The sequence below is a fragment of the Pezoporus flaviventris genome, unplaced genomic scaffold, assembly GCF_033815535.1.
Source record: "Pezoporus flaviventris isolate CSIRO_AGI_PZ_B2104156 unplaced genomic scaffold, CSIRO_AGI_Pfla_v1 ptg000047l, whole genome shotgun sequence".
NCBI lineage: Eukaryota > Metazoa > Chordata > Aves > Psittaciformes > Psittacidae > Pezoporus > Pezoporus flaviventris.
Window position 1 is genome coordinate 6466767 of NW_026892595.1, and position 144179 is coordinate 6610945.

Here is a 144179-nt window from a genome sequence, read left to right on the forward strand (position 1 = left end):
AATGTCTGTTTTCAAAAACAGATGTATTTTATTTAAAAACCCATGTTGGCTCTCAGTCAGACTATGCAGACTATGAAGTGCTTCAGGACAGAACCAATTTATCTCAAGGACTGTCCAGCAGCATGAGAGTTTTAATAATCAGAAAGCACTGATAACACTTCCCTTCCCCCATGTTCTGGGAACTTCTATAAAAGAAAAAAATAAAGTGGGCTTAATGTGCTAGCCATAAAATATACATCTCAATCAATCAAGGAAACGCGTATGTATTGAATACGATGATCCAGAGACTGCTTAAAGATGGGGAAATGAGACTGAACCCAATAACTCAAGTCTGACTAGTTCCAGTCTGCCTGGTTTCCAGCCTGCCTGCAGACACAGGCAGGGGCAGGAGCAGGGACAAGAGCAAGGGCAGAGGCAGAAGCTAAGGAAGGAAAGAACGAAGCATACAGGGAGTTTAACAGACTCAAACTGCACTTTAGTGCACGATGTTACAGAACTGCAATCATAGAAGGGGAATGTCTGGCAAAAACTCAGAAAGTGATGAGACAGTGTGCAGTATGAAACCAGCAGACAGATTTCCTATGGACTTAATCTCCAGACTTCAGCTGACCTTAATGTCGGGGCTTCAAAAGGGCAGAGAGGGAGAGAGCGTGGAAAGCTCAGAACCTGGGCTAGAGACAAAGGGATGAAGGAGGCTGAATCTGTGTATGATTTCTGAACACAGATGTAACACATTTGTAGTTAATCTGTGTGGCTACAGACTTACAACTATGTTTGAAAACTATTTCAAACATGGTTGTATCTTCAGAGTGGACAGGGATTTACTCTGCGGCTACACTTGGAGGATGACCCTGCCCCCAGCAAAGCCAAACTCTTTTCCCTCTGCATCCTTCAGAGAGATTCCTTGTGGAGCATGTGCTCCAACAGGCCTTTTTCCTGATAAAGCGTTAACAGTGTTTGCCTCGCTATGCACCAGTAACAAATTGTTTTCAAACTCTGCTCTGGGAGATGAGAGTGGCTGACATCCACTGTTGGCTGCAGGTCATTTTCCTAGCTCAGACCCACCTTTGGGGACCATTTAACACAGTGTTTCAGCTTTCAGCCTTTGAGCTCTTCCTCTAACTCCTACCCTAGTGACTGGATTTTCTCCACACAAAGGAAGCTCAAAGCCCTCCACATAAAAGAAGCGGCTGGATTCATCTAGGTAATCACTTCTGAGTACAAGGATAGCTGGTATGGCAGGGCAATGGGACAAGGAAAGGCCCCATAGCTGGTGAGCATCACACCGTTCAGCCAAAAAGCAGGTTTCAGAGCTCATTGTGTCCCTGCGTCCCTGCTTTGTGCCTGTCCCCTGGTGCCAGGAAAAAGGGGGTAACGGGAGTGATCAGAAGACACACTCCCAGTAGGGATTTCATACCACATAGCCTCCATGGAGAGCAGAGCTCACCCACAGCAGCTCCTCAACCGCTCAAGAGGCTTCATGAGAGGCAGACAGACTGGGTGGCAAAGCCACAAGAGAAGCTGAGAGAGGCAGAAATGACAGAGCGGGTAAGAAGGATGGTAGGAATAGGGTCTGGAAGGAGAGGGTTCAGGAAGGTGCCCCAGAGATGCAGAAATGCAAAGGGAACAGGGCAGTGGGTCCAGGTGACCTGCCACCTGGGGGTGTCGCCACGGGGCATCCTCACAGCCCACACGAGCACAGCCAGCAGCCCCTAGGATCACAGGGGATGGTGGTGTCCCACTGGGGGAAAGCTGCGACTCTGAGGGACACGCGTGGGGCTTGGCTGCATATTCCCACTAAACAGAAAGAGAGTGGTTGCAGAAGAGCCGGGAGGGGACGGGGTAGGGTGCCCGCGGGATACCGTGGGGCGAGCAAGCCGGGACGCGGGCACGGTGCATGTGTGCGGTTCAGCCTGCGGAGCCGGGACGATGGGGGAGATCGGGCCGGGCCCGGCCGGGCTGCGCGGGCGCTGCGGGGCGCAGGTGGGTACCTCCGCCCGGATCGGCTCTACCTGCCGTGGCGGGGGACGCTGCCTCTCCCCACCCGTTTCCCCCTCCGAGTGCCCTCGAGCCAGCCCTGCCTCGGCTGAGCGTCAGGGCTGGGGATCGCCGTGTTTGTTGGCTCTTCCGCGCTGCCGAAGTCTTGGGGGACTGAGGAGGAGGAGGAGGAGAAGGAGGAGGGCGTGGAGGGGGAGGGGACTGGGGCTTGGGAGACGGCGGCTCCTCGGCCTCCCTTATTGCCGCTGAGTTGCGCTCCTCTTCCTCAGGCTGCGAGCAGGAGCCGCTTGGGCGCTTCCCCCTTCCCCGTCCTGCCGGGAGTCCCTGAGGCGGCAGCGCGCTCGCTCGCCTCTCGCCGGGGCAGGTGAGTGCGGGGTGCCGGGCAGTGCCAGTCACCGCCGCCCGGGGCTGCCGTCCCCGCGGGACAGCGGGGCAGGCGGGGGGCGACGCAGTTTGCCAAACTCCAGCGGCCGGCTGGTCCACGCTCACGGCCGCTTCCCTTCCTTATCTCCTCTCGCAGAGCACCCCCGCCCCGTCTCCCGGAGCCCGCCCCGGCAGAGCGCTCCCGAGGTGCCAGCAGCCGCGAGGATTTTTGTCTGTCTTGTTTGTGTGTTTGTTGGTTTTCGTTGGGTGTTTTTTGTTTTTCCCCTCGTTTTCATTTGGCTTTCTAGTCTCGCTGGGAATGGCAGGGGCAGCGGCGCCTGGAGAAGAAACAAGTGTGGGGAAAGGGAGAGGGAGCCGGAGCTAAATGACAGGATGCGGGCGACTTGAGGCGCAGAAAGAAGCCAGCCTGCCCTGCCCCCGGGACTGCCCTTTGCGGGCCGTGCCTTCTGCTCCTGACTCCGACCGGAGGATTTAAGACCTAGGAAGAGTTGTGCCTGGAAGGCTTTCTTCTTTTTTTCTTTTTTTTTTCATTTTTTATTTTTTATTTTTCTGCCTCCTTCCCCTGCTGTCGGAAGGGAAAATGGATTGGGGACTTCTCCTGCACTGTGCAGCCCTCACCTTCACCCTCGCCAGGGCTCTGCGAAGCGGTGAGTGTTACGGGGACGTCTGATTTCAGCTTGGGCGGGCAGCTACAAGGCTGGGCTCGGGGCTGCCTTTGGGGTCGGGCAGCGGGTACGGAGGGGGCTGGCACGGCACCGGCACCGGCCCGGGCCCGGCGGGGGGAACTTTCCAGCGGGGGTGGCAACAGCGCGGCCCTCACCCCAGGATCGCCTGCCCGGCAGCGCCTTCCGACTTTATTTTCTGTTCTTTTCGGTAGTGGCATAAGGCAGGCTGCTCTCTCTCACTATATCAGGACAGCCAATTATCTTAATAATGTTTCCTCCCATAGGCAATTAAATAAGTCTCGCCTTCGAGATTTGAAAGATAAGGAACCCTTTAAAGGGAAGGCTGCCCCCACCGCCCTTTCTTTTTTCCAAAGCTTAAAATTTCAGATTACTGTGCCTTTTATAAACTGTGCGTGTACCTGTGGGTAGTCTTTAAATGGAGAGCTCTCTACACTACCCCTTCCCTAAGTCTGCAGTTTACATGCAACTTGTACAGTGCCAAGAGAGAAGCTGAGCTTCCCTGTGAAGACTCCCTTCCAAGAGAAGTAATCCCTTAGCAAATGACTGATGTAGCTAGTTTACTATCAGGCAGTCCTTGAAAACACAACTAATTAAAAGCAGCACGCTCCTCCTTCCCTGAACAATGCCAGGGCACTGTGCATATTTCACTGCATGATGCATTTTTAAAGATGGTCTAATTGTGGGACTGCTTGACGTTTAGCTCTCACACATGAAACAGATCATGTGAGTTTTCCTTCCCTGACAAATCCTGAGCAATTATTATTAAGTAATTATCAAATATTTACTTTTGCGTGGCTGGGTTTTCAATCAAAGTAATTAAAAGAAGAGAGCACCCTCCACTTACGCTGGTATATTGTTTTAATAAGGGACCGCAAGTGGAGTGTCGTGGAAGAGAGAGTATTAAAATTGCATGTTTTATGATGGAAGTTAATCTCTTTCCCAATATGTTTTGAGGAGGCATCTTAATTTAATCAGGACGAGCTGCCTGCTCCAGTGCTGTGTCGCAGGAGCGAAGGCGCTAGAGGAATGTGCCAAGCCCAGCTTGGGGATGCTTCGAGAGGTGAACTTTGCTCATCCCCATGCCCCACATGTGGCTCCCACATAAACCAGGACTGCCCCTAGTCCTGCACCCTCTGAGGGGTGGGAGTGGGCCACCTGCTGCTCTTGTTGATCATTTCTCCCCAGTAAAAGAAAGGGCATGGGGTGGGTTGCTGGGCAGAAGGCTTCACTGTTAGCAGTTAATGTGTGGCCCTGCTGGAGTCACCAAGGCCATTAACCTCCTCTGAAACCTACCAGACCTACTAATGCCACCTTCACCTGCATGCAGTACTAGTGTCCGCTAAATTAATTCATTAACCCTATTTAGAACTAATGGTCCAAAGTCATTAGAAACTGCTCCTCTTAATCAAGTGTGAGAGAGATTGCACAGAGCCAGGGAGTCTAGCAGACCGTATTATCTTATTACACCGTCACTTTCCCAGAAGTCACAGATTAAGGAGTGCTGGTGGTAGTAAGTCCACCTCAGCGTCCTCTGAAGTGACTCTGTCAAGTGACTGGAAGCAGCACTGCTTTATTTCAGGCATGTAACATATGCCAGACTCTGCCATGTTGTTTGCAGGGCTGGAGTGGGCTTAATGATACGGGATCACTTTCCGAGTGTGCTTACACAGGGAGGAAAAGGCAAGATTCCCTGAGAGCCCCAGACAACAGATTAGCAAGATCACCATTGACAGCTTTTGGGCTTTGAGTTGCAACACCTTTTGTTCTGGTCAGAGAAAAACAGCCCTTTTTGTGAAGGCAAGGCAGAAATAAGTAATAAGATAGCCTTCCCCAGCAACATGCTTAGCAATATCTGGGGTTTGACCGTACAGCTGAGTATGCATCATCCCCTTCCCTCCTAATTTATGGCAAATAATTTCTATAAAGAGTGTAGCTTTATGCATTTTTTATGTGCATTTCCTCATTCATTTCCATTTGACCTGTTTTTCCTACAATAAAATCCTGTACACTTATAAATTCATGCTGAGAGCAAAGCATGCCATTTTGCTTTCACAGGGGATGTTATTAGATACAGCACTGCAGCCTGTGTATACTACTATTGGGATGTAGTGATATATAGCCTTTCTTTTTAGTGTGGACATTTCTTCTTGTCTGCAGTTTACTGTTATATTTTATTGCTCAAAATTAAACGATCAATGTCTGGAGAAAGTTTTTTCTCCCTGAAGGTCTATAGAAAGAAATCCATAGTAGTAAAAAAGTGGTAACACAAACCTGCACTGGACAGTAAAGTGAGTGACCGTGTAGGCTGGATTTCTTGTCCCTTTTTATTTTTCCTGTAAACCTTAAAATGCAACTCTGACAATGCCAGCCAAAGGAGCAAGATGCAGCATACCACATTTCACAGTCCCACTTGGTGATTCTGGAAACTTTTGCAGCTATTTAACTATTAAAAATAGATCTTTGTTGTTGTTGGGGGGAGGGAGGGAAGAGAAAAGGATGTTGTTCTGCTCCATTACTTTGATGCAGTCTCCAAGCATGAACAAACTTCCTTGAAGAAAAACATAGTGGATGATTTCTGCTTCACTAAACCCACTTTGTTCTCTGCTACCCTGGGTTTGAAGAGCACAGATAGTTTCAACCTGCTTAGATTTATGGACTGATAAAACAAAGGGAGGGTCTGCCACAAATGAGATTGGATCCACCAAGGCAATCCCAGTGGTCAGTGACACAGACCAGGCTTATCTCATAGCTGGGCAGGAGGTCAAATAGCATCCTTTTAGTTCTCCTCCCGGCTTTCCTTAAAACGTCATATTTCAGAAGATTATACTTTTTAGAGACAATTGTGTCTCAGATACCCTTCTGAGCCAACGTTAACGCTGTTGTAAGACTGCAAGGTTTTAACGCTGTAAGGGGCACTGTTAGCTTGGGGCAGGAGGCTTTTTGAAAGAATGCTGTTTAGAAATGGGGTATCTTCTGCTACTTGCTGTCTGTCCAGCTGCTGGACAAGATGGGCACTGAGAGGCAGGCCTCTTCCTGGCGGTAATATGTAGCAAGGACACCTTTGTGTTAAAAGCAGAAGGATGCAGCAAAAGTTTGCTTGAAGAAGGCTGCAGCATCCCCCAGCAGTGCCACAGCGGTTGGCTGGTTCAGGTCTGCAGGCTGAAACCAGGTGCCTGCCGGAGGGAACTGAGAAAAGCCAATCTGTTTGCTTTCCCCCGCAGATAAGTGCGGCGACACGATCAAAATTGTCAACCCCGGGTACCTCACGTCTCCCGGTTACCCCCAGTCCTACCACCCCAGCCAAAAATGCGAGTGGCTGATCCAGGCCCCGGAGCCCTACCAGAGGATCATGATCAACTTCAACCCCCACTTCGACCTGGAGGACCGCGACTGCAAGTAAGTGCGGGCGCCGCGCTGCGGAGCGCCACGGCGCCACCTGCCGGCCCGACGCTGCCGCCGCCGCTCGGGGCTCCGCGGGGCTCCGCGCCGCGCCCGGGGCCGCTCCCCTCCACTGCCCGGGGGCTGCTGGCAGTTGTTGCTGTGGGAAGACGCAGGAGGCGCTCAGCGGAGCGTCCTAGCCGAGGGGGGGGGGGGAAGGGGGGGATGTTGAAAAGATCTTTGCAACTTTTTGAGCTTTATGAATTATATTTGAATCCTGCCTGCCGGATGGACATGCGGGTGGATGATGGCGCTGACGCACGGTATGGGGGTGCGATTCATTCTGTGTTTGCTGGGCTGCTTGCTCTCTTGAGTAAGTCTCCAGATTTTTTTAAAAATGGTTCCCCTTCATTTTGAATCTCCACTGCTACAAATACCCTATAGCAAAACCAGGCCAATTATAAATTGTCAAATCTTCTTAATGCAGAGTCAGTCTGGCATTTACTCTCACTCATTAAGGGGCAGTAGACTGCAGGACTAATAGTCATATTTCCCCCTTTCTCCCCCCTTCTCCTGCTCTACAGTAGTGCCCTGAGAGGAGGAAGGGTATCACTGAGGCTCCCTTTGCTCCCCTCAGCTTCTATTCCCTTTGACCAGGAGTAAGAAGGGGAGTCAGAGCCTCCCAGAAGCTGTTCTCCACTTTTCCCCAAATCTGTAAACCACATAGCATAGCTTGCACAAGGCAACAACACATGTTCAGGTCATTGCCCTCTTCAACATGCCCTCTAAATTTAGCCACTGGCTTCATGAAGAAAATATTTTAGTGATTCATTATTTAAAAATTTCTTGAGTATCATGGATTTCTCACCCCCTTCTGACAACTGCAAGAGAGAGTTATTGTTCACTAATTCTACCAGTCAGGGTTTTCTCTGCATGTCAGAAAGATTAAACTCAATAGCCATTGGTGTTTGGCATTTCGTTGGAGTATTTGGGATTTTACAGGATTTGGTCTTGTAAAACGACGCTCAGCATCATCAGGAGTGGTTGTAACAAAACCATGAGGTTAGAGTGTTGGCCTTAGAGAAAGAGGGTAACTGTACTCAAGCACTTCATTTTTACTAGGCACATCTCTGTTCCTATTATCTAACAAATTGATTACTTAGATCACAGTTATTGATTTCCCTTAAAAATGAAATTCTTTAATGATGCACTATGGTGCTTAGTTGTTTGGTTTGTTTTTATAATCTCTTCTATATCAGCATTTCAGTATCACAGTTGAGTGATAATGCAGGAAAACCCTATGCTCATAAAACTAAACTGACTCTTCATTAAAATGAGGTTTTACTGTGGTTTTGGAGCCACAGCTCATATTCACACCATATGTTCACACTCTGACTTCCCGTTCTTTAATTTTTAATTTGTCATGCTTAGGCAGTGATTCACTTCCTTGTATCTTCTTGATACAGGTTTTGCTTGCATTCTGTGGGACAGTCCTAATGCTTTAAAATGTTTGTCTGTCTCTCCTTGTCTCTTAGATAGAGATTAGGAAATTGAATCAAGCATATTTCAGTGTCAAGTCCTTTTTGTTCCTTGCTAGAATACATGTTTTTCCAACGCTGTAAAACCAACGTGGTCTTTGACAGCAATTAAATGGTGTAGAGCATACAGTTATTTGAGGAACAAGTAATCTTTGTGGCATAGTGTTGTGCTAAATGGTGCTAGACTGAGCTGAACTGGGTCCAGGGAAGGGATTGAGTCCCTCCCTCCATTGCTCCCTTCTCAATATTCATTGTCCACTGTTCCCCCCTGCATTATTTCTTCCCCTGAAAGGGGACCCAGTGCAATAATGAGATGGTAGTGGGTAGAAGGGAGTCTCTAAAAAGGGTTGTTTGCACTGTCTTTGCAGTGCGCAGTGGTGATGACTTCACTGTTATTTGGTCTATACTGAAATACTGATCTTCTAGATTATGCTAAATTACTCAGTTGCTACTTCACTTATATTAAATATTGCTCTTTTTAACTTGGGAGGAATTGTATTTGTGCCAAAAATCTTAGGACCAGAATAATAGAAAATGATTTCAGCAACAGGAATTTGTCAGCCATCTCTGTGGTTTGAAATTTCAGTGTCTGCTTACAAAATTCACATTCCCTGTATCAAATATTGGATACAACAGGAGATTAACGGAATAAAACATATCACAAGATTTTTTGGTTTTGCAGCTAAGTACAGTCAGATTTCCTAATATACTTAGTTATTAGCAACTCAGTCTGAAATCTAGAAATGTGCAATTTAGGTTACACTCTGGTTTATTGAAAGGTTTAGCACTGGAAATTAATAAGCACTTAAATATGAAATGCAGATATAAAAAGAGAGATAGGGGAATTCATGTCTGGGAACAAAAAAATGCCCCATACAATTAGAGTAGACTGGAGAAGATTAGCTTGCTGGCATAACTCCCAAAATCTTCTTTATAATGCTGTTCATTGCATCTTGGACCTTAGTTAGCGTTGAAAACAACATTAATAACAAGGATCCCCTGAGCCCAGGGAGGGAAACTATGTGACTTTGGAAAGGTTACCTTCTTGGTCTGTAGTGCCAACAAGAAAATCAAGTAGCCTTATCTAACTTTAAAAAATGTTATTCTGTATAGAGGGGTAGGTGTATTGAAATGTAAAACTGGTGAAAGGTTGATTCTCTGAGGAGAATCAAAAGCAGCAAATTTAAGCATTAGCTGTACTGAAGCTGTTCCCAGTTAGTCTCTTTGTATGTTAGGGTTTGGAATTAATTTTAAAAATATGCCCCTGATTTACCTACTTATTATGCTATGCTTTAATGAATAAGTATTTCTCAAATGACTGCTAATAAAATTCATATATGTATGATTTTCTGACAATCAGAACCATTTGAGTTGTTTTAAATTTCAAGCAAACATGGTAAAAATTCCTGTTTCTCTGGAGCTATTCCAAAGGTCTCAACTTACACAGTTTCGAAGAATAAAGATACGCAAATAATTAAAAATATGTTCACACAAGCTAGGTTCAGCTCATAAAAAACAATCTAGCCAGAAATACTGAACCAACATAATGGAAATACTGGGTCTCGACAGGAAGTATACAGTCATGTCAACCACAGATTGTTATCAAGGACATACATAATGAAAAAATACAGTCTCTTTTTAACTTTTAACTTTAATGAGTGCTCTGCCTCCTCTTCAGAAGGCCAAGAAACAGAAATAATGTTTATACTTTAAGAGAATAATAATACCTGTTTGCCATTTTGTCTTTTCTCAAGCAAGCCCCAGTAATAGCCATGCATTTTTTGAGTCAGGAACATGGTTAAAACGAATGGAAGAGACAAAACATATGGCTACATATTAGTTAAAATGCTCCAGTGTTTGGTGCATGTGGTAAATGCTTTTCAGCATTTAGCACAAGCTGTATGAGTCTTATGTTGCTGAAGTATCCTAATGTGTAAATGTAGCCATCTTGAATCTAGTAAAACTTTATACCGAGATAATAAACACGAATGTCACTGATACAGTACTTAGAATTTATGGAACTTTTCCGGTTTCCCAGCAATGCACACTATCAGCATGATAATTTATAATGGTTTGTGACAAATGTTGCTGAGCAAAGAGGTGTGTAGTTACATTCAGATCAGATGTCATTATCTGGGGAGCAATAAAAATTTCACAGACACTAGGTTAAAAACATTAAGAAAATGAATGTGAAGCTTCACAAGAAAAGGGCTTAAGAAAGGTGGAGGGCTGAGTAGAGAAAGACCAATACCGATTTTCTTACTGACAAATTATTGACTTTGTTGCCAGACTTGACTGTATTGTTTTACAGGGTTTTCACAGATACACCACACAGCACAATTGGTTTATTGTCCATCATTTATAGATATAGGGATGATGGGGAGGGACTCTTCATTAGGGACTGTAGTTACAGGACAAGGGGTAATGGGTTAAAACTTAAACAGGGGAAGTTTAGATTGGATATAAGAAGGGAATTCTTTCCTGTTAGGGTGGAATGGGTTGCCCAGGGAGGTTGTGAATGCTCCATCCCTGTCGGTGTTCAAGACCAGGCTGGACAAAGCCTTGGGTGACATGGTTTAGTGCGAGGTGTCCCTGCCCATGGCAGGGGGGTTGGAACTAGATGATCTTAAGGTCCTTTCCGACCCTAACTATTCTATGATTCTATGTAGAGAGTAAATATCATCCTTGCTTAACAATTGTAGAGTGTATACAACAGTGCTGTCAAATCACCTGGAATGGAAAAATCACCCATTTTGGAAACATTCAAGTTGTAGAAGGAGAAATATAATAGATAATTATTCTTTATATTGCATTTACTAGGGATTAGTTACAATGATGAGATTAGAACTGTATAGAAATTGCAGTCAGTTGTAGAATATGGATGGAAAAATACCTATGATTGTTTATACAGAAGAAAACAAATCTTCAGATCCCAGAGTAAGGAAGAAATCATACTTGTCCAGACCTACAGGATGAAACTGTAACCTCATGCAATATAGACCCTAATGATGTTAGAAAGTCATCCATCCATTTTATTTCTAAATAATATCAATGGGTTTATGCTATAAATCTGTAGGTATAACAAACTAAGGCTGGTAAAATAAACAGAAGCAAGGCAAGCCATGGCACAGCCTTTCTTTAGTTTCTGCAAAGTTTAAGATTTCATTTGCTGTTGTCTGAATCCTGATTCCTATTCTTCCATGCAGTGAGGGCTGCTTTGTGCAGACCTTGTGCGATTTTCTCTTGGGGGGGGGCAGTGTGAGCCCTTTGGTTTGAGCCAATGGAGGTAAGGGTGCACGTGTCCTTTCTTCCTGTCTAGAGAGCTGCCTGTAAAGGACATTACTGGGCTGTATGTCAAGACTTGCCTGTCAGACTGGTCCTGTCAAAGGCTCCACACGTGGTAGATGCTTTCTGACAGCCCAGAGGTGCAGCTAGAGCCTGGCTTCAGGCTTACCAGTCCTGAACTGCTCCCACAGACTGCACCAAGGGCATCTCAGATGCAATGGAGGGTCCCAATATTGTTGGAAGCCATGGGGATTTTTCCCTGTGCTTCCACAGAGTTGCCTCCTGTTATACTTGAAGGCTGTGAGGAATGATGCAGCACAGGCCCTGTAGGGCTGGTTTATGACTGTATCAGTCATTTTGATGGTAAATGTCAGTGAGAGCTTCCCAATTCCCTGTCCCTCCACCACTGTTGAGCTCAATAGGTAGTGAGATGCCTGCAGCTGACAACATGGGGTAAGCAGCAGAGCTAGCAAAGGAGCAGATTCAAAGGAGCAAGCCTGTGAGACCATATTTGCCTGTAGCTGAACAGAGAAGTCTGAAGAAGCCAAGGCCTCTCAGCTTTCAAATATGGTTTTAATGGCCAGGCCTTGCTCCTCTAAGCGCCAGCACTGGGCTTTTAGTGGGTTGCCTGGGGATGAGGTACCCAGGAGAGGTGGGAATGCCTACTGTTCACTGCTGAGGGCACCTGTTTGCTTTCGTTCAATTAACTCAATTGCCCAGCCCACACACCTTGAGCCAACCCACCCTGTACTTCACTGCAGGAGACTGGGAAAGGCATGAAGCGAGGCTTGACACAGCCATGAGTGGCATGTGGGGTCCAGCACCAGCCTGCTGGGAAGGCTGTACCTGGGCTGAAGGAGAGGCACCTCCAGCCCACTGTCTCCCTCAAAAATCTGTCCCTCAGAAACTGTTTGGGGTTAATGACTATTTGGGACTACTAAAGGGATGAAGGGATCATCCTCCATTCTGTCCCCAAAACAAGAAACAAATGGTTTTGGCGTAGTTTAGAGGATGAGTCATTGCAGTGGATTTGGGGACCATGTGATATCTCATGTTTCTGGGTGCACTTCAAGGGCATTTCTCTGATTTACATGAAGCACACAAAAGGCTTTCTCAGAGAGTATGCTGCTAGATTCCAGGCAGCCCTGGTGGTGATCACTGCTATTTGAGACCTTCTGGAAGGCTACAGTAAACCTTGTCAAGGAAGGGAATCGGCGCAGGACCTGGGTAGGATCATGGAAGTAGAAAACACCTGTTGCAGTAGACATGGAGCGTGTTACCTCTCCTACACGCACACACATATACACACACTCAAACAAAACAGAAAACCCACTACTTTTTCCTTAACTTAAATATTCTGGATCATAAAAGTATATGCAAGTATGTGTTCTTTGCTACAGGATTCAGCATGTATTTGCACACAGGTATCAGATGCAAGTATCTAAAGATAATGCTGTTGTTTTATTGTGTTTTAGAGACTAAAGAAGAGTTGAAATAAGTTAGAAATGATATTGTTTTTCTGATTACACAGTGTAATAAACCGATTCTTTTGTTGTTCATCCAAGCACTTAACTCGCGAAAGTCTCTGTTGTCAAACTGTTTTAACAATTCTTTCTTTTAGAGTAACAGTTTGAGTTTGAGTTTTCTCAGGAAGAGGTGTTAGGGAAACCATGACCAAACTGCCTGATCACAGCTAGGGAATCTGTTTTGGCCAGCATTCATGGCCATTCATTGCCCTCTGTGTATGGTGCATTCCCTGGCAAAGTAGAGTCTTGACTTGGATCTCTGTACAGTAGCACATTAAAATTACAATAACAATCATATACATGTGTTTCTGTTAATCCAGACAGTTAAGTTAACTGTGGGCAGAACTCTGTCTTGATGTGTTACAACCAGATGCCCTTCAGACAGGAGAAAGCTGAGGGTCAAATATGGATTCTCATAAGCCTATCCTTCAATCTTTCTGTGGACTGAGAAACAGAAATTCAGAACAGAGGGCTGAGTCCTTTCTAAAGTGAAATCCATGGTGGTTGGCATTAGCCCCATGAAACTCTCAATATGTTTTCAGTCAACCCCACAGTGCTGTCCTTTCCACACACACCCCTCCTGTGCTAATGTAATTAAACAAAAAAACTGTTGCTGAAAATTATTTTTTTAATTATATCTTATTGCAAGCTATAACATTGGATCATGATTTGATAATTAGAATATAGAGGGGTTTATACATGCTGATGTAAACCCAACTCAATTATTTCCTTTTGTAGTATTTACAAAGAATGAAATTATGTCTAAAAACAAGATATACATGGTCTCACATGTATGTGTCTAGACTTACATATCACACAAAACTATTTGGATACAGGAATAAATGTTACACGCATATCTCTAAGACCATGCATATATAGACACATTTATGTAGATAGTATAGATTTCTTAGTTTATTTAGAAGTTCCTAAAGTAAATCTACCCAGTAAAGCACTAATACCCATCTTAAGGCTGATAATTAGGTATAAAGAGAAAAAAGAGACAGGATTAGTGTTCAGATCATGTTCCAAATGCCTCTTAATTGGGTGTTTGTAATCAATCTTGATTGCAAGAGGCAGTGGTTTGGCAGAATAAAGAATGAAAAAGGCTTAGCCCTACTATTTTTCTGTTAGTTGACTTGGCCATAGTATTTAGGTCAGGATTTAGCATCAAATAAGGTAATTTTGTCAGCCTTAGTGGTCCTCATAAAACATATAATAATATTTTCTAATTGTATTTTTTCAAGCTAAAAACTCTCAAGCTAGAGTGTTATGTTTATCCAGAATCTTAGAAAATGTTTTCAAGTGAACCACAGAAAAGACTTTGTTCTCCTGGCCTCCATCCACCACTGACTTCTGAAATCAGGTCTGAGTTCACTGTGGGTCTTTCATTGGGTTGACCTTGGCACTTTTCTCACCAAGCCATAGTTTTACATCACAAAACCACACAGCTTGTATAATGATTATTTCTTTATCCCAAGTAACCAAACAATTTTTTAAACAGGGTGACAGATTTCCTTCTTGCACTGTGGGAAGCAAGCACCTGGCTATTTCCAAATAGAGTTTTAATGAACTTCCTGAAGGAGATTTGAGAGAAGTTTAATAAGTCACCTGCCAACTTCTTGGGAGCATAGGTCATTTGCTTTTCTGTAGGAATTCACAAAAATATGAGAGTAACCCCCTACCCAAGGCCTAAACTTCCATGGAGGAAATTGATTTTCATGGGCAGTAGCAAAGGTTTCTAGAAACATAGCCTCAAAAAATTATATTTCTGGTTATTTCTCACATGTAAGGTACTGTGAAACTCTGTGATACACAAAGCTGGTTCTGAACTGCCTGAGCTTTGCAATAATTCATTGAAACAGGAAAGTATTGTGCATATTTAGATTCATCTTGCATGTTAATAGCATTACAAGTATTTTACGTAATGCTATAAAATGAAGAATTTAAATGGCTCAAAAGGACCATTGAGAAAATATCTCCATATGTGGAAGAGACACCCATTTGACATGATGATTTCTTCCAGAAGAAATTGTGCACATCCCTGAAGCACAATAACCAGCTGTTGTACAGGAGAAACTGGGCAGTTATCTGCTGCCTTCCATGCTGATGTAGAGCTGCAGTGGCCATATGCCCCATGCTTCCCCTAAACAGAGACAGGCCGAGCCTCCCACTGAATGATAGCCTGGTTTAATGCCTTCCTTACATTTCCAGCAGCTTGGGCTCCATTGCTTGTTTGCACTGTGGGCTGCTCCATGCCCCCATGAAAGACATAGCCCATCAGACCTGTGGGGTGGGAAAGGGTTGGAGCACCCCACTGTGGATGGGGGCACTCACTGCTATTGCATCTCAGCCCTGTGCTGGGGCCATGCCCTACTGCTTTTCATGTTGAAAAAGAAGATACAGGTAGTCCTTTTTCTTTCTTTTTCTTTCTCTTTTTTCTTTTTCTTTTTCTTCTCTTTCTCTTTTTCTTTTTCTTTCTCTTTTTTCTTTTTCTTTCTCTTTTTCTTCCTCTTTCTCTTTTCCTTTTTCTTTCTCTTTTCCTTTTTCTTTTTCTTTTTTTCTTTCTCTTTTTCTTTCTCCTTTGTCTTTGTCTTTCTCTTTGTCTTTCTCTTTGTCTTTCTTTTTCTTTTTCTTTTTCATTTTTATTTTTATTTTTTCCTTTCTCTTTTTCTTTTTGTTCTTTTTCTTTTTCACAACACTTTTGAAATTGAAAGTTGGTAACCTAAAGAAGGATAGAGAGGTCTGTTCACACCCATATGATTATTCTGCCTCAGACTTTGAGAAATGCACCCTCACAGCCAAAGTTTTGATCATTTGCATAAACAGTCCCACTGAAGTCAGTTAAAACAACAGACTCACTTGTGCAGGTCTAATAGCTAGGACATACATTTATGGCACTACACAAATTAATAAGTACTTTTTATAACAATGTATTTCAGAGTCTTGCAGAGTAATTTACAACAGAGTAGAAAAAACAGCTTCATTCTTTTTTGTCCCCTCAGTTCATAAATCACTATAAATAAGTTATCGCTCATTCTCCAAAATCTTAGCTCATAATAGTGAAGCTTTGGGTTGAGTTGGTAAGTACATGGGTGAGAATCAAAGTTTTTCTTGCTGTAGGATCTTGTGCCAATCTGTCATTAAGCCAGACAACTTCCACCGACTTTCCTCAATGTATTTGTCTGTAACAAGGGAAGCAGATCAGCAATTTAGAAAAGCTTTAGCTTGATCACCATGCAGAAACGTAGGCTATGCTGCCTATTTCCATAACTATCACTCCACTTTGCCAGATGCAAAATGAGAGGCTTACATCCCTTATGCTAAAAACCCTTCTTAGAGGAAATCCTAGGCTGTTGCTCCATTTGAATGGCTTTAGTTAAGTCTGGAAAAATATGCAAAGGTAGCTCTTAAATAAAAGCTCTTTTTTTTTTCTGTATTTCACAGCCATCTCCATAATCTGTTTTGGAGATAGAGGCATAAGGTGTATTAACATGGCAGGCAAATGTTCTGATAGCTGAGCATTTTTTGACATTCCCACAAAATCCCTAAGACTTTGTGTCACAATTCTATAAACTATATCTGTTTGTATATTCATATCTGGGCTTAAATCCAGAACTTATTTACATGCATTTACAGCAGACAATTTAGGTTCATCTCCTTGTATTTCGGATGGAAAACAGTTAGACCAGGTACACATACTAATGCATTTCAAAAATTTTCTGCTGTGTTTCAATAGCACATATGCTATATAATATAGGTATATAAAATAGATACAGGACCACACTGAGCTGTGAAGCAGTGAAGACAGCTCCACTGGTGCCAGTAGTGTTGCACCTGCTCATAGCTCAAACATCCAATGCCATAAACGTATCGTGTTATGTTCCTTACTGGTTTCCATTTTTGTTTATCCTCCACTGCTATACAAGATGATGGCCTTCAAACAACATAATAGTCTTCTTTATTTCATTTCTCCGACACCATTTTCAAGCTCCTTATTACTTTTGAACACTGCAGCTAATAGTGCTTATATTGCTTCTCATTCTTCCCATCATAGCATGTCATTATTCAAGAAACCAGTGCTCTTCAGCCTTTCACACATAAATAGGTCCCTCCCAGACTAAATTTAAGACTTAATTCCAAGAGCCAGTCTCACATTTCCTGGGCAATTAGGCTTCTTCTACTGGCTATTACATTTTTACTTTGCAGATTTTTACTGTTTTTAATTAACCATACCTGTTGTACTCGAGACTCGAATCTTTGTTATCTGAAGCCTACTGATCCTGATTCATACACTGATTTTTGTACCAATTTAATGATTTAAGTTAAGGTTTTGTTTGTGTATAATTAAAACAATTCAGTGTGCACTGGGGGATACATGTGTTCTAGTATAAATATGTCTTATGTCAATACTTTTGCAGAAATAAACCTCACTAGTGCCAGCGGTTTGTATCAGCGACTGTACTGCCTTTTCTGTAATGGTTTCTAAACTGGTATAGCTAAAGTGACTGTTAAAGCAATGTATAGACCTACTTCTGTGTTAAATGACTAGTCAGAAATGCTAGGAGAGGTTTTTGGATACCATGTTAGCTAAAGTTGTTAGCAGAAATTAATTAGATTGCTTTCCTGCTGCAAGCTGCAAATTGCGACATAGACACACATACATATATATATATGTGCATACTGTGGGACACTGACACATCCATTTTCTTTCAGCTTTTATTCTTCGAACAAAAGCTTAGGCAAAGTCTCAAAGCTAAACAGTTCCTCTGCCTGCTTTCCAGGAAGTTTTTTTTGAACTTGCCCCACTAGGCAGCTGCATAAATTACTGTGGGGTGACCTTCAAGCACCCTGCTTACTCCACGGAACTTGTCTATATGCACACCGTCACTCCATGATATTCCCTATAACGTTTATTCCTTTTCTTAGTTATTCCTCCCCCCACCTCCAGCATTACAAAGTAAAAACCTTCTTATAGGTGTAACCGAAGCTCAGCTGATGCTCTGAAATGAAACTCTGAGTGCTCTGAAAATAAATATCTGATCACTGGATAACTTTTGCATGTCCCCATACGCTCAGCATAGAAAGGAAAATATATCCTTCCTTGCCACATCCCAGCTTCTGCTCTTGCTCATCTGCAAGTTATCAGGTAATTTTTATTTAAATACCTGAAAAAAGAAGCTGTTTTTCATGGGCCATATTCTTAATTTGTCCAGAGATCATTCTACTATAGTGAAGCACCAGGGATTTTATATCAGTTGAGTGAGGAGTTGACTCTACATTTCTACAGTTCCCTGGAAATTCTCAGAAGAAAGGCCCGTATTGTAGCTGAAGTGTCATTAACTCAGGGTGAAGTCAGTCAAAGTTTTGCCATTCAGCAAGAACAGACTTCAAAACTCATGCAGAATGAGTAGGAGCTTCTTAGAAGTGGGTGGAATAAAGACCAGTGTCCTTCTGCCATGTGTACAAACCTTTCCTTCCACTAGCAGCTGTAAAGAAGTACACAGACTTGCTGTTTACAGTGCTAACTCTCTCATGCTGCTTGATCTTGGGCCACGCCATCTTCATCCTTGTGCCTCAGTTTCCTTAGAGAGGATAATATTTCTCTGGTTTGCAAATACCTGAGGATGCTCTTACCAGTGTTTGTGAAGTCCTTAGAGACTGCTGGGTGGAAATGTAGTGCAGTGTAATAGTTATTTCCTATTGTTTTGTATTTATTCATCTTCTAGCTGTTGTTTTTTTTTTTTAACAATATACTGCTGTGTAAAAATGCATGTGGCAAACTTTTGACATTCAGAGAGAAGTGTTATCCAAACAAAAATAAAAAATAGGACTCATGCTCACAAGAGACACATTATCCGTGATGAGAAGAATCTATAACAGACACGGCACTAACTCAAAACTGAGCACCAAATAGCATCCAAATGCAAGCAATTTCAAATGTGTGCATATTGCCAGTACAAAACCAGGCCATTCTGCAAGCATAGCATCCCCTAAGGAGCAGTGAACCTAGCAGCAGCAATGCTAATGGCTGTCTTCTCATGTGCAGTGGGGGAAAACAGCACTTCAGAGACGCCTTCAGCAGCTGTTAAGTTATTAATTCTTAACTTACTTTTATAAAGCTGTTACTGGGTGGAAGCAGATGACACAAAGATCTTGGGCCTGCCCTATCTACTATGGGGGGAGCATTCTCCACCCTTACACACAGGGTGAAATTCTGGCTTTCTTCTAGTCAATGGTGAAATTTCTCCCCAATCTCTCTTGGACTGAAAGACATTATTTTAGGCTCCAGAAAACCCTTTTTTTGAAGAGCCAGTGTAACCCATAGAAATTTTCTTGGCTTGGACATTACTTTCCTTTTGGTGCACACAGTGCTTGTAGAGGAGCAGAGTCCCATGAGTTTCCAAATGCCTTAGTACTGCTAGAATAATGATGAAATAAAAAAAAAAAATATAAAAGAAATTTTTTTATTGTTAGAGTACACATAATGCAGGAAGTACCTCGCTAGGTGGTCTACCTTGATTCTTAATGTCCTTTCAGAACACTGCAGGCTGGTTTGTGGATCATGTGTTCCACCTGATGCAATGTCTTTCCCTATCTTCACTCTATACATGATATGAAAGCTCACATTCTCCTGAGTGCAACATAGCAGTTTTCTTTATGAATGTTGTCCACTCCAAGTTTTGGACATCATAAGTCAGGCCTCAGAAAATTGTGAAACTTTGTAAAAATCCACGTGTCTCAAAATTACTGTTGATTTTATTCCCATTTTCTATATAGTATGTCTATGGGAATTCCCTCTGTTATAATAATAGAAAACTCCTTTGCCTCAAATGAGAAGTTTAGCAATACTATGGTATCAGCAGCTGACACTTTAAAACATGTAACCAAATTTCGTGATACTCATGATAAAAATCATGAGAGCTGGCAAAGCTGTATTCTTGCTAAAGTCCCAACTTCCCATTTCTGTTTCTGTTCTCAGTCACAGCCTTGAATCTTATACTTAAGTGATAGACTTATAGAAGAAAAATAGAATTGAAAATAGAATCAAAAGGAAATGGAAGTATTACTTTATATTGATTTCACTGCTTGGCTATGTTTCTTCGCACCTTACTGCATAATCGAAACTTTCAGAAAGCAAAATTCATCCCAGAAAAAAAAAAATCCTTCTGAGTTTTACCATCCTTTTCTCCGAGTACGAATAAAATAGCACTAGGAGTCCTATTGTTATGGAAGCTACATGTTTTCTTGGCTTTAAAACAAACTTACACCAATGACATGAAAATTGATTGAAAGCCATTAAACACAAGGACGTGGACTTTTCGCTCAGGAAGACCCTGATCTGCAAATCGTTGTCATGTTTGGGACAAAGATCATGTTGGCTGCAGTCAGGATCCTTACAATGTCCCACTGCTATCCACTGGCAGGCACGTTGGAGATAAATGAGGTGGACTGACACAGGAAGAATCTTTCTTATGCCATGTTATTTTGTGTGTTGTGCAGGCTTATGTTTCAGGAGATTGTTCGCTTTCAAATACTACACAGAAGTAGTGTGCAAAACAGCTAACGTTGGCATGAAGCGTCCCATCCTCCACCTAACTATACCATTTTTATGTCTACTGTTTCTAGTGAAGTCAATGAAGTTCTGATTGACTGCTTTGTATTTCCTTTACCATTTAGATCCTTCCCTGCTGCAGTTACAGTAACTGCAGTGGGTCTAATTTAGTGTGCACAAGCTGAGAAGTGGCCATGTAGCTCTAAACTCAGGGGCTGTTCTGAGGACAAAACTAATTTTGAAAACATTTTTATAAACTCATGGAAAACTTAATGTCTTTATTCTGTTATTACTTTAAAATAATAATCCCAAACTGACCTGGGAGCTATTACTCAGTGAGCACTGCCCCCTTGGAAGGTTTCAACTTGTCAAGTCGAAGCTATTTTTTGAACGCACAGAGGAAGTCATTAAGACACATCAGGCTGCTGATTGCTATTAAACTCTGCAGAGAGTTCTTGTAAAAATCAATTCCATAACAGGGCTACAAGAATCTAAGAGGCAGGAAAAGCATTTCTTTACCCTCTCGTAACTCAAAAATGGATTAATAGATTTTTGTGAAGCCACAAAGAAAAAAAAAAGAAAAAAAAAAATCACCTATGAGCTAGGGGCCAAATGCAAACCTCTGTGACAAAATAATACAGCTCAGAAAGCTCCTAGCACTTGAAAATGGGATTATAATGGAACAGTCACTGCCGTAACCTCAATTTGTATGTTTCTGTGCTGCAGAAATCTCACACATCTGCGCATATGCGCATGCACATGCTTATTTATTGTGTCCAAGGAACATCTTTTTTTTGCTCTATTGCCACTAAGGAACCTGGAGAGAAAATGGTATTTTAGTAAAGTACAGTCTTATATAGCTTCTACCAGGAAAGTGCTACAAAAATTTTCCAGATGAGTTCAGTCTCGGCACCAGAAAAAGTGTTTCTTAGGTGGCTGGTGGGTTTTGCTTGTGTGGGAACTGCGCTCAAAAATGCAGCACAGTTTGCACTAGTTGAAGGCTTTTGTGGAAAATGTATTTTTTCCATGGGAAAAAATAGTTTAAATCATATTAGGAAGTTTTATTGTAAGCATGTATATAAACCAGGAAAAATCCATTGTCTTAGCTCTGAGGCCAATTGCTTAAATTCAAACCCGTTCAGTTCTTCTCTTCTGAAAGCAAAGTGGCAGCATTCAATTCAATTTTTGGCATGAATTTCATTTAATTTTTGCTGATAAAATGTTGAAACATCTTTGTAATTTGATTGTTTTTCTTTGACTCCTACATGAAAACAAAGTTTTACTGAGCTGTATTAAATTTGCTTCATTCTACCATGGGATCATTTGGATTGGAAGGGACCTCAGGAAATCACCTCATCCAACTTACTGCTCAAAGGAATTGTTTTATATAATACAAAAGCTAAAATGAAGCAATCCATGGAAAAACAAATGTTTCCATAAAACCAAAGAAGAAATAGTTAAGGTGTTTCAGAACTTTTATTTCACAGCCTATACCTTTCTGCTCAAGTAAATACTCATTTCTCACCAGCTCTCCTTATTCATTTAGAAATTTTAGATTCCATGCTTCTATTGAAAAGAAGGTTCCCTTCTCTGTTTCCATTGTAAGATATCATGTAGGGTTGACCCACTGTAGAAGGAGGGCTGAAGAATAGGGCCCCAAGCATGTCCCTGCATGGTGGCTTCAAGGCCCTACTGGGTCATGGTCTCCCATATCAGCAGAACCCAGAAAAGACCTTTTAAAGAAAGAGCATGAAGTTGAGCTGTCTCAGTATCAGGGCACAGAGCGGGCAGGACTTCAGACCAAAATAGGCAGGTTTGGTCCAGGTGGAGGTAAATTTTGCCCAAAGCTCACTAACACTGAGGGTGTCTTGACAATTTCCACCCTGTACCTAAGAGGCACCACTGTGTAACCCCCCAAGTCCATGGTGAGAGCATGTGGTCATGGCCACAGCCAGCATGGCAAACCTTCCCAGAGTATCTGGGCCCAAGACTAAGATCTGGAGGAAAGGATCAAAAATAGGCTTTCTGTAAAGGGCCATATAAAGTGCAAGTTTTTAACAAATGAGTTGTTAAAGCCTGTTTTAGTGCGTATGGTCTGGATAAAAGATGCAGTGAGGGGACAGATTGCAGACCATTTCACCAGCACAGCGTTGGGGAAGGAGGCTGCTATACTCTCATTATAGGGAGGAAGATCCACTTTTCTTGCATGGATAATTTGGAGGCTATGAATCAGCCTGTTGTTTTTATTTCAGTGGAGTACAGACAAGAGTTGTGTAAAATGAGGCTGTTGCCTGTCTGTCAGGCAGCTGTAGTTTTTTGCCCTGCAGCCTCTTTTAATGTGCATTCTTGGTGAATTCTGAAGAGAAGCAGTCACAACTGTGTGCTCAGACATTAGAGCAGATCTTATACCCTAGTCATTGAGCCAGGAACTTCACTCATACATCTGCCTGCATTTGTTACAGCCATTGAGCATCTTGATCCAGTAACCAGAAAACTGAATTGGTGTCTAAGTAAAACTGTAAGAATATGCTCTTGAATTGTCAGGTTTTGAACAGAGATTAGTATTTCTTGCAGTGTATCTACTTTTCCCAGCTGTTAAATAGACCATTTGCCTAGTCTGCTGGTTTTTAGGGTTTTTTAAAGAAGGGATTAGAGGTTATTCCAGCCTAACTCTCTACAGGGTTTTAAGGCATGAGAGACAGTTATCTGCAGAAAAATGCCCATCTCTTTCAAATAATTAGGAATTATCTGTCAAAAAAGTTTCTGAGCCAACTAGAGTATGAAAAACACTTTCCGTCTTTGCTTTTTTTTGTCTCCCTCTTTCCCCCTTCTCCTCACTTCCCTCCCACCTTTCCCCCAGCATTTTATGAACAGCTTTTGCCAAAGGAAACACCGATGAAAGTAACTTTCAGTGACTGTGCAGTTCCCTCTGTCACCTCCTCCCTGTCCACCCCCTTGATTGCAACAAACATCTGCCTTTGTATACACCATGTCAGAGTCCAGCGGAGACATTTTATATTCATCATTTCTCCAAAATAAATAAAAGCAGCACAGACGAGGCGAACTGGCTGTAGACATCCCATTGCTAGTAATGGAGCTATGTTGGTAATTGCCAATAATGATGCAATTTTTCATCATGGGAACACTGTAATGTGGATTGGGCCTGAATAAAGTGACACAGATGGTAACATTACTGCATCTTTCTTTGTAGCAGAAGTTGAAATTTTACTGTGGGGAAAAAAAAAAAGAAATAAACATTCCTACATTTCCTTCCAGTTACTTCTTTAACATTAGCAGCACTGGCATGCTTGATCTGTGAACTGTGTCCGTGCCACCCAAGGAACTTAAAGAGGAGTCTGTGAAGTGAGGAGAAGCAATTGTTTCCACTTAGCAAAGGAAGCACTTAGATGCTGTTTGACAGAATTGCATTTGCCTCCCTTGGCAGGGATGACCCATTCTGATCACACGCAACAGCCAAACAACAAACAGCCAATTTGCAGTAAATCAGACTTTAAACATCTCTGTATCTGCTATCTGAAAGACTGGTTCTGGAGTCCTCTATCATGAACCAGAGCTCCCACATCTGTACCTCAGTCATCTGGGAGTGCTTCATTGCCTTTTTGCAGGCTACCGACAGCAGGAGCACATGCTTTGTGGGCTAGCTTCTGGGCTTCAGCTTCCTTCAATGCACACAAAGCACGTGCTTCTCCAGGAGCGCCCGGCATCCTCCGTGCTTACGTGCACAATCACTTCAGCATCCTGGTGAGCCAAAACCAGTGGAATCACACACTGCTACTTTGTCCCGACTGCAACATTTTCTTTGAATGGTGTTTGTAAAGCTGTGGCAGCATGTCAAAGATAAGAGAGGCAGGAATTGGTTGCATTTGCCAAGCGCCTGCCTTTGTTGGCTCCGTCCACAAGAGCAACTACCTTCACTTTTGAACTCTCTGAATTTGCTGCATGTTCATCTACAAAAATTGCTAGCTCACGCAGACCTAGAGTGTCAGGGCCAGAGTTGTCCTTCCTGCAAGATTAGGTCACAGCATTAGATCAAAGTCCTGCTGTGCCATTTTACAGCACGTGCGTGCTACAACCAGCCAATTTCAAGACTCAGGCACAGGTGTCTAGTAGCTATATGACGCACACATGAAAGTTAGAGCCAGAAGCCAAACTTACAAGCTAAATTGCATCTTTTCATCGAACATTACACCTTTCTCATCCACCCTTATAACTACATTCCGAATTGAAATTTCAGAAGATCACTGCTAATGTCTAAAATTGTCTACAAACCTAAAACTAACTTTTCCTTTGCAATTTCCTCTCTTCATCTGGCAATTCAGAACTGAGCTTGATAATGCTCTTTTAAACAGCTAAGGAAGAGTGATCCACCAAAGAGACTTCTTTCTGGCAGAAGAAGTGCTGCACAATGTTAATTACTATGTGGAGGGAGCATGTAGCAAAAAGCAGTGTTGACAAGTGTGTAGGAAATAATGTATTTGCTGCAGAGTTGCCATGTAGCTGGTAGTGCAAGGCATAAGCAGGAGTGATAAGCAAGAGTTATTTAGAAATAATTATGAGAAAAAAAGTGAGAAAGTACAGAAAGAGCACCTAATTTTGCCTTATTCATGATCCAAAAGCTGGATGTCTCCTCTAAACTGGATACGTGGGCTTCTCCTGTGGCTTATGGTGAGGGAGATAACTCCAGCAAATATATATGCCACTTTAAGCTGATCACCAGGATAAATCATTATTTCAAGGTATCTTTATCTCTCTCCCCAGGCTACCAAGGGATAACTAGCTCCAGATATCTCCTTGGGTTTTGCACATCTACTGTAAGGTGAAATAAATTCCACACAAAGTCCTAAGAAATGGCTGCCCAAAGTGGACAGGAAAGCTGGAACATTTAGATAGCTGCAGAAGCTCATTTTTGTCATAGTGGACACAGAGCTGATTGCCAGGGTTAGTACAGTATTGACCATGTCAATGAGGAAAAAAATCTTGCAACTGTTTAGAAATTGTTTGCCATGTTGCAGGCTTAATGCAACAAGCTGTATAATTGGTTTAAAAGTAAAAATGAAAACAGAAAATGAGCACAAGGCCTTGATGTTCTGTTCATACAGAAGTAAGCATTTACTTCAAGAACGGAAACTGTTGTCTGAAATATACCACATGTTGATGTATTTACAGTGTAAAATTACATGTGCTTGGGCAGTGTTACCTGCAGTTTCCGTGGCTTGGCTCAAAGCCTTTTTGGATCTCAGTGGGGCAGCCTGACAGACCTGTGCTTGCTGGTTTGTATCATTCAAAGTCTCCCCTGCAGAGCACATGCGCTGCAGGAGCACACTGGTCAGCAGTTAGAGATCTTCTGCAGCAAAGAAGATACTTGATAGGACATAAGGATATGAGTAACATCCTTAACATGGAAGGGAATGAAAAAGAAAATACCAGAGTATAAAGGCACACAACATAGACTGCCTAATTCAGCAAATGCAATTCATTCAGTTGAGCTTCATCATTTTTTTGCCAGTACACACTCAGCCTTGTTTAACATATGCTTGAACCCTGCTTAATTTAATGTAGCCAACAGGTGCTTACGATTAGGCACATGCTTAGTAACGTGACTGAAATAAGGCCCAAATATTCCTGCTTCAACACATGAACAAGACTGTTTCTGTTAATATGGAGCGTTGCACACTAGGATGTGTAATCACTGCAGACCACACCACATGGACGATGAGGCACTATGAAATGCTTCTGTTCAGAAGACTGTTCTCATACTTCCATTTTGGTCTGAGTTAAAAACTTTTTCTTAATCAAGGTCAAAGCAATGACTGTGTCTTAGACCAAGTTACGAAGCCCAAATCCTGAAGTTCCTGTTGCTGCAAAACTCCCACAGACTTGAAACATGCAAATCGGATGCAGTTCATAGACTCCTGGCAGATTGTTAGGGCAGTGTCCTTGAGTTTCTGATGTTTTGCTAAATTGTGTAGTTCTGTAGTTTAAAATTCATGGGAAATAGAGGACACTGCATTTTTACTTAGAATCTGATTTGTGTCTGTACTTTATGTAACTAAATTGGATGGATTTCAGCAGCAATAGGCTAAGCAGTAATGATGCCAGCATTTTCTTTTGCGGAGGCATTAGCCAAGCTAAGGACACAATGCTGATATAGAGTTAGTTTTCTTTTTCCTTAAATAATATTTTTATTGAGCACCAAGCGGATGCCAGAATGGCCTTTTGATCAGCTAAAAACAACAATGTCTCTAAGGGAATCTTTCCTGTTTATTGTGAGCTGCTGCATTTGAAAAATGCTAGCCTACAGTAGAGCTAGACTCCTTAACATACAAGAAGCAGGGCAAAACAGGATGAGGCCAAAATGGGAACTGTATATCACAGGAACTCGGAAAGGCAGGAAGTAACAAAAGAAGTAGAAATTCTTGATTAAAAGTCTAATTGTACCAGCTTGTGCAAGAGGATAATGACTTTCAAATGTCAGCCTTTGTGCCTGCTCATAATGATAAAGCTATTAAACCATATGTACTGTTCTTAATTCTATTTCTCATAGCAAGTCATTTAAGATCCATAACTATTCTGTCCACTAAAATCTAAACTATTTCTTCAGCAGTGTATTTAAGCAGTAGATTAAAAGGAATGCTAACTAGAGCAGCACCAGCCAGGGCTGCTGTACAGTAGTCTAAGACATCTTGGAAATGCTGTTATAAGCCTCTACTTTAAAGGATTTAAATATCAGCCATAAAAAATCACTCCCAGGATAAGTCAGCCAAGGAATGAATATTTAAACCTAATTCATTAAAATAAAATGGCATAATTTTTGTAGTTTAGAAGTTTTATGTGTAAAAAGGAATAAGGTCTTAAAACATATTTTGCAGCTCTGTAACTGAAAAGTGAATCTATTTCAGAATTATCTCAGTAAGAAATTAACTCTTAAAGCAGTAAACGGCTGTTATTTCAGAAAACTAGTTATAGCAGAGATAGTCCCAAACAAGCTACCAAGTTGTAAAACCACTGCTGCACATCTGACTTGGCCCAGCTCTGCATTGCTAGTGGAAAAAAAACATTTGCTTTAGTAATAATTAGATCAAATACTAACTTCCTCATCAGGAAGTTAGATTCTGGAAGAAGAAGTCAAAGCTGAGTTTGGCAATACTTAGTAAAATGTCTGCTTATAATGTCAGTAAATTCAACTCCAAAGACAGGAAGACAAATGTGCTGGCGTCACCATGGGTGCTTTAGCCTTCAGTCAGAAGGCCTTTAGCATTTTGGTCAGAATATTAGTGCCTCTGATTCCCGGCCGTGGGATGGTGTTGCTTCCAGGCTGAAGCTGGTAATAACATGTTTTATAATTACAGACACATGACAACACAAAAGCTATAAAATAAATTGTCATTACCAGATGTTTTAATGTTTTGGAGGGGAAGATGTTAGCAGAGAATTCTGCAGCAGCTTCCAGAAGTCCCAACCAGCAGGTGATATTTATGGACAGTTTACAAGGTTTTCACATACAGCAGTCTAAAGAGGTTTGTAACTTTTATACTCTGCCATCCAGTTTATTTATTTTACAAAAATTCCACTCCAAAGGTCATCCATGTTCTGTCTGTCTCAGCAGCTCCAGGCCTAGGGAAAAATGCTGAATATAATCTCAGCATGGAGTAGTGAAACAAATGTGCTTTAAACATGGTGGAGATGGTTTTGTGTCTTGTTCTCATATATCTTAGGTCCTGTGTCTCTTGGCTTTAGGCATCATTTAAATGAGAGCACTGTTTAGCGCCTCTTTCACATTCAAATGATATATTTGTGTTCTTTTGTGTGGAAATGTCTGCATATTTCCAACACTGCTTGGTTCATGTGAAAGCAGACAGGAACAAACCAAGGAGACAAAGATTATGTCAAAGTGGTTGAATAATAGTGAAGTAATCACGATGCATCTATTCTTCTTTTCAAAATCTTCTGAAGAAACCCTTCTTTCCTTTTTCAGCTTCCAAGCAGCACAAGGAAGCTCATTTCAATCCCTTTCAGCCTGACTCTCCGCTCTTGGTGTTGGGTCTTTGAGCCTCCTATTGTTCTTCTGATTCAGACATGAAGTCCAAACCCAGCACTGACTTCCCTCCTTACCTGGCAACAAAGCAGAATACCTTTTCTTTTTCTTATCACATCTTATCCATATGCCTGAATGGATCCCATGCTAAGTAATGAATTGCAGGTGAAATTAGAATAATGTAAATGCCACTAATCTTCTCTGGTCAGTTAATTTGGTGGGTGCAAAACATGCTTGCATATGGGGAAGACACAGATCAGCTTTTTGATTTGTATTCTAAACATCACCATAGGTGGGAGGTATTAGTAACTCAAAGTTATATTTACTGTATGTCATGGTTTACCCCAGCAGGTAGCTAAGCACCACAAAGACACTCTCACTCCTACCCCCACCTCAACTGGGATGGGAAAAAGAGTTGGGGAAAAAAAGTAAAATTCATGGCTTGAGATAAAGGTAGTTTAATAGAACAGAAAGAAAAGGGAAAGTAATAATAAAATAATAATAATAACAATAATAATAGAATTGGAATACACAAAACAAGTGATGCACAATGCAATTGCTCACCATCAACTGACCAATGACCAGCCAGTTTCTGAGCAGCTGCCCCTGGCTGGCTTTCTCCCTAGTTTATATGATGATCATGATGCCATATAGTATATAATATCCCTTTGGCCATCTGAGGTTAGCCTTATTGTGTTCCCTCCCAACTTCTTGTGCTGGTGGGGTGGTGTGACTTTTCACCTTTGAAAAGTCCTTGACTTAGTGTAAGCACTGCTCAGCAACAACTAAAACATCAGTGTGTTATCAACAATATTTTCATCCTAAATCCAAAACACAGCACTGTATCAGCTGCTACAAAGAAAACTAACTGTATCCCAGCCAAAACCAGGACACTGTAGGAGAACAGTGATAAAATTTCAACAATTGATTGAATAGTTGAATCTCTGATTCACAAAAGGAGTATGATTACAGGGCAACTATTATTTATACAATGCTGATTTGTGATATATGCATATGATCAATTTCAAATTATGTGCTTTTCAAACATCTGCTGTATTTTATTGTGAGTTTATTAGAGGAGATCTAATATCCAGTAAGAAATGATGTGTAAGAAATACATCACTTCTTTTCTGGCAGGCTGGCCTTGTAATTCAAACAAAGTTTGTCTTCTTTGCTATATTGACCCTCTGGATTTGAGAATCCAAAGCTTTCTGCTGAACCATGAAAACATTCATGATATTTTCATGTCTGCCATAATTAGCCTCTTTTCTGACCAAAAGTACAAAGCAGCCATACGGTATGCAAAAATGGGCACGGCTGTAAAATGGGTCTTAGTTCCAAGATATGAAATAGTGCTGTTAAAAAAAAAAACCAAAATACATGTTTTCAAATGAAAAATCACAATTTTTTTATCTTCATTAGCTGATAATATCACAACTGCTATTTCTTTTAAAAATACTACTTGAGAGTATAGATTCCCTTTGCTCTTAGGAGTCTGATGTGCAAACTTTGGAAGCAGGATGTGCGGTTGCCCGTAGGATGCACAGGGAGGTTTGCAGTTTCCGGTCTGATTCAAGTTTTGTTAAACCACCACAGTACGAATTCCACATTCTTCACTGGAGGAAGTACACTTGAAACCACATCTCAGCTGCAAGGTATAAAAGCAGCTATTAAATATACCTACTGCTACATGTTTATAGGGGCACTAAGAAGGACTCGCCTTGGGCTAGGACTCAGCAGGTAAAATTGCATCCACTTAAATTAATAGAGCCATGTCAGTTTTCAACTTTGACAAAGCTGGAACAGCAGGACAGGGCACCATGCAGGTCCTGCAAGCATGGAGCTATGGAAGAAAGACTTGAACACATTTTTAAATAGCAAATTTCAAATTGCTCTTTAACAGCTGAGATTCTTCAATCGATTACAACTTTTCTTCTCCTGAGAATGTTTAGCTCTACCAGCAGAACCTGCATACTGCAGTCCCCTCCGCTATCAAAGTCTGCAGCTTCACAAATGCGAGGGCAGAAAGTGCAATTGCCGAGTGTAGGCTTTCCGGGTTCCTTTTTGGGTGAGGTGTCTGCCATGGTCCTGTGTACACAATGGCTGCTGTGCAGCTCCCTTGGAGCTGCTGGTTTAGCCTCATGGAAGACCATTTTGGTCATGTTTTTCCCTCTTCTTTTCCTCTCAGCCTGGAAAGAGTTCTGTTATCTCTGAGAATTTAACTTATGCAGAGGCCGTGGGATCAGGACCATGGCTTACCCTATTACACTTAATTAACCCTGGGAATTCGTTTCCACAACACAGAACTAGGCCAAGAACATAGGTAGCTGTACAAAAGAATATTAAGGATTTGCAATGAAGATGTGAAATATCCACAATTACATTATACATGATATAAAAAATAATTAAGGGATATAAGCTATAATGGTTCATAGCACAATCCAAGTTCTAACAGATGGGGATACGATGAAACTTCCTCATGGGAAAGTGATTTTGTAATTGTAGAGGTGGGTGTATTCCATTTATTTCTGTATTTATTTTAGCTGTGTATTTATATTTGTATAAACATTAAGAAAAGCCATCAATCTATAACCTCTGGGTATTTTTAACATTTCTTTAAAACACACAAGTAATTGCTGCATAAAAGGGAAAAAAAATTAAAACCCTTGTTTTTCCCACCCACACATTTCTTTTCACTTCATACATCCCAACCCTCAGATTGCCCCTCCCTCTGCAAAAGCCTGGGAAAAGATTCACAAGCACATGTGAAAAATGATAGTTTCACATGGCTGTAGTAGGTTCACATCCTTATTATGTAAATGAGTGGTTTTGGTTTGGGCGTCTCTTTTGTGGTTTTTGTGCAGATGGTTAAATACTTAAACGGAGTTGGCCAAATTGTTCCTACTGGAATTTCACTGGCTTTGGCTAAACTACACCAGGAATTGAAATAGGCCGTGGAACCAAAATCTACTTTTGCATGTAATGAAATAGCCAAATGGGTAATGGAATTGCTGCACAGTAGCAGAAAGGAAGAAGCAGCCACACACAGATTTCCCTTTGTCTGCTCAGTAATTAATGAAGTACCTGGTGAATGATAGACCTGAGAAAAGTCGCTTTGCTCCTGTGATCTGCACTGCCTCCAGACAGGTAAGCGCAGAGACGTGTGTGCTGGAGACTGATTAATTAGCCCAAGCCAGTTGTAAAATCTTTAGGAAACAAGTGGTGTCTGTTTTCTTTTGCACAGGATGCCATGAGATGTATTTAAAGTGGGAGAGTCAAAGGTCAGTTTGACAGCACGTACCCTAAGAAAGAGCCCACGCTTGTATCCCTGTTTGATGTTAGAAATACTGTCTAAAGCCACGAAGCCGTTGTACTTGATGAGCGAAGGAGTGGGATTAATCTGCAGCAAGGAACATTTAGGTTAAATATTATGAAAAATGTTGTAACTGTGAGATCACTTAAGCAAAGTAGCAGGCTGTCAAGGGAGACAGTCAAGACTAGAAGTGACACTCTTCTATCAGAGCTGGTTTGGAGAATCATAGAATAATTAATAAGCATTTCTTTTTGAAAGGGGGGAGGGGCACTGACTCTGCTAGAGGTCTCTGCCAAATCAGATGAGCCTCCAAATCTCATAGACATGACAGCAGTTAATGCCTATACGCAGATAAAATGGAGCTCTCTGAAAGGGCTTTTCCAGCCTCCTCTCAGCTTGTGTTACTTATTCTAAATGTAAATTGAATGCAAATACTTTGAGCTGTTCACCACAAAGCAGTTTGCAGTCTCCTACGCTAAATCTGACCCACTGGAAATTTAAGGGGCTGTAGTGATGGCTCATATAGTTCTTCCAAAACCAATTGGGTTACAAGAGCAAAACATGTCTCCTCCAGTCTCTGTGATTTCTTACACTTGTTTCATATTTATTTTCACAAATTTCTTGTAATAGTTCAATATTTCTAAGTTTTAACCGATCTTTTCCACTGTCAAAGTTAATGAATGTGTTAACATGGCATTCAGTGCGAAAATGCATAAGCTGGATATGTGGCTCAGGTTATGCATATTCTGCTAAGGTTTTTATCTTCAGATTATTCAGGCTTATCTGCCTGCACTGAATCAACGATAATAAGGTATCTTCCTTTCTGTCTTTCCCCTGGAAAGATAAAATTTGTCATTTCCTAGCATTATATCCAAGTGCAGCAAATTACAAAACAAATGCATTACCTCTATGTTATTTTGGGGTACAGTGTGTGTTAAATTAATTTTCAAAATCAGATTACAGGAGGTTAAATCTCAGTCCCTAATTTGTGCCAACAAAATTGGCAAATCATTTTAACAGAAGGCCAAAGAATTATTGCCTTGATAATAACAGAAAAGTTGAACTTGGCAGTTTATGGATTGGTCTGTGCCTAAAAAGGCTTAGTAAAGGTTTTTCTCCACTATCTCCAGTAGAGTGGTGCTTCATAAAAGCAAACATTCATTGTGCCCACTAGCAGGGGTTTTGGCAAAGTAAAGAGGGGCATAGGCACCACGAAATTTAATCCATAGCTTTCCATCTACTGCACTTTACAGAGCCACAGCCCAGGGAACCAGAAGAAAGAGATCAAAAGGCTTTAAAAATGTCAGGCAACAGGATCTTATTTAAATTATTAGGTGAGATGACCTCTTGTTTTTAACAATAGCAAAACATATCATGTAGCCTGTTTTCTTCTCTCCCTTTATGCCATTTTTGACAGGCTGGTGCAAACTGTGTGTAGAAATTCTATTTCTGCTTTCCAGCATTACTATGAACAACATTTGGAAACATGTTTTTGTAAAACAATGTAATATTCAAATTTATTTGAATCATGTAGAAGCTGGAGGATTTGTAGCAGGTTCTTAACCAGTATTGACTGAAATAAAACTAATTTGATTTAAAAAAAAAAAACAGAAAAAAAACAAGAAAAAAAAAAACAAAAAACAGAAATTTGCCTTAGGTGAGGCTGATAAGCATTTAGGGAATATAAGAAAGCTTATCTGTAATTCTGTTAAGCGATTCATCTTTAAGAACTGCACATTTCTAATTCACATACATATGCTAAAATGTTTTTTTTATAGCCATATAAGAAGAGATTTGTTCTTGTTATGTTGGCTTTATTGCAGAAAGATAGATACTGTCCCAACCTGATATCATACTGCAGAACAGTAAAACCTTTCTCCCAAGATCAACCTCAACCTCTATGCTGCTAAATCCTTATGCACAAGAAGTCTCACTAACATCATCAAAAGCAGGGCTGTACAATCTAAGTCTTAAAATATGTCATGTACGTATCAGTCCTTGATGCTGTCGATTTTACCTCAGATTTTGTAAGGTGAAGCATACAGCCTAAATATGAGACCAGCTGAATATTAAACTTCTCAAGCTTACTCAGTAATTCATATTACTAAATCATATGAGTAGTAGATAGTACTGATTTAATAAAACACCAATCAGCCAATACTTATGTGCTTAAAATGAAAGAAATACAAATAAAACGTCATCAATATACACATGATTAACAATCACACTTAAAAGCAGTTTTCACCATGCCTCCTCATCATGGATTTGCATGTCTCTGTGTATGAAGGGTGGGCAGAAATGAGAGAAGTTCTCAGCACCATTCTGTCTTCCTTCCTTATGTTACTGCCTTTGTGATTCTTTCACAGAATAACGCAAATATGACAGATTAAGGAAAACAGGATGGGCTATTTTTAGGATTCATATGAAACCATTTTCACCTTGTAGCAAGTCCCTGATTTCCTTCTCACAATGTTGTCTTAAGTTAGAAGGGCCAGGACTGCAAAACTGAAGTGAGTGGGACTTGTATCTTTAAGGATTAAAAGCATCAGGAGACAAAGCACGTGTTGGGGAGGAGCAAACTTAAATTCCAGCTGTTAAAAGCACTGGTCATATTGGATGAAAGACATTTCACATTCAGAATGACTTGCCTTAGTGAAGTGTTCGCTAATGTGCTTGCTTCCTCTCATGTTGCACCAGTTATCTAAAGAAGTTCCTACATGGCAAACAGAGGAAGAGTCATTTATAAAGTGACAGACTCATGCTAAGCCTGGCAGGGAATATCGTTAACCTCACAAGCCTTGATGTGACTGAAGAGGCTCAAGATCTGTATGGGAGAAAACTCTGAAAATTAACAGCCTCGTTAATCAAATCACAATGTTTTGACAACTTCATGGTGTGTATGTAATCTATCCTGTATACCATTTAGCTAAAGCTTTTATGCAACGAGATTTTTTTGCAATAACTTCATGTGAAAAGACTCCACCCCACAGTCCAATTACTAGATTGTATGCTGATTATCAAAGGGCGAAAAAGCATAATCAGCTGAGATTCAAATAGAAAATACTGCCAGGGTTATGAAGGAGCTAGTACATCTCCTCATTTCCTATTCTGTTTTACTGAATGAAGTGTAATCACCATCATCTATTATTTAAAAACTCTGGGGAAAGGTGGCCAACCTCTCACACCTGAGCTCAGGTACAGGAAAAACTTCTGCTCAAGGAAGAAATCCTTTGAATCCATTTACCCAATGTGTTTAGTCAAGAGTGAAACAAGTGTGGATGTCCTGCTGGGCATCCTACTGTGACACACCAGAGCATGTCCCTCAGATAACCAGTTGTCCGCAGCAGCCGGTGTTCAGCACAGGGTAATCCAGGGTAATTCTCGGTCTCTCAGACATCAGATAATAATTTTCTGCTTAAAAACATACTCTCCCTCAAATCCCTTTTTCTTCAGGCTTCTTGTAAGTACCCATCTTAAGGAGCTTAGGGATACATGGTTACCTCTTTCCACACCTAAGGATTTATGTAGAAGGCTTATTAATACTTTTGAGTATTAATCATGTAAATCCCTGCACATGTAGACATGACTACATCAATGAGTATTTCTGGGTTACAAAGAAATGTTATAGCTTCTTATAATGTGCTTAGGTTTGATGTAGAGGCAAAAGTATCAAAAAATGCCATATTTCACTATGAACATTTTTAAATGGAGGTGCAGAAAAAATACATAGTATTTTAAGTCTCTTTGTCCTTCTTGTTCATTGTCCATTTACAAAGGTAAAAAAATTAAAGCTAAGGTTGGATCGAGCCTTGGGTGACATAGTTTAGTGGGAGATGTCCCTGCCCATGGCAGAGGGGTTGGAGCTACATGATCTTAAGGTCCTTTCCAACCCTAGCTATTCTATGATTCTATGAAAAAAGGAGCAAGAATAGAGAGCTGTCAACTCAGTATATCTATTTACAAAAGATGGATTAAATCACAAGAGGGTGTCACTAGTACTGTAGTTATCTCAGTTCACCCAGTGCCTTTAAATTATTTCAGGGAAATATCAATATCTGATTTTGCAGATGGGGAAACTGAGACATGGGGAAGTTAGCTGACACTTGACTTCATTTAATAACAATGGCACAGGAACAGAGCCTGTACTTTCTGTTTTCCAGTTCAGTCTCTGCCCACTTTCTCCCATCATCTCCCTTAACGACCCAAGCAACATCATACCAAGGGGCATCTAGGCTCACATTTGCTGGATGCCTGCATATGTGCTGCAGTCAAAGATGTGACTGCAGCATCCATAATAGTGCCAAATCCTTTCCCAGTTAGTGGCAAAGCTGTGGTGGCATAGGTTTTATTGTGCCTAGTGGGAACATTCAACACTGAGCAGAGTCTGTGACATTATTAGTACCTCAGCCACTTAAATAAAAATAGCTCAGATATGTGTCCCTGTGTTGTAATTACATCTCCAAATGCAAGAATAGCAATTTTTGGTGGGGTTTATCACTGTTCTGAGCAGCACCGTTAATGAGCAATACTGTGATTTTCCCAGGCATAATACTGCATAGAAACCTTACTCAGGTTCTTTCCAGCTGATGCATACTTTTGTTCCTGGCATGAAAGGCTCTTCCATGATTTTTATCCCTATAGGGAAAAAAGAGAGAATCCTTTATCAGTTTCTCTTATCCTTCTAATAGTTCTGATTTTTGTGAATTCCCATGTGGAATTTTCACAGGGAAAAGGGGCAAAGGTTTGAAATATTTCTCAAAGTTGACTGCTGTGGTCCCTACAGTAGACATGCGGCTATCATGCAAGGGCAGGAGACACTTCATGGTATCTGCTTGAGAAGAAATGTGCAGTAATTGAGGAAAAGCTGAAATGTGGGATGTTACATGCCGAATACACAAAAATTCAGTTCACTGGAGCTGTTTTAGAAATCTGTTCATTTCAACATGTGTTGTTACTGTGAGTCAGGCAGTATTTTGCCTCTCCAATAGTCTGTTAGTCTCTTAACATCCTTTTGTTCAGAGAGAGAAAGAAAGCCTGGCTTTACAGTGCCCATGAGACGAAATCCAGGTTAAAACTAATGAGGAATGTGTTCCTTTAAATTTGTTAAAGGGTTTTTCTGCATGTTTCAGGAAAAAGGGGGGATTATTACCATTTCACCCCTGTAATAAAAGCCAGGATCCTGTATCTTGGAAATGTTTACAATGTAACAAAATGAGGTCACATTACATTGTAAAATTTTAAAGGGGACTATGCAGTGACACCTATGCTCAACAGCATGAAACACGTAAGCTATTCAGACAGGAATGATATGTATTTTAATATTATGAAAATAACATTTCAGTTTAAGAAAAACGAGCACTCGTGGCAAAAAGTTTGAGATTTCCCCAACTACAGATTCTCCTCCTGCCAGGTACCAACTGTTTCATTCAGACTAAGGGGTGAGCACGATGAATGCATCATCTTGCTCAAATCTGGGTAGGATGTTGGCTATTTGGATACCTTAGCACTAAGACAGCAAAACTGCAGGTCCTCCTTTCATTAACATGCTAGAAGGTGACAGTGTCTGATGTACTGCTGGCGAGGGAGGATGGCTGCAGAAGCACACCGTGCGACCTGCAGTGCACACCCCAGGAGCTACATCACCTTGCACACAGCACAATGAGGGTTTGCAGCATCAGAGTGGAGGCCATGCTGCCAAAAGGAGTCCCTGGCTCCTTCTGTGCAAGCCAGACATCTCTGTGAGCCAGCTCAAGGGGCTTTAAGTGAGGAAAGGGATGGGGCATTATCTCATTTCCTTCCCAGACTTCCTACTACTGTTTTGGGCAATTTATACCTTTAAGAATGCATAAGGCAAACAAACCTTGTTCTCCCTAGTGTGTGAAAGCCTGTCTTTTGCATTATTAAACTGCAAAGGAAAGCATGGTGTTATCTTGCTCAGATTCTCTGCACGTACAAGAGAATCCGGTCCAAATATATTTCACAGCTTGTCTGTCTGGGTTAGTGTGCTGCTTGCCATGAGTGAAAGAGAGAAGAGAATCAATGCTTAATACCACAGAGTCTTATACAGATTGTTCTTGTATGCTTATCACTACTAAGTAGACAAACAAAAGTAAAAGCATTGATACCTGACTAGAAGTGTAAATGAAACAAAGGCCTTCAAATTAGGATTTTATCCATTTAATTGCAGAGTAGGTGTTTTCATCAGCCGTCTAATAGTTTATTGCCTTTCAAGGCTTATTTATTGCAGCTGATTAATGAAGACTTAGAGCACCAGTCTTTTATGGGTAACAAAGGGAAAGAAATTGCAGCACCATTTATGCTTGCAATGCATTGAGTTACTACATGTCCCCTTAATACATTATTATAGCTCCATGTCACACTGTCCATTTCCCTGAGTAGAAAGCAAGGACAGAAGCCTGACCCATGAAATGCAGAAGACAAATCAACATCATTATCCCATGCTTTCTCAGACCCAGTAATAGCTCTTTCCTGAAGACTCTGTTTTTCTGGATCACAGCTGTTGAAGCAGCTGGGAAAAGGATGGGAAAAAGTGGTTCTAGGAGAGCATTACTGCTGACTTCAAAAGCATCAATTTCTGTGTGAGTGTGTTAGTCCTGACTTAGGTTTAGCACTGCCCTGATTCCAAAGGCAGGGGTCATCTCACAGCCATGTGGTTCCAAACAAGATTTAGCCTTCACTGAGTATAGGTCCAAATGCTCAGCAGATTTAAGAGTATCTCTCAATTAGCTGCACTGATGAGGAAGAAAAGGAAGCAGAAAGAAGACAAACTGGGTCCTATCAAATGAATACTTCCTTGACATTTGCAGAGCTCCTGCTGGGGATTTGAGCTGGTGCGCATGTATGCATTATGGTCCCAATTACTGAAGCCCAAGAGCTGTGTATGTGTTTGTGTTGTGTGTATGTTCATTACCCTGCTTGCTTTCACAAGTAAGGATTTAGTACCAGAAGAAAACTGTGCAAAATTCTTTAGCAAACACTTGTGAATTCTGGCAGGTTTTAAACTTAGTTTTCCATTTTAAAGCAATGTAGGCTGATGCACCTCTGATGCAACTGCACTAAACTGTAAATTTGTACCAGGGATGATACTGATCTGCTGTGCACATCGTCCTTCCTGTAAGTCATTATCACATGCCTCTCTTTCTAAGAAAGACATTTTTATGGGAGGTGGATCACTGGGGTGGTTTTTTTTTGTATAGCTGGTTTGCCCCACACTCCAGATATAACAATGCAGTTTCACTAGGCACTGGGTCATATGGCTGACCTCAGCTAACAAGCTGTTCCTGTTTTTCAGCTACTGGGAATGTTTATTGGCCACTGTTTTCCTCTATTCTAAACACAGTTATTTCTCAAGACCCATATTAATCATAAGGTCACAAAACTCGTAAAAACTGTGACATTCACTGTGATATAGGATACAAATGAACTAACTTAAGGCTTAGCAGCTTTAGACATCTATGGTATATTTTATCATAATATAAATACATTCATTGAAGTTACATAGACTTTTTAGTTCAAGGATACACACAAAACGGTAATAAAATTGCTCAATGGGACAAACTTTTATATACTGATGTTTCAAATTGGTACAGTTTAACTGTGAGCTCTATTACAAAAATAATATACCATAACTGTATGAAAGTGAGTTTAAGAGAAATAGTAATCTGTTTGCAATAAATGTTAAGTATTCATGGGCTTTATAAGAAAATGATGCTGAGGATGCTATTGAATTTCCTAATGTAGATTTCAAGAGCAGAAACTCATGGAGAGGTCTGTACTAACATGCTGGATTGACACACTGATGTATACAAAACTCAACTACACCTATAAGGAAACACGCTGAGTTATCAGTGGGAGTTTTATTCATAATGTCTGTACTGAAATTGGACAACAAATTAATAGAAAAGGATTGGTAGCAATTACTACAGTGAAATTTGCATAGAGGTTTCCATACTGCTTCTCTGTTCTCATTTGCTTTAGTTGTTTTGAAATGCACATTTTCCAGGCTGCAGGTTTCCCAGGCTGCTCCTCTGCTTGAGAATTAACTTTGGAAAGAGACAGCTAAAAAGATTCATGTCTTTTTGTTGTACAAAGAGTATAAAAATATGCACACAGAAACACGCACGCACACGTGCATACACATGTCCCTGTTGCAAAACAGGAGAAGAACCGTGGGACCTTTTTCAGGCAGCTCTTCAACCACACTAAGATCAGAAGGCTGAAATTTGAAAGCACCATCCATGAGTAAATGTTCCTTGCACTTCTCTTATGAAATACCGTTTAGATTTCACAAAGCCGGGGCTTCTTTAATGTTGCCGGCTATGCATATTACTCATGTTGCTTAAGGGTTGTTTGTTAAAGTTGCAATGTACACAACCAAATGATTTTGTGCTGAGATAACAGCCAGCCAGGAAAAATGCTAACATTGGAGTTGATCTCTGAACTACAAATGCTTCTTATTCAGCTTTGTGTGCCTCCTGTGGCAGAGAGCATTTCTAGATGCTATGGCCAGGCACTTTTGTCTTTCCAAGTTCTTATATAAAAGAAGTAAGGAGAGATGGTGTTCGTCTTTAAGTGTTACAATGGACTGCCAAAGGTCTTCTCAGCAGTATGAGAATATTTAGCTAATAATGTTGCATATTTCACACACTTTAGGACTCTGTTTTCAATCCAGAAAAACCTTGGAAGTTTTGATCTCCTTTATGTAATTCAAACTCATTTTTTCCTTGGTGAGAGTTTGAGTCTTCTCCCCTCTCAAAAACAACAGGAAAAGCTGTAGTACGTGTACATAACTAAACATTGACACATCAAATGTTTCAACAACAAAGCGGTATTTTTTTCCGTAACTCCTCTTGTTTGTACCTATGCCCAGTTGTTATATACAGGTTATAGATGCAGTCTCAGCAAAAATCAATCCACTCATTTACATGTGTCACACTTTCAGGCAAGGAAGACACATAGCAATCATTTATATCAATACAGACTAGGTATGCGAAGACATTAATCCCATAGTGGATTTTTCACTTGGCTGGCAGTCAGCCCAAAGGGAATGTGGTGCAGAAATAAGAACAAAAGGAACAACATTGAGAAATACTGAGTTCCAAGTGCGTAACACTGCATCTTTGATACTCTTTTAATATAGTTCCTAACTGGAAATAAATGAAAATACCCATCATTTTACTTCATTTACAGAGCTTCAGGACATGGTTGCCATGGAAGAAAATTGCTGTAACTTGTGTTCTAAAGCTAATATATATGTCTGCAATTTCCTCTCTCTTTAGCCTCTTTTAGTTTCATTAATTATGGGTGTTGCTCAGAGGTCGTAGACAGCCCACAAGGGACAAATATTAGAGTTTCAAAAGCGTGGACCTTATTTTATGTTCTGAACTTTCACAGTTTCTGCGAAAAGCTAACATCTACCCAATACTTTCAAAAGTCAAGCTCCCAAGGTTATGATTAACATAACGCATAGATCCCAACAGGATAATTACAAATTAATCAGCAGTTCAAAATTCCTAAAGGAGTACTCTAAGGTTGCCATCACTTTTAAGCATTCCTTTCTACTTTCATGGAAAGAAAAAAAAACCTCAAACGATTCTGATCTTCATTTGTTACAACTCTCTCTCTCTGTTCTTTAGGCATTTGAGGAAGCAAACCTGAAGCTTCTGTAACTTACCAATTAAGCAGACTTTTTAGTAAATTCAGCAGCACATGCTAACAGCACTAATTGAACCACAAACCATTAATCTAGTTGGGCTCATGAAAACAGTATTTATTGGATGTAGAGGCATGCAGATCGTGTTTGACTACTTGCAGCAGTGTGACTGTACATATATGCATGAGTCTCTGTATGCAAGTAATTTAGTTCTTCTACAGAAATCACAGAAATGTATTTGTGAGACTTTGCAGCCTCTTCTTCCCATCATTCTGTGGCTTAAGAAAACTTCCAGGTTTCAAGTCTCAGTTAAGAAGCTTTATTCAAGACCACAGAACCCATTAGGAATCTTTCCCTTATTTCAGGAGTAGCTAGACTGGGCTTTTATATTTAGAACATCAGGCTACCCAGGCTTTGTTCCTTGCTGTTTGCAAAATTTCTGGGAGACTGTTGGCATTCACTCTCTCTCTTCTGTCTCCACATATGTAAAATGAGAATGACAACTTTACCTTAGAGGAATGTTGCAAAGCTTCATTTATAAACAGATTGGCTTACTTGGATGAAGTTGCTCAGCTAACGAGAAGTTTTCTGATTGATGGATGTCTCTTGCAAGGTCATAAAAACAAAAACAAAACTGTGTAATAGGGCTTTTGGGCTTACAGGAGCCTACTCTTATGCAACATGACTGTTTGTGCCATTTTTTTCTCTATAACCTAGAATTTCTTTCTAAATCTAACCATGTCAAATTAGTGTCTAAATATCAAACTAAGACAAGGCATAATCCTTATACCTGAAATATCCATATGAAATAATATAAAGCTTGACATGTAGATAGTGAGTAATAAGAAAATTACTTTAACTTCCCCCCTCCCCCAGTTTATTAATCCTGTAGCTGGCTTAATGTAAATAAAGTAACTATGCAACAACTAGTAAAAATTAGACGACATTTTATTTTGTGGAGAACACTGGAAAGTTAACAAGAGGTAAGATTTTGCAGTGAAACAGGAAGGTGAACAAGTTGTAAACGACCCTAATATATTCCAGATGGCATATTTTACTTGGGAACTGAGTTTAGAGTAATTAGAGGCATGTGAATTTCCTATACATACTAAACTTCACCAGTTTAACACTGGAAAGCTCCTTCGTCTCTGAAGTCTTTAAACTGCTAAGTGCTTCTTTTTCCCCCACTTAAAGTGGAAGTCATGGATTTGTAAATTGTCTTATTTGACAGACAGAAACCTTTTTTCATTAAAAGATAGCATTTTTCTATGCCAGAAAGTTATGAACTCTAATTCCTCAAATAGGAGGTTTAAAATTGAATGTTTCTTCCCAGAAGAGGTTTTAATTTTTGTATACCAGGAACATTATAATGTAATTTATTGCAGTATGTGGTAAGCAGAGAAATCAGTGGAATTTGACCTAACTTCAAGATCAAACCTTTTCATTTGTAAAATGCTTTTTGCAGATAGATATGCTGAAGACCTTAGCAGATGATTTTTGCTTTTACTTCTCCTAGGACATTGCAATACTAAAATAGCAAAGCCTGATCCGCAGCCTCTGATTCTTCTCCTTTTTCTGCATGACATTGTTACATTCTTTCCCAAAATGAATCCTGGCCTTCACATTTCTGATGAAGAATTTTCCAAGTTTTATTTGGTGCAAATAGAATAGAACTAAGTAAAAATAAGTTAAAACATTCTGTCACCACTTGCACTCTCTTTAGCCATATATCAGTGTAAACTGGCTTAGATCCACGACATAAAGGGGCTAATTTCATTTGCAGCAGCTAAAGATCTGTCTACTGTTCTCAGTGGAGCTGTATAGATAAAAGTGCAGATATAATCTTGCTCATTTAGTTCAGATCTTCAGTTCTGTCAGTCCCAGGTATTCCAAAGTCATGAGTCAAACAACCAGAAGCATGTGATAAGATGAAGGATAATCAGATTTTAAAATAGTAGTGAATATTTTTATTGCTTCTGGGTTTTGAACTTTTATTGGTTAAGACATGTTGTGTTTCAGATTCTTCTGTTCAGCAGAGAATTAAAAGTTTAATTTTAAAATGAAAGGACAAATCCCAACACATTGAGTGGTTCCAGAAAACAGTTTAATAACAAAACTGTTGCTAACGTTAGTCACAATCAAACTGTTACAGTGGGTAACTGTAGATCTTCATCATGTCTTTGTTACATCTTTTATCTTTTTCACTACAACATTGTCTGGCACTAAAATAGACCTTCACTAGTTCATTCTTAATGGACACCCACTGTCAGTTAGTGGCATTAGCAAATTACTGAATAGTGGCCAAATCCCAATGGCCTTATTCCCAGAAATCTCTTAGTTTGACAGGACCTTTGTATTAGTAACTTCAGTGAATTTTGGCCCCGAGTGAAAACCATAAAAACATTAGCTCACAAAAGACCAATGGGAACAAAGGCCCCCCAGACTGACAGGGATTTCAGTAAATTACAAATTGTTAATCGATTGCAAATTACATATTTAAATATCCAGCACTCTGGAGAACTGTAGGATTTAGCTTATACGTTGTTTGCCTTAGGGGGCTTCATCTGTACCATGAATCCAGTACAAGCAAAACCGGTTTAAAAGTCTCCTGCCATGGGCACTCATGCCCACCTCCCGCTTTGTCATACAGCTTGCACTGCTTGGCTGATGCTAATTCACCCGTGTGTGCGTCCACGCTCAAAGAAATGATCTGTTGGGCTGAAAAGTCCAAAAGACTTCTCCATTGAGAAGAATGCACTGTGCAGTGGGAGCAAGCAGCCAGGCAGGAATGCATCACACAGGAACCGAAGCACACTGGGAAGGGAATAAAAAGGAAAAACCACACACAGTTCCCATGCCTTCCAGGGCTGCAGACACAGCAGTCACCCTCAATCATCCATGCTGCTTTCATCTCCATCAAGGTGTGTTTTGAGGCCCATGCATGAGGAGTTATATACCCCCTCCACGTGGATACCTGTACTGACAGTCCGAGCTGCCTGGGAAGGCTGATGTGTCTTCACAGGAAGGGGCTACCCCTCCAATGCCTATTAGACAGGTCACACTTAGAGATGTCACCTTGCCAAGGTATCACAGTATCACAGTATCACAGTATGCTAGAGATTGGAAGGGACCTCGAAAGATCATCTAGTCCAATCCCCCTGCCGGAGCAGGAACACCTAGATAATGTTACACAGGAACGTGTCCAGGCGGGTTTTGAATGTCTCCAGGGAAGGAGACTCCACAACCTCCCTGGGCAGCCTGTTCCAGTGTTCCGTCACCCTCACTGAGAAGAAGTTTCTTCTCAAGTTTAAGTGGAACCTCTTGTGTTCCAGTTTGTACCCATTACCCTTTGTCCTATCATTGTTTGCCAAGGTAGGGCACAGGAGGCTCTGGAGAGCTGTCAGGTTTCACAGAGGCTCAAATGGAGAGTAACCCAGCAGATGCTGAGGTTACAGGCAGAAAAACAGCCTGTTTGGGGCTGTGCTTAATTTTTTATTTTTAACAGGATGTACTTCTTTTTCTTGTTGCTCATAAACTGGGATTAACGTTGGTGTCCCTTGAGTGCCTGCAGTTCTTAAGCTTTTAGCTCAGGGATACAGACTGCCTTGTGCCACAAGCACTGCAGTGCAGTAAATCCCCCACCTCTAACCCTCAGCCACTAATGGGGCACAACTCCATGGTGCAGAACAACTTGAAACCCTTTATTTAGATTTCCTCTTACAATGCTTTCTGTTCAGCTAAAATGGAACCTTGCAAGGAATAATAATAATAATAAAAAAAAAAATTAAAATAAAAGCAAAAGAAAGATACATACTAAGACGTAAATTCCCATAACGAAAAACAGTCTGTCCAGGGTGGATAATTTGTGTCAGCAAGAGATTTAGCTGCTTGGTGAAAGTGGAATCAGAGTGATAAAAGAAATAGAGAGCTGAAAAATCCTTTCATTCCATCAGGTGAATAACTGAAATACTCATAACCACCCTATAAACGCATATCATAGTAGGCTTCAGAAAAATATGGCATATTCAGATGTAGATTATAGTTGTATATGCTTCACTGATTGTTTCAAAAGGTTAAATGGCAGACATTTCAATTTCAGCTCAGTTCTGCATATGTCTTCAGAAAGAATTTTTTTAGGCAAAAGGCATAAGATCTCACTGCCCTATTAATAGGAAAATGTGTAGAAGCAGAGCATGGCTTGGCAGAATGGCTGGCTTCAGCAGCAGGCAGGGCTTCCCAGCATTTTCACTTCACTTTCTGCAGTACAACATCCTATGGTGCATTTCAGGGGTCACCAACATATTCAGAACTGAAACCAGACATAAGCACTCTTATCACCTACTAGAAACTGGAAATAGAAAATTCACCAAAACCTGTATTCTGCAGCTGTTTATGTTTTTCATTGTCCAGAACTCATTTTGTATGTATTACTTGGCCTTTTCTTCAAATCCATAGCTTACACTCTCCAAAAGAAAAAAAAGAGCAAGCTTTTTGCAATTCATTCAAGAATTTGTAGAGGAATTCTAGATTCCCTCATCTTTCCAATAGGAGTCTGTCCCAGACGTTGTTTTACTGAACCATAAAATTAGGACCATCTAGAAATTGCATGTTCAGGCATCAGATGGAAGGAGCAGGGAGAGTGTGAGCTCCGCAGTGCATTTCAGCAGGCTCCCACCTGAGAGCTTCACACCCAGAAAGCAAACAAAAATGGGGTATCTGGAAAGACCCAGATGAGCAAAAAGGGAATGCTTTTCACATCGTGGCGTAGTGGCTCCATGAACTTATCTGCTGGTTAACCCTTCTTTTGGGCAGGCATCTCCTGTTTTCACACAAGAACATGTGCTCTAGTCTTTCACCTTAAACTACACTCAGTGGTTAGCACCATGTTTATATTTACATCTCTGTGCCATAAACCCTAAAGGACTATAACATTACCAGAAATATTTGCCACACCATTGACAGCAGTAACTGAGTGAAGAATTGCCAAGTGGGAAACCCAAATTTGCAAACTCAGTACTCTGGGCTGTACGCCAAGACTGTCTGGGCGCTGCAGAGGTGACACATTCAGTCTCCTCACAGGGATGTCAATGTGCCAACTGCATCCCTGGCACAGCATCTTCTCCTGGCAAACTTATGGAGAACTGCTACCAAGTCCAGAGGGAGATGCAAGCTGCTTCCTAATCTTCCTTGGCAGCAACTACGTTTTCAAGTTGTGACTGTACTTTCTCCTATTTACAAGAACTGTTGTTTGTGATACACAGTGGTCTCTGGTAGGATTTTGAAAAGTGCAAAAATGAAAATAGGACATTGGTTTCCAACTATGAACTATTAAAATTCAAAGTAATGTCACTTCCTGAAGAAAAAAAATGGTACAGATACTCATTTTCTGCAGCCCATATATCAGACGTTGCCACCAGTGTGGGAGAATCCAAATCCATTTGTTAGCTGCCAAGTGAAAGACATGATCCTTAGAATGTGAAAGTTGTAGGCCTGATCTCTAAAGCTTCCCCTTTACAAACTGTACTTCATCTCACAGCTAAACTTCTTTTCTGTTAGTAATGTTTTAAAACAAAATTTTAAAAAAATGGAAAATATTTCAATCTTCCACAGGACTGCATGACCTATAGCTTGCAAAATCTATTAGAAGACAGCCTTTTAGTAACCAAATTGTGTTATTTGCAACTGCATAGCAGACAGAAAGAGACCCATAAATTATAAATCTGTCACTATAAGAGACAATGGAAAGGTGTGGGCAGGCTATTGCTATGAAGAAGGAAACCTAGGAGAACGATAGCACTTAATTTGAATAGGTTTTGCTGAATTTACTTAGTATAATAGCAACATTGGTACTTGCATGTTAATTTGTGTGTTTGGTTGTATACAGAATGCTTAGTAAGACCACAGAAGATTGTTTATTTTTAAGGTATACCAGGATAAAAATAGCGAGTTTAAATCTTTTGGGGTATTTTTTCTTCTCTATACATGAAGCAAATGAGCATGTAAAAATTTGCTTTTCATTTTTATTCACAATTTTTCATAGTCACAATTTTTTCATATAATTTAATAATTCAGAAATATGGATCTTCTTCATATTCGTTTGAAAATGTATCTGCTGTAGAGGCTTGAGCAATTACTGGTGCCTGCAACACTAGTGCAATAATGTCATCATGGGTAGAAGAGCAAAGGCTGTCACTCAGACACTGTGGTTTTATGGGCAGTTAATTACTTGGAGAAAGGTTGTCTTGTTAAAACTACTCAACATTCATTTTTTTCTAAAGTCTAAAGACTAGCAGCCTGCATCCCTGAGTACTTCCAATAGGTTTTGCAGGGAACCTACAACCAGTATTCTTAAGGATATTTCTAAAGCAAAGAAAAAAGCAAACCCCAATTCTGAGGTCTTTTCCTGAATTTCAAATCCTGTTTTACATGTATCATAAAGAAACTACAGAAAAAGGTCTACTTTTTTTAAATGAAGGCTACTTAAAAATATCTGTAAGATATCTCAGAAATCCACATTTCTGCTTTATATTTTCACCAATCTGAAATGGGGCATTGAAGCTAACTAGCTGAGCAATTGCTACTGGAAAAATCAAATGCATAAGAGGAAATGCAGTTAACACAATATTTCACATATGTTAATGCTTACAGTTCCATCAGTGTCAGCTTTATTTTCTACTTGATATACACCAAAGCTGGCACACAATTTTAACTGATGAGGTAATGTCATTTTTAATTTAAGGAGCCTTAAGCCATCTACTTTAACTAGTGATATCATCTTTGCAGTTGTCTCACGGGATTTCATGTAAACATAAGTAATGTGCCCTGGATGGTTTGGAGCAGAGTTGTTAAAAATGACATTGGTCATCATGAAGACATTTTTTTCCTTTGATCTCTTTAAAAATGTCAGACACGCTTTATTGTCCTGTCATTTTTAGCTCTTCCTCGTATATTAATATTCTCAGAACATTTCAGTGAGCATAACAGTAGATTAAAGGTCTAAACAAATTAATGGCAACATTTTAATGTCAGTCATAGCAGGATAACGAAAAGTAAATGAGATTGTCTGGCTAACAGCAACTTGTTAAATAAAATGGCAGCATGGCTGAGACACAAAGACACAGGGGCAGAGAAAAGTCTTCCGCTGTAGTCCAAAGAGGCCCAGAGCACAACCCAGGGTGCAAAAGCCACCACTTCTTAGAAGATTAAACTGATTCTACAGGTTGTGTTTCCTTCTCCTTCCTGTGATTTCACTGAGTGAAATTATCTGAAATGAAATGCAGCTTCTGCCTCTACATGACTTCATTCTGAAGTCTATTCTCCCAGCTGGCTCAGTACACCAAGCTGCTGGGCTCACCTCAGCCCTCTTAAACCAAGGCCCTACATCTTTGTGACAGGGCTGAGGAAACTTAACATGACTGTTGTTCCCAGGCAAACTTTCACTACCAATCATTATTGCATTATTATATGCTTTTCCTTATGAAGTCCTTAGGAATGAAGCAACTACCTAGGGGAGAATTTAGCCCAGCCTGTTCCGTAATCACATGCTGTACAAGTATGAATATTATAATATGCACTTCTTGATTCAAATACCTAAGCAAAGATGATTTGTAATGCAACAAGTTTTGTCTCAGAAAAACCAAGTGCTGTGACTGACGTGTGGATTTTGTGACTTACCCTAAACTATTTGTCCAGTTAACAAGGCAAATAACAGATTTTTCTACCGCTGCTCTGAAACATGGTGGAGTTTTGAACTAAATCTAATGTTTAGGGATTTATTTATTATTCTGTGAACATATGTTTGGAGGACAGCATATGGAAATCAAAGTATTGTTCATAAAGAGCTCCAGCCAAAAAGACATTTTTGAATTCATAAGAGAACTTCACAGTTTGAAAAGAATGCTATGCATTATGTATTGATAACAACACTACACAGACAAAGGAACACAATTTAGTAATACAGAATTGTGCTCATGAGATTTCCTCTTTTTTTTTTTTTGTTAATTGGTTACTTTAGCTGACATTGTCTGCAAGCATAATGGACACTATTCTTCCTAATAGTTCCATGTTGCCAGATGATGTCTACAGACATAATGTAGTCCATTTTAATTATTTCATTTTGCTTACATCTTTCAGCATAATGCATTTTCCAAGCAAGCTAGCATTTTTCTTGATTATCTATGTTGTGTTATGGTTTCTAAATTAATTAGGTCTCCTTCTTTCCTGGAAGTTAAAAGTTTCTTCCTTCCATTTATCTACCAGGTATGATTATGTTGAAGTGATTGATGGAGATAATGCTGAAGGACGCTTATGGGGAAAGTACTGTGGAAAAATTGCTCCCCCTCCTTTGGTGTCTTCAGGCCCATATCTTTTTATTAAATTTGTTTCCGACTATGAGACACATGGAGCAGGATTTTCCATCCGTTATGAAGTTTTCAAAAGAGGTGAGAATTCATTGTTATATAGCTCGTAACCTGTGATTTTTGCTTGCATAAGAAAGATCACCATAGTTCTTTGGAATGCTGGGAATGCACAAAAATGCTTAAAGGAAAAAATTGTATTACCTTATCATTCCAAGGCTGGGCATATATTCAATGGGTGCAAGTTATGAATCTAATGGGTGAGCTCCATCTGAAGATTGACTCCTCTGCGTGTAACATGATGATCTTCATCAGCTGTTAGTTTCAAACATCTTAAAACCATTAGCTTTCTTCTTCTTTTTTTTTTCTTTTTTCCTTTTTTTTTTGTTTGTGTGATAATTAATGTATGATTTACAATGTTACTGCCCTAACAGCACTGTAACCTTCTGAGTCCCTGACTTATTTTGGTTAGTGCTTTTCTCTGCATTCCCAAGAGATGGCTGTGGGCTCAGAAAGGAACAGAGTACACATGGGCAGCAGATGATGTTAGTGTTGCTTTCACAAATCACGTTTGGGAGGTAAAGGAGGGAAGGGGCTCACACTGTTCACAGACATGACCTGCTGGAAGCTTGTGCCAGGAGTTCAGTACCGGTGAGCACAGACAGCTGTTTGGGGCACATAGAAAGCCCAGAGAAGCAAACAGTCCAGGATTAACCAGACCTATAGCAGTCCCTCTTTGATAACTCTGAGTCAGTAGCTAGAAAGGCAGTAAGATCATTTCCCTATAGTTGGATGGAGTTAAAGAATTCATATATTATATGCCTGGACCAAAACTCATAATACATAAAAGACAGTAAGCTGAACTTTATTTAAAAAAAAATAATAATATTGACTTCAACAACGTTTAGCAGCTCAAAATCCCCATTTTCCAATGTATGCCACTTCCACACAGTGCCCCATTTTCAGAACCAATTCAAGTACCTTTTGTGCACCTAAACCAGAGCCAAATTTCAACTGTGTTCAGCACACAGGCTTGGTGGAAGCTATATTGTTAATGAGGAAGCACAGTAGTGAAGTCTTTTTTTCTATGACATGCTATTGCTGCTTTGCAGAGTGCTAACTGGGGCCACAGACCTCTTGTTCACCATCTTCCCTGTCTGTAAATCCACTCTTGGCTCCCAGAAATTCTTTTGGTGACCTTCAGGGTCACATATTTTGAAAGACCTCAGCATCCAAATGACACCAAGCTTTCCTGAAAAAATATCTCTATTTACTTTGGTGTCTGTAGGAGGCTAAACTCTTGAAATTGTCTCCTGAAGTTTCTCAGTGCCTGTATATACAAGTACCATAGTACCATCTTTCATGAAGAACGAGGTTGAAACACAAGAATTGAAAGAATGACCCATGAAACAATATATTTTAGCAACAGCGCTTTTCAAGAAAAAAAAAAAAAAAAGCTTTTATTTGCTTCCTAATAGTGTAGAGCTTCAACTCAGAACTCTGACAGGAATGTTGTGTTTATTTCATTGTGTGGTCATTTGCATCTCTCAATGATACACATTAACCAAGTTAAGATAGCATTATGAATATGATTTTATACACACAGAAGCAAGGAAACTCAAAATTATGGCTCCCAGAGCAGCTTTAACTCCAGTTCATTCCACATAAACTGTATATTAATGCAGGGAAGTTATCACCAGGTATTGTGTGAGAAAATGCTGTGTACACAAAGGATAGAAGTTACAGTGGGAGCACAGCCCTTTTTAACTTCTGAGTTAATGCATATATGCTATTCCAAATCTACATTTTAATATCTGTACCAAACAAAGCTGACCAGCTCACCCTGTTATGCAGGTGAACCTCAGTTGCTCACACCAGACCAATATGCTTCATTTTAGCATATTCACAACTTCGCTCATCATTTTCCAGGTACAAGAAGTATTAAAATGATCCTAAGGTACTATGGTGCTGAGCTGCATTCCAGCACACTGTATTTTCACCCATTATTCCTGTGAGAAGCATCCTTAGGGGTTTTGCTTTGGTTTTTGTTTTTGCTTTTGTTTAAAAACAGACCTGCATCATGCTATATGTGTCCTAAACTGAATTCAAAATCTGATGCTTAAAAAATCACATGCAATAGAAATGGTAAGGAGAGACTAACTGTTGTGGTTTAAACCCAGTCAGGCAATTCGTTCACTCACTTCCCCCCAGCCCAACCAAGCACCAGCTTGCACCAGCTTGCACCAGCTACCAAGAAGGAGAAACATGACTGCTGCTGCTGAACCCAGGACACTAGCATATGTAGTGACTGTAATAAATGAAGTATGGGCTTTAAGAGTAGGAGTTGCCTTTACTTCTTATCCAGCTCCTTAGCCAGAAAGACACTGAAGAAGCTGAGTTCCAGACTAAACCATGAAACCCATATTGCCCAAAGTTTAGCCCATCTGAACTGTTCACCATTTTGGCTTCAGCAGCCAGCCTGTCGTAGGATGTGGCCTATTCACTGGAAGAGGTTCTATATGGTTCACATTCAACATTATAAACTTTAGTCAACTAAATTTAGGGTGTAAACTAAAACAAAAGACAGTGTCAACCAAGAAAGCAAATTATTTTCTGGCTTAGTGACACCTACAGAGAGCAAATTAAATTATCACTAATGTCATCTCTTTCTTTGCTGTTTCACCTCCTCTCTCTCTTTCCTTCAGCTATTTCCTCCTTTATTTCATAAACATGCAAACATGTAGTTTCTTCACCTCAGAAATATCTATTCTCTCGGGTTTCTGCTAGAACCTTTTCTACCAGTTTTCCTTGATGATTGCCCCATGTTGTTCCTTGTAGCCTCAGTGTTGATTTAATTCCTGGAACTTCTTCACAGTGTCAGTAAAGGGTCAAAATTGATAGAGAGCATTTTAGTGAGGCAGCTTTTCTGAAAACAGTTTTTGTTTCTTGCACCAGATTGACATGAACATGTTTAAAATAAAGCAAGCTGGTACTGTGATACCATGTGTGAGTGTAAGGAGCCTAATGATCATGCACTCACAGAGCCAGGATCTGGCTGTATTTAATAAAGCAATAATGATCCTGGCTTACATTTTATATTGCATCTTTTATTGGATTCCAAAAGGAGTACAGAGCACTTTATGCTATGAATGGCATAGCAAAGCTATTTTATCCTGGAACAGCAGCTACTGGTGGGAGTGAGGAGCAACATCCAGAGTATAACCCTCCCATACATGACAAGGAGACAAGGGAATGACAGGGAGAGAAGAGAAATATCTGACTAATGTGTAAGGGGGTGATTTAATTATAGGCAAAATGTAATTTCCCAAATTGGAATGGGTCAGGTTACATGAGCATTAATATCCACATCTTCCAAAATATGCCATGAACTGTGTGGAATATTGATGTGATAGCTCAAGCATTTCTTATCACTGGCTTGAGAAGGACAAAAATACCTGAACTGCGTAAATTCATTCAGACCTCTCGCTTGCATGCTGAATTTAGCTGGGAGGTGGCCAAATCGGGGGGGGGGGGGGGGGGATATGTTTGGCACATTCACAAGGAAGGCATCTTCTGTGGTGAAATAAGAGTATTCATATATGCAACAAGCCATACTGTTATCCTTCAATGATCTGTGTTAAGCATTGGAAATCCTGTAAGGCTCCTGACTACAGTCTCTCAGGATTCTGCACATCCTCATCCAAACTGAAACCTCATACTAACTTCTACTACAGCACAGACCTGCCTGTTGCAACAAAACTGTTGACTGTGTCCTTCCTCTAATTTATGTCCAAAGACCTTCATCTGAATCATAGAATCATAGAATAGTTAGGGTTGGAAAGAACCTTAAGATCATCTAGTTCCAACCCCCCTGCCATGGACAGGGACACCTCACACTAAACGATGTCACCCAAGGCTCTGTTCAACCTGGCCTTGAACACTGCCAGGGATGGAGCATTCACAACTTCCCTGGGCAACCTATTCCAGTGCCTCAGCACCCTTACACCCTTCTATATATCCAATCTAAACTTCCCCTGTTTAAGTTTTAACCCGTTACCCCTTGTCCTGTCACTACAGTCCCTAACGAAGGGTCCCTCCCCAGCATCGCTATAGCCCCCCTTCAGACACTGGAAGGCTGCTATGAGGTCTCCATGCAGTCTTCTCTTCTCCAGGCTGAACAGCCCCAACTTTCTCAGCCTATCTTCATACGGGAGGTGCTCCAGTCCCCTGATCATCCTCGTGGCCCTTCTTCATTCTTGTTCCAACAGTTCCATGTCCTTTTTATGTTGAGGACACCAGAACTGCACACAATACTCCCAAGTGAGATCTCACAAGAGCAGAGTAGAGGGGCAGAATCACCTCCTTTGACCTGCTGGTCACACTCCTTTTGACGCAGCCCAGGATGCGGTTGCCTTTCTGGGCTGCAAGCGCACACTGAAGCCGGCTCATGTTCATTTTCTCATCGACAAAGACCCCCAAGTCCTTCTCCGCAGGGCTGATCTGAATCTCTTCTCTGCCCAACCTGTAGCTGTGCCAGGGATTGCTCCGACCCAGGTGTAGGACCTTGCACTTGACATGGGTAAACTTCATGAGGTTGGCATCAGCCCACCTCACAAGCATGTCAAGGTCCCTCTGGATGGCATTCCTTCCCTCCAGCCTATCAACCGAACCACACAGCTTGGTGTCATTGGCAAACTTGCTGAGGGCGCACTCAATCCCACTGTCCATGGCACCGACAAAGATGTTGAACAAGACCGGTCCCAACACCGATCCCTGAGGGACACCTCTCATTACTGGTCTCCAGCCGGACATTGAGCCATTGACCACAACTCTTTGCATGCGCCATCCAGCCAGTTCTTCATCCACCGAGTGGTCCATCCATCAAATTGATGTCTCTCCAATTTAGAGACAAGGATGTCATGCGGGGCAGTGTCAAACGCTTTGCACAAGTCCAGGTAGATGACATCAACTGCTCTACCCCTGTCCATCAGTTCCTTAGCCCCATCATAAAAGGCCACCAAATTGGTCAGGCAGGATTTCCCCTTAGTGAAGCCATGTTTTGGCTGTCACCAAGCACCTTCTTGTTTCTCATGTGCCTTAGCATGCCTTCCAGGAGAATCTGCTCCAAGATTTTGCCAGGCACAGAGGTGAGACTGACTGCTCTGTAATTCCCTGGGTCATTCATTTTCCTCTTCTTGAAAATTGGGGTTATATTTCCCTTTTTCCAGGCATTGGGAACTTCACCTGACTGCCATGATTTTTTAAATATAATGGACAGTGGCTTAGCAACTTCATTTGCCAGCTCCTTCAGGACCCGTGGATTGGTTTCATCAGATCCTATGGACTTGTGTATGATCTGAATGATGATGATCTGAATGATTTATGATGATCTGAATAATCCTACTCAAGCTCCCCAGGTCAGCTGCTATCCACCAATGCCCCAAATCCTGTAAATCACTTAAATCCATTAAATTTGGAGTGTCAAAAGTCAGAGGGGTTACCTGTGCTGACCTTGTGGGAGGATGTGTGGACAGTGCTTGCAGCTGACTTCTGAGCGCACCTGCAGATGTGGGATCCACAGAGAGGCTTCCTGAGGGACTTAAACAGAAGAGATATGCAATCTGTCAACAAGAGAAGGACTCCAGTTCTCGTCCCCTGTATTCTCAAAGGCAAATCTGGCCTTTTATACCCTTACATCTTTACTGCCACTTTCCTTTCCAAAAGCATTGTTTGGAGCATCCCATTATGCAATGGTGGGGACATCGGGGAAACCTGGTATGTCAACATTGACATTAGGTGACTTCTAGAAACACTGCCTGTGTGATTACACAGTTTATCATGCCTGCACTAACAGCAACATTTTACTGGTGCACCTGTGTCAACACCACTCAGAATGAGTCACTCACCCTTGGTTCATGTACGAATTACCTTCCACATTTAGTTTGTCAAGGAGGCATAGGTCACATCTGGCAGAGTTACTGAGTCAGTGCTCCAGGAATCTGAAACCACTACTCCCTCTACTGAATTCACTCACCTGCTTTTGTAAAAAATTCTATTTCACCAATAAAAGGCTGTCAGCTGTAAGATTTAAAGATTTGAGCTTGAAGGGCCTGTAATTATTTCTCTAGGGCTCTGTCGAGATTTCTGCAGCTTACACTTGCATTGTTCCCACATGACTTTGTATTTGTCATAATTTTTTCTAGAGCTGGTACAAGTTTTCATATTGTTCCATACAAATTGAAAATTGGAGATCAGACAGTATATGTGAATTGTGCTTTAAAATCTGACTATCAATAATAGGAACAAGCTGGCTGAATGATTAATGCAGTGATTAAAATGAGGTGTTTCCTTGAAAAGCCACCTTTGCTGCTGGAGAGACAATACAACCTAATTTGTTCTCCAGTTAACTACTTTGCTTAGTAGCATAGTGTTAACCCAGGTGGTTTTGTTTTTTCTCTTGCAGGGCCTGAATGTTCCAGAAACTTTACTTCATCAAGTGGAGTGATAAAGTCCCCTGGATTCCCTGAAAAATATCCCAATAGCCTTGAATGCACTTACATTATCTTTGCACCAAAGATGTCAGAGATTATACTGGAATTTGAAAGCTTTGAGCTAGAACCTGATTCAAATACTCCAGGGGGAGCGTTCTGTCGCTATGACCGATTGGAAATCTGGGATGGATTCCCTGATGGTAAGAGAAAAATGGACTGTGATATGCATAACCATTATGCTGTATGGGCTGCAGAAGGCATGCGCTCATTTTTTTAAACGTCACTGTAGAGAGGTCCTTGCTTGATTTATGTGAAACGAGTTGAATTAAAGAGAAATGGGGAAAATGTTCTGTAAATTCATTCAGTAAAGCATATCACAGTGTGAGCAATTTTTTTTAGTGAAATATGTTAAATTTTGAACAGTTAGCTTGAGGGAAGCCTCTGTTTTTAGAGGGAATATGTAATGGACTTCCTACACTAAAATAAATTAAATATGAGGCCTCATAATGTGTCCCCTAACTTTCACAGCTAATACATGAGTATTGTCCAGAAATGTCCAACTTGCACAAATTGCACTTCAGGTACTAACCCTCCAAGCTGTGGAGGATCTGGGTTACAGACCAGCTGTCAAAGCAGAGAATTTCATTGCCAGAGAAAACATGGTGTCCATACAATTGAAATCATAGTGGATAAATAATTACCCAGGTCAGTAAACAGCCACTGAGTTATTCGTTCTGGCATTTTCAGTGATTGGGCACTGCAGGGTTCCTCCCTCATCGTGTTCTGTCTTCCAGCAGTATGAGCAAATCCAAAGGTTTTATCTTAAATAGATTAATTTATAATCTTTGGTTAGCCGGGCACATGTGTGAGGGTAGGTGTGTTGGGTACCCTTCTGGAGCTTACTTCTCTGCCACATCAGTAATTTTCCACTTAGGTGTTGAACACACTTGACCCTGTGCAAATACACTAGGTAAATAGCTGGATATCAGCTAAAACAGTAGCACCAGTGAGCCCCCCATTTCACCCTCTGCCCAATCTCATATCCCTGTTTTACACTGAGACTGATGAGCAAAACAGCTGCATGGTTTCTCTAGCAATGGTTTTCCCAGCAATGGGTCCACAAGGTCCATGTCCCCTGTAGGTAGGGCAGCCATGTACCAGTTCTCCAAGAACCTCAGCTCCATAGGCTGCAGCTCCAGCATAAAAGGGACTATTCCAGCTGAATGCCTAACCTTTAGGGTGAACAATACAAATTGTGGAAACAGCTATGTATCCAGCATCTGAAGAGGGCCTACAAGGATGCCAGAGGGAGACTTCTTCAGGGACTGTAGTGATAGGGCAAGGGGGAATGGGTTTAAGCTTAAACAGGGGAAGTTCAGGGTAGATATAAGGAAGAAGCTCTTTACTGTGCGGGTGGTGAGGCACTGGAACAGGTTGCCCAAAGAAGTGGTAAATGCTCCATCCTTAGCAGTATTCAAGGCCAGGTTGAACAGAGCCTTGGGTGAGATGGTCTAGCATGAGGCGTCCCTGCCCATGGCAGGGGGGCTGGAACTAGATCATCCTAAGGTCCTTTCCAACCCTAACCACTATGATTCTATGATTCTATGTAAACCTGATTGTGATGCCTTTTTCACTTGTTTCTATTTATGGCATAAGCTGATAAAGAGAAGCATCTTGAAGCTGGCTTTTTCTTCTTAATTTTGTAACTGGTAGCAAATTTCAACAACTGAAGATTTATGTTGTTTGTGTTGGGCACTAATTACAACTATTTCAATTTTCCACTGGTATGATAACCCATATTAATAGATATTTTCTTTGTTTTTATGAGCAGCAGTGGCAGTTTCTACAAACTGGTAATCCTACATTAATATTTCATTTAAATGAAAACATATAACTTAAGGAACATATTTTATTAACACAGTTAAACTTGCCTGTTTTCCTACATAAATCCCCGATATAATTTTAATTAAAGCTTTTACTGATGCTGCAGTAAATAGGTATGTGCTTTTTAACTTATATCTGGTTTTCTTTTTGGTTTATGTTCAATGGGTTTATCACAGCTCTTTTCAATCCATTCCAATAAACAATGAAGAAAGAGCCATAACAGTAGCTGAAAGACTATTTTGTATTTAATGCCTCAGTTAGGAAAACAGTATTGTAACATTGCAATAATGATGTCTGGAGCATTTAATAATAGGTTTATTTGTATATAGGCCAAATCTGTCCAAGCTGAATTCCTGTAGAACTTCCATTTAATCTGACATGTGAAAAGATGATCCAGTCAATCAATTTATGGATAATATTACCAAAAAGACATGCATTCTTTTTAGTGTCAGAGGGTTTCAAAGCCGTAATTTCCTGGTTCAAGATAGTGACTGAGCCATACTGGAGAGCAATTAACAACAGGCATTATCAGCCTTCCAATTCCCTCACAAACTGTCTAAACCCAAAATGATGCTGACTTGCAATAAGAGTGTTTATATGTTTGTAAATATTCAACTGAATTTGTAGACTAGAAATAAATGTTCCCTTAGTTACAAACTGTTGGAGGTTGTGGCAGTTGTTGGGAAATGTTTGCTGCATCATTTCATGTAGGACAATCCTTAACCAGCAGTCAGACTCTCTTGTTTAACACTACATAGGCAGAAAGAATGTGATTGCTCCTCTTTTAACTGCATCACAGAATGAGTGGGAATTCTTCTGTCTGACAGGGAGAGCTATTTCAGCTGAAGAACAAAACTGACACAGGAAACCACTGATATGACCCAGCCATAAACTGAAGACAGGAATTAAAAAATGTCCAGATATCAGAAAGAGAGTATCTAGATAATCAGGGGAGGACAGAGGGGGGAAGGAGAAAGGAAGGCAAAATAAATCTAATTTGCATGCACATGGAAGTAGTAAATTTCTGAAAATATTAGACAGTAATGATTACCTTTGATGAAAGGAGGCTCACCCAGGGTGTCTTTCAGCAGTTTGTCCATTTCCCATTGGTCTGTGAAAAAATATTCTGAAGCTGTATGCACACTACTAAATAAAACAGGTCCAAGGCATGGTTGTATGTACTTCTTAATTGCTGGCATACTCTCATGCATTGTTTTAGCCTATATCAGTTTTCATTTTCTCAAGCAATTCCTAAGGACAGTTTGGAGGACAGCAAAAGCCAGAGGTCATTCCCAACAGGCACTTTGGACACAGGCATATTCAGATGGAAGAGCTCTTTGGGAGTGAGATGTGTCACACCATTAGTTTGGTCCCAAGAACAGCCCTGGCTACTGTCTGCAAGTCCAGAGGGTGGCCCCTGGCCTGCTCTGTTTAGTGATGTAGGAAGCTATTTTGCTTTGTTATACTGCATTGCTATTTATATGCCCAGTTGTGCTAGAGGTTAAAGCCACCATTGCACTACAGTGATATAAACATGAGGTAGAATGAGTTTTTAAATGTTTGGAAAAAATGTATATCCCTCAGTTCAAATACCCTCCTCCACAGCACTACAGCTGTGATTTGCTAGGATGATGGCAGTATTTTAATAGGACACAGAAAACAGTTTGATGGAAAACAGTTGTGGCTGCAACCAGGGCAGAATTAGTTGGACAGCCCTCTGAACATGTTGCTTTCACCCAGCTCTGGAAACCAGGCATCAATATTTGAGCTAGGCGCTGTCAGTCCCTCTGTTCTCAGCAGAGAACAGCACCCCACTCTGATCTGTCTCAGACATTTAAGGTGCAGTTAATGGAGCTCTGGAGGTTCTTATCTCATTGACTGTGCTGGGAGCTATGAATCACTAACTCAAACATAAACTTTAGATACCTAAGTTAGAGCAGATGAAACCCAACATAAGTGGAAAATGTTTTCACTGTAGGATTTTATCAGCTACAGTGAATAGATAGGCAGGAAATGAATTTGCTGGTTTCTACATTTGTGGGTTTTTTTCCCTTCCTTTTCCCAAAAAGGAAAAAACAAACAAACAAAAAAAGGCAAAATGTCCTCTTAAACAGATTTTCACAACAGTGTTTAAAAGGATATGTCAAAATCAGTATGTTTCCATTTACATTTTGCTTCTATGTAATTGCCATTTTTCTGATTTAAAACAATTTTCTGTTAGACAATTTGACAGCAACTGTAGCAGCCATTCACAAAGATGTTAATCCTGAAATGTTCTGTCACAGTAGCGGAGTCCTCAGCCTACCTGGTTGTCCTTTTAGTGGATTGACTCTGGCAAGTGCTGAGTACTTGCGTCTTGATTCTGCAAACCATGCTCTTATCTTTAAAGCATGTGAACAGTTAGATTGACTTTAAAAGGAATTCACCAAGGACACATTCACGTCTGAAGTTAAACACTGGTTTAAGTGTTTTGCTGGTTCAGGAGGGGAATGGTAGGCATTTAGGAATGCCTCAAACCTGGCATTTTGTTTCTGCATCACTGTATGTCAAGAGCACCCTTCAGCTTCTTCTCTTGAGCAAAGCAGTAAGTGAAACAAACCCTTTTGGAAAATATTTGGAAGCTACAGGTGCACGCTGCAAATATGGTACAGAAAAGGGACTATGGTTTGATGGACATAAGAGGAGTTAGAGCACAAAAGTGAGTAGATCACAGAATAGAAATGTGTGATTTTGCGTGAGTAAACTAGACAACAAAAATATCTTTACCTAAGGCACAAATGTACCTCAGCCAGCCTCAGCTGAGAGCAGTCCATTAATGACTTTGAAGAAAAATAACCCACTCAAAATGAGGTCTAGCTTAAGTGATGAATTGCACATATTCATCATGCAACTCTCTTTGAAGCTCTATAGACTGTCTACTAGGGCTCAAAAGTAATTTAAAGACATTCACATATGGTTTGAGAACCACAGGCTAAGCATTGCTGCTTCAGTCAATACCACAAGAGCTTCCACTGAATTACAGAGCACTACAGAACGCTTTAGTTCAGCCATTAACATCAGTGCAAATGAAGGTTGTTATCAGTCTAAGTGCGTTTCTCCTCCATTGTGGTTGCTTTCTGCACTCTTGTGAGAAGCTATTAAGATACAAGAGTACACACAGTCTCAGTGTAGGTGACTACTGGACTGTGATGATGGGATTCATTTTTCAGCTCTTTTCTCTTTAGCTTTCTAAATTGTGTTCAAATGTTTTGTCAATAACAGTCATACTGCTGTGAAAATGCTGTCCACAGCACACCAGCATACTTTTAAAGGCCAGCTTTAAAAATCAGTAAAATGGCTAGTTAACGTAACATTCGTTTTTAGAAGTCTGGTTACCATTTCTTCTTTCTTGTATTTTGTTGGTTTGGGTCTTTTTCACTGAATTCTAAAAGCTGAGATTGCAGCTGGATAAGCAAATGTGTATTTCAATGAGTCTCAAAATTTTCTGGCATGTATAATCTTTGTACAGTAGAAAGGAGTTAGTAAGGATAAGTTTTCTGTTTAATCTTAAACCACCAGCCATATTCTATATGTTCCAAACTCAGTTCTGTAAGCCATCAAACATACATGTTAAAAATAACGAAGGATTCACTCAAGTTCTGGAATTAGATTCTTTGTTTTGGGAAAAACTTTCAAAACAGGTTTCTTTGCTGTCCCTCTATCTTTTAACCTGAAAATTACTCAGTTTTCAACTATATCATACTATGCTAGTGGAAAGAGGAGCCAAGGTCCCAGAAACATCTACAGCATGGCCAGTCAAATGAAGTAGCTGGCTAACCAAAATGTCATTGTTCTAAGGGTAACTTAGAAGCATCCTTGGGTGAGGACATCTCCAAGTGACTCTCATTTGAAGTAAGCCTTCATGATTTATCCTGACAAAGCAAGATGTTGGCCTACAGGTAGAGGCTGCAAAGAGCTTTCTGGCCCAATGACTTTTCAGCACGTCATGCCCTAAAATTCCCATTTGGGAATGTAAAAAATCTATTTAAAAAAAGAAAAAAGCAGTGGCATAACCTACCTAAGCAGACAGCAGTATCATCCCCCAAATGATTGCTCAGATGGTGTTCCCCACATAGCGTTTATTTGATGTGGTGATACCCAAAACATTTGATAATTTATTGTCATTCAACTGTTTTCAAGACTTGAATGGAAAAAAGAACTGCATGTAAGAAGAATGAGAATCTCTATTTCATCTGTTTCTGCTCAGATCAATATTGTATTAGCTCCGTAGTCTAAGGTTTACATGTGCAAAAAAAATTCAATAGCACTTTGTGTCATATTCTAGATGATTTTTGCTTTTGCATTTATAGCTAGCAAAGGGAATAGTCCTGTGACAGCAGGGCCAATCTGCAGACTGAAATGCAGAATCAATAAATATGTCTTAAAAATTATAAACCAGTGAGTCATGGGGGATGTTAAAGCCTGTCTGCTTTAAACAAAGTTCTCTACTGTGTCGTTTCAAAGAGGCTTCCCTACAGGAAATGGGAGGAGGGAGGCTCAGAATGCCATAACATGGTGGCCTTATCCTCCTCATTTTCTTGCAGTTCAGAGCAACTTTGGAAGCTATAATATTGAAAGCTATCACAGGAATGAGCAAGATCAGAGTTGTTTGCACATAGAAAAGGCAAAAGACAAATGCAGCAATTGGAGCGGGGGCAGTATTTTGTGTTTTTAGGAAGCCACTAATGGCAACAGTCTAAAACAACTTACTCTAAATAACAAAACTGTAAACCTTTAATGATTTCTAGGACAAGGAAGAAGTTGAGTAATATCCTCTATGGTGTGTTTCATTCTGTCAATAGTGCACTGACCAAGCCTCGTGAAAAGGGGCTGAACTGTCAGGTATTCTGAATGCCATGGGATTGCCAAGGCAACTGAAGACTTTACTATGGCCAGAATAGGGATAGAAAAGCACATACTGGCAGCAAGAGCTATAACATCTGAGTTCCTTCTTTCTGGCAGCTCTTTACAGAAATGTGCAGCAGGGCTTTACAGAAATGTGTAGCTTACATAATAAAGTTATTCCAAGCTGGAACTGTTTTAGTTGCTGAAAAATGCCAGTAAATGACTACAATATTACGTTAGCTGGGGATTTTATTTGAATGGAGAATAATTAGGAAATATAAATATTTTACATTTTACATTTTAAAATGAAAGTGAAATGGACTTCCTAGAGAAAAGACAAGGTGTCAATTTAAGCCTGGAAAGCCAATGGTGTAAGCATTAGAATGATGCCTTATGATTATTTTCATGATTGACTCCATGGATGGGTTTTATCATTATCTTTTATATTGTTTGCAAGTACAGATGTACCACTATTCAACAGCCTAGGGACCTATCTGTAGGGAATGCTCAAGTGCTTGAAGGCCACATATGTCAGTACTGAATTGAGTAGCTTGATTAAGGAAAAAGATTATCCCACTGCACAGGAAATCCAGAAAAATAGCAGGAACTGGTTCTTGCATTATTAGCACTGAGAAAGATCATGCATGTGTGTATATATATGCATGTCTGCTGTAACATGGAGATATACTTAAGAAATCCTTGATCTTTTGAAAGGATTAAGATTTTTCTCTTGAATTATTTACAGTATTCTTTAATATTGAGCATATGGGCAAAAGATTTATATGGGTGTGCTGAAAGCCTAAATAGGAGGGGATAAGGAGTTATTAGTTATATCCTCAATATGAGTGCAAATGTGTTTTTCTAAATTCACTATAAAATTAACAGATTATCTGCAGAATTGAGCATAAAAACCTGTTAAGTGCTGTTTGAAATCCTATTCCCAGAGCATGTTGTAGAACGGTGGGCAAATCAGGCCATTCAGATGTCCTTGTCATAAATAGGTGCTTCAATCACACTTTGGAAAATGTAATTTTGTGCATCGTTGCCCTTTCTGTATACTTTAAAGGATCCTTTTTGAAATCCTAGTTCTTTATATTTTCAGAGGTTTATGGAGTGCTATCTGGAACATTTTAGAAGGGTAGGGTAAGCAATTACTAGGGTAGGCTAAGCAATTTATTGTTCACTGCTAAGTTATCGATGAAATTGTGATTTTGAACTGTTGCAGAGGTTCACTATTTCCTGCTGAGGGTTCTTTTTAGGAGGTTATTGCAGTAGCATCTATTGTTGTACCAGAACTGGTAGTTTAGTATTATATCCTGTCTTTTTGCAGTTGGCCCACACATAGGGCGTTATTGTGGGCAGAACAACCCAGGACGTGTCCGGTCTTCAACAGGGATTCTTTCAATGGTATTTTACACTGACAGTGCAATAGCGAAAGAAGGATTTTCAGCAAACTACAGCGTGTCACAGAGCAGTGTATCAGAAGGTCAGTATTTATCTATCCCGCAGAGTGTCTTGGAAAATATTCTTTGTTATGTCTTCTTGCACTCCAGGTGTTGCATAAAACTTTAAAGAGACCTTAAATAAATAAGATGGTGGGGAAGATTTGCTTCTGTTTTTTCTTTTTTCTTTTCTTTTTTTTTTTTCTTTTAAAGAACAGCAGCCCTTTGAAAAGCAGTGCAAGAAGCAGAATTCTCCTCAATTTTATTCCACAGTATTGCCAGGAAGTCAGGATAATTATTGTGACAAACTGTGCTGACCAAGGAAACACAGGAATGCAGAGCAATTGAACACTCACATTAAAACAATGAAACATGAACAATGAATGTACTATCCAAGCCTCCTTTTATTACATAGAATAAGCTTTGATGATTGATTTCTTGAATAAACAGAACCCTTTTTATATATGTGCTCTTGTTAAACCATTTCATAAGCTATCTAAGCTTTGTTCTGTCTCATATTTTTTTCCCAGCTGCCCTATTTTCATGCTTACCTTTTGGACAGAGAATGCAGGGAAATAATGGGCTGTGTTAAACCGTGTCCTTGCAGATTTCCTTGCTTTGCTTGATGATAAAGTACACACTTTAAATCAAACTCTAGCTCTTTTCTCCAATTTACTGAGTTTTGAACAGATCCACCCAGATTGGATGTACTTGTTTAGTCAAAGAAGGAAGAAAAATAAAATTAGTAAACTGAAATTATCATCACCATTACTCTGCCCCTCTGCCTCCTTAATAGCTTTCCCATACATGCATAGCCAGGAAGAAGGAACAGGAAATACCCTGCCTCTGTTGATGTGAATCATCCTCCATCCTCCATCTCCCTCGGATTGTACCTCCAGCTAGTTTGGCTTCTCCTTATATATATAGAGGATGCTCCTACCCCTCCTAGCACAGACCACTTGGTCCCCCACAGTCATCCTGCTGTAGAAGAAACATCACACTGGAGCCACAATTAACCTCTGCTATGCTGGGATGCCTTCAGCTCTTAAACACAGTACAACAGAACGCGAGAAGTTAGTATGTGTGAAAACCCTTTTGGATGACAAGAGGAAACAATTTCTGTGACACAGACTTATACAGAGGAATGATTCCTCCCAATTTCAGCCACATTTGCTCTTTGTGTTGTCAATACAGAGAGGGTCACCTCCAGAGGACAACTCAGCCTACTTGTCACAAAGATGTGAGGAGTCCCCAGGAGGTACTTGTCCCTCTCAGTGGACTACAGGAAAGTATACATGTCTAGAACAAAACTAGACACCTACTTTTAAGATATTTTAATATGACTCCCAGTTACCATGTCTTGCATTCTTTATAGTGGCTTATAGCTCTCCTGATCCCAAGCAGAGGTTAATTTATTTTGAGTCTTGCTCTTACATAATTCATCTTCAGTACTTTACCCAAGGCCCCTAATACATTGAAGCAGCACAGAAATGTTGGAAAGGTGGTACGACATGGGAAATGCAGCTTGGTAGCAAGTTTAATAATTCAGTTATGGTGTACCCTAACTACTATTCTTATAAAGTACCCTGATAGTGTTTCTGATTAGAAGTTTTTGGATCCCACATAAAATATTTAAACAATTTTTTCAGAATATTTTAATTTTCATTGAAAAATCAGAATTTTCCTTATTAAAAGCTCATTTTTCCAGCTCAGGGATTTTGAAACCTTTTCAAACCACTCATCCCTCTGTTAGAGATGAATCAGCTTCAGAAAAGATGTGATAAAAAGGAGTGTGTACTCCACTTCACACACTGGTATTTTACCTTGAACTGCTAATAAAGGAATGGATTACATTTACATATTATGAAGTCACTAAAAAGAAGTGTAGGCACTTGTTATTTTCTCCTGTGTTTGCAGGGGGGTTGGTAGACTTCTGACAGCAGGGTTCATGAACAGCTGAGTGTGAGAGTCCAGCTAAAGCCACTGGCCTCTGTTGCTTCAGGCCAGTGCAAGGCTGAAGCCTTTCTTTTTGAAGACTTAAAGAAGAATTTAGTTTCCATGCCCTACCAGCGTTTGAATTCACTATAGTGCCTAGGATGTCAATTGATTCTGAATTGTCTGCATAAGTTTTGTTTCAACAAAAAGATTGGATGGAGACGATCAGCGTTACAGAAGACTTGTTAATTCCCTTATGTCGTTCATCTTCTGGCCTGGATTCAAATTTTGCTAATCTGTTTCTTTCCAGAGTTCAGGATCCAAAGAGAATTGCTAAAATTTTAATAATATTTTTAAAAGATTTTGTACTTTTTCTACTGGTGTAAATAGTTTTAAAATTAAATTATTTTATACAGTCTCCTGGTTTGTCTTTCCTGCCTTTGTGCATAATTATAAATTGAACATACGTTGTATTATGAACCCACAGAAGTGCCTGTGCCACCCTAGAAATGAGAATTCTATTGTCCTGTATTAAAATGGCTACAATGCTGGGCTAAAAATATTTGTATAGCATTATTATTGCAGGAATTGCCATGGCAACTTGAATGACAGTATTAAGAATGACACCATAAGCCCATATTGCCTCACTCAAAGTTGCTAAAGAATTCAGAGTCACATAAAAATAAATTCTTTAGATATTCCTGTTCAAAGCAGGAAAATGTTCTCATTATTCAAAGCCTAAACCAAAAGGCTGACCATAATAATAATGGTAATTTATTTTTCTTCAGATTTCCAGTGCATGGAACCACTAGGAATGGAGTCAGGAGAAATTCACTCTGATCAAATCACTGTCTCCTCCCAGTATAGCGCTATCTGGTCTTCAGAAAGGTCCCGGCTAAATTACCCTGAGAATGGATGGACTCCAGGGGAAGATTCTATCAGAGAATGGATACAGGTAAATAGATAAATTTTAAAAAATATTATTAATAATGCTTTGTGGGGAATGCAAAAGAAAAGACAAAAATAACAAAGTAAAGGACTTCCGCATAATGTGAGAATCACTGCAAGTGAAAAGCTCACGTTCCCTATTAGACACACAAAAAAAGACTAACTCTCAAAGGTATGAAAAAAGAAAAGATCAGGAAGATTAATTCTTCTGCTTCCCACGTCTATTGTTTTTTCAGTCTTCTGGGCACAAATAACAGAGATTTTGGTTTAGTGGAAAAGTCAATATTAGTTTAACATGCACTTAAAGTGGAATGTCCCAGTAAACCGAGCATGTGCTATGTCTCTAGCTGATTACAGTTAAGCATTAATACAGCACGGTGCTTTCATGCACTCAGATTTCACCTCAGAAGACCCGTGTCCCTTCTAGAATATGTTACACATCAAAAGAGTTCAATGGTTTCTGTCTTGTGCCTATTCTTCCACATCCTGAAGCACAACATTCATTAGCAACATTGGCTGCCCAGCTTTGCTGTGTTAATACAGGAGAAATCATGCAAACATTTGTTGCCACAAAGAGACTCCTTGAGTTCAGTCAATCTACTTGGGCTTATTGTTTGCTATTTGTTATTAGGTCCATAGCTTACTGGCACATGACCAGGTTAAGTTTATTCATATGAATTACTATATACAAATAACCTATACCAGCAGGCAAGTATTAATATCATTAGGTGGAAAAAACCATTGATTTGTCTCCGTTATAGGTTGACTTACATTCTTAGTTGTAACCTAGATTTTATTTCTGTTGGCAAAAGCTAAGAGAAACACTTGAGCATATTAGATCAATATTGCTGATATTGAAAACTTGTTCATGTGCTTGAAAAATTCCTCCTGCTTCTGTTGTTTTCTATAGGAAATTACTAACTGACATGTAAAAACAATGCCTTTTTAGCCGTCCTTATGAACGTTCATGTTGGTGTTTCCTGTGAGGTTCACTGTCTGCAAGAAAACTTAAAACCATGTTGAGTAGTAGTTAGCAAAGGGAAAAAAGAGGGGAAATCTTTCATTTCTGATCCTTGGCACACAATGGGACTCTCAGGTGTCCTGCTTAGGGGTCCCTACACATCCTGAGCTCTTGGCAACTTGGTAATCGCTAATCAGACTTCAGAGTGGCAAAAAAAAATATTCTGTTGATCCTTTTCCTCACTTTGGAATAAATCTAAAAATCTCTGCAGCCATATCTAAGTGTAAAGCTTGTTATTAATCATTGCCACTTGCAATCCATGGAATGCACATGGAAAAAGGGTGGAATGCATCAGAATCAAATTCCACATGTTTCATCTGGTCAGAGGGCCACCCGCCACTTTTTCTTTATTTCCTTCTTTTCTGCTGTCATTTATGCATTATGACTGGATAATCAGAACAAGAGAGCTACTCAAACCTCATTCATGTTTTCTGTGTGCTTATTAACGTTATTAATTTGTGATGACTATGTACATATATATATATATATATATATAGCTTAATCCTTTCACTTAGAACTAGGTCTCTCTGAGGAAAATGTTTTAAAGGACTTTTTTTAACCAGTAACTTTTTTAATAACAAACACACAAGAGAATCCAAGCTACTCTGGGGTTTATGCTTAACACAGCTCAGGGTACTTCGGGCCTCCTACCCGTGAGTTTCTCAGCCTCCTTAGCCTTCTGCCATAAACCAGAATGCTCAGGGACCAAAACAACCACTGAGCATAATTTTTAGCAGCTTTATGCTGCTTCCAGATACCACATCAGCCAAGAAGCTGGTGGTTGTTCATATGCTATACTCTCATGCCACAGCTCTCACTTATTTCACCCAGGCCCTGGCTTTGAAAAGGAAGCATGAACCATTTCCCTGAGCAGTCTAGCCCCAACGCATCTCCTCCATTGCCCATGGCCGATATGGAGGGACTGGCACCCCCAAGGCAGACTTTATGGCAGAACAACTAGGCTGTAGCAGCCTTCTCTGCAGAGCTAGGTCTTGTTTGCATGACTCAGCCTGCAAAGTCTTGCCTGAAGATTCATTGCATTGAATAGGCATTAACAGAAGAGCTGTTAAGCATTTCTACTGCTCAACCTATGTAACAGAAGCAGCCAAGCTAGTTCAGAGATTGAGTATGCCACCCTTGTCTTTTCACAGGGTACAACGGTTTATCTCATCTTTGGTTCCATTTGTGTCAGGAGGATATTAATTCTTATTTACTATGGCTTAATTCAATACTGACATTACTAATTAAAACTTCCAAATGTGTTCTAAAAGCTTTCCTGTTAACTTTACTTGGAGATCTTTGAGAAGGGTGCTAAGCTTTTCAGACTACCAGGCACCTCAACAACAGGGTCCTTGTGCATATGAACCTCCATCTTCTACAAAGTCTTGATGCCATTGGCAGTAAGCACGTTGCAAGTTTGTATCTAGATGAAATATTGAAATCCCATATTTCCTCTGTACAAATATCCCCAGGAACAGATGTTCATCTCCATGAGAACTTACAGACAAACAGCCAAGGACATATAACTGATAAAACACTCTTAAATTACCTGTAAGAAAGAAAAAAATCATAGTATTTTATAGGAGGAAGGCTTTTGTATAGGAAGGACTGAGGTCACTTTGCTGTTTTGTTCTGTATGCTGTTGTAAAATAGCCATTTATGTGAAGTATTTGCTTTTGTGCAGTACAGCATAAAAGGATTTTTGCCACACAGTGCAAGAACTCAAGATCTCTATAACATATTCAACAGCAAAAAATAGGCTGGAGGATACAGCAATGCTGAACTTGGAACTTCTGAAGTGAAAACTTCTGCCTACATGCCCTTGTGTCAGAGATTTTGCGTGTATCAGTATTCATTAATTTCTTCACAATTGCAGGTTTCCAAACCTTCACACACACTGCAGCTTGTTAAGTAGTGATGTCTGCCTTCAAACTGCTAATATGCATATGCAACTAGGGCATATATATGAGATATGTACAATCATACATGGGAAAAACAGCTTACAAATTCAGCTCCAAATGTTAATTTCCTTTGTGTACCAATTTTTTGAACAGGAGAAATATTATAGTTCTCCTTTCCTTTTACCCTTGCCTTCAAGGTTAATGTTTTTGCTAAGACAAAAGAAACAGAAAACCTCAGTTACATATCAGCAAAGGGAGATCAGTATCGATAAAGGACGCCTAGAGGGTATGCGATATGATTTTCTCCTTAGAGGTGTTGGCGTTTTTTGGTCTATTTCACTGAAAATACTTAGGAAAATAGTGTTGGCTTGTTGTTAATAATGGATTTACATGAGTTCCATCTGTGGACGTGAAAGCCATTCTTTGGTGGCAAAACGAGGCTGCTCCTTTCTGTTTGACAGCATACTAACTCCTGACTGCATCTGAATGCTGCCTGCTTTCACCGGGCTCTGCTAAGTAAAAGCTGTCTTTCCATTCCTCTCCTTAGCTGCTGAAATTTTAAAGCTTATATTCAAAATATCCATAGCACAGTCACACCGTAAGTCTGCACAGTTCTTTCTCCATTTTATTTTTATCCTCAAACACACTTTTGAAAATTGCTCAACTAACGTGAGATTTGGAGTGACTCAATAATCAGAAACAGAGTCACTCCAGATTAAATTTCTTCTTTAAAAACACATTAATAAGGTTTGTGAATTTTCTAATATGAATGGAATAAAAATATGCATGAGGCAAGGGTTGCCAAAAATAAGCATGAAGTTAGTTTATTGTTATACGGGATGTTATTAGCTTCTCAACCCTAAGCTCAACCTACTTGTTTATTACACTTGTGTTTCACACACTCGACTGCCCTTCAGTGTGAAATAGCATAATTTAAAATAAAAAATAAAACCAACCCTTTAATTTAATCAACAGCAGGGAACTGCCATTGCAATGTAAGTCATTGTCCCTCACTAACATATCCTTTCACAGGAAAAATAGTATAGTGTTTCCATTTCTATAATCTGAACAACAAACATGTTAATAGGTATCAGTTACCAGCCAGTTTCAGTACTTAGAACCAGTAAGAAGGCCGGTTCAGGGGTTTCACATCTGGTTTTACTGAAACTGTTCCTGTCTGTGGTATTTAAAATTTAAAGAACTCCTGTTATTGTGCAATTGGGAATCCTGGGGGAGTACAATGTTAATGAAATCCATAACGTGCAGGGATTTTATGATTGCATTTTCAAGGCACTCCTTCAAAAGGGATGACTGATTTCTGCCATGGCAGCAGTAATTGTATTTTTACAGAGTAGATTTAAAGTTTGCATTTAAGAACAGCAGTTACGTTTACACTTATCTGAAAAAAAGTAACGTGAAATCTTTATATTTAGGGAACTTTTTTGCATCTTATTTCTGAAGCCACTGAGCCACGGGCTACTGTGTATGACAAGCCTTGCAACTCGGGGATGCTCCACTGGGTCATGTTCAGCAGCCCTCCAGGGCAGCGCAGGAGCCAGGGGGAGCTCTGGGAGGAGTGCCTGGCTGGATAGGTGCTGTCAGCTACAGACACTTGAGACCCACGTGTGTGTGGTTTTGAAGGGAGACTGATTGCCTATTACTAGGGTCACTGGGAACCTGTGCTATCATCAATCCTCATAATAGTGTGGGTTTTCAAACCCACAAGGAGCAACACCTTCTGGGTACTTTTACTGCAGAATCTGTATGTTTTCTATCAAAATATTTCTTCTAATGCATATAACACAAACCTTTACACTCCCACCAAGCTGGATGATAGTTTCTGGGTGGCACAATTTTTCTCTCATCCTGTAACACTGAACGAGACCTTCAGCTTGCCCAGAAAGCAAAGCATGTTTGTTAATAACACAGGCTTCTCAGTTCATATTATGGCTGGGGTTGGACAAAACCATAAATCGAACTTTAAGAAGCCTAGTATCAGATCAAAACTTTGCAGCCATAAAACAACAAAGCACTACTTCCGTATAAACACACTCTGCCAGTTCAAATTTGTTCCAGAAAGGTTAACAGGGGGTTAATGTAAATAGACATAGTACTCTGGATTGGGTATTATCTGTCATTCTGCAGCTGACGTAAGGCCATACGCTAAGATGAGCTCCTTAGTGTGTGCTCTGCCTAATATGACATAAATGGTTCATCCAGTCCCAATGCATACTGCTGGGTTTTTCAGCAGGGCACACATCTGGTATCACATGTAAACAAATGAAGTCAGACGCTGGCACAGGGAGCAGGTTTGGTCTGCTCCCTTTATCCTCTCCCTGCCCATCTCCACCTCATCCCCCAGCCATCCCTTCGGCACCTATAACTCTTGCAGAGTAATTCTTTAGACCTCTAGATGAGTTGGCCCTAGGAATATCAGCTGATCTGGTGCAAAATTCCCCCTCTGCATCTTGCAGCATTTAGGGATCTGGAGAAAGGCCAGAGATGTAAGAATAGGCCTCCTCAAAAAGCAGCCTGGGAGACCCCCCTCCCCTCCACTGATTGAAATATCAGTTGTTTATTTAACACTAACTCTCCCATGCAAGGAAAATATACTTCCATTGATTTAAAACACTTCTATGTATACACTACTTCATCAGAATGAGGGGGACCTCTGACGTGGAATTTTCCTTCCACATTTATCTTCATTCTTTTATATTTGCGGTAAGGTACAGTCTTCATTATTCTCTCCTTTGTAAGCGAAACCCAGGAGCATGCCTTGCTGATGTGAACTGGTATATAGATTAGTACAGATTTATTCCTGTAGCACTTCTGAAAATAATTGCAGTTCATCATTTGGTGTCTCTACCTTTCATCTGTGTCATAGCTTATTTCCTTATCAGGTATTCGCTTAAAAATACAGTCAGTATTTATACATGCTGCTGCACAGCACATTTGTTTCATTAACAGGTTTATTCTTACATCAGGCAGCTGTCTAGGTTGATTTTACTGAGCAAGCTTATCTAAATATTTCACATGAATGCTCAAGTAAGTGAACGTCGACAATGCCTGCCTGTTATTTTTATTCTTATTATTTCTGTTTCTTTTGGATTTTGATATGGCAGTGAAGTGCATCATATTATTGCATGGAATAACATGGAACCTGGTAAACCTCATCCTCCCAGTTCTCCTAGCCTTTGAAGGACTGCCTGAGACCTGAATTTCAGAGACTTTGTGGCAAGGCTTGCCCATCATTAGGGAGCACGGCGACGTGAAAGCACAAAAACTGTCAGTCCTTTGTCTTCTCTACCACTTTAGAATACAAGTCATGTATTTGGTTCATGTCATTTTACAATTCATAACTGCAATCCAGATATTACGACAAGCAGAGTTAGCTTTGTGTAGAAAAATTTTACAGTTATCTTACGGTCTTAACGTGCTTTGCACATGGGCAAAGAATGACAAAAGAATATTCCTTTCTGGAAATCACAGCCAGTACAGACTGTGACACAGCGCAGAACTGGGGTTAATTGACCCAGCAGGATAGATTCGTACCTTTATTTACTGTGACATGGGAATAAATGGTAGAGTTTCACAAAGGCAAGTACTGAAATTGGACAAGAGGGAGAAGGAGAAATAAAAGGGCCCTGCAACGTATGAAGGTCTTTTTGATTATTCAAAGTGCTTTAAGAGCTATTTTAGTGCCAGAAAGTTCCCAGCCATAGATTTGTCACTCTGGGGAGGCTGGAGGGATGCTCAGAGAAATGTGCAAAACCATTGGCAGCCTTATGGCTCCAGAAGTTCAGGTGCAAAATGCAGTTTAGGAGAAAATCCTCTCTACCTCCCTCTGACATGTTTCAGCGTCAGCCCTAATACAGACAGGAGTCCTGTGTGGCTCCGAGCAATCCTGCACGCAACATATGGAGGAGCAGCAGAAGCAGAGCTCCTCCAAGCCTCCACTACCAGCCTAATCATTATAATAGTTTCAGCTCTTTCGGGGGATCCATTATGCAGAGATCTGAGTAGTTTGTATATAACTCTGTAATTACCTATGCGTCCACTTCCCAGTCCAGTCCTACATCCCCTCAACGGCTGCAAGACAGATGGCCCTTTAGAGCTGAGATAGTGAATTAAAAATGTGTCCAGTAAAAACACTAATTCAGCAACTACTAAAATAATTTTGTAAATTTATCTCATTTTTAATAGCTGGTTCCAGAAGGGAAAGAAATTAAATTTTTTAAATATGGCTTTAAACTCAAAATCACAGTTGTTGGGGCTTTTTTTTAATCAAATCATCTTTTTCTTCTACTTTCACAGAAATTAAAGCCACTTAAAAAAACTCTGTACAAATTATTCCTCTCCCTCTGGTTTTTCTTTCCTTTCACCAGGTTCACGTTTGGCTTGACTCAAAACATTTGTTAGAGTTTTCTGCTTTTTAAGCTGCCATCAAGCCAAAAAATCAGTTGTTTGTGCCATTCTGCTTGGCAGGGGAACTCCCTCCCAGATGGCTTGTGGACCCCATGAAGGATGAGGCAGCTTTGCCCATCCAGCTACCAGCCACTGCAACACATCTGCTTCAGCACAGCCAGGAATTTCTGCAGATGTGAAGAATGGTATCTCAGGAGGAGATTTTTCTGAGTCCAGCAGAAATAAATTAATCTACACGACTAGGCCAGTGTCAAACTGTGGGTGAGGTAGAGCTCAAGGCTAGAAGTTAAGTGACTCAGGGTAGTGGCTAGAAACACAGCCTTGGTTAGGAACGCACAGCTGAGACAGGTTATAATAAGCAGAGTTGTTACTGAGCTAAAGGTCTCAGTTCTCACCGGGCTGACCCTGGGTTGGAGACGAAAGGTGTGCTTTGCAGAGGTGATTGTGCATTTTTATTCACTCTTTCCACACCTGCACAGTAATATGAAACTGAGGAGTTCATGCACCCAATGGGCCCTTCCCCACCCCAGCATTCGTGCTGCAGATAGCTGAGCTATTATTTACCTCCCCTGTCCTTGTATCATCCTGATTTTCTATCCAAGTTTCATTCTGTTCTGCCCCTTAGGTGACATTTTCACAGCAGTAGCAAAATAGGTAAAGTGGAAGGACAAATGCGATTTCTTCCAAGTGGTAAACACCTACCCTTCAGAAAACAACTTGTCTTCTTCTCACATGAAAAAAAAATTATATATATATATATATTTCAACAAGTAAATGCTTCCTGTTTTGCTTTAATGTTTTCATTCAAGGTTTTCAAAAATGCTTTAAAAAGGCAGAATAAATGCCGTAGCTGTCTAATAAACAACACCTACTAGGAGAGAAAATACAGTTGACCAAACATTAAGCTGAGGTTTGGTTCCTCTGTTCTCAGGAATAACTGGCTTCTCATCAGAGAAGCACTGTTTATACATAACTTCCACCAACCATCTGTACCATGTAGTCTGGTCTTTCTCTGTGTTGCAGCCTCCTCTGTTGAACACTTTGGGCCAAACTAATTTCATGTGTTGATCCTCTGAAGCTGTCAAAAAGATCAATTTGTCCTATCGCATATAACACCAGGGCATATTTTAACTGGACATATTTAGGTTATAGATTATAGTACTGTAGACTAAGGTGGCTTTCAACCTTAACAGAGACTGAGCCAGCTCCTCCACTGCAAATCCTGTTAAATTCAAGCTACGAGCTGAAAAGGTGACATAATGCAATTTTAAAGTGCTCGTATCAGGCCCTAAAAATCAACTGTCCATAGGAGTGTTCCTCCCTTTAATGACAAGCTTAACTAAGAAAATACATTCTGTGATTATTTTTAAAAGCCACAACACTTAAAAATCAATAGCTTTGCTCTTTACGTAACTGGAGGTAGAGCAACTTTTAGGGAGGCAAAGTGCGGTTACACAAACCAGGCATCATTATCTGGCCAAAGAAACCCTAGAAACGAATTCCCCATGGCTGGACTTTGAGCAGAATGACAGACCTGGGGAAAGGCAGTCTCCCTCATTTGCTTTAGTACCAGGGGAAAGTTGTCTTGGGACTCGGCAGCCTCCACCATCCCTTCTGCTGTCTCGCTTTGTCCTCCAGCACAGGACAAGAGCATAGCTCACAGCAGAGAGAAGGTCTCCCAAATCACAGACTCGGAAGTATTTCATCTATACATGTGTGTTCAGGGAGCTACGAGGGACATAGCAAAGAAAAAGGAAAATGATCTTTGAAAGCATAGTCTTTGTCCCTCATTTCTCACTGCACATTTACAGTACCCTCACCACACCATCTGACTGCAGCTACCTGACGCTTTTCCAGAAGGCATCAGAAACTCGTATTTTCAAAAAGCAGTGACTTGCTTGGTGACCCAGTAGTAAATTAAAATCATCATACACAATGTGTATGAAATAGAAAATCGAATTCTGGTGCAACAAAACTGACAGTTCCATTTAACAGAAAATAAATGAATGCAGACTCCTGTGGATGAATGACTGATTTAAAGAGACTGTGCCGATTTTCCAAGATGAGAAAGCCAATCGCAAGAAAATACATGTATGTCTACGTGACACAGGTTATACACCTATTCCTATTGCCAGTGAAATTAGGCTTTAAAAGTTTAAGATCTTAGACACTGACACTTCTTCCTCATTTTGTTGCTACTTTTTTTATAGAAAACCCAAAGCCTGAACTTTAAAAATATCTAAGTGTAGCAAATTCCAGTGATTTCAGTGGAACTCACCCTGACGCAGTCACTGCACAGTCAGATCTATCTATGCCATCAAGGTGTGCTGTCTGAGACAGCAGAGGTTTAATTCTGCATAGTATATTATCCCACCGCCAGCTTCGTACACAATTAGCATAGGTATGCTGTGAAACAGGCTAAGAAGCAGAGGTTATTTCTGTATGTTTACGCATGTGTAATATTGTACTTATATTCAAATACCAAAAAGCATTATAAATGAAGTCCTTCTGCCTGTGCCCTCTGATTTGAACAGAACAGCAGCTGGCAAAAAAAAAAAAAAAAGCTACAGAACTTTATAGGCAAAATTCACTGTTTTCCACCCAAAGCCCAGTTATTCACATGTGAAGCAGTGTGATAGAGAAGCTTTGGATTACTTGTCTCCCATTTGTGCATTAGCTGCTCAGTAAACTTAGGGGGAATAGAGTCCTACAATTATGTCCTTCTCTCAGAATAGAGTGGTTCTGCAAGTATTGCTATAGAGTTTCCCTTTTCTATAGTTTCTAACACAAACTGGGAAAGTTACATTCAAATTGCACTAAATAGTTGTCTTCATTCCAGATCAGAGGATTAAGCTCAGGTTTAAAATTAAATGTAAATTACAAATAAGTATTCAGAAAACGTTAATTAAAAGTATTACGTTCCTGACTCATTTCTTGCTCAGCAAGGGCTCCTAAGTATCTTAGCTGGAGAAAGGGGCCATTCACATTCCTCCTTTTTTTGACCAAGTCATTGTACATGTCTTAGGTTATCCATTTGCAAGTTAATGTAGTGCAGAGCAAAGGTTTTCATTTTAAAGAAGTAATATTTCACAGCAAGATATGCTACTGCAAGATGTAAAACATTCTTTTCTCTAAAGCACTGAGAGTTAATCAGCCTTTCTGTTCATTGCTACAGAGAGGGTTTGAATGACATCAGATGCTGATTACTTAGATCCCAGAGTCTATAGAAATCCCAATACGATTACATTTTTCTCCTTTTGTTATCAGAGTTTATTGTATCTTGGTGTTCAGGTTTTAAGTAGTTTTCAAGCAAAAAAAAAAAAGAATTAAGAAAAAGGTATTTTCTGAGTCTTCTGAGCAACTATCATGTTACATCAGAGCACCACATGAATGCATAAGGTGGAGCTTGCAAACGAATAGCAGAAGGATTGTTCCCTGTCAGTGCATGTGTACTGGATGCATTTCATACAGTAGTGAGCCCATTTCAGGGGAGCACTGCATTGCCCTTGCATTTAAACCCAACTCCTTCAAAGACACTAAAAACATCACACAAAGCTAATGTGTACCAGTGGCAGTACTTCTGCGGGCCCACTTGCAGCATTTCTCTTTCACATTTGATCTTTATAGTTTCCATACTGGAGCGATTTGGTTTGCTGAATACTGGAAATGTCTCAAGTTGAAATGCTAGTGTATTAACCTGCTGTACTGAGTCTCTTTTGTTTCTCTTTACCAGAGTGCTGCTTGCCAATTTTTACAACTACAGCAGATTTTACTATTCAAACAGAACCAGATGGAACACCAGTTCAAAGAACATGTCAGAATTAAATATTTCTTTTTTAATTAGTTGCTTCTGATTTATGCAAAAAAAAATTAACATAAGAGTGGGAGAATGTGCCATGAATCCAGATGCAACACAGCCCACACAATCATTATCTTTCCTCTGTCAGAGACACAGAGGTCTTTTCTTTCATTTCTTCATTGTCTTTTTTTCCTTTTTGTTTCTGGATTTCATTTTTCTTACACTTTCTGCATCTTTTCCTTATTGAACAGCCCCATAATATTGACTAAGGTTCTCTTATATTCATCAGTCATACGTTTTCATCATCTTAAATTTTCTTTTGTAGAAACTGGCTGATCTTCCTCTAAAAACATTACTGTACTCAATACTGCAATCCCAGCATCAGTATCTTAATGTGGTAGCATCCTTTGAGTATATTCTTTGTTGTCAGTTGGAGGAACCTTTATACTTACATTTTTTTCTGCTGCAGAGAAGCATTTGGGCAGAAGGTGAAGATTGTAAGGAATATTTCAACTGCTAAAGAAAGTTTATTTCCCTTTTGCTGCCAAGCATTCCTATTTCTTTGGCACGAATGTTTGTTCATCTTCTCTTTCACGCTTCCACATTTTTGCCAAGTCACATAAGGATTGATTAGAATCATAGAACCATAGAATAGTTAGGGTTGGAAAGGACCTTAAGATCATCTAGTTCCAACCCCCCTGCCATGGGCAGGGACACCTCACACTAAACCATGTCACCCAAGGCTTCCTCCAACCTGACCTTGAAGACTGCCAGGGATGGAGCATTCACAACCTCCCTGGGCAACCCATTCCAGTGCCTCAACACCCTGACAGGAAAGAATTTCTTCCTTATATCCAATCTAAACTTCCCCTGTTGAAGTTTTAACCCGTTACCCCATGTCCTGTCACTACAGTCCCTAATGAAGAGTCCCTCCCCAGCATCCCTGTAGGCCTCCTTCAGATACTGGAAGGCTGCTATGAGGTCTCCAAGCAGCCTTCTCCAGGCTGAACAGCCTCGACTTTCTCAGCCTGTCTTCATACGGGAGGTGCTCCAGTCCCCTGATCATCCTCGTGGCCCTTCTCTGGACTTGTTCCAACAGTTCCATGTCCTTTTTATGTTGAGGACACCAGAACTGCACACAACACTCCAAGTGAGGTCTTACAAGAGCAGAGTAGAGGGGCAGGATCACCTCCTTCGACCTGCTGGTCATGCTCCTTTGGATGCAGCCCAGGATACGGTTGGATTTCTGGGCTGCAAGTGCACAGCATAGCAAATGGCATAGCGTAGCAAAGCATACTGACTAAGGGCAGTTGTTAGGTACAAACTAGAAGTTGAGCATGTGATTAGCTGCTTTCTCTCCTGGGGCTTTCAGGATGTTGCTGTCCAGGTCAATGAAAAAGACTTTAGTGATTCAGAAGAGATCTTACTAACATCAGTGTCTCCTCTTTTTTTTTACGGAGCTGCCACAGTATCACTGAGAATTTTGCACAAAGATCTAGAACAGTTTACAGCCTTAACTATTTTCATTAAAACCCAAGATGAGTATTTACACCCTGTCATTAAGCAAGGACTTGTACTTTTGTAACTCATTTCAAGGACAAAGACTTTTGAAAGTCATTTTCCAGCCAAATTAATTAGACTGTTTTCAGAATTTCTACTAAAGCTTGTGCCATTTCTGCTTAGCATTATGATCTTCTTTACTTAAAGCTCAATAAATAAAGGAATTGACTGGTAATTGTATATACATCATGGGAGAGCATGATTGGTCAAATCAACAGCAACAACTAATAAAAAAGATCAACTCTTGCTTAATTAAATATTTGAGAGAAGAACAGTGAAGCATCACAACAGTTAATCTGACTCAGAGCACTTTATGCTATCTAGGGAAATGACACAGTTCTCTGAAAATATTTACTTTGGTATGTTGTGTCAAGTGATAGATTATACAGCTTTTCAAGCCACAAGAGATGCCCACAACAAAAAGCTTCCTGTTGTTAATCAAACTCCAGCACTTTGTCCTTTATTTTCTCAGGCTGTTAAACAGACAGACCTACAGTAGGAGTGTTAAAAGCTGGTAAAACTGCTCCCTTGCTACAGCTCCCTTGATGACTCTATTTTATTTTACGAGGCAGACTTTAATTCTGAAAATGAGGTCTTCCATACTACGACATGGTTATGCATGACGAAAGGAAGCAGCAGTATTAACTTCAAGTCTTGTGTGTTGTGTTGTTCTTTATCCAGCAGTTCACTAAGACTTGCTACATGATTCATTGTGCAGAGCTAACTGTTACTGGTTTTCCTTCTCTTTAACTGGTGTCTAATAAAATGAGTATGTGCATGCCACCCCTTGTATATGTATGCCTTAAAAATGCGTCACCCACCCACTGTCTTTGGAAACAGTAAGACAGCAATAAAAATATTTTTCCTGGATGCTGAAAGATATTTCAGAATAAATAGTGAGGAAGTAATTCACATGTAGAAACAGCTAGCGTCTTGCAATATGCTCTGGCAGGAAAAAAAAAGTTGATTTTAGAAGCAGGAACAACTAGGGCTTGTTTTACATGGACATTTCTCTCCTGGAAAAAAAAAAAAAGAAAACCACACACACATTTGAGATATTCTTTATTTCTTGTAAGTTGGGGGCCCATTCTTATAGGCAAGTCCACTCCCAGTCTTGTACTTGCTAATGAAGGCAGTCACGTTGCTGCACTGGCAATTATCAAAGGCTGTGGTTTTGGATAAGGCCCTAAGGCATCATTTTCCAAGAGCGATATGCTTTTTTATCTGAATGAAAGTGAACAAATTTTGGAAAAAAAAACAATTAGCAACATACTGCAGTTAGTCAAAGCTGAAACTCCAGTCATGGAAATGAAATGTCAAGATTCCAGGTTTGGAGACAGCTGCCTATCTCGGATCACAGCCATACAGCATGCAATAACTTCTAAAATTGCTTGCATCCTCTAAAATAAATACCAGATGTTTGTTTATCATATGTGCAGAAAGTTAAATGTCAAATAATTGCAGGGAAATGCATTTGATGTTCATCTTCAAAAGTACTGTATTTCATCACCACCTCTCTTCACAGTTCGTTTTAATGTGAAACACAAGTTCTTGAAACAAAAAGGCCACAGCAAAAAAACAGTTGTTAAAGATTTGTATTACTACCTCAGCTGGAGGAGACAGAATCTGAGAAAAATAGGTTACTTCTGGTCATGTTAACACTTAGAGACCTCTGTGGAGATGACATAAAAGTTGATTGGAAATCACACAGACAGTGTACTCTATAACCATAAGCCTCCAAAAAGCCTAAGAACTCCTATCTGTTTGGTAACACAGCTGTACTAGAGATACTACCCTCTGCAATAATTCCTCTGCCTAACGTCATTCAGAACTGTGTCTTACCACAGCTACATTTTGGTTCCTTTAGGATGCCAATTGTTAATAGCAGTTGATATGGTTGAACTTCAACTCTGCAACATTTAGAATGTGCATTTTACACACAATTTTGCATTTTACAGAAAGTAAAGTTTTTAAAATCATTGGAAAGAAAACAAAATACATCACAAAGCAGTTAACGAAAGTGAGCTTAATAGCTCACTAAAATGTCATGCAGTTTCCGAGGGTAGTTCTCTGCATAATTTATTTCTCTCACCTTACTTGGAGAAGAAGACTGGTACATTTAGAGCTTGATTTACAAACATACTTAGGCACCACAGAGGGGTGCTCAGTGTTGCAATTCTGTTTGCATGCACCTGGAGAGAAGCGGTTCCTCTCTGGAGGCCACTGCAAAGAACTGTCAAAGGGAAGAAAATGCCTTAAGCTCTGCCTCTTTCCTGGACCTCTGCATTGACACAGAGTTAGTACTAAAACTCCAGTCCTTCTGCTTCTCTTCTGCTTAGCCCCACCTTTCTTATTTGCACTTCTCCTTTTCCACAAAACACTAATGGAGAAAGGTTATTCTTTTTTCTTCTATCAGCTTGTGAGCAAACACCCCCTGGTATGTGGCAGGCCTGGAGTTGCAGCTTGCTTTTCCAAGAGGTTTAAAACTGTGGCACATAGCTAAACACTCAACCCATCAACCTCCAGGTGCTCCAGGAGAGGACTATTGTTGACATAGTTCCAGTTTTTAAGAAGCACATTAGATTTACTGATCTGGATAGAGCGCATCTATAAGAAGGGATGTTCTTACTAACAAGAGATGCCTTCCTACTCCTGTACCATATTACACAGTTATTGGAGCCCTGAGCACTAATGAGGTTTCCCCTTCCCTATCTAGAGGCAATAAATTAGAGGTCTTCTCAGAGTCTTTCTCTCCCAGTGAGCTGAGCTGCTAACTTCTGGCAGGAGAATTTCTGCCTGCATTTTAAATTCTGCCATATTTCAGGCTATATTCTTTGTGTGTCCAGGACTTAGACCTAGGCAGTGGGATAGATGCTGTGGGATATTCAGTGCCCTGGGAGTTAAAGAGGTATATTGAATACCAGCATTTGGGACCAAGCATAACCTGGGGAACTGAAATTCTTTGATGAAACAAGCCTGAGTTGCCTTAACAGTCAGTGACTGGTAGCTGTAATTGTTAGTTCAGGCATCAACTAATCAAACCTTCCCCTAAAACCCCAATGTTAAATTTTAGCTTGCCTTCAAATACCTAGAACTCTTGTAACAGGCCATTGCTTGACTTTATTCACAATGAAGTACTTACTGTATATTAAAAAGCCCCTACTAGAATCATTTCAAATCAGTTGGAACAGTACAGGCTTGGGACCCTAATCATTTCAAAACTGAAGAGCTGTTTCAAATTGTAAGAGAAGCAGATCATTTAAATAACTTAGCTCTGCACTCCCTCAGACTTCCAGATTTTCAAGTGCACTTCAGCCTGGAAGTGAATGTGGTATTGGACATAACTCAGTGCAGCGCACTTTACAATCAGCAGAGTACAGTTTGGAGAGCATTTCAAGTTAAGCTGCGATTGCTCAGTGCAATGATGCCCACATTCCCCCATTAACTTTCAGATTGCAACAATCTAACATCTGAGACTCTCCAGTTACTTTAAATCACTTGATTGTTTTTGTAAGGTGGTGCTGGGATTCTTTCTTTTTTTCTTTTTTTAAGACTGAACTTTTTTATCATGACAAAAAAAATATGTTGCAGCATTTCACCCCTAAAGACAAGGGCTAAAATGTTACATATAGAATTTACCAGCCTTAAAAACTGGGGCAGGGGCTTTGCCCTGAGAGCTAGTTCTATCTGTCACACACAAGGCTCCTATTCTTGTGCTGGAAAACTTCAAAATGTCTCGCATATGACATGGGCATTGAGAGAGCAACCAGTCTGTCCTCAAGCACTTCCTTCAGCCTTTTGAGAGAGCGTGTTGATTTAACTGCTCCAGCGCCTTTGGATATATGACACACATCCAGGAAAAAGGATGCATGTGGGACACAGGGATTGTATATTCTGCATCCTGGAACTTGGGAAATAATAAAAAGCTTAAGACATACATGGGACATTCACTTGGGAAGAGTTAATTAACCTATTATTATCCTACTAAGGTCTGGACAACTGAAGTTTAGGGGAATAAATTATTCCAATTAATATTTTATGGGTAGTGTCATTTTACATTGAAATTAAGTAGTTTGCTTTAGGGAACAAAGAGAAGGTTCTAGCTGCAGAGAAAGAGGGCGATGACTTTGCTTTTCATTGGTTTGTTGTTATAGTTAAAGAAAGGCTGTAAGGCATTTCAAAGCTGTGTCACCAACCTGGCTGTGAGAAAGTTTTGTGCCTAGTTTCATCCATTTGGCAGCTGGAGTTGTACACTGGGACAAAGGTTTTGTTTGCCAGCAGAACTGACTTTGAGTAGCTGCACTCCTGCACCCCACACCATCCTCCCAGCAATGTCAATACATCTTCTGTCTTACCACATGATGAATTAGATAAGTAAACAGATCTGGTTGACAACCAAATAAACAAGTGGGGGAAGGGAAACTTAACCTAAATCACTTGTCCATTTAGCTGCAATGTAACTTCATGAGAGAAGGAGAAAGAATGAGTGAAGAAGAGCGAAAGCCTCTAACACGCATTCATGTGCACACCATAGCATTCATTTCTCCTGCAAGTTCAAAATGCCATTATTTTCTAATGTTCATTACATTTGACAGTTAGAACAGGATTATTGCACCTGTGCTAATGCTTCTTTCTGTTTTCTTCAAATACATCATACAGTACAAGAAACTCATTTGCTTTTTCCCCAGTAAAATCACGCAGTGATTCATAAGTATCTTGTGACTCACTAATACACCACGGGTTTCTTTTCTCCTCTTCTGTTTGCAAATGATAAGCCCCTGGGTTTTTGCAGAATTCTTGTTATCATTCCCTAAGTGCACGACTTTGATATTGAACTATTAAATTTCATCCCATTTCTAATACTGCAGTCCTTAAGGTCGTCATTCACTTCTCACTGCATGAGTCTCCCCCGTATTGACAATACCTTGAAGCTTTGTATCCTTAGCAAATTTCATTAGCATCTATGCAAGTTAGTTAAAGAAAGTATGAAGTAAGATTGTACATGAGACTGATCCTTGAGGAGCTCCTCTATTAATTTCTCTGCAGCCTGGTGTTTTCCATTTGCACTGATGGGGTCTCTTTTTCCTCCCCCACAGAGGAAATTTAATTCTCTGACATGTGAATAACACTTCTGGATAATTAGGCAAATGTTCCCATCTCTTGTGTTGACACTATTTACCAAAAGAGGACTTTATGGCTATATTATTATCAATAATATGTTGCAATTTCCTTTATATAAAATCCTTATTATTTCTGTAAAACATGGGAGGGGGGGCAGAGTGGGTGTTACTTCTGCAGTGTTGTTATGCTCTGAACTGATTGTCCTTCTGTCTCAATTCATTGTTACCACAGGTAGATCTAGGCCTTCTCCGCTTTGTTTCTGGAATTGGGACTCAAGGTGCCATCTCAAAAGAAACAAAGAAAGAATATTATCTGAAAACATACCGCGTAGATGTCAGCTCCAATGGAGAGGACTGGATTACACTGAAGGAGGGAAACAAGCCTGTTGTAAGTCTTTTCTCCTGTACCTCTCTTTGGCCAAGAACTGTTTAGTTATTATCAATTGTTTAAAAAAAAAAAACAAAACGACAGGAATAAGGTATCACAGTTTTCATCAGATTGCTCAGGGTTAATAATATCCCAAATCCAAAACATAGCTATTGTCTCAGTAGTAATGAACTACAAAAATTGTTTAGCCAAAGCACAGAGCAACTGAAAATGGTGCAAGGTGCTGCCCTGTCTGTTGTACCCAACATACTGCGAGTGGTTCAGGTCTTTTCCCTGGAGTGCGCTGCTGTTTCCTATTTTGCCAGAGGTTTTCTGTGTGAACTTAAGAAAAACACTGTGGGGAACCTTTTAAAAAATATGTAGCTCCCTTATCTGCAGTGAAGCTGTGGATATGCAGTGTGTCAGTGCCTCAGATCCCCATGCATAGCCATGCTGTCTTGCAGGAGGGCTAGCAAGTGATTAGTAGTTTCTTAGACTTCCAAGCATCTCAGTGATGGGGGTCATGCAGACAGATAATTAGGCACACCTTTCCATCCTTATAGATTTTTAGCACCTTTCCATTTGTCAGCGGATTTGCTGTCTGTGACCTCCCAATGAAACAGCTTTAGACACTCCTAAAAAAATCTTCATTATGTACTACCATGAGCATAGAGCTCATTACTGAGAAGTCAATTCTGCTCCAGCTCTCACATGAATAGTCCCAGTGAGGCTGTGCTTCCCTTCCCACTTCACTCAGGATGTGCCCCGGAGCAGCATCCCTAGAGGCTGCCAGCGGCTGATGCAACTGGAAAGATTTGGTGGTACCTCCCTTCAAAACAGCTTTTTTGTGACCCTTCTGTGAAGACCGAGAAGAGCTGTACAATATTAAACTCTATCAGTGTAACCCTATCTAGCTCTAAATATTTGGTTACTGATATTTGTTCCTGATTCATCTGTAAGTGCTACGCCAAGTCTGCTGTATTTATCTAAGCAAAATGATAGCAGTGTTTAAAATATACATCTTTCTTCTTTGAAACACTTTGTAAAACAACACAAAAATGAATCCTGAAAGCTTCTCTTTGACAGGTATTATCCTGTTTTTACAGAGAAGGAACTTTAGAAGGTCAAATGCTACAATGTGGGTACTGTATAATGATGTTTAGAGGTACAATAACTGACTTGCCCGAAGTCACAAGAGGAGCAAACGCTGTGGCCGGTCTCCTGAAACACAGGGTCTCCTGGCTCTGGTTTCCATAATCTGAACAAATGCCTCTTTCAGAATCAGACCTTTCTTGATCTTCAATACCAGCTTCTATTTGTAAACTCTTCAAGAGTGTAATTTACATGAGTTTCTCTTGTACATGATGTCCTTAGTGAGAACACTTACTAAACCTGTGTTATTTGTTCAAGGGGTTTATAAAAGAATCAGGTTCCTAAAATGGCTATGTTTTACTGTTGATCAGGTTAAGAAAAAACTATGCACCAGTCTCCCTCTGATATTTTTAAACAAATGAAAAGTTAAGTAGTCTTGGCTACTGAAGAAACAAAAAAAGCAGGCAGCGGCAAATCTCTTCAAGGCAGCCTCACGCGAGAACCAGGACACGAGAGTTCACTAACTGCATATGAGAGGCTATGTACTTTTGAGAAAAGACTGATTTCCTCTGTCAGAGTCAGACCTTGACAAAACTACAGCAGGTTCTCCCAGAGAAAATGAAAGTTGCTGAAAAGTAGCTCCATCTAAAATCTTTTGCTAGATATGAAACTCCTATGTAAAATTACATGAGATATAAGTGAGACTGATGAGTTGACAGCTGTGCGCTGCTGGCCTCTGCTCCATGAGTGCAGTTACTGCAAGTAACAAACAGGAAAGTGGACAGTGTATGTATCTCCCATAAAAGGAAAGAGGTTTATATCTATGGGAAACAGGAAATTGTTCCTCTCTACGTGAGGAAGAAGCAGGAAGCTGAATCACCTTCTTTGGGCTAGAACATTGCAAGGTTTCAGCTCTGCTAGGAAAGAGCATTTCTGCAGGATCCTCAACATGAAAGCACAGCACAATCCTGTCCCTTCTTGTGGAAGTCTCATTGTTCATATAATTTGACTGCTAGCCTCAGGAGACACAGACAAAATCTTAGAGCCTGCTATGTACGTTTTAAATAGACTTCCATCTCAGTATGCAAGAAAAACTGGGTATGTTTATCCTTGTTAAAAATTGTTTTAAAACAGCAGGTTAACAAAGCAAGGTTTGCACAATACACTGCAAAACTCTTTTAAGCCTAAGGAAAACAAAATAATGTGTGTTTTTATTCTAACTCTGCATGGGATATTTACGGTCTGACATCCAAACCTTTAATTTGGCCCAGAGGTTCTGAAGCTTTTTGCATCATTTTATGAATGTATGAGGAATAAATCTGCCTAATGGGACATAGAGAGATTCTTCCAGGACATGGCAGTCCTTGGGTGATAAAGACCATCATATGTCATTCCTGCACATAGATATGGGCGTTAGGAACACTTCAAAATAGGCAGGGAGAGACCCTTGTTGCACTCAGTTGAGCTCTTGCTCTTAAGATGGTCCTGAGCTCTCCTGATCTGCTCTGCAGTGTTATGGTGTGTTATGGGACTCTGCAGCTGGCAAACATTTTTTAATATTATTGAACATGTTGACTCTTCTTTTTTCCTCTCCAAGGAAAGCTTATCTGTCTCCAAAAATTGGCTTAGAGTTTAATGAAATAATTCCCCACGCAAGTTTCTTGTCTCAAATCTCCCTTCCCTAGATAACTGTAGTTAGACCTTGAATCATAACTATCTGTAAAACACAGAATTATAAACACCATTTTTGAGAAAGCCTAACAAATATATACTTTTTCTTTCCACACAAAGGTGTTTCAAGGGAATAGCAATCCCACTGATGTTGTTTACAGACCTTTCGCCAAACCAGTTTTAACACGGTTTGTGCGAATTAGACCTGTGTCTTGGGAAAATGGAGTATCACTAAGATTTGAAGTTTATGGCTGCAAGATAACAGGTATGTCTTGGTAAGGATTTTAAAACCAAGGGAACTTATTTTGCCTGTGCTGTGGGTTTTATTTTTATGAGTGAAATGCATTTTCACTATTTCCGCTGTGGTCTGAGTGGATAAATGAAAAAACAAACCCTAAAGACAATAAAACACTACAACCCAAACATACAGGGTTATCTGAATGTTGTTCTGGCATTGCCTTTTAGGTGTTCAGTTTAATTATTTTATAGATCCATGCAGAATACCTGAAATACACAGACACTTTGCAAATTCCTGTCTTGTTTTTCCTTCCTAAACCTCCAGTGTCTCTCTCTCAAGCCTGCTATTTATAGATAGTTCTCAGCATGTTTCCCAAGAAACAAACATACATAGCTTGCACTGCAAGGTACAAACACTTAGATCTGAAGCCTATTCAAGCATTATCATCAAAATACTATCTTGGATTAAAAAAAAACAAAGACAAAAAACAAACCAGTCACAAGCAGGAATTTTTTCTGAAGTCTTTTTTCCCCCTAGATTTAGTATTTCTGTGACTTCTACAAAATAGAAGCATTTTTATATGTAAAGTAAAAATACAAGTTATATTCGAAGAAAATGTTAATGATTTAATAGATTTACATAGTTGATTTTCCTAAAAAATACATACCATCATTTTACAGCATTTAATACAGTTCATTGGCACTGATTTTAAATAGTTCTAGAGATTATCTTTTTCTTTTTTTTTTCAGTTAAAGTGTTTCTTTAGTCTTGAAAATGTTTCTTATAACTGGTTTCCATAAAGCAGGAAAACAAGATCACTGATCACTATGTTATAGAATACCAAGTCATTCTATGAAATCTTTTCAGAGTAGATGAAGGTAATATCAGCAGAACTGCTGTTACATTCTATATTAGAAATCTCTATTTCTTGTTAGCAGGAACTTTGAACTTATATTTAGCTGGGACCATAAAAGAAGCAACTATTTGGCTTCTGTGTCATTTGAAAAAGCCTGAAAGACCAAAGAAACACAACATGAAAATCTAAAGTACAGCAGTAAATTCTAAGTTACAGAATGTATAAAAGATTTCCATTTCCAGTGTCACCAAAATTAAGGATTCTGCAACCAGGTTTTGGCTGATTTGGGAAGTTTTCTCTAGGGGAATATTCACAAATTCAGCTTTGACCGTGCACTTTTTGCCTTAACAAGAAGAATAGAAAAGAAGAATAGAATACAATTTTCTGATCCTTTTGGTTCCCATCAAGCCAGAAATACTTGTGGTATTTTGGTACTTCCTGCCAAAACTAGGGTGTGAAAGTCTGAACAAATGAAAATTATACACAAATCCAGAAAGATTATTTTGGATGTAAGAAAGAAATAAGTAATTACTCATGGTAGCTAAATTGACTGATGGGTCCTGTTTCTGTTTTGGTGCTTGTTCAGATTAACTAGTTATTTGTTTGTTTTTCTGTAGATTATCCTTGCTCTGGGATGCTGGGTATGGTGTCTGGGCTCATTCCTGACTCTCAGATTACTGCATCTACTCAAGTTGATCGAAACTGGATCCCAGAAAATGCTCGCCTCATAACAAGCCGTTCAGGTTGGGCGCTGCCACCAACTACTCATCCATATACAAACGAATGGCTTCAGATAGACCTTGGAGAAGAAAAGAAAGTGAGGGGAATAATTGTCCAAGGAGGCAAGCACCGAGAAAACAAAGTATTCATGAAAAAATTCAAAATTGGCTACAGCAACAATGGGTCAGATTGGAAAATGATCATGGATTCCAGCAAGAAAAAAATAAAGGTAAGGAGCAAAGCTCCACACTAAAAAAAAAGAAAGAGTTGCATTTAAAAGAAAAAAAGAAAAAAAGTTTTCATTAAATTTGTACCCATCTATCTCTGACCTTAGAAAAGGCAGACAGCTGGGATGAAGCCAAGCAGGAGGACTCCTAGGGCAGCAACCCTGAAGGGATGCTGTGGGAACCATCCCATGCCTGAGGGCAGGAGCTAGCCTTAGGACATTTGCCTCTCTCTGCGGCAAAGTTTTTGTTTATTCACAGCTAGCTCAAACTTTAGGTCTGACAAGGGTGGTGTGACTCTGTGGCCCCTAGGTTACTTGAAAAATACCATGTGATGGTAATAAGTAACACTGCCAGAAAAATAGTTTCCTCTGAAGTTTTTCTACTGACAGTGAACAAACTTATTTGAAACACTGGATCACTTTTCTTTTGCTTCTTTTTTGTCTGTGCAGTAGAATGAGAATAGTGTTATTTAACTCAGTGGGGTATGTGTTGGATTTCTGAACTGCCTATAGACTACTTTGAGAGCTTCACAGGCTCTCCATAATGGTCTGATCCAAGTCCTGCAAAAAGTGATGGAATTTTTGACTTTTTATTCCATCCCAAGTGAAAAGTACAATTGTACTGTCACAAGTGAAGCATCTTCGAGGTTACTTGAGAATAAAGGGTAGCTGGTTCATAGGTTCAAGAAGAAACTTCAAGACATTTACAGAGGAAGGCTTGCTGAGTTAGATTCAAAGGAAAAGAAAATGAGTGTGGCCCAGAAAACTTTCTGGGAATGTACCTATTTTGGTTTGGTTTCAAATATATGTTTTTCAGGACAGAAGTTGCACCAAGAGTTTATCTTATTTACCCTAAATCCCATTCATCAGGTCTCCCATCCCATTTTGCTGTCATTTGCATAAAGTGCATTGTTGCCTCAAAGGCCACAATCCTTTTTCAGTCTTCCTACCCTATTGCTTGAGGAAACCAGTGGGCACACAGTCATCTTCACCAACTGCTGCTGCAATACTGGGATGATCAAGGAATCATATACCATGTTGTGCCTTCAAAAGGCAAATTGGTGTGGTGCTTGGCAGATGAGAATAGAGAGTTGCTCTGTATCTCATCTGCATAAGCCTGAAAATTAGATGTAAAAGCTGTTTTGCTATATAGACTCATCCATTGGATAGACCTGTCTTTCCTGAAAGGAAAAGCTGAGTGGGCCCATGGGTTTAGGTTTTCCAGGCACATTTAGTAAATATTGGACTTCATTCTCTCGTGTTTTAATCTCACTGAATATGTCTGCATTTTCTCACTTTTCATCATTTATTTTGGGGATTAAACCTAAACGAATTCAGCCCTTGCAGTCAGCTCCTTTCTCTTGTTACCATGAGTTTTGACTTCATCATAAAGTGTGAAGAGAGTGTAAATCAACAATGGGATCTAACCATTTTCTTTCTAAAATAGATGTTGTTTTGACATGTACTTCTACACTGTGGCTCAACGAGGGAAAAAAATAATGCCATATGCTTTCAAAGCAGTGCGCCGTCTGCTGCATGGCTTTCTGTTTTCTAATACAAGCACTTGCCATCATTGTCAGAAGTTAGCAGTTTGACAAGAAAACTAGTGTGCTAACTAGTGCACCGAGCCCATCCTCGGCTTTCATCACTACTGGAAATGAACTTTCAAGATTAACGGAATGGGGAGGGTTGGAATTCAAATCTCTTGTGGCAAAATTATAATCCTTCCCAAAAATTCAAGACATTTGATAAACTTTCTTTCAAAGCACAAGTTTTCTTTAAAGAGTATCAGATAAATCCCACAATTTGAGAGTCTGAGGGATTTAAAATGTTAATACTGGAATGTAGTATTTTTAAATGTAAGTGGAGCTGTATGGGACAGCATGCTATAATGAGTCACAGCAGGAATGTGGATTAGAAACAGCCCTGTTATATGAAATGAAACACATCGTTTCACTCGCTTAAAATCTTGACTTTCAATAAAAAAAAAAATGCATTTTAAGAAAGAAAGAGCAGTGACAAGCTAAAATAACAACAGAATATGTCCAAAGGCTGAAACATTACCATGTTTCTCAACAACAATCTTGTCATCCATGCCTGCAGCTCCTTTCACTAGGACTACTGTAACTCCTTCCTCTTTGACTGACCTTATTTCTGCTGGCTTTGAATGTGCAGAATGTTTCCCTTTTAGCAAAGGAGTGAACATCACAAACCCTCAAACATCCATACAGAACCCCATTTTCATTTCAAGATCCAATTAGTATTTTTTTGTCCATAGTCTTACTCAAGCTTACTCCATAAAGTCATCTTTTTCTTTCATACTTCTTTCCTCCTTCCACTTTTTCTAGGTTTCTTTACACTTTGTCTCATAATTTCTGGAAAAAGAAACTTCTGAATATCATGCCATTTGGAACAACCTTGTTAGATTTTTATGCAATGTTTATTTTCATTTTAGAAGATGTTAGGAAAAATTTTTTTTCCTCTCACCTGTTTTGCTTCTCTTTTGTTTAGCTATTATTTATTAGAACTTATCTTTGTAATGAAGTAAAGCAATTTGTGACATAGCTTATATAAAAGACACTCACAAAGGGAAGTTTTACTGTATACTCCTCTCTTCTCCCCCAAGAAAAATATCAGTACGTGTTTTAAATGAACAGTCAAAATTGAATCACAAGCAGTTCTGCACTACAGAGGACAATGATTCAATATAATTCTAGTTGCCTGTTGAATTCTAATGTCTATGTGTCAGTACTCCAGTACTGATGTCTTTTATAAAACAGTTTTCATTATTATATGTTGCTATTAAGACTACTATTAGAAAAGAAGCAAGGATTCCTCAGATATATGTCTGTCTACTTTTTACACATAAAGTAGCATTCATTCTTTCTCATATGCTAGGTAGCTTTTCAGATCATTTGCACTATGTTGCTATTAAAATATAATAATATGTAACTCCATGTTAATTAGATCTGACAGGCCATCTCCATGTGAATTCTTGACATATGTCTTTCAAGCACAGGCAGATCACCAGGTCGACCAGTGTCCCTTGAAGCCACCTTGGGAGTACAATCTCCTCTAGAAAGTAGGAGCAGAAGAATTAATGTTGAAATTACTTTTTTAATTTAGTTATTTATAATCTCCCATCATCATTGGCTTTTGAGACTGGCAATGTAACCAACAGCCAGAAGGGGCTGTGGACCATTGGTCGATAATACAGAGGTGTACAGTAAAACTAAGCCAGGCTTTTAGGACTGCTTTGAAAATACGACCAGCAATCAGGTTTACCCATGCTGGTTTTGTGCCTTGGGAAATACAGACAGCTTTTCCCATGGCCTCTGTTTCCTCTGCCCCAAATCAATAGGTGGAGTTCATTGCATCTTGGGTTTTCTTCTCCTTCAAAACAAATAGGATCTGGTGTTTTCTTCCTGAAGAAGGCTTCATGCTTCACAGCTATGAGTTGGAAATATAATAGCACTTCTAATCTTGAATTTGAACTGTAGTTCAAAGACAAATTTTTTTCATGCTTTGCCATTTTAACTAATTTATAGGAAAAATGAAAATACTTTACTTTTACTTCTCTGTTATATACATTTCCGTATTTTGTACTTAAGATAATCCAAGTCATTTTTTACCATAAAATAAGGCAAAAATAACCCCTTTTGCCTGTCTGGGGTTATAAATTCTTCATGGCAAGGACTGTTTCTTTGTACAGTTAGTTCATTCTAAGGACCAATAGTCTCCATGGAGGCATCTGAGGTGTTGCTATAAGTACAAATTATAACTTGTTCTATATGCAAAAGATCACTGACAAGAGAAGCCTAAGGTATCAAACAAATGCCATTGAGAGCTGCACCATAGATAAAAAAGCCGGAGTGCAACTCAGAGAAGAGATTTTTCTCTGAAATATACATTTGCTGACCCTGCCTTGCCCGTTGGATTATATTGCAGTTTTGTCAGGAGGCAGCTTTCTTCTTTCTTTCTTTCTTTTTATTCTTATTCAATAGCAGGCTCACTGGAACAACTCTTGCAGCTACTGGAGTTTAATTTATGCCTTTTGAAATAACTACAACTTGTGAAACTCTGTCACTGGGGGAAATCAGATTGAAATTTTCTCTTGAATAGCTGGATTATTATTGTAACCACTTAAAAAGTGACAGGATCTTCACCTCAGCCTTTTTTTTTTCCCTGAGAAGTGTTGAAAATGTCACCCAGTTAAACCCCAGATCAGAGTGTCATTTAGAAACATGTCTCATTAAACAGTCAGCTCTTGTTATGACCCTGATGGATTGGTTGCTACTGAGTTTATGAAAAATGAAATACATTACTTTTCTGAGAAGCTTTAACTATGTATTTTCCATTCTCATTTAGGACAGGAATGCCTGACACTTATTAAGCGGTTAGAATCTAGCCTACTGCTCACCTAATTCAAAGACTAGAGAATGAAGGAAAAAAGACGATTGTTGAAAGTAGCTTTTTTTTTTCTTACAAGTAGCATTTGTCATGCCTTGTAGACTTTTGAAGGCAACACCAACTATGACACGCCTGAACTGCGGACTTTTGAACCTGTAACAACGAGATTCATCCGCGTCTACCCTGAGAGAGCCACACACGGAGGACTGGGGCTGCGAATGGAGCTGCTGGGCTGTGAACTCGAAGGTAATTGCTCTGCTAGAGATGAATGCACACTATTATTTTCATAAATACATTCTCTACTTGGACTACTGCTGAACAGTGCTGTGTCTGCACACTCAGCGTATCGGACTTTTGCTTCCGTGACTGCCATTAGTGCTGTTTCTTGGCCTAATCAGTTTCTTCTCTTCAGACATTTGAATATGCCAAGGCACAAATGTTATTCTTTCTCCCATTCCTTGCTTGAATCAGAGTGATATTCTCCACATGGTTTTCTGTTCCCTTAAGCAACTTTATGATTATACTTTCAAGAAGCATAGATCTATTAGGAAAGAATAAAGACAGGAAGTTAAATTTTATGTTACCATGATGCAACCCTGGAAGAGATGTTTTCTGAGAATGCAGAGCTTTGCACTAAATATAGCAATTATGTCCGTTGCTCCTTCAAAGGTTGTGAAAATCATACCAGACACTATGGTGGACAATGATTACTTGGCTGGACAGTGTCTGTGCTATTCCTTTAAGGGTGTAATGGGGACCTCTTTATTCCTTACAGAGCTTTACTTTTGCAATAGTGTAGGAGATGAAAGATCAGGAAAAGCAAAGTTTAGACATTTATCTTTGGACTGTGACATGAAGTCAAGCTTTAATTCTTGTTCTATAAACAATAATCATTTAACTTCATAGATAATTACAGATAACTCTAAGTGAATTTCACAATTTTATCTGGTAGATGATGGTATAGTGGCATGGCTTATAAACCACACAGCTTAACAATACACAGAACAACAAACCATGTTATGCAGGGTTTCGTATGATAGCTTGTACAGAAGTAGTTGAACAGGCTCCCAGGATGAATGGAACTGATTGCTCTGCCTCCATTTCTTTCTCACCATTTCTCTCTCAAGACAGCAAAGTGGGAGGCATTTGCTGTGAGGATTGATGAGTTCTGTGTTGATTTTTTAGTGAAGGCCAGATTGGATAATTATGCTTTTTACTTGGCCCGAAAAGTGGGGAGGTTGGGAATACTTCTTAATTCCTGCAGGAAGCCCTCATTTCCTGTGGGAATACTTAGTTCCTGCAGACTGTTTTGCTACTTGCTCAGAAAAAAGAAAACCCCTCACCTGCCTTATGTAAAATCACAACCTGCAGACAAAGTCCTTCGGCCACAGAGTTTCTGTAGCCACCTAGATATTAAAAGTGAGTCCATGGACCGCCTTACAAAAACATGCTGCTCAATGAGATGGAGGAACCAAAGAGGAGACTGACCAGGGAAAATACCTTTGCTTTTAGGCACACTGCAGCAGCAAGTACAGTTTTTCAGTGGGACACATCTTCCTGCATTTGTCTTTCTGCTATGGTGTACTTTTAAAGCTGCTCACCTGTAGGTCACCCATAGACAGGTGAGGTCAATTCCCATTTACCTGTGAGAGAACCATAATAAGAAAACTTTGTTTTATAACTGTATCTTAAGGAGGGAGTTGAATGAAGATAGGTCACTTGAGATTTATTGAGCAAGAAAGGAGTTGAGATGAGAAAAGAAGCATGGAAGTAGGCACAGACAGGAGCAGAAATCGGCTCTCCAGCAGTAATGAGCAAGGGGAAGTTTTGTGTGCTTGAAGCATCCCATGGGGCTTATATGAAATGATGGCAGAGGTGTAGGCAAGCTTCAGGCTATGCAGGGGCATGAAGATCAAAATAAGAAATTTAACTGGATGTGGAAAGCTAGAAGAAGTTCCCAGAGGGTTTTCAAAGCAATGTGGGGAACAAATGCTCTCTGCATAATTCATAATACTTACAGAACTTCTTCGGTAACTAGGGATAGATTGCACCTGTAAAGCATAGGTCCAGGTCCTAAAGAGCCATGTTTCATTCCAGAATATAGCTACTAAAGAAACTACAGTCCCTCCTGACATTTTCAGGCCAAAAAGTCATTGTATGTGATTTTATGTGGCCAGCAGGCCCTGGGGGCCTTGGTAAAGGGCAAAGAAGAATCTGAGAAAGGGATGCATTATTTCATAGCTTATAATGAGAGGAAAAGATTGTTAATGAAAATAACAGTAGGTTAGAATAGACAAAAGCCTGGATCACAATCCCAGAGTGGTTATAATAAGCCAAGGAACTATACGTGCAGCATGAAACATAAACCTAAACATAACACCAAGTATCTTTATCCAGATTTTCCAGATGTGGTATATTTTGCAGATACTGAGGTATAGATATATTTTCTCAAGCTTTTAACTCTAATAACAAAGGTCAGACTTTTATTGGTTATACAGCAGCTACCGGAAAGTCATCACCAGTGAGAAGCAGGCAGGTGGCCGGGAGGGATGACTGACATCACTGATGTCTTATTTATAACTTCAATGAAAACAAAAGACACTCCTTCCAGTTCTCCTTATTGAGCACAAAGTAATTCTACATCACACTGCCTTCCTGCCACTGTTACAGGGACTCTGCTCAGACATTTCCTCTCTCACATGTGCTCTGCAGAGAGGTCTTCGGCAATGTGGTGAATGAAGGAAAATTGCCACTTTAGGCATGCACCCCCCTGACTCCTCTGTGCAGGCCTAATCACAGAGATTTTGGTCTGGAACAAAATGATGGATTTTCTACCTCACCACACCTCCAAAAACTCACATTCTGCCTTGCCAGGCTTTCACTTGTTGTTGGTTCCTTTTTTGGTAGGAACAACAAATACTCATCAGCCAGTGGACAGGCCATCAGGGGCTTTTACTGCCCAACTCTGCGCAGCCCTTGAGCTCAGACATTGCAGAGTGCCTCAGTGCAAGGAGGCAGAACAGATATATCCCATTGCAAAGAAATACTAACTAACCTGCAAAGTAAAGTTGCTTCATTCCTGAGATATATGTGAAGACAGCATATGGTGCTCATCAGAATTTTCTTGCCACTTGCGTGGTGATTCTCTAGCACATGTTTTAACTGAATGACTCGATTTTGTTTCAGCTCCTACTGCTGTCCCTACCGTTTCTGAAGGCAAACCCGTGGATGAATGCGATGATGACCAGGCAAACTGTCACAGTGGCACAGGTGATGACTACCAACTGACAGGTGCAGAAACCATCCTCATTTCATTGCAGCTTCACTGTAGCTCATATCCATCACCAGTTACCAGCTAAATGTTTGCACTGATTTAATCACTCAACATAAATGGACATTGGTATGCAGTTCGCATTGTCAGCGCTGTCAAAACATAGGCATCTGCCTTTTACATATGACAATACTTTTGATTGTTTTCTCAGCTATGTAATTTTTGAAGCAAATAATAGTGCCTAGCTGGAAGAAAGGACAATTTTTTAAGCAGGAATTGTGTCTAATCAAATGTCCTAATCAAACTTTTTCTTACTAAGAAAAAAGCTGGACAAACCTTTTTAGGTTTCTTGTCTGAGACTAAAGAACTCAAAATGAAATATTGTTTAGGTTCAAGATATGTATATGCTTCCAAACCTAAAATTTAGTATAGGACTCAAATCTCAGCCCCAAACCTTTCCCAGACAGGAAAAAAAAAAAAAGAAAGAGAATTATTTCATCAAAGCATACTCACACATAGACTGCCAGATGTATTTCCATGAGCTTCCCCACTAACACTGCATTACAGCCACAGAGAGAATAATGTTCTCCAAGCTGCCATCAGTAACAGAAAGATAGGAGGGAGAGACATAACAGAGTCTGCATATGGAGCAGAGGAAGCTTGCTAGTGTCTGTATTTTTCCACTTTTGCACAGAATCGCTGGCCTTCTGAGAGACCTGACACCGCAGCACTAAATTTTTGATCTCTTCTTGGAGGTCACTTGCTCTGCAAAGCTCTGGGCGTGTTTGATGAGATCTTCCTGTAGCAAATCTATACATCTACAGTAATTGAGCTTATTTTTGGACACAGTGACACAAGTTATTTCATCACTGCACCTTAGTATGATTATCTAATAAATGTTTATTGCTTCTTATATCCATGATATAAAATAGCATTAAAATCTGGCAATAGCTGTCCAAGAGGACGTTGGGAAACCTTAGGTAAGAGAGACGCTTTTCGGAAGGTGCCAAGTAGACCATCAGACAGCAGATATAAATGAAAGTGCTGTTTCAGCATCAAACCCTTTCCGGCCTTTGCCGATGTCTTCTGTAAATTCATGTTGCAAATCATAAACTGAAAAACAGTTCTTGAGTGGAAAAGGCACGGCATGGTCACTGTCACTGCTTTTCAAATCAGTGTTCCACATGAATCTTATTCTTTTTGAAAACATCCATGCAGGGAGTCTGATAAAATAGTCAGTATTGTGTTAAGGCAACTCAGAAAGCTTTCAGTGTTACTAAGCATTGTAATTTATTTACTTTTCTGAAAGGCAAGAGCCAGGTCAGGAAACACTGGGGCTTCTTGCAAAGCCCTACACTGAGAGGGCTGGCTTGCAAAGCCAAGTAAGTAGAGAAGTATTTCACATAGATGGAGGCTGTGTCAGGGGAAGGAGACAGATCTATATAAACACCTTGCCTGTTCAGTCATAGTCTCTGCCCTTCAAGAAGCTCATGACTGCATCCAACATGCCTCTTAGAGAAAGCTTGGAGCAGATGAAACTCCTGGCAATTTTTGCAGGTTGTGCTTAGGTTGTGCTTAGTTTATAATCTCTAAAACAATGGAACAACCACCAGCCTTTCTGAGCACCAGTTCTTCTGGGGAGCTGAACCTATTTTAGTACTAAAATTGAAAATTACTACATTGCCCTTCTACAAATGTGCACACACGTTCATATAATTTATTACTGTACCACTTAGAAACCCTGAGCAGTGCATGCCCAGTTGTTCTGGACACTGCAGGAACACTGCATTGTGCTTATGATGTTACTTGTAACACTAAAATGCACAGAAGTGATTTTACCAATAATTTCTATGTAAATATTCTTTTATTCCTCCAAAATGCTTGGAAGGGAAGTATGTAAATCTCGGGGCCCATTAAGGATAGCAGGGCAGTGCAGAGAGGATTTTGTCAGTCCCTTACCCTCTTTTATCCTCTCCTGGTGCAAGTGTGGCAGCCTCGTTCTCATGGGTGAGACAGTTAAGAGTCACTTTCCTGCTAGCTCTTGCACATATGTGAGTATCACAGTGAAGACTCCCTTGCAATTAACTGTAATTGTGCTGTAGGCCGGATTCCTTCCTGCTCTATTTGGACCCCATACAGAGCTACTCTATTTGTGTGGCTTATAGCATTTCCCATCAGATCATTCTCACCAACATAAAGCTGATATAGCTTGGGCATTCATTCTCATTGGAAACCATCATAGTCATCCTTTCTATAACGCTTTAAGCATTTGCTTCCTGTAGAAAAGAAAAGCCATTGACTGGTAATCAGCACCCCGCTGCGCGTTTATAATTGTGCTAATTTACTTTTTGTTTCCTTTATCAATATGAGGCTTGCTTTAAAAAGTCAAGTATTTTTAAAATATCAGTTAGTGAGCTTAGGAGAGGTTTATGACCCCACTCACCTCCTGTTCATTTGCCTGAAGAAGAAGACAAAGCGGAAGTCCTCAATTTCTCCTGTTTTTTGAGACAGAAGTGAAACCTGCCTTCGACTATACCCTAAAGTTGGGCAATTCCCAAGCTTCTCTCTTGTGAGCTGGTCTCACAACAGAGCTATGAAACAACACACAGGGAGGACCCAACATGGCAGGAGCTAGAGGACCTCATGTCACTGATATGAGAAACAACATGTCAAGGGTGAATGCACAAACTGGTGACTGTTAGGAGTGCTATGGAGGTCCATCGCTGACTTCCCATGTGATCAGCAAATCAGTGTCTATAAAACAAGGATGGCCACTGGGACATGGCGAGGATTGATTAGTTGGTGTTTGCAAGGACTCCAAAGATATACAGCTTTATTAATGATGAGTTCTTGTTTTCTTTTTTGGTAAAGGAAACCAGATCTTTAATGTCATATTTTCATGCTTAAGCTCACATACTCAGTTACCTACATGTCTAATACAGACAGTAATATTTCAGATTTATATATAGGATATTCCCAATGACTGCTGTGTCCTTATTGTGTCCCATGTATCGTGATACACATAATTTCTTTTCCAGGTGGTACTACATTGCTGAATACAGAAAAGCCAACAGTAATAGACAATACATTACAACCAGGTAAAAAAATATTTTTTCTTATTAAAAACATAATAAATTCCATACCCAAATTTCATGCCAGAGAAAAAATAATGAATTGCAGCACTTCCTGACTTCCCATTCCATAGAAGTCTCTGAAGTAAAGAAGCATCTGGTCTCTCAGCTCTGTGCAGTAAATATTTTATTCCTTTCATCCACATGTAGAAACAGCAGAGAACAAGATTTCCTTCTGCATCAGCAAATGCCAAATGCTGACAAAATTAAACTAACTTAATCACACAGTGCTTAACATGCCATGTTTAAATGTGGCTTGTCAGTGACACAAAGTATGTTTGCAAACACCAGGAAAACAAAAACAGAGCCACACAGGCCCCCTTGCTATTAATGTCCATGGTTTTACAAAACTGAGGCAAGTAAAGTTTGCCAGTTTCCTTCACCAGGGAGCTGGCAGTTTTACAATATTGTTTTCTAGCAAGTTTTCTCAAAATGGGGTTACATAAACTGCTACCATGAACTTGAAAAGGGAAAAAGAAGTTGTCACTGGCAGCAAGTCCTTTTTATTTAATCAATGCAGTAACTAGCAGCTTTTAAAATCCTTAGTTTGCTGCTTCCGCAGATTTCATACCACTTTTGTAATATCCTGTGCAATTTACTGTGACTGGGGGGAAGGATAGATTTGGGCAGAAAACCCAAACTCCAAAAACTGGGAGCACCAGTTTAAAAGGCTTTGCATTCATAATTGTGGAGCAATAAAGAGGTCAGTTTTCAGTTACTCCCATTTCCTCCATTAAAGCACAGGCAGGCAGAGTCTTGCAAGTGATTTATTAACAGGGCGGCTAAGTGTTTATCATTGTTTCCTCAACCATATGACACAATCCACTCTCACTTCAAGGCACTAATAATGCAAAAATTTTCTAAAGGACACTGATGGTGTCAACCTGATTAACAGATAGATCTGACTTATCTCAAGCACTGTTCTCAGCTTCTGCATTCTGATATTGCAGAGGCAAATGCTTTTACTTCCCTCAAAATTTGTCTCCAGGGTTGTCCAGTTGGCTTAGTCAGCACACACTATATCTAGCTCTGCCCTGCTTTATGAGCAGAGGGAGATCATGGAGTACTGGTGCAGTGAGAAACGTGACAGCAGACCGGTCCGCCCTTGTGGGACACCTCTCCTCCACATTGCTCTTCCATTGCTGAAGGGCTGGAGGGCTGCCGGTGGGCCACAGTTTGGAAAGGTGTGGGGGATGAAAAGGAAGAAAGGGTTCTGTGCAGTGGTTTTAGAGTAAAACATTTTAGGTTTATGCCTGAAACGATCTTTTAGCTTTCTATTTGCTGCAATGAAGGATTTTTCACAGGCTTCTTTTACTATCTTCTTGCATTTAAACAAATTGCACATTCATAAGGTGCCTCCGTGCAATGCAGTTTTCATCCATCCTCCCCAGAGCCAGTTGCATTTGAAGGTTTTGTTTAATCCCCTTGGCATGGGTGGGACTCTCCAGTAACAGATAGACTTTCTGCCAGAGATTAAGATATCCTCATTTTCTCTCCTTACTTCCCTCCTGCACCACCTTTGCCTGTGACGAGCCAATTTTTTTTCTCTATTAAAGGAGTCTTCGAGGTTCCCTTCAGAGCATGCCAATGTTACTTCCCTGCATTGTGCTGGTAGGAACTGTTTCCTTCAAGGGAATAAGGAACAAGTTCACATCCCAGACTCCAGGCTCCCACATGGCAGCACATTACAAAGATCATAGATAGAGATCAGTCAGATGCTAATAAATAGGAATAAGGTTTCCAGAATCCCCAGTTTAAGACATAAAGGTTTCCAGCTGCTTCATAATCCTTCAATGAAAACCAGCCAGAATACTCCCAAAAAGGGACAAGACAGAAATTGCCCTCAACATGGGAAATCCCTCCCAGCATGAAAGTGGTGTAAGCATTTCCTTCTGCTAAAGGGGCATGGCTGGACCTGGCTGGCACCATGAAGCACATCAGAGCAAGGGGGCATGCAGCTGGGAGCAAGAGTCTGCTATGGCAGTCATGGATAGCGTAGTTTAAACTGGCCTTAAAGTTACACAGCTGATCAGGGACCCCCTGGCGCTCAGCTTTCTGAGGGTAAGTGCACTCTAGGTCTTTCAGCTATTCTCAAGCTGAATAAAGTACAAATTTAACATGCCAAGCACTAAGCCTTCAGCTTCAGCCTTAATTCCATCTAAGGACTGGTTTATTTTAAGATGTTAGTACACCTCAAGGTAAATGACAAACTCCAAGCTAAAGTGCTATTCCAGATCACTTGCCAATTGCAGGCTTCAGCAGGTAGCACTGCACAAGCTACAGCATGTTGGTGCTGGCCACAACAGCTTGTCCCACAGTGACTGGGGACAGAGATTTACCAGTAACAGCACCTGCTGTGGCACAGGTACTTCTACAAAAGTTGGTAACACCATGTATCACTGCCTTTCTTCCTGCATTTAAGCCTGCAAACACCCCTAATCTTGTTCTCCCAGACTAACATGCTTGTGTGTGTCAAAGCCTGAGATTATCCTGTTCCAACCAGCTTTCGTACACTATAGAAACAGTTAAAAGCAAATAGCTGGAAAGCCTTGATGTATAAGCAAGCTTTCCATCAAGGAGACTTCTACAGTTCATTTCAAGGGGACTGAATTGTAAGAAAATAAAAAAGAATGATGATTTCAAACTGTTAAAAATGTTTAGAGGTTTGGATTTTTTTTCAAGATAGGATCTACTTTCCTCCTCAAAGGGAAAAAATGCCTTTAACAAATCTGTCAAGGTAAATAACTTTCAGGCCTCAGTCCTAAGACTCACCAACATCTAATCTTTATGAATGCATCTTTTTCAATTCCAAAGGACTATTTTAAATGCTTGACTCTCAGCTGTTTACATACAGAGTAAGCTGTTCATTTACGTTATGTGCTCTCAGCATGTAAGCTCAGTCCTTTTGTAAAGCAGACTGTTCGAAAATTATCTTCTTTTTCACACATGTAATAGCTATTGCAAAAAAATATAACTAAGACATCCTGAGGTTAAAATGTATGCTAAGAAATCATTTAAAGGTATGATTCTCATTTATGGCAAGAACTTTGCATCAATAAAGGGATATTAAAGCAGTTATCGCTTACTGTCATTTAAGGCAATTCTGTGCTGCCAGCATAAGTCACATAGGAAGGTGAAATGCAAATATGTATCAGACCCAATATACCACTTTGAAGTGGTCCAAATTATGTTTGTAATTTCCCATTTTAATGTTGATTTACCCTTTGGTAAGAGCATCCTATTGAGAATTTTCATAGCATCTTTAATGCCATCATGCTCCTTCTTGCCTCATGTTGGAGGAGTTATAAAAATATGTCAAAGTCTGTGGGCCACGAAAGATTAATGGACTTGGAAGAAACTCACTCAACTACATTTTCGAATTACTTTCTTGTTCATGTGCAGTAATGGTTCCAGATGTGAGCAAGATGTGGTCAAGAAATACAGCTGTTGGTTATTGTTTGAGAGGACAAATCTGTTTTAATTCAGTATCACGTACCCTACATTTAGAAGAAGGCATATGGGTTTTCATCACACCTCTGTCTCAAATTCTCATCTGAACTGCTGCTATGTGATTACATAATGGCTGGTTTTCTTCATCTCTCAATACACACAAATACAGAGATCAATCACCTATGGGCAGGAGAATTATCCTAGCAGGGTAATGAGCCAGCAGTGCAGAGGGAGCCCACCGAATGCTAGTCTCCCTACTTTTCTTCCTTCCACGAGGGCTGCCAAGCTATAGTTCAAGGACAAAGAAGAGGACAGATTGCTTGTAGTTTACTGTGAGCTACTGTATCAGCCCCCTGGGATCTTTAATAGAAATTTTGAACTCTTTGCTTTTTGCTGGAGCAGATCCATTGTCCAGACGACTAATGAACCTACCCTGATGCTACAAGTGTCTATTATTAATTAGCTAGCAGGTCTATTTTTTCGTTTTATGGGTCCCTGGGTGAAGCACTGGAAGAGACATAAGAATAGACAATAAGAGATGGCATGTTTAAGGAGCCCATAAAATAAGAGCACTCTGAAATTCCTTGCCTTCGACCTTCAATCCCATGGCTGTGATTGTCTGAGGAATATATTGACGCAATCACTTTTAAGAAAACAATAGAAACCAAGCAAGAAATAGCTAACTGAGAGCAGGTGAGTGCTCAAATTCTGCTCAGTTTCAGGGGATTCTTATTAACTTCTGCATGGAAAAGAAGTTCACTTTTATGCTACAGCATGCTATCTCTTGAGTGCAAAGCCAAAGAACACTGGCATGGCCAAAGCATACCAGACCTACGCTCTTTGCCAATTTCCTGGACTAGATATATTTCAAAGGGAAGTGTAAGAAATTCCTTATTAGATGGTGCTGTGAAATTTATCTCTGTTTTAAAACTATCCTTCTAATCCCAATGTTCAGAGCTGGCTTCACACCACGAACGAAAAGACTTTTGTCATTCCCTCCATTTCAGAATTAGCAATTTAATTCTGGATTTTTTCCTTATCCATTTCAGTGTCCAGTTCTCTTTGAACTGTGTTCAGCCTTAGCAGCATTTGAGGGAAGGAAGTATCACTCACATCATATGAGATATTTTTTTTCCTTTGATCCACATTGAACTTCACTGGATATCTCACAGTTCTATGAAATGGAGAAAACAGAATAGTATAATCTTCCTTCTCTGGATTCTTCACCCATTTGCATACTTCTGCTGTGTCTTCTGCTATTTATTTTTATTCAGAATTGAATGATACCAGTCCTTTCAATCTCTTTGTGCTATGTGCTCATTTATGCTGTGTGATATCTTCAGATTGATGTGATCTGTCTACCACTGTTCTCCTTTCTTGTGGTTTGAATACCACAAAAGTTATCACTAGCTTTGCATGATATAATCCTTTGGGATTAATAAGATTAATTTTGTTTTACGCTTTCTAAGACCTTTTCTAAAGTTCTGTTTCATGGCTCTGATGTCAAAGCCATGCAATATAGCTCTCCTAGGCCTCCTTGACAATGAAAGGCTATTTTTCACAAACTTAAAAACCTTTAATTCTTTTCAATGTCACTCTGGTTCTTTAAAATATCCCCTTGATTTTCAGATGTCCCCTTTTGGGCAAGATGCCTTTGATCATGGCCCCATTGTCTAGGAAAAAAAATATACTGAAGAAAGAAACATAATGGATTGCTTTTCTGCACTCATGTGCACACAGGCCGAGTTCTGCCTCTTCAGCGTTCTGAGGCCAAAGAGAGATTATTCAGCACGATCTGCCCCTTTCCTAGAGAGGGCCAGGTCCTCCAGGAAACATGTTTTCTCCATATTGAATCCCCTTTCCAGACATTATCTGTTTAATTCATTTGTTTCCAGCTAGCGTGCCACATTCGTGACAATGTGGAGCAGACCCCTCTGGAGGCCAGCGGGAGGGAGGGGGGAGGCAGGCAGGATGGGGCAGATGAAAGGAAGGAGCAAAGAATGAGGGCTTAGTGAGAAGAAATGCCACAGTACAGCCGACGTATTAACAGGCAGAGGAGGAGGGCAGGAGCTGCTGTATGCTCAGACCTCTCTGATGACAGAAAGACATTTTGTAGGGGCCAGAGGGGAGAGGTCATAGCAGATGCAATGCACAAATCCAGTGAGTTGAGCTAAAACAGTATCCAGGAGCAAGAACTCACCAAACAAGGAGACAGTAGGCAAGGAGAGAAGGATAGATGAACTCTTATTATGTCCATTCTGTCTCAACCTCCTCACCTGAGGTTTTGTCTGTGTTGATAAAATGATCATTCTAGTTTACTTTTCATTAAAATCTGGGTTGTGAGTTCAAAAGCCTTTCCAGTTTTCCCTGCAGAGCTCACTATATAGAGGAGGTCTTTGCCCCTTCAGACCATAAGAGCTCCACCTCAAAGCCACAGGTCCCAACACATTTCCCATATTTCTCCATATTTTCCCACAATAAACAAAACACATTCTAAGGCTGCATTATCTTTCCTGGGTTTTTTTTTTTTTTTTCAGTAATGGGCAAGAAACACAATTCTTCCCTTAGAGCTGATAGTGATGGGAGCACAAAGTCCTTTGTTCTTAGTCCGTACTTGCACAAAGCATCTCATTAAAGTAAACCTAAGTTATTCTTTTAATAAGGCATGATTAATGCCTGAGAAAAGACTAAAGGATTTGGTCACATTGCTGTGGTAAGGGTATTGCTCTACTGGGAATTGTCCTTGATCAAGGTGAGGTAAAAGTTCATGCCAAAAGGGTAGGAACCAAAAGTCCAAAAGATTTCAAACTGCTTCTGAAAACAAGAAGTGCAAGGGATTTAGGTGATATCTTTGTATAATCTTTCCATTCAAATTCCAAGTTCTACTGAAGAAAATAAGCTACTATGTATTAAACCTTTGGGCAGAATTGAAGAGAAGCTGAAAACAAGATATGATCTCATTCTGATCATAATACCAGACTTCCCTTGTTTTACGTGGAGCTTGTTTTGAAGCTTATTTTGAGTTCATTTGGCAATCAGCCACATTTGTCCCTTTTCTGTCTCAATTTGTTCATTTCAATGCTGCCATCTTGTGGGCTTACTTAACTGCCTAAGACGACGCTGAAATAAGTTCCTTGCTGAAGCCACATACCATATATTTAACCAGAAATCTCTTCCTGCCAAGGACATTCCATTAGTGTTTCTTCCCTTTCTTATTATTGTCCAGATCTTATACTGAGTTGCTGCAAAATGTTGTATTGTTATGGTACAAATAAATATTGACAATTCAGAAAATTCATGTGATAAGAAAATTCACCTGATAAGAAAGCCAGAGCTTTCTTTTTGAGTCATTTGTTATAGCACAGTTATCAGCTAATGTGGCCAAATCAAAAGAACTAATCTAGCCACAAAAATCACAAAATATGGGTCATAAAAAAAAAAGAAACAAGCTTATAATTTACTAGAAATAGACATTCTTCATCTATTTCCCAGCACAGCTAGTCTTACTGTGGCTTCTCAGTTTCAAAGAGGAACGGTTCTGTTAATGGTCAAATGCATGTGTTTAGTTTTGAAGTACAAAATCTGAATTATGAAATTAATAACTGCATTTCATCCCTCCTTTACCTCTTCCCTTGTAGAGCTGCCACTATACAACTTCAACTGTGCCTTTGGCTGGGGATCCCAAAAGACTTTGTGCCACTGGGAGCACGACAACCAGGTGGATTTAAAGTGGGCAATCCTGACCAGCAAAACTGGGCCAATTCAAGACCACACAGGTAATCATGAGTTTATGATTTAGCTGGTTTACATGGGAAGAGGTTGTTCTGTTTAATACCAACATGCCCTCCAAAACCACAGGCATTTGAATTATACCTAAGACATGCAGAGTCACGAGGATGATTCTCTAGGCAACCTCATCTGTTATATGTAGTCACAAGTGACCATAATTGTTCTTTCTGTTGTGAAATAGAGATCGTTTATTGTCAGGAATTGAAGATATTCCCTTGCCTTTGGATAACAATCAGTCTGGGGCAGAAAAAAAGATCTGAATGACCAATATTCTGCCAACATCACTTGCCAAATGATACAGTCACAAACAGACCTCACATTATTCCTGTTTGTGGTTACAGGGACTGCCCACCACAGAAAGGTACTGTAAGTGAAACTTCCCAGATGGACAAATTTCCATGCCCCCTCCTCTCCAGCAGGAGTTATAGCTTGCAGGATTATAGCCTGCTATCCCTTCGCTCACACACAGTTTTTCCAGAAATATCACCCTGGGAAACTGATTGGTTGGTTTTGTGGTATCTAACTCATGGCTCTGCATAATTAGGCAATAAATACACTGCTGGCTAGTGGAGAAGGAAGGGCATTATGTGACCTGCACAGCTTCTTGCTTTAGTGTTCTCACTTGCATATGTGCAGATTAATCGAATGTGTTGAGATGAATCTCCCTTCCCACTTCTGCAATCCTTTTGCCTAATGAGAATGACAAGGAAATTAGACAAAATTGGACTTTTTAAATTCTGAGACACTTTCAATTGAATCTTAAGACAAGTACAGTAGTTTCAGGAAAAAAAAAAACTTATAATACTTTGACTATAAATGGCATTGTACAAATAAATGGCATCAAATTAACTAAATGCAGTTAGCTGAAGGCTGTAATGGTGGAAAAATTGATGTGGAGTAAAGTGAAATGGCTCAGTAGGATCTGACATTGAAAGGAGGTTAAAAGCTATGTTAGCCAGAGACTGACAAAATCTAAAAGGCATGCATAAGTAAAGCCCTAATTAAGACAATGAAGACAGAGTTCCTGACCCAGCACTGCAATAATATTCTGGAAATGAGAGCTACCTGCACTTTGCCATGAAGGATTATAGAAAGGCTGAACCTGTCTTCAATCAAGAGATGAAGAAATTATGTTCTTCAAATGAGTTTTTGTTGTTTCCACAGGGCCCTGCTACTGCAGAAGACTTACTTGTTCCATTAGCTGTAGCTTCAGTAAATCTTTCAGGCAGCCTCTTTTACTCCTTACTGCACTAACTTCCAATATTTTCCAAATTTTCCTTCAACTCTAAGGGCATCTTCACCTGCCAGGTTTGCCATTCACCTGCCAGCAGGTACAGAATGAATGGAGGTGGGTGTGAACGCAGACCATGAGCAGTTTGAATAGCACTGATGTCTCAAACAAGCCCCTCAATGTCCTTGCTATGCAGCAAGGCTACCCTATATATTGGGAGAAGAGCAGTGAGCATCTCCCAGGCACATCTTTCTCTCAGTTGTACATGTATAAAGCTGAAGAAGTGCCACAGAACTGATCTTCAACAGCAATTGCTTTAAGGCAGCAGGATATGCTGTATGTCACTTCAAATTATACATGTTATGATTAAATCTGACCAGAGTTAGGTCTTCCAACTGAGACAGCCATCCTAATGCTGTGATTATCTTCATTTTTAACTCCCTTTGGATTTCCCTATCACCATTCTCTGAGGGTATTTGCAGGTGTTGTTCTGCTCTCTGCATAGTCATAAAGCTGGAAACAACACACTCCTCTTCAAGCACACTCACTCAAGCACAGTCACTCCTGCTGAAGAATGTGGACAAGATATTACTGCATTAAGATAGAAAAAGGGAAAAAAAAAAATAAAAGCAAGCTAATTTTGGGGGGCAGTTTAACATCATTTTCCCCTATAAAATTTTTATCAAAGAACAGACACTTCCACACACATATTGGCCAGGATACCTCTGTTACACCTCTAACAGCCCACAGAAAAATCAAAACAAAAGGCCTTGTGTCATGTTAGAAGAAATATTTGTCTTTCTCATTTATTAGGCTCATTATTTCCAGTTCCTGTGTTTAACCCACTCTTCTTTGTTCCTGGTTCACCTTTACTACCCTGTCCTTGTTATGCTTCCCAGAGCAGAAGTGCTCATCTTCCCTTCTTCATTGGCGCATTGCAATCCAGCAAGTCTCAATTCAAAAATATCTTGTATAAGCAAAGATCAATGGTGAAAAAACACCTTCCAAAATATCTTTTGCCTCTTTGTACTTTTGTTTAAGCATTGGTATAAGCAGATATACGTACACTTATTTCACCAGTTGAGGAACTGAATTTCTTATTCTCCTTCCTGATTTCAAAATAACTTTATACCAATGCCAGTAAATGCTGTCTCCATCCTTTTGTGTGAGTGCATTCCACATGCAATCTATTCTTACACATACTGGGATGAACTTCATATTTTTCCACCATAATTGTCTGCAAAGAAGCTGTTCAAAAGCTGACTGGAATGGATGTCTGGCTGGTGAAAATCAGAAGCACTTCTCTGTAGTCAGTACCTTACTTTACTTAGCAATTTTCTGTTACCAAACTAATCACACTCCCATGTGCTTCTGTTCCTGCATGATTAAGCAAGTCAGTTTCCAAGTTAAGTGTACTAGGTGTTCAGATTTCAACCTGTATAAATCCATTATACTCTTCAGAAAATACGAGCCATAATCTCACTCTTTCAATAAATGGCTCATAAATAAACAGACCCTAATATATTATTACAAAAATCAAGGGAATAACCATGCCACCATTCGTGACTCTATATAGGAACACTGTTTAGAACTCAGTTCCTGATCTCTGACAATGACAGTCCAAATCTATTTTATCCTCCAGTGTTCTTCCCATTCTAATCTCACCTTCTCAAACACAGATTACTTTAAACAGAGATTAAAAATAGCTCTTTGCACAATTAGTATAGAGTAGGCCCCAGGGAGTTCTGTCTAGCCTGCTGAACTAGGGCTGGCTGTCCTTAGGAGGTGCATGCTGACTAATGGAGCATATGCTGTTGCATCAAATGTGCTTTTGCCTTCTTCCCTGAGCAAAAGCAGATGCTTTGTGTGTGCCACATAGTGAACATGTTACAGTTCACTCTCTGCACAAATCATCCCAGTGAACAGCAATGGAGACTGCCAGAAGAAATCATAAAATCGTAAAATCATAGAATCATAGAATGGTTTGTGTTGGAAGGGACTTTTAAATTAAAGGTCATCTAGCCCAAACCCCCTGCAGTGAGCAGAGACATCTTCAAATAGAGCAGGTTACTCAGAGCCCCTTTAAACCTGACCTTGAATGTTTCCAGGGATGTGGTATCCACCACCTCTCTGGGCATCCTGTTGCAGTGTTTCATCACCCTCATTGTAATAAACTTCTTCAATCTCCCCTCTTCTAGTTTAAAACCATTACCCCTTGTCCTATTACTACAGGCCCTGCTAAAAAGTTTGTCCCCACCTTTCTTATGAGCCTTCTTTAAGTTCTGAAGGCTTGCAATAAGGTCTTCCCTTCTCCAGGCTGAACAGCCCCAACTCTGTCAGCCTTTCCTCACAGGAGAGGTGTTCCATACTTTGATCATTTTTTCTTTTTTTTGGCCCTCTCCTTATAGCACATCAGCTTTCCTGAGCTTCCAAACCAACATACTCCAGTTCTTGGTTTTGAGGCTTGACCCATGGGCATGGAAAGAAAGCAAAATGATCGGGGGTGGTTGGGGCTTCTTAGGCAGACAAAATGAAAACTAGTGGCTGTTCCTAACACAGTCCTTCTGTCACAGTAGGAGATGGCAATTTCATTTACTCGCAAGCTGACGAAAGCCAGAAAGGCAAAGTCGCCCGACTGCTCAGTCCCGTGATTTACTCACAGAACTCTGCCCACTGCATGACTTTCTGGTACCACATGTCCGGTGCACATGTCGGCACCCTGAAGATCAAGCTGCGGTATCAAAAGCCAGATGAGTATGACCAGGTGCTGTGGACCCTGAGTGGGCATCAGGCAAACTTCTGGAAGGAAGGACGCGTTCTTCTTCACAAGTCTGTGAAACACTACCAGGTAAGCTTGGCTGCTCCTCACTGAGCTACCAGAGCTGAGGCCAGTAAGACCTTGCTGGCCGTGTTTTGCACACCGTAGAGGAAGATGTCAGTGAAGGATTTATGCAGACAGTATTATACCTACAGATCAGATGCTGTTCTTGTGACAGTAATAATAGTGTCGTATTTCATGGTCTCTCAGCTGACAGTGATACAAGCAATTTGTTATTGAAGACCAAGTAAATACTTTAGAAATTATTTCTCATCTGTCACAAAACTGCATTCTTGCTACAGTTTTTCTCCTGATGTAAAATTCTTTAATGAAGTCTGACATTATATAAATTCACATTTGCATATATAAGTTCATAAAGGCATGCAGTGCAGATTGGCAGGTCACAATCGAGGTACACGTAGATGTGGCATCATGACAAGTGAAGATGTGTGTTAGCAACTAATTGATATATCCTGAATGCTGCAATTGTGTATTAACATGAAAATGTGAGCATTGTCTTATTTTACCAGGTGGTTATTGAGGGAGAAATTGGAAAAGGAACTGGAGGAATTGCTGTGGATGATATTAAAATTGACAGCCACGTAGCACAAGAGGACTGCCGAAGTAAGTATGGATAGCAAGAACATCTCATCCAAAACATTTTTTATTTTGTTTTGATTGCTGGTTTTATTTGTGAGAAAGTGATAGATGATTATTGGCTGTATAAGAGGTTTTGCACTGAAAACATCCTGATCTGACCCATAATTTTGTTCATAGTAAGTGCCACTGGTGTCATCTTAGCAATCCACCAACTACAGTATTTTTGATCAGAACAAGCATCCTACTGACATGGGTTACAGCATGTTCACGTTCTTACATCTCTCCCGGTATTTTTTATTGCTCTCCTCTTTAAATTTCTCTGCTTTTCCTAATGCTCTTTCCTGTTTTAACTAATGTTCAGGATCCAATTTCATTTCTTTGCCTACTTGCTTAGTACCAAGCTTACTTGAGTTCTACTTTAAAGGACCATATCAAACCCTTACAGGATACACAGATAGGTTGAAAAGGTCCCTACACCGTCCTCTGATGTCCTGCAATTCTGAGTTTGCTATGACTCATTTGCTGTGTTTACTAGCTCCCAGACATGTGGGACCCAAAGTAACGTTAGAACATGGCCTTTTCTACATCTGAGCCAGGCTATTCCTCAGATGCTATTTGAGCCCTTTTATTTCTGGCCGGTCTTGAGTTATTCCAGTCACTGCTGATCATAGGTACATTGCATACTGCACATAATTTGGCAGTAGCAACCCCAGATAAACAAAAGCAATTGAACCCTATCCTTCATGATGGAGATGAAGCAATGACTTCTATGTAGGAGAGGGAATAGAACTGAGAGCCCTCAGCATTAGGAAGGTAAACTTATGCCATGCAAGCTGGCAACACAATTGAGAGCAATAATAGAGGGTGTTCCTCACCTTCTGTAGCTAATATCCTTTTGAGGGTAACATGACAGACTTCAGCTACATTGTAATTTCACTGCAGGGTGAGAAAGCTGTACAATATCTTTTTTTATCACACATTCCATCCTCTGTGGTTCATCATACGCCACCAGAGTGAGAGCTGCCAGGAAAGAGAGGCAGGGCATCCTGCGATGTCCTCATTGCCAAGAAGGGTGCTGGGACCTCAGTGATTGTGTTTACCTGACTCCAAAATGAGAGAGGGAAGTAACTTCTTTCTTATTTCCACATGCTTTGGTTGTTCGCACCAAGTGCTGCACAAAGATTTTGGCCTGTGTGAGCTGAAGCCAGAAGCTCGGTCTGAAGCCCAAACAAAAGTGGTCTCACTGTAGTCAGTGAAACTATTCTTGTAATTAACTATGCCTATGCTGATGAAGTGTTATGGAATTGGGCTCCAGAATTGTAAATACAATGAATGAGATGCTAATTCGTCACACTGATTCCTCTTTCCCAGTCATGGAAAATCCCTGCTGATAGCTAAAACTGTGCCAAGACTGGGCAGAGAGGAGTTTTAAATCTTTCTTTTTTTCTCCATTACTTTTCAGAGTCCATCATAATGAACAGTTCTGTCAAGCTGACATAATGATGCTCTGACACAGGAAAATCTGCTATACCATTATTGCCAGCATGATAGTCAATCAATGTTTGTAACCCTAATAATCAGTGTCAATTCTCTTTGCTTCATTAGAATCAACCGATGTGGAGAATGAAATAGATGAAGAAGACGACCCAGAAAGTAATCAAATAGGTAAAAATTGTGTTATTGTTAAAACCGAATGAATTTTTAAAGCGTATTTTCATATGAATTTGTGTATTCTATTCATCTATTTATAGATTAGTTTCCTGTGTATTATATTAAGGGGTTTTTATTTATCTAGATCAGATGCTAAGGAAGCTTACATTTATTTGAAGGACGTAATAGTTTCATTCTTCTATGTCATGTAATTTTACAGACTTTGTATTATTTATACCTATCGCCAAATTTGGCATACATAATTTGTTACTTTGTATAGGTATATAAGCATGCACACTTAGAACTCCTTAATATTTTGTTATATAGAAGGCTTGTCCACAGCTGAAGAAACAGCTATTGTTATACCTTACAATTTATGATTCGTGCAGTGCCTATGTAATTAGGCTCAAAACTCTTCAAGCTAATTGCTTCACAGACCTGGCTGAAAAAGTCATTTTATGACCACCCTACCACAGCATTATCATCTTCACTGATGATAGCTGTAAATGGATCATTAAATGGATCATAATTGTTATATTGTCCCAACAATAAAATATGCTTGCATTTTTAAAGTGATGAGCTTAACTTCTTTTTCTGTTACAGTCAACGGCATTACTATCATTGATTTCAGCAAAAGTAGGGTTTCCCCAGAAAGATTCTTTGGCTTTTCCTGCAAAAACTGGCAAGGTTTGCAAGCTTATTGGAAGTTTTTCATAAGCTGAAAGGGCTGAGGGAAAACAATACGATACCCAGTGGATATTTTACACAAGGAGCAGAGTACTTTTCTGTGTTAGTTCTGTCACTATTTCCATTTCAACGTCCAGTCCTGAAGTCAGGGAAGTGAAGATACATACAAAATCTCTGCAGATTCCCAACTGATGTCTAAGGCTATGAAGATTCAAACTGAGCTGAATGCTGTTTAATTAACATTTTTGAGCTAAATACTGCAAGCTGCAAAATATAATTAAAAGGTCTGGTTATTCATTCCCAAGACTCCCACTTAATTTAGGGTAGAATCACACCTATACTAACATGCAGCAGATTCAAGTTTTGGAGAACAGTCTGAAAAAAATCAGCAACTAATTGGGCCGTATTACATTATTCAGCTATTTGTGACTATCTCCAAGAAGTGAGGCTTTCAGATTATGTAGCGATTTATGTCAAAAACTGAACATTCTTTCTCCAAATTTCCAACTCATCAAACAAAGTTCTAATTGGAATCGGTTCTGAAAATTTTGCAATGCTTTACTCCATTTCAGGGATTACACCTCCATACCACACAGGCGAGGACTACGATGATAACATCTCCAGGAAACCAGGCAATGTTCTGAAGACCCTAGATCCAATCCTTATCACCATCATAGCCATGAGTGCACTCGGGGTGCTTTTAGGAGCCATCTGTGGAGTTGTCCTGTACTGTGCCTGTTGGCACAATGGGATGTCAGAGAGGAACTTGTCTGCACTGGAGAATTACAATTTTGAACTGGTTGATGGTGTAAAACTGAAAAAAGATAAACTAAACACACAGAATTCATACTCAGAAGCATGAAGGTATAAAGCAACTGGAGAAGTTTCAGAGAATTGGGATGGAAGGACATAACTCGGTCATGCTGGAGAACTGATGATCTTTTACTGTACAGGCTGAAAAGTGCATTGATGACACTGAGCCAAGCTTTTCTCAGGAGCTTCAATGAGTGTGTAACCAATAAACATGGACAAGAATCTGTGTTAACAATCTGAATCATGTACAGTCTGCTTTTTCTGTTGGTTTTATTTGAAATAATCAAATGCTGGTGTTGAGACCAAGTATGATTGACTTATAGTTCATTTTGTCTTTCTTTCTCTCCCTCTCTTTTGTTTTCCGTTAATGGATAATTTTGGTTTTACTGTGCAAAATCCAAGATGCTGTCACGAAATGTATTCAGTGGGGTCCTTTGGATGGACATGCTGTCTGTAGCTCAGTGCCCAGAAAATATTGGAGTAACAGCAATTTAGTGAACTCCTGCACCTGTATTTGTGTATAATTGCTCGTGTTGTGCATAGGCAAAGAAGGGTTAGGATGTTTTTGAAAGTACTGCTGCATCAGTACCGATATAGTGTGTCAGCTCTGTTTATGAAGCAATACAGTCAAATTTTATTGATGTTTTTCAGTGTTGTACTAAATTTTGTGCTTGTGAACTCCATAAAAAAGTATGTGCCATCATCAGACACAACTGGTAACCAAGTGTACTGCCTAAAAACTAAACAAAAAAGTCCTTGGCACTGGCTAGTGTATGTCCTCTCAAGTGCCTTTTTGTTTGTACTGCTTCTCATTGTGTTAACATTAACTACAGCTGTGCTTCTCTGAAGTTGTGCCCTTGTCTTTACTTGGTGAGCCATCATATTCTGATGGCTCACCAACTAAAAAAAAAGTATATTCTAGTGTAAGAAAGTAGCCTCAGCAAAGCAAGGGCAAACCAGATTTGACAACCTCGCTTGATTGTTCTGCTTTCTGTATTTCAACTTCATGTCTCTTGACCCTTTTGTATAAAGCTGCAATATCCCCTTTTATTGTTCTTTCATATAGAATGTATTTTCAAATGTAAAATCTCTCTCCCTGTCTCTTCTCTTTCTCTCTCTTCTTCTCTCTCTGAGTAGATTGCATAAGCATTTGCCATTGCCAAGGAAAGAAAACTGCAGCTTTAACTTGCTGGTAATGGCAAAGGATTTTATTAGAGTTTGTGTTAAAAAAATAAGGGAAAATTCTTAACTTTACCCTCCAAAGTCGAACTTTGGGTTTCTTCTTAACAACATAAAGTGACAGTATCTTTTTTCCTGAAGTCATGAAACATGTCTTTTATCCTGAACAGCTTGCCTGTTAATTACACTGGGGAAAACTTACTGAAAAGATTGCCTTTACAATGGGAAACTTTCCTCCTCCTGCACCTACCTAAACCCAAAGTTCTGTTCTCTCAGTAAGCATGTATTTTCATGCTAATCAATGCTAATTTGGCTTACTCATGGGTACTGAGGGCAGAATAAAATCCCACAGTGTATGTAGGGTGTGTTCTTACCATCCTGTTATAGCCAATTGGCATTTCATACCAGGAAGTTTTTGTCTGACCAGAAGTGCAGATAGTGACAGATTCAGTGAGCTGAGTAATGTAACTTGTTGGGAAAATTTGTTTGACAATTATGTGGCCATTTTTTTATATTTTTGGACAAATATTACTGGACAAATAATATTCAGCAGCCTATGCAGCTGGTCCAGCAGGGTAAAAAGAAACAAGAATATGTTTCCCATGGGGGGTGTGTAGCAGGAGGTGATGGGCCAGAGGGATTGCTCCCCTCCTGCAGGTGCAACGGAGCCCTGTGGTTTTCTGCACTGAAAACAGCACAGCACACAGTACAGCCATAACTGAGGAAGCAGTGGAACAAGGCAGCTTTAACCTTCCCCTGGGTATCTATCAGCCAGCAGAAAAAAAAAAAAAAAACAGTGCAAAAATGGGGAAAGGAATGTCCTGCAAAGCGCTGAACTCATGTTTTTCCTAACTGAATTCTGCAAGTAGCATCAGGGAAGTAATTTTTGACTTTCTGAGTTAGTCTTTTCCAAAATTGCTTTCATGGTAGAGCAATGAAGTATTCTGTCCAGGATTAGGACTAAAGAAGGGCTAATTCAGCCTTCAATTACATAAAGCAAAAGGATCCATCTCTATTTATTAATTAAAAGTTTTGAAGCATACCTTTTCACCAATATGAACTACGAAACAGGAAAATCTGTTGAAAATCCACCAGTAACCTAGAAATTGAAGAAAAGGGAGAGAGACTGGATGCAAAAATATGAGTTTTGAAGTTGAAAATATTTTAAAGGAAGACCCAATAGAAAAAACAGTGGGCAGCTGCAACTTCAAAAGAGTCCTAAAGGCAAAGGCAAAGACTGTAGTGAAAATTAAACCACTCACTTCAGGTCATCAAACCTTAGATGCTTAAACTGGAAGAATTACCTCCCCAGGCTCTAGACCTTGGGCCCTCCAGAAGGTCAGAAGAGCACCTAAGGCCTGAAAGTTTTGCCTAAAAGTCCATGAAATGTTCCAAGGGACAAACTCACTTTGGCAGAAACAGAATGTTCATTTGTATCTAATACTGCAATTTGACCATAATGGTATCGCAGCAGCTAGTTGATTAACCCAAAGAAATAAAGGAATTTTCAAATCTATTTTCAGCACACCACCACTATCTGATTCAGGTGTTAGGGTCTGTTCTCCTTAGCTCAAAAAACTTCTAGTCCACTAACTTAACTGGGAGTTACAAGCATCTATTGCCTTGAAAAGAAAATCCCACTGGGGAGCCGAAGCCCAAAATGTTTTGAAATATTCCCACAGATTTCAATCAATTCTGGACCAGCTCTTGGTCTTGATTTATTTGAACAGAAAACTGGTAGTTGGTGGGTTTTTTTCTTCTTTAAACATACTGAGAATAGTGAACATAAAAAGAAATATATCTCCTTTGTGGTCTTCAGACCTTACCATGATAATGAGGATCTAGCACTGAAGATCTGATTTTTCTGAACGGAATAGAATGAAAGTTGCCCTTCAATAAAGGAAAAATGATACTGCAACTTTACATTGAAAAGTATCTTGCACTGATAAATATATTTAAAAAAATTATATGTTTATAAAGTTATTAATTTGTAAAGGCAGTGTTACAAAATGTTCAGTTTATATTGTTTTAGATTGTTTCATAATTTTTAAAGTGTAAAATAACATATTTTTTTCTTTATTGAAAAACTATAAAAATCTTCTGTAGTAAAATGATTTCATTTTACTGGTATATTATTGCATCATGGTTTGTACCATCATAAAACTTTGTGCAAATTTTTTTTACAGAAATTTTTATTTTCTATGACAATATGACACTTGTAAATTGTTGTTTCAAAATGAACAGTGAAGCCTTAATTTTAAATGACATTTGTATTCTCAGACACTGAATAGCATAAAAAAAAACCACCTAGAACTGAACTGTAACTTAAATTTCCAAACTATGACTACTACATTCCAAAGAAACAGTTGAATTAAACATTTTCGTAAAATATCCCATACCTGATGTATTTTATTATACTAGAATGGACTGGTTTTATTAAACGACTGCTTCTATTTAGCATCTTCCAACAAGCACAGTGTTTTAGTCATGGTTACATTTGTTGGTAGAAAATTCCAACAAGCAGACACTTTGGTGGGACCATTAAGGTTAGGATGGAGGTTAAGGCTAATGGTTTAGGATGGAGGAATTCACCCTGCACAATTCTGTCTCAGTGCTGGAAGATACTCCCACTACATGCCTAACTTTTAGCCAAACAGCAGGGATTTAAGAGGACAAATCTGCCACTGCTGTTTTAAGTTGTAATTCACTTCACTGCCATGGGAAGCCCAAGCCTCACACCCTATGTCAGTCATACAAGCCCCTTGTGGCTTGCTGTTACGGTGAGATTTACTGTGAAGTAACGTCCATTTTTGACAAGTTGCTCCACTAAGTCTCTGCCCCAGTAGTAAGATTTGAACAGATAAGCTCCCTGCAAATTTCCACTGAAATCATCAGGATTTACCCAACCATGGCCAAATCTCCCAGGGCAGAGCACAAGCTGCTGATGTGAGCAAATGTTGCCAAAGGCAGCTGATTGGGCCTAATTCATCATTCAATTGGATGCTGAACTCAGCTGTGGAACATAATGAGCATGGAGGGAGACCTTCAAGAAACTCTTCTGATTTGCTTCCAAATCAGAAGCTTTAGATTGCACATTTCTTGGTTTATGCAATACTTACGTATTTGTCTCTTTCTAATACTGAGCACTCTGCACATTCAAGTTTGTCAAATCCTTTCTTTACACTGCACACATGAACAATGAACATACTGTAAGTATGTCGTTCAGATGAGTACTCATGGACAAACAATTTGTTTCAGGAACTTTAGTCCTCCAGAGGATAAAACACTGTACTTTTTACAACATACTTGATATTTCTCACTTGAAGAGAAAGTATCAAATCTTGTTTCCGAGAGAGAGACATATTGTGGCTACATGTTTAAAATATGAGATGGAACTACAGCAAGGCACCTGAGCAAAACTTGCTTTGTGGTCAGGGTAAGAATTACTCTCAAAAGACAGTTATGAAGGCTGATGTCCATATAATCACTAAATCTAAATTCTTTAGAAATGTAGTGCATTGCACTCTGCTTCTGTGATAACCAGCCACAGGGCTCTTTGAGGGAAAATAAATATCAATGGAATTAATTAGTGCAAAAAGAGATCTGTAAAATGAATCCATTGAGGACAAAGTTCAGAAAGGAGAAACAAGCATTTTAAGTTGAGAAAACTCTCCTCCTTTCATTTAGGGGAAATTAATTAGCCTAGAAGATAACAACTACTTAGCACTAAACTCAGTTTTCCACACTACATAGGCTGCATAAAGAAAAGACAAAAATGGTGCGATGGGATGTGAATTATATTTCAGAAAGTAACTTATAAGCCTTTCTTGTAAAAGAAAAAGAGTAGGTGGAAATAACAGATGAGTCAGCGACAGAGAACCAGTGCCAGGAGTGCATAGCTCTGGTGTGCAGATACTAGGGTCACAGTCTGTAAAAAGGGTCTTTGGCAGATAACGACAAGCATTATTATTTCACCAGTCAAACATACCAGCCCTGAGCCAGCAGTAATACAGCCTCAGTGTACATTTCCTTGCCTTTTGGCAGGATGTACAATTACACAGCAAACTGCAGATCTGAAGGAGAGGCAGGGGCAGCACAGCTGACATATGGTTGGGTAAGGTCCATTGGCACCAATGGAAATGGCAGCAGTGTCTACCTGTACAAACCTGCCTGCTGGACTGAACCTGCCAGTCCCAGTAGAGATGAAGCCTTCTCAGACCTCATAAACTACCTTTTATGAGGCATACAAAGACTTAACAGGTATATACTAATATAGTACTAAACTTGCCCCCATAGGTGTTTTCTTATGTACAATTAGCCCATTTCTAAGTCAATTCTCCTAACCTGTTTTGCCAAAGTCAAATGTCAAAGTTGGTTTTGATTTTCAGATCATGGCATCTTGATGTTAGATCCCGGAAATAATTCCCTTCCCATTTCTTAATTGTCCTGTCCTTTGTAATGCATTATACCTAACAGCACATTGGTTTAAGCAACATTAATTTATTAGAGCTTTAATTTCTTCTTTTATACCATTTTAGGCCTCAAGTCACCCATAACCACAATTTTATCTACAAGTGTTTGTTAAATTATAATAGACTGTGTCTAATTTTTTTTGCACTAGGATACTTTGTATAGCAGTTTTATTTGCTGATTAGTCCCCCTGTAGACCCTAATTGCTTTTCCACAGTAGGTCAGCTCTCTATACACCCTTCTACTCTCATAGCTACACACAATCAAATTCTAATCTTATCACCTCAGGACTGATGGTTTCTCAACATTTATAACTGAAAACCTCATTAAAAAGTCTTCTGGCATTTTTCACAGGTGAATGGAGTCTTATCATGTGTCCAAACTTAATTCCACCTTCAGTAACCATATTGTCCTATTTCAATTTACATTGTCTTTATTCATCTCTCAAAGATTTGATTCATGTCCCTGTCATTGTACAGCATTACTGTGCACCGTGCACTGTGTTTTATTACAGTTGCTTCCATAATGGGTGAGATCCAATTGAAACAGGAATTGCAGTCTTACTGGAGCACCTTTGGTACCAGAGAGAGGTCAGGTGGTGCTCTCAAAGGGGCAAGGCAAGCAGAAGGTTTGGCAGGTGTTGCCATGACAAAGACTGAGGGATTTAACAATGAGAGGCTTGAGGACGAAGGGCTTGCCTGAGGAAACAAGTGTTCCACGTGACATGAGCTGCAAAGAGAATTATCAGAAAAATCAGGGAAAAAAAAATGGCCAACCTTCACAATTCTCAATAAATGTCTGCATTATAGAAGTATCTCTGGCAGTTGCCATGCACTTCTAAATCCTCCGGCTTGGAAGAAGGGAGTGGGGGTACCAACCCATCTGTTAGCTGAACCTAAAAGGTGGATTTCTACACTCCAGGAGGCAACAGGTGTGGATGTGTCTTTGGAGACCCTGGCAGCATCTCACACTGTAAGATTAACATTCTTCATGCATCATTTTCATCTTGAACACCTTTATTCCCTGTGTTCTGTAACATGTTGGTTTATGCCGTTTGTTCAGAAGTAAATTGCCTGGGCTGACCTACTGTTTTTTATGATTTCTTACTGTTAATATATTTTTCTTTAGTGCAGTTTATGCTTCCCTCACTGCTCAAATACTATTATAAAAATCTCTCTATGCCTTACTAAGGCACGCTTAGCATGAAGAAGCCCCACCCCGTGCCACACATATCCCATGTCAGAAGACGGAAAAGCACACCTTGTTACACCCTTTCTCTTCCACATACCTGTCAAGGCAGTGTTCTCCATGTCAGGGACCCGGACACTATGCCTTTAACAAATAATCTACCTATCAGGGAGCGTCAATGTTTTCTATATCAGTCCTGATACCTTTACATGAATTCATTAATTAAATATTCATACCAATCTTCCTATTAAATATTTATTTACCAGCTTCATAACTGTTAGCATACCATTTCTATTTGTTGCCTTACCTTTTCTTTTAGGAATATTATTAATGATCCCAATCCTATTTTGCCTTTTGAGACTACTAAGTAGACTTCAGTGTCTTATCTTTCTCTGCTTTTAACTTTCTAATGTGACTCTGTTTCCCGTAGCTGCATCAGCAAGGGAAAAAATAAAAAACCCAAAATGAAGGCATAGATGTGACCACTTTCTATCTATGTGACTGAAAAAAAAAAAACATTGAATATGTAATAAAAAATAATTATAATTTTCTTTTTATTTTTTACTGTGATTTTTAAGAAGTAAAGAGGAAAGGCAAACTCAATGGAGATGGTAATTGATATGTCTGGGAAGCTGTAAGGAGACAGCCACTGGAGCCTTCTGAAAACTAGCCTTCAACATCTGGAAACTCTTAACAACTCCATGAAGTGATGGGAGCACAGGATTATCAAAGTAGGCGGGCTGTGAAGGTATTAGTTTACCTCAAGCATGTTTCACAAGACAGAAATAAAAAGCAGGAAAATACTTAGTGTTGAGATTAGATTAGAAAGGACCTCCTCATTATATGTTCTACTAGTTTCTTTTTTAATCAATCCTCAGAAGATGGCAGGCAAAAGGAAGGAATGAACTTAATTACAATTCAGTCCCACCTACAGCTCATTTTGACTGATTCCTCCCCCACAACTATCATACGGTTCTGATCCTGAGGCAAGGAGAAGTTGGTTGCCACCACTTTGCGTGAAAGATCTCTGACCCTAAGCACCAACTCTGAACAGTTACATGCAGGAAGCAATACCACTTTGTACCCATTACCCACATATTCAAATGTGTTTTTTCTTGCTGTAGGCCATATTATCTTCCTTTTGCATTTCTTTGGCCTTTCTTCTTCATCATGTAAGGCCTGCCAAATAAGCCACATTTCTCCAGATTCTCTGTCTTTCATGGTGCAGGACACTCCAGTTCCCTCTATCAGCTTGGGAAGCACAGAACATCTTTTCACTCAGCTGATGCTGCTCTGATGACCCAGCTACTCATGGCCTGCTGGTTGTTTTGCATCACTATCTTGTTTGCAACACAAGGTTGTTGAAAGTTCACTTGAAATCCAGACTCTTATTTCAATGACATAATCTGTAGGTGACTAATGAAGGATAATCTGAGCTACTTTCAACAAGTATTTTCACAATCTATTCCCTTTTTTTTTCATGCATACCGAGGTCTTGAAATGGTCAACTTAAATCCATATATCTTGAAAAAGTGGCTGAATTACTGCCGCTGAATGGTAGGCCATTATCTACAATTAGTTTATGGCTCTTAATAGCTATTATTGCAAAAGATGGATTACCCTATAGCAGAAAGGTCTTACTGAAGATGCTGTTAGTACTCTTGCTTATGAAAAGTTAAGTGGTAACTGCTTTTTTGGAAAAGACTATGTTACTCTCCAAGCTGAAATAAACTGGTACCAGCTTATTACTATAGGTAATAAATAGGTTATATGCATTATATTTGGTTCTTCTTTGCTATGCACTGTATACAATGTAATGTATATTGTAAATGTGCACAACATATAGACAGACTTAAGAAATGCTGTGAGGATGTCACCAACCAGTTTAAGAGAAAAATACCAAACATTTGTCAGTCACAAGCAGAGGATGTAGAAACTTTCCTCAGAGTAGCTGGTTTTCCTTGTCTGTTTATAAAAGTATGGTAGATAGAACAGTTAGAATAAGTGTGTGCCAGTTCATTGGAGAAAACTATGGATTTATGAATCTCCTTGAGGAAGTGCCTTCTGATGAAGGACACAAAGGAGCAAAGAGTAGAATCAGAGTAGACGGGGTCATGAACTTCATTTCACTTCTCATCATGACTAATAGTGCTAAACTAATAGTCAGTCAGATCTCCCATTTTCTTTAATTTAACGCTGTTCTTGCTCCTTGCATTAGTTGACCCCACATTATAACTGAACCATGTGTTTTATAACATTGCTAAGCACTACTTTAAATGCACATGAGAAGATTTCAGTGCTATTTTTACTGCACAGTTACATGTGGTAAGTTTTGTTCTTTTCACATAAAGAACCACCCCAGAGCGAACAACTTGTATTATTTTAATCAAGTCTCATTTCACACAGGTTGTGAACCTTAATACAGATTGCCATTTCTTCTGGGCACAGCTCAGCACAAGTCTGACCTTTGTGGTTTCATACTGGCACATACTTGCTAAAGGCACTTAATTAGACACCAATGGTGACAGAGCTTTCAACCTTTTTACTAGCTTTCTTTGGAGCTGTTGATGATTAACAATATATACATTTTAACCAACAACATATTGTGTGTATACTAAATATAGTAAGCACACCTATACACATACCTCCTGAGATGCAACCACGGTTCTACAACAGAAGGTGAAGAAGCACTAGAAGTGCTAGAATAGAGGGTTTGCCTAAAGGTAAAGGTCTGTGTGATTATTAAACACCTGAAGGTTTTAGTCAGGTTTGGGGATTCCTTGTCACAGTGCAATGCACTTAGAAATGCAAAGATCATCTTTACAGGCAGAAGTATTTTCAGGCTGCTCTCATGTTTCTCTTCTAGCTCACTTCTTAGCTCAGACAGTTCAGGCTAAAGAAAGTCTTTAATATTCAGCAAATATTTTCCCCTACTACTTTATGCACATAATATTCTTTGAACTAAAGGAATTCATATTTAATGTTTATATTGTGATATACAAACCTGTGTATAACAAACAAACTGGATTCCAAACTGTGGTCCCCTAGTGCAAAACAACACAAAAAGGTACAGAAAATGTACATTCTTACTTCACAGTCTGGAGGTGTAATGTGACTGGCATGAGTGCAGATGATTCTGAACCCAATGTTTTTGTCAAGTGCCCTTACTGCCGACTCTGTTTTTCATATTTTCCAAAGCTTGTGTTGGTTTTTATGATCAATACATCAAAAGTATGGAATGCTACTACAGATGTGGTCAGTTAGCCCTCAAGGCTAGCATTCAGCTTATCTGCCACTGCCTAAGGTGTACATCATTTCCAAAGTGCAAGTTATATGCACTGTTTCAAACACCTGCCTGAGAATGGGGAGAATTTTCCTGTTATGGTAGCCATTTCACTTGTCTATAGAATAGTTTAAATTAATAGTTCATATTTAAAGATTTTAGATGTGTAAAATTAAATGAATAAAATTCCCTATTTATTTCTAATTATGAAAAACTAGTGGTAGTTTTGTCTGGTTTTCCCAGGGATATAGATCTGAACTGCTTTTACTGATTTTTTTTCATAGTTAGTTTTGACATCTGAAAGTATTGGTCCACCTGCTAACCAGATAGCAGAAGCAAAACTTAACCATTTAGGATACAGTAGGACTCTCAAACCCACTGGTTCTATTTCAGTAATGGAGGCAGATATGTAGTATGAAGGTAGGAAGAACATTGGCTCCTTTATCACTGGCTTGTCTGCTGCTACTAATAGAATAGTGATATGCCTTGAAGAAGCCTTATCCTACCCTTACATTTAGTCAGACTTGGGTCCAGACGTGCCTTTATTCAGTCTAGACCTAAGAATTAAACCTGGATTTTTATAGGTTCTTTAAATTTGCTTCTTAAATTGGTTTTGCTCTGGCTGCTACGAGCTAATTATACTGTATTCCTGCAGTGCTGCAGTTTAGACTGATCATTGTCGACCTCACAGTCATCTATTCATTTTCTCACTTTATCTTGTGATTTGGTTTCATTCTAATCTACAGGAATAACTTCACACAAAGCTGGGGTTTGGTTTGGTTTTTTTTTTGTTTTTTTTTTTTCTTAGAGCTTTGATCTACCTACAATTTTATTCCATGGTACTCCTTGTGACTCCATGAATAAAAAGCTTATAATTCAGCAGTGCAGGTCTCTGTTCTTTCTCAGAAGTCTCAAACTTCTGCAGCTTATAGCTGTATTTCATAACTTCCCATGCATTTCAAACAATTATTTTAGGTGGTTTGTTAACTATTTTTCTTAGCAAGAAACACACTTAAATCCATGACAGGCAGCAGGAAGGATGACCCAAAAATCACTGTCTGTTTTTGATTCAGGAGTCCTAGGGAGTGTATTAATGAAATCTGACACAACCTTGAAATGACCTGGAAGAAATTATCAGAAGTGTTAGTAGGCATTATTGCAGATACTATTATTGACACCACTGTGCTTTGCAGTGAACCTCAAGATCTTTTTTGATTACCTTTTATTAGGAAAACTCATTATCTCTTATCTGAATATTCATTTTAACAAGAGTTATGACATGTCTTCCTTCTTTTGCATTTATGTGGGCAAACAGGACAGGTCCCAGTATATGCCTTGTAAATCACCATCTTGGTGAAGTTTGTTCCGATTTTTTAGTGTTTGCTACACCAAAGAGACTGAGGCATCCGTATTAACTTCATGTCACCCTTTGATATATCTGAGAATCTCCATGTTTCAGATGCTTTGATTTTCATCTCTTCCAAGCCATTCATTTTCTGTTTCTCCATTTTCACTGTGCAGAATGAAGATACAGATTTTCTGAGTCTCTCTTCAACTATTCTAAAAAAATACCTTTTTTCTATTATGATTATTGCCTTGGGTCAGTGCATGTTCTAAAACAAATATAAATGCATACAAGAGACAGCTGTGATCCCTTAGGTGCATATATTATCAAATGGCTGGAAGATACTGTATAAACAAAGTGCTCAAATGATAGAGAGACAGGAAATGGTTCATCATTTCCAAGCCCTTTAAATGGGAGTGATCAGCCATCCCAAAATCTGCTAAGCTACCCTGAAGCTGGAGAAAACACTGAGCAATCAAAATGCCCCTGTCTTCCTGCTTATGGTGCTGCCAGACCCAGTTCTACGGGCCTTACATAAAACAGCACAGAAACTTAGATGGAGTTTTGTATGAAGGAGAAATGTTTAGGGCCACTGTCCACTGTTGTCAGCTGAAAAACAATGTCAGTGTCTTAGATAACTGTTAGTAGACAAGTAATAGGTGCCATAGCAAAAAATTGTAGAAAACCTTGAAAAAATGAAAAATTGTTAACCAATTGCAGAAGCAGAGAAAACTGGACATTAGTAATTCATACAGATTTTCAAATATGAAATAATCATTATCATCTTTTGCACAGAACACAATTTTAGCTTTTATCATTATGTCTTAGATATAGCTCCTAGCACTGAAACTATTTTTTACATTAAATGCAGTATAGTAGCTGATGTTATCATATGAAACCCAGGACCTGTAAGTTCATAATGTGTATTTAGAATGTAAGAAATCCCCAACTGACAAGTTTCAAACAACTACTGTTGCTAACAAATTTATAAAGCCACTTTTTACATAATTTCCTAAACTTAGTAGCTCCTCATTCCTCAAGCAGTTGAAATAACTTCTGACCCCTACACTTTTGGTGCATAATAACATGCAGACACTGGCTCACTTTAGTCATCTAACTCACAGAATTCATTAAACGTCCAATTTAGTTCTTCTGAATTACTGTCTGTGGGAGCTTATTTCTCTCAATAGAAAAGAAATATTAGAAGACAAGTCTCCTTTTCTCCTCTCCCCCAAATCAGTTCCAAAGCTCAATGCCTGCTCTAAATTACTATTTGGTGTAAGCCAAAGTCTCAAGAACTTGCTGGCTTGTTTGCTATTGGCAAACATGTTGCGATCATTCAGCAGCTTTTCAGCTTTTTGCTTTTTTTCTAATTCTTCTGCTCTTACTTTTACTAGGAAGAATGAAAACAGAGGCAACTGATTAACATGCACATAGGCTCTGTCCAATATTTTTGACCCAAGAACCTGGTGGCCATCATGTGCAGCAGCATAAACAAGTAATACTTTAAAATCCATCTGTGAGATTTGGCATCATCTCAATGTTCCACATACAACAAAATTATATGACTGTAAAATGTATTTGATGGTCATCGGTAGTGACAGGAATTGTCTTTTTAAATTCCATCTCATCTCTAGAGTAACTGAACTCTGGTGCAGCTGCTGGAAGCTCAAGTTCCACCTTCCAATTCATCATTATCATTTGATTGTAAAGACTTCACTGCATTTCAAACATTGAAAAGCAACACAAGTCCAACTCTAAGAATTAATATTACAAAGATCATAGACATTTTTAGATCTTTAAAACAAGCTATGCCTGTGGACTGAATAAAAACATATATTTTCAGCCAATCAAGATGAAATTATCCCCTGAAGCAGGGGTTTGCCATTGCGAGAACTTATTTAAATCTTGTTTTGAAACCTGCTTGAATAAAAAAATTCAAGTCTATTGAAAGAGTTGCTGAAGAGTATTTAATATACTATGTATTTAATATGTAACCCCAGATTCTACATGGACAGAATAATTAAATAAAAGTTAAGAGAAGTAGTTCATTAAGCAGAGTGTGACTGCAGTTTCTTAACATATGTCTTCATCTCTGTACAGGCAAAGGTTTCTATTGTTTTCTTTAGCTTGTGAAATATAACCATTTGTCACCAAAGCTGTTGCATTTTCAGTGAAACAGATCATTTGGCTGTGGTAAATTGTCCAGTTTTTCTAACTATTCAATGTATAGGTTCAGCTGTCTCTTTTCTGAAGATTTTGCACTGAAGGCATAACAAGAGGATACACAGCTTAGTCGTATTACTGCCTTCAGCACTTAATTAAAGAGGCTGCTACTAGAAAAGTGGCTTTAATCCCAGTGTTTTAATTAAATTCTAGCTTGGCACAAGTCCACCTGTCTGGATTCAATTGGATATAGCTCTCTTTCCTTCTTGCTCCAGACATTACCATTGCCTGCTTCCATTGAACTGCTGCACTGATTCTCCCACTGCCTGTGAGTGCAAATAAAGGTACTCCTAAAATACAGAAAGCCTATTTTATAAAAGGAATGTAACATCAAAGCTACTATTTAAGACTAAAGTGATGCACCATTTACATGTTTAAATTGTCTGAGGCAGGCAGTTCTGTTCACACTCTGATCCCATACTGCGTGTGATGGCCTAGCCATGCGTAAAGCTTAGCACAGAGTACTAAAATTAGTTTGGAAAGGCATCATCTGTACTGAAAGAGCCAAGTTATCACTCCAAAATTGTACTGGACAAATTTATATAAGGTGCAGTGACTTCATTATGAATTAGAGAGAGGACAGATATTTCCCACTCAGAGAGTCAGAGAGGGTGATGCCAAAACGATGAATGCATTGAAGGTGGGCAGTATTTTGCAGCTTCATTTTACTCATCTTTGAAAAGCCTAACTACTTACATACAAAAGCTTTCAGAGAAGCAGATTTCAAGGGGGCAGGACTGTAACAAGGAAGTTACAAAACTTCTGTTATTAAAACTCCTGTGTCAGTAGCCTGCAGGTGGTAAACGTTCCAGTAATAGAGAGGAACTGAGTATGGTCTAAGATCGTAGTTCAGTTGATCTTACGGTGGAAAGGACTCTGAATCATGCAGATAAGTATAGACATCAGGCTATCATTCTTTCAACAAACTGAAAACAAAGCAACACAAAATTGAGGCCTCATCTTTTTCCACTGCATACAACAAATTTTAAACTTTAACATGATTCTTGAAACAAAAACCTTGTCCATTTGCTGTTTCTTGCCAAAGAGTTGGTCAGGCATATGAAAGGGAGGAGGAGAGGACGAGGGTGGAAGGAAGCAAGCAAACAGGCTTGGAAGTAGGGAACTTGAAAGGAGTGAGTTAGCATCCTCCTGCAAGACACCAGAGAAAGATCAAGGGCTGAGTCACAGCAATGTGATCCAGCTTCATCCTCTCTAAGTCATCCAAAAGAAAGGTCTAAGCCAGCCATCCAGTTTACATCTGTGAGTAGAGATGGGCACCTCCAGATGGCAATTCAGCTCACAATTCTTGGATGTATACCTTAAGAAAAGATGAATCCCTTGTGTGCTCCAACAGCCATGTAGCTACCTGCCACCACTGACTCAAGGCTTCTTAGTTAATTAGAATTAGAATGTCAACATAACGCATCACTCACCACTCCCACAGCCTTAATCCTCTCCCACATCTAAATGTTACTGCTCATCTTTTTACTCCCTTCTTCAGGCACAGAAAACAACTGCTGAAAGATATTTGAACTTTTAGAGAGAATACTGCTGGCAGGGAGAAACCACAGAGCATATGATTCATTGTATTTTAGAACTACTGGAAAACAGACTAGTCTTACCACAGATACCAGTCTCTACCAGTATGATGGCTCTGTTTCCCCTTAGGTAACATGAAATACTGAGACTACATCTCTTTCCCACATGAAAATGAATACTAAGTAGTGCACATGTTAGCCAGCCTGAAAGTCGTGCCACATAGTACCGTTATGACCTGTCAGGCGCTCGCCAGTTTCACTCTCTGAAGAGAGCATTTTGCCACTCTCAGTTTGCCTACCCGTTCTGCTGTTAAAAGAAGACTTTTTGTCAAGCAAAAGCACCTAATAAGGAGTTATTAAGGGGGGAAAAGGGAAGCAGAAGGGTGGTGGAGGAGAAGATATTTCTTACTGAAAATAACTGCATAATTGAGGAGCATACCATACCACAAAGTGCATTGCTAGGCTTGTTGAATGTACATGACTCCAGCATATTATGAAACTAAATGCATTCAGGTACCTGGCAGGAGGCAAATATCTAACTTCAAGTTGCATGTGCCCAGCTTCATCTTTGTGGAAAATCATAAAATAGCCACAGGCATATTTTGTTCTGTTGTTTTAATTTAGGATTCTCAAAAGCTGATAGATCCACAAGGCTTCATACTGAGCAAATCCTGGAGATTAAAAAGCACCTTTTAAACTCACCTAAGCCTCAAGTGAATAATAACTCCACGCTGCTACGAAAGACTCTGATTTCACTATTCAACCAGGTGGTCCAGAGAGGTGTTAGCTCTCTGCTCCCTTCTGCACAGAGCCAGCAGAGGCGTCTTCCTAAAGCTGGTGATGAACTATGTCTGTGTTTTTGCCATACTTCTCTCTTTCATGACTTCTAGCTTTAAGAAACGCCTCTGTCATTTTCAGGCAATTTTCCTTTCCTCAGTGAGGCAGTTCCCTTCTCTATATCATGTTGTAGACATCTTGTTACTCTGTGAGTTACTTTATTGTTGTGATTAGTCTTCAGCCTCTTGAAAGGCTGGAATAGGGTCTGACTGCTCTTAAAGATAAATGATTGAAAAGTATTTTTATGTTCTAACCTTGTTTAAGATTAGTTACACTATTAGCTGGGCTATTTTTCATTTTACACTGATATGGGGAGGTGTCACAAAAGAGAAACTGCTAGCCCGAATCAAATGGAGATCTAAGAAGTGTCTGTGATCTTTCACCCACCAAGACCAAGAAACACATTACAGACAATAAACATGAGTCCTGTCAAACTTTCATCAGTTGTTTTTCCCTTGCTCTTGGAATAACTATGCAGTTTTTCCACTCCTTCCCTGCCTACCAATCCCACCATGTCTGCAGGAGGCTCGGGTTTTGTCCCACACCTTCTGTGGCATTACTAAGGTCACAAGAGGACTGGGAATGAGAGAAGCTGCCAACACCCAGGTTCCCTGCCTGTGCCTAACACAGAGATTATGCTAGCTGCACATGAAGATGAAAACACTTTGCAAAGTGCAAATAGCCTCCTCTCTTTCAGAGCTAACCTCCCACAGTGGCACCATCACTTTGCAGTCCCAACACTTTGGGACCAAAACACAGGGTGTCCAAGCAACTCTGTGATCCACACACAGATTGGCAGCAACTCGGACCACTCTCATTTTCTTACTCCAGATGTGCCAGAGCCAGGGGTAGAACAGCAGGTCAGAACACAGGATGGGGAAAGCCAAGTCTGGTAAGGAAGCCCCCTTGCTCATGGAGGCCTGCTGGCAGCAGGAGGGATGATTCACGCATGCCTGCCTCTCGCCAGCTTGAGGAGCTGCATGAGACATGTAAGGAGCCAGAAGAATGCAAAACATGCCTGTTCTGTGCAGCACCCAGAGGGAGGCAGCATCTGGCACTGCCGGTGCTGGAGGTGCTGCCATTGCCAAAGCCACTGGTGGACCAAGCAGCCATCAGCAGGGAATCTACAGTGGAGACAGTGTGCTGGCAGCTGCAAGGTGTGATCTCCCAGGCTGTTTGGAGAAGTTTGGAGAGGTCTGGGAGAGCATGGAGGGGTTTGGCTTGCCTGGAGGGAGATAGAGGGGAGACAGAGGGCTGCGGTAGGGTCTGGGGGGACATAGGATTTAAGGCAGTGGGACTCACAGGGTGGCTGAGGGAAACACTGGAGAGGGAGAGGCTCTCAGCCAGAAGAAAATTTTAGGCTGTGGCTTGTAGGACCTGGCAATCTGGGCACCCCTGTCATAAGCATTTAGAGGCACTTTGGGTTCTGTCTTTCCCAAATGAGTACTTGTAACTCGCCTTGATGTTAATGAGAATTACATGCACACATCAGGGAGAGAATAGTCCCTCTACAATGGGCATGTGACAGCTAAAGTGCATCAGTCAGCAGGGAAACAAAAGAGGTCATAATTTATGTAAAAGGTTCATTTTTAATGTAAATTCTGCCCCCAAATGCTCTGCTTACCAGCCTGAATCTGTGGTATTTGGCAGTGGAAAATGAAAGGGGTGAGAAACTCACTGCTGGCAGGTAAATGCATAATGTGATAGATTGATTTAAAATCCTTGTCATCTTTCTTTTTCACCTGCATACATAACGACCCTCTGTTAGTCATTAGGGCTGCTTGTACCTTCAGCACTCTAAAAAAATATTGGCTTTGAAATGATACTTCATTGTTAAGGAATTTTTGTCAGCTAGCTCCATTTATCGATGTATCAAACCCATTTTACAAGAGATAGGCTCCACTTTGGCACCAATAGCGCATACATTACGTGCCTTGTGAGGACTTGCATCTCATTCCAGCAGTGAGTGGAAGAGCCAGTTGCCACGGTGGTGCATAATGAGACATGTCACCTGCACTGGGGAGAGCAGGGAGACGTGAATGAATTTGCCCCCCATGTCCTCTCCTGGCCAGAGATGAGAGGAGAGGGGACATGAGGGGTCAGAGCAGACACATGCTCAGGGTGCAACTCTGCACAGAGTAGCTGAAGACTCTGCTGCCAGAGCCCCCAGGATGGGGTAACATATGCCACCAAGCTGCATTTTTCTGTTGATCTATTTACACCTCCTCCCCAGACAGCAAGAGCCAAGCCAGACAGGAAACACTCTTTTCTGTAGCCATATGTGTGTCTGCAACAAGGGTTTTTTTCAGTGTACCGGTGATAACAGGGGGTGTCACACTGTTTTGTGAGCAAAATTTTGCAGTGCGAGCCAAACCACAGAAAGACTATTACCAAGCAACTACCTCCAAAGCTGTTCAGGCTGTCTTGTGAATTAAATCATTTTTCTTTGTCCTTTTGTTTAGATCTTTACCTTGTGTTGCCAAGCAACTGAAGGGAGAAAATTAATGGCAATGCGTTAGACCAGGCAGGTAGGAGGTCTTTGAACTGAGGGAATCGGGTATGGAAAAGACAAGAACTCAGAGAGGAGAAAAAGCCCACAGTCGTTTGAATCCTTTTGTATTTTCCATGCATCCTAGAAACTGAGGATACTGAAGCAGAGATAGGCAAAGACAAGTCTTTTGTGTGCATAGTTTATTACCATGTCAGTTCAAGGAAACTAAACAGAAGTGCAAGCTATGTGCTGAAAGATATTAAAAAGAAAAATTCTTTGCACCAGTGATTTCCACTCTAAATTATCCTACCAACAGGATTTTTCCCTCAAAAGGAAAATCTCGACCCAGTTCACTGCCACTTAAACACTCATAACCTGAGCCTTTGTAGCCCAAGAAGAAATCTCTGCCTCCATTAAATCATGGAATCATAGAATCATAGAAGAGTTAGGGTTGGAAAAGACCTTAAGAGCACCTAGTTCCAGCACCCCTCACACTAAACCATGTCACCCAAGGCTTTGTCCAAACTGGCCTCAAACACTGCCAGGGACGGAGCATTCACAACTTCCCTGGGCAACCTATTCCAGTGCCTCAGCACCCTAACAGTAAAGAATTTCTTTCTTATATCCAATCTAAACTTCCCCTGTCTAAGTTTTAACCCGTTACCCCTTGTCCTGTCACTACAGTCCCTAATGAAGAGTCCCTCCCCAGCATCCTTATAGCCCCCTTTCAGATACTGGAAGGCTGCTATGAGGTCTCCACACAGCCTTCTCTTCTCCAGGCTGAACAGCCCCAACTTTCTCAGCCTGTCTTCATACGGGAGGTGCTCCAGTCCCCTGATTATCCTCGTGGCCCTTCTCTGGATTTGTTCCAACAGTTCCATGTCCTTTTTATGTTGAGGACACTGGAACTGCACACAATACTCTAGGTGAGGTCTCACAACAGCAGAGTAGAGGGGCAGGATCACCTCCTTCTACCTGCTGGTCACACTCCTTTTGATACAGCCCAGGATGCAGTTGGCTTTCTGGGCTGCGAGCGCACACTGAAGCCAGCTCATGTTCAGTTTCTCATTGACCAACAGCCCCAAGTCCTTCTCCGCAGGGCTGCTCTGAATCTCTTCTCTGCCCAACCTGTAGCTGTGCCTGGGATTGCTCCGACCCAGGTGTAGGACCTTGCACTTGACATGGGTAAACTTCATAAGGTTGGCATCAGCCCACCTCTAGAGCATGTCAAGGTCCCTCTGGATGGCATTTCTTCCCTCCAGGGTATCAACCAAACCACACAGCTCGGTGTCATCGGCAAACCTCCTGAGGGCACACTCAATCCCACTGTCCATGGCACCGACAAAAATGTTGAACCAGACCGGTCCCAACACCGATCCCTGAGGGACACCACTCGTTACTGGTCTCCAGCTGGGCATCGAGCCACTGACCACAACTCTTTGCATGCAGCCATCCAGCCAGTTCTTTATCCACCAAGTGGTCTATCCATCAAACTGATGCCTCTCCAATTTAGAGACACGGATGTCATGCAGGACAGCGTCAAATGCTTTACATCTTTTTACAAGTCCAGGTAGATGACATAGACTGCTCTACCCCTGCCCATCAGTTCTGTAGCCCCATCATAGAAGGCCACCAGATTGGTCAGGCAGGATTTCCCCTTAGTGAAGCCATGTTTTGGCTGTCACCAAGCACCTTGTTGTTTTTCATGTGCCTTAGCATGCCTTCCAGGAGAATCTGCTCCAAGATTTTGGTAGGCACAGAGGTGAGACTGACTGCTCTGTAGTTCCCTGGGTCATCCATTTTCCCCTTCTTGAAAATGGGGGTTATATTTTCCCTTTTTCCCAGTCATCGGGAACTTCACCTGACTGCCATGATTTTTCAAATATGATGACCAGTGGCTTAGCAACTTCATTTGCCAGCTCCTTCAGGACCCACAGATGGATTTCATCAGGTCCCATGGACTTGTGCACATTCAGGTTCTTAAGGTGGTCTCGAACCAGATCCTCTCCTACAGTGGGCCCAAGGTCTTCATTCTCACAGTCCCTGCATCTGCCTTCCAAGACTTGGGTGGTGTGGTCAGAGCCTTTGCCAGTGAAGACCAAGGCAAAGAAGTAATTCAGAACCTCAGCCTTCTCCAAATCCTGTGTAGCCAGTACTGATACCATCCAGAGGGGGCCTACATTGTCCCTAGTCTGTCTTTTATTTGCTACGCACCTATAGAATCTCTTCCTGTTATCCTTAACATCCCTAGCCAAGTTTAATTCTAACTGGGCCTTAGCTTTCCTAACCTGGTCCCTAGCTTCTCAGACAACACCCCTGTATTCTTCCCAGGCCGCCTGTCCTTTCTTCACCTTTTATAAGCCTCTTTTTTCCTTTGAATTTTCCTCAGCAGCTCCTTATCCATCCAAGGAGGTCTCCTGGCCCTCCTGCTGCACTTCCTTCTACTTGGGATGCAAGACTCCTGAGCTTGTAGTAGGCAATCCTTGAATATCAGCCAACAGTCTTGGGCCCTCCTGCCCTCTAGGGCTATATCCCTGGATGATCAGGTAGTGAGGTGGACTGTGAACTGGCTGAAGGAGAGAAGCCAGAGAGTTGTAGTCTATGGGGCGGAGTCTAGTTGGAGGCCTGTATTTAGTGGAGTGCCTCAAGGGTCAGTACTGGGACCAGTATTATTTAATATATTCATCAACGATTTAGATGAGGGAATTGAGTGTACTATCAGCAAGTTTGCTGATGACACTAAGCTGGGAGGAGTGGCTGACACGCCAGAAGGCTGTGCTGCCATCCAGCGAGACCTGGACAGGCTGGAGAGTTGGGCAGGGAATAACTTGATGAAATATAACAAGCGAAAGTGTAGAGTCCTGCATCTGGGCAGGAACAACCCCAGGTTCCAGTATAGGTTGGGAAACGACCTGTTAGAGAGCAGTGTAGGGGAGAGGGACCTGGGGGTCCTAGTGGACGACAGGATGACCATGAGCTAACACTGTGCCCTTGTGGCCAAGAAGGCCAATGTCATCCTAGGGTGTATTAGAAGGGGGGTGGTTAGTAGGTCGAGAGAGGTCCTCCTTCCCCTCTACTCTGCCCTGGTGAGACCGCATCTGGAATATTGTGTCCAGTTCTGGGCCCCTCAGTTCAAGAAGGACGGGGAGCTGCTGGAGAGAGTCCAGCTCAGGGCAACGAAGATGATTAAGGGAGTGGAGCATCTCCCTTATGAGGAAAGACTGACGGAGCTGGGTCTCTATAGTTTAGAGAAGAGGAGACTGAGGGGTGACCTTATTAGTGTCTATAAATATATAAAGGGGGAGTGTCACGAGGATGGAGCCAGGCTCTACTCAGTGGCAAACAATGATAGGACAAGGGGTAATGGGTACAAACTGGAACACAAGAGGTTCCACTTAAACTTGAGAAGAAACTTCTCAGTGAGGGTGACGGAACACTGGAACAGGCTGCCCAGGGAGTTTGTGGAGTCTCCTTCCCTGGAGACATTCAAAACCCGCCTGGACACATTCCTGTGTAACATTATCTAGGTGTTCCTGCTCCGGCAGGGGGATTGGACTAGATGATCTTTCGAGGTCCCTTCCAATCTCTAGCATACTGTGATACTGTGATACTGTGAACCTTACTAAGCAGGCTCCTGAAGAGGCCAAAGTCTGCTCTCTTGAAGTCCAGGGCAGTAAGCTTGCTGCACGCTCTTCTCACTGTCCTGAGGATCTCGAATTCGACCATCTCATGATCGCTGCATCCAAGGCTGCCCTGGAGAGTCACATTTCCAACGAGCCCTTCCCTTTTGGTGAGCACGAGGTCAAGTACGGCACCTCTCCTTCTCAGCTCCTCTATTACTTGCAGAAGGAAGTTGTCTTCCACACACTTGAGGAACCTCCTGGATTGCTTGTGCCAGGCCGTACTGTCCCTCCAACAGATGTCAGGGTGGTTGAAGTCCCCCATAAGAGTAAGGGCGTGCGAGCGTGAGGCTGTACCTACCTGTCTATAGAGTGCTTCATCCACAGAGTCCTCTTGATCAGGCGGTCTGTAACAGATCCCCACAGTAATGTCCCCCACAGCTGTTCTCCCTTTAACCCTGACCCACAAACTCTCTGTTGACTGCTCACCTGTCCCCAGACAGAGCTCCATACTCTCCAGCCTACCCCTAACATAAAGGGCAACTCCCCCTCCCCACCTGCCAGGTTTGTCCTTCCTAAAGAGCCTGTAACCTTCCATTCCAACACTCCAGTCATAGGAGCCATCCCACCATGTTTCTGCAATGCCTATTATATCATACCCCAGCAGACGTGCACACATCTCTAATTCCTCTTGTTTGTTCCCCATGCTACGGGCATTTGTATAGAGGCATCTGAGCTGAGCTCCAAATGAATCTGGCTCATTGGCTGGAGCAGCTGGAATATCTCTACATTGCTCCAAGCATCTATTATAGGTTCTGGCAACTGACTGGGTGTGTTGGGATGGAATGATGCCCCCTCCCCCAACACATCTAGTTTAAAGCATCCTTGACCAGTCTGGCAAGCCTCCTACCAAAACCACGCGCTAACCAGCTCCACCAGCCCTCAGTAGACCTGGCCTACTAACTTGTGGTTCGTGTTCAAGACACCCAAAGCCCTGACTATGGCACCACCCTTCTAACCATTTATTAACCTGGCCAATCCTCCTAGCCTTTTTAGGGTCCTCCCCTGTATCCCGGAGAATTGACAAAAAGACAATCTGAGCTCCAGAGCCCCTAACCACCCCTCCCAGGGCTCTGAATCATACTGAAGCTATAAAGGATGCCACAGCTTTCTGCCAGCAATACCTACTGTGCCTTCCAGATGATAAAGCCTACAGGATTCCTGTGAACTGGGACATGCATTTTTCAGGCTGAAGGTTCATAACTTAAATAGTAAAACTGAGGCACAATACACAAGGAAACTGCTGCCTCATACTGGCTCCCACACTCCATCTGTACAACCCAGTGAACACAGTCACAGGACTCAAGGAGTCCTGATCATTAGGCACTTCTGCCCACAGACACCAAAGACTCATGTGCCTGGTCCTTTCCATTCACTGCCTGGCCTTTTCTTTTAGGAATTTTATTGATGATCCCAATCCTGTTTTGTAGTTATACCACATAACTTCCATGCCCTCTCAAGGCCAGGATTTCAAAGGACTGGTTTTACTTCTAATTACATGCTTAATTTTGTAAATTCTTGTGTTTAGAAGGTATTAATTAGATTGGCCTAGTTAGTAGCATTTTCAATTCATGACTTTACCATGCCTCGTACATTTGGCATTTCTCCCAGGAGCTCAGCTGCCAGACTAAGGATGCTGCATGGGGACACTTCCAGCAATTTTCGCAGAGAAGAAACCCTGGGAAAGTTGAAGCTTTTTCTCCTGAAGACTCAGAAGAGCACAAAAAAGGTAGTAGTTAAAAAAAAAAAGCCTCTTGATTTTTTAAACTAATCAAATCAGTACAGTGACATTAGAAGTCCTGTTTGACTTCTTTTAATACCAGTAATACTAAGTTGATTCAGTGAGAGCTTAAATATTTAAACCCTGGTCTAGACAGAGACAAAATATAGAAATTAATCTCCAAAAGCTGCATGTGCTTCTTGTGCCTCATTTAATCTCTGAAGGCAAATAAATGCATTAATAGGAGCATTCAAGAAGTGTGCATGGAAGCCAGACTCAATAAGAAGATGATTTCGTAGGTCTGCTGCTCCTTTATGGGAACCAGCTGGAGCATGGAAACAGATATGGGAAAGGCAGAGATTTGGTGAGGGCTCATGGGATTAATTTAGCAGTACTGAATGGAGCATGAGCAAAGTCATGCTTCATAAGGGAGCAGAGCTGGAAGCTACCTCTCTTTCCCTAAGTGGCAAATCTATATTACAGTGAACATTATTCTATGTTCATCATTCTCCACATTTGAAAAAAAAAAAAAATTATTATTGCAGGTGAAAAACTGTATCATGGCAAATAGAAACTGCATTCAAGCCTGATTTTTGTCACACAGTATTATGGGTGCAGCTGTGAGAGTTATGCTCACTAAAGACATTCCTACCGTATTTTTCAGTTTATAGACTGATCTGACCTGGCAGTTCCTGTGTTTCTATCTAGCCTAGCATCCTTTCTCTGAGAAATGCTAACACCAGCAGCTTCAGAGGACAAGAGACAAAACCTCTCACAAGCAGGTGTCACACTCTACAGTATAAAAATATTATACAGAGCTGTAACAGCAAAAGATTGATTACTGGAGACAAACCAGTTCTGTGACAAATATGCAAGAATAGCATGCTCTTTACAGCTGATATGCATCAAAAAATCAAAAAGTCTCTATCATGAGCGGCATCATGCACTTTTAGCCATAGAACTGAACAGAGACAGCCATCTTATCCACAAGCTGTCAACTCTTACTAACTTTTTCTGAACACAGTAAAGGTTGAGTTATGTAACCTAGCAAAGTAAATTCAGTTGTGATCTATGAGAAGCAGGAAATCCTCCTGTAGGGTTAAAATCAAGGAGATACAAATTTAAGATCTCAGCTGAACTTATAGAAAGTCATCAATGTGCCAACATTCTAATGTAATTCTACGCAGCCCAACTCACATTACTAATATGTTCTAACATTTCCTGAAAATTTTGTCTGAAATTACCAAAAGCTTTATTCTAGTTTGATAATGTTTGATTTGTTTTAATTGAAAGCATTTGTGTGCATATATACCATATCTGACTGATAGCCCTAGTTCTCTTACTTCTGAACAGGAAATTACACTGTAGATTTTTCTTCTAAGATCACTGATAAGTTTCAGATACGTGTACATCTGTATATATATATATGCACATGTGTATACAGTTGCTGCTAACTTGTTTTTCTGTGTGACAAGATGTGTTCACACCTGATAAGCCCCTTTAGCAGGAAAGACAATAATAAATTTCTCTTTGCACATATTCTGCTTTTTCAGAATCACCTAAACACCATTAAAGCCTTCCTGGTTCTTTGCTGACCTACTTTAATTAATATTAATTATATATTAATAAGAAGAGATGATCTTAAAATCCTTTTCCAATCCAAACCATTCTATGATTCTATAATCTGTGGCAATCATAGTGGTTCTAGACAGATCATAGACAGACCAAACTAGATCTTTAATTGTGTTTTTAAACATGCAAACCACAAATTCTATATAACTCTATTGAGAGCTAGGAGTATGTTGCACTGGTCTCTGTCCTCCCTAAGAGACACAAGATAGCACACTGACAGGAAACCACCAGGTAAATATATACGCAGAGCTCAAGGAAAGTGCCTCATGAGTTTTATGTTAATTATTGTCTCACCTCCTGCACAATGGTTCTTAGCAGGCAAACAGATCAATGTGGATGACCATATTTCAGGTACATGTACGTTGTTTGCTTAGAAGCACCAAAGATCAACTCTGAAGACATCAGACATGGCATAAGAGAGGCCTCAGCACTGGGGCCAGCTGCCAAAAGAATGTGGAAAAGGCAACACGCCATCTCCAAAGAAACTTGTAGAATAAAACAGGAAAAAGTCCTTGTAAAGACTGCCATGCTCCTGCTTTTCTCCCCAGCTGGCAGGCAGAACTGGCAGCCTGTGTTGCTGGAATTAAAAACTACAGAGCCTTCTTGTGCTTAGGAGATAAGTACAGCTGCTGAGCCTCTGGAAAAAACAAGATGCACATTCTAAGGATTTATATTGAACAATCATGTACATGCATCACCTGTATTACACTATCTGTAGTCAAGCATATTGCAAGCCAGTACTTGTAACTCATGGTCTCCTCTGACGAATAAGACAATTTCTTCAGGCGGTATTTGGAGGTGACTTCAGGGTGTGAGGAGCTATTGGGAGCACAGGGATGAGCTATGGAAGAGTGTCTGTAGCCACGTGAGCTATATTTGTGTGTCTGAAGAGAAGAATTTTATCCCCCTCTGAAATTCTGTGCAGGTGGCTGGGCACTCAGTCCCATCGATATTTCTCATGCTGGCTTCTATGCTATTAATTTAAAATTTATTAAAGTCCACTGATTTTGCTATTTGACCTTCCCAGTTGTCTCTGTGTCATTTTTTTCCCCAAGAAAGGTAGTTGGTTTATACAAAACTCCATAGCCAGGAAACGAAGAGCTATTCTTTCTGTTCCCAGTTCTGGCACTGCCTCCCTCCATGACATCGGCATCAGCACATGCATATGTAAGGTGATAACACTTGCACAATTGGAGGAACTTGCTGGTTACATTTGACCAGCTCCATATAAACACCAGGAATTTTAAAGAGCAAGGAACTCTCAATATGCCATATGGCATTGATATTAATATATCAATAAATTCCTCCCTAACTGCAACAGATGCTCAAGTCAGTAGTTTCACCATACAATACAATGCACTGTTGTGTCCTTTTCTGTGAGCAAGAATAAGCCAGATGCCTTTCCAGAATATATTGGCAGAAATATGGTGCTATACAGCCAGAGAAAGCAAACTTTACCTCCACTACAGATGGGCCTTTACAGAGCAGCTTTTTAAATCCTGCTTTCTTAAAGTTGATTAATTCTGACAGAGGATTTACCTACTGATAGTTATCCAGATGATCAAATACTGCTGGAATTGAGACTGATGTATCATCAACGAATATGAAACTCCCCTAATGTCACAATTACATTTTTCTTATTTCTTTTTATAACACCATTAGACAAAGGAAACAAATTAGTGATTTTCATTTTTCCTTCATTAACTATTTTTTTCCTTTTTTTATCTTCTTTATTTACTCTCATTTATCTTCCTTCTAATTTCCTCATAGAGCAGTGTTGACCTGATTTCCTGCTTCCCTCATTGAATAAACATTTGATTGTTTTTATTTCACCCTTACCCATTAGTTCTCTGAAGTTTCCTTCCAGATACATGTCATAGAATCATAGAATGTTTTGGGTTGGAAGAAATGTTAAAGATTATCCAGTTCCAACCCCCCTCCCATGGGCAGGCACACCTTCCACTAGACTCAAAGCCCTGTTCAACCTGGCCCCTGTTCAACACTGCCAGGGATGGGGCATCCACAGCTTCTCTCGGCAACTTGTTCCAGTGCCACACCGCTCTCATAGTGAAATACTTCTTCCTTATATCTGATCTAAACCTATCCTCTTTCAGTTTAAATTCATTCTCCCTTATCCTATCACTACATGCCCTTGTAAAAACTCGCTCTCTAGATTCCTTGTAGGCCCCCTTTAGGTACTGGAAAGCTGCTGTAAGGTCTCTCTGGAGCTTTTCCCAGGCTGAACAAGCCCAACTCTCTCAGACTGTCTTCACAGGAGAGGTGCTCCAGCCCTCTGACCATCTTCATGGACCTTCTCTGGACTCACTTGAGCAAGCCCACATCCCTGCTGTCTTGGGAGACCCAGAGCTGAACACACTACTGCAAATGTGGTCTCATAAGAGCAGAGTACAGGA

At 40.2% G+C, this 144179-nt stretch overlaps 1 protein-coding gene across 3 annotated transcripts; it reads left to right on the forward strand.

The window, feature by feature from the left end:
- Positions 1–2203: 2203 nt before the first annotated feature.
- On the forward strand, positions 2204–119746 carry NRP1 (neuropilin 1). Of its 3 annotated transcripts, none has more exons than XM_061468130.1 (18): positions 2204–2362; positions 2519–3029; positions 6290–6464; positions 49649–49830; positions 56210–56437; positions 64336–64491; positions 67171–67337; positions 85389–85544; positions 88407–88551; positions 89998–90329; positions 94838–94982; positions 97923–98027; positions 101046–101105; positions 108227–108364; positions 112182–112456; positions 112957–113050; positions 114632–114691; positions 115936–119746. In XM_061468130.1, exons 2-18 carry the CDS (start codon positions 2963–2965, stop codon positions 116223–116225), a joined length of 2775 nt encoding a protein of 924 aa, XP_061324114.1. In that variant the 5' UTR covers positions 2204–2362; positions 2519–2962; the 3' UTR covers positions 116226–119746. The 3 variants fall into 3 exon arrangements, with proteins under 3 accessions (XP_061324114.1, XP_061324115.1, XP_061324116.1); XM_061468131.1 differs by having other exon boundaries at positions 112185–112456; XM_061468132.1 differs by having other exon boundaries at positions 97923–98006; positions 112185–112456.
- The last annotated feature ends 24433 nt before the right edge of the window (positions 119747–144179 follow it).

What these genes read in the sequence shown, in the direction of transcription:
- NRP1 (XM_061468130.1), top strand. Translation starts at nt 2,963, where the DNA reads ATGGATTGGGGACTTCTCCTGCACTGTGCAGCCCTCACCTTCACCCTC. An exon ending in TGATGACTACCAACTGACAG is followed by an intron (nt 98,028 to 101,045) that starts GTGCAGAAACCA and finishes TTTCTTTTCCAG; the next exon opens with GTGGTACTACATTGCTGAAT. An exon ending in AGTCTGTGAAACACTACCAG is followed by an intron (nt 112,457 to 112,956) that starts GTAAGCTTGGCT and finishes TTATTTTACCAG; the next exon opens with GTGGTTATTGAGGGAGAAAT.